The sequence below is a fragment of the Erithacus rubecula genome (assembly GCF_903797595.1).
Source record: "Erithacus rubecula genome assembly, chromosome: 18".
In the NCBI taxonomy this organism is placed as follows: Eukaryota; Metazoa; Chordata; class Aves; order Passeriformes; family Muscicapidae; genus Erithacus; species Erithacus rubecula.
In genome coordinates this window covers 8,158,830-8,280,594 of record NC_136670.1, presented here as the reverse complement: position 1 = coordinate 8,280,594, position 121,765 = coordinate 8,158,830, and the positions used below count along the sequence as shown (strand labels likewise).

At 50.3% G+C, this 121,765-nt stretch overlaps 5 protein-coding genes across 33 annotated transcripts; 3 read left to right on the top strand and 2 right to left on the bottom strand.

Annotated features, from left to right (window-relative positions):
* Positions 1 to 6,235: 6,235 nt before the first annotated feature.
* ZNF512B (zinc finger protein 512B) lies at positions 6,236 to 36,154 on the top strand. Of its 7 annotated transcripts, none has more exons than XM_079321636.1 (17): positions 6,241 to 6,355; positions 10,430 to 10,552; positions 11,562 to 11,641; positions 12,409 to 12,537; positions 12,885 to 13,057; positions 13,222 to 13,475; positions 14,265 to 14,336; positions 15,912 to 16,046; positions 17,338 to 17,462; positions 19,819 to 19,911; positions 20,732 to 20,830; positions 21,528 to 21,806; positions 22,359 to 22,550; positions 28,836 to 28,937; positions 29,943 to 30,005; positions 31,948 to 32,046; positions 32,396 to 36,154. In XM_079321636.1, exons 2-17 carry the CDS (start codon positions 10,432 to 10,434, stop codon positions 32,687 to 32,689), a joined length of 2,310 nt encoding a protein of 769 aa, XP_079177762.1. In that variant the 5' UTR covers positions 6,241 to 6,355; positions 10,430 to 10,431; the 3' UTR covers positions 32,690 to 36,154. The 7 variants fall into 7 exon arrangements, with proteins under 7 accessions (XP_079177763.1, XP_079177762.1, XP_079177765.1 ...); XM_079321639.1 differs by lacking the exon at positions 6,241 to 6,355 and adding an exon at positions 6,440 to 6,595 and having other exon boundaries at positions 21,528 to 21,698; XM_079321638.1 differs by lacking the exon at positions 6,241 to 6,355 and adding an exon at positions 6,440 to 6,595 and having other exon boundaries at positions 17,335 to 17,462; positions 21,528 to 21,698.
* A 1,282-nt stretch (positions 36,155 to 37,436) lies between these two features.
* UCKL1 (uridine-cytidine kinase 1 like 1) lies at positions 37,437 to 59,674 on the top strand. 6 transcript variants are annotated; one of them, XM_079321648.1, is made up of 15 exons: positions 37,437 to 37,579; positions 45,175 to 45,365; positions 45,928 to 46,034; positions 46,381 to 46,551; positions 46,756 to 46,827; positions 48,283 to 48,472; positions 49,295 to 49,356; positions 54,361 to 54,380; positions 56,698 to 56,796; positions 57,141 to 57,234; positions 57,536 to 57,598; positions 57,916 to 58,038; positions 58,326 to 58,433; positions 58,605 to 58,761; positions 59,304 to 59,674. In XM_079321648.1, the coding sequence occupies exons 1-15, from the start codon at positions 37,530 to 37,532 to the stop codon at positions 59,378 to 59,380; spliced, it is 1,584 nt and encodes a 527-aa protein (XP_079177774.1). In that variant the 5' UTR covers positions 37,437 to 37,529; the 3' UTR covers positions 59,381 to 59,674. The 6 variants fall into 6 exon arrangements, with proteins under 6 accessions (XP_079177774.1, XP_079177773.1, XP_079177770.1 ...); XM_079321647.1 differs by having other exon boundaries at positions 37,438 to 37,579; positions 45,172 to 45,365; XM_079321644.1 differs by lacking the exon at positions 37,437 to 37,579 and adding an exon at positions 41,169 to 41,243.
* A 9,398-nt stretch (positions 59,675 to 69,072) lies between these two features.
* Positions 69,073 to 70,583, top strand: LOC306809907 (uncharacterized protein). The gene has a single exon (XM_079321818.1). The coding sequence runs from the start codon at positions 69,100 to 69,102 to the stop codon at positions 69,490 to 69,492; it is 393 nt and encodes a 130-aa protein (XP_079177944.1). The 5' UTR covers positions 69,073 to 69,099; the 3' UTR covers positions 69,493 to 70,583.
* A 2,366-nt stretch (positions 70,584 to 72,949) lies between these two features.
* Positions 72,950 to 101,869, bottom strand: DNAJC5 (DnaJ heat shock protein family (Hsp40) member C5). 2 transcript variants are annotated; one of them, XM_079321817.1, is made up of 7 exons: positions 101,697 to 101,869; positions 92,870 to 92,978; positions 87,336 to 87,403; positions 82,396 to 82,532; positions 79,965 to 80,178; positions 78,752 to 78,923; positions 72,950 to 78,035 (listed from the first exon to the last, which is right to left on the bottom strand). In XM_079321817.1, the coding sequence occupies exons 4-7, from the start codon at positions 82,500 to 82,502 to the stop codon at positions 77,932 to 77,934; spliced, it is 597 nt and encodes a 198-aa protein (XP_079177943.1). In that variant the 5' UTR covers positions 82,503 to 82,532; positions 87,336 to 87,403; positions 92,870 to 92,978; positions 101,697 to 101,869; the 3' UTR covers positions 72,950 to 77,931. The 2 variants fall into 2 exon arrangements, with proteins under 2 accessions (XP_079177943.1, XP_079177942.1); XM_079321816.1 differs by lacking the exon at positions 92,870 to 92,978.
* Positions 101,870 to 104,329: 2,460 nt separating this feature from the next.
* Positions 104,330 to 120,156, bottom strand: TPD52L2 (TPD52 like 2). 17 transcript variants are annotated; one of them, XM_079321615.1, is made up of 11 exons: positions 119,997 to 120,154; positions 119,453 to 119,592; positions 118,230 to 118,378; positions 117,357 to 117,416; positions 115,835 to 115,894; positions 111,798 to 111,899; positions 107,971 to 107,997; positions 107,553 to 107,594; positions 106,283 to 106,331; positions 106,153 to 106,201; positions 104,330 to 106,069 (listed from the first exon to the last, which is right to left on the bottom strand). In XM_079321615.1, the coding sequence occupies exons 1-10, from the start codon at positions 120,013 to 120,015 to the stop codon at positions 106,166 to 106,168; spliced, it is 684 nt and encodes a 227-aa protein (XP_079177741.1). In that variant the 5' UTR covers positions 120,016 to 120,154; the 3' UTR covers positions 104,330 to 106,069; positions 106,153 to 106,165. The 17 variants fall into 17 exon arrangements, with proteins under 17 accessions (XP_079177741.1, XP_079177739.1, XP_079177735.1 ...); XM_079321613.1 differs by lacking the exon at positions 106,153 to 106,201 and having other exon boundaries at positions 119,453 to 119,565; positions 119,997 to 120,156; XM_079321609.1 differs by lacking the exon at positions 115,835 to 115,894 and having other exon boundaries at positions 119,453 to 119,565; positions 119,997 to 120,156.
* Positions 120,157 to 121,765: the final 1,609 nt, after the last annotated feature.

Below are 121,765 nucleotides of genomic sequence, written 5' to 3'. Positions count from 1 at the left end.
GAAAAACACCTTCTACTTGTCCAGCACTTATCTGCCAGTGATATTCCAGGCACTGCCCCAAAACAAACAGTGCCGACAATGAAACACAGATGAATCAATTCATGCAATATTAAAAACAGACAACAATTAAAGCAAACAGAAAGCACCAGCAAGCATCAGTCAGTCCCCTGCAGCAGGCAGGAGGATGCAGGCAGCAGCACTGGGGCACAGGGGCAGGCAATGGCCACACAACTTCTACCTCTGATAAATTTTTTGCCACTTTATTTGGTGGAAAGTTTTTGAATAAGAGAGCTAATGTGTCTCTTGTACCAGAAGTTATGTTCAGCAGCTTCTTAGAAAGGAATAATGCAGCAATCCCTTCCCAGTGGCAGAGCAGTTTGCAGATTCCAGCAAGGTTTTCAAGCAGAAAATAAAAAAGCCAGCAGAGATGCCCATAGAAAATACATGCAAATTTGTCTGAGTAATTACTGAGCCTGGCTTGATGATGTAAACCCCTCCAGCTCTGAAGCACTGCTGATTGTGGCTCTGATGCAGGGAATGCTCCCCATTCCTCTCACCCTGAAGTTCATGCTGGGTGCTGAAGGCAGCCTGTGCTGTCCCTGGCTGAGGGGGCTGGGGGGACACAGTGTGCTGGGCACAGGGGGGCAGTGCCTGCCACTGGCTCTGCTGAGCTGGAGCTGGTTTAAATTGGAATGCTGTCCCCAGTGGACTGCATGCCCGATCTAATTAGGGCCTTGTCATCCCATCAGGAGCACAGGGAGGGTTACAAACCACCCCAAGTCCCTGGATGGGAAGCTTGACATGAGCAACATGTGCTGGCATCCCCAGCACCACAGCAGCAGGGAGGGGGGTTTGTCATTCTCTGCTCTGCTCAGGAGGGACCCCACCTGCAGTGCTGCCTCGGGTTCTGGGGATCCCAGCATCAGAAGGTTGTGGAGCTGCTGGAGTGAGTCCAGAGTACAAATCCAAAGATGCTCCAAGGGCTGGAGCACTGCTGCAATGAAGACAGGCTGAAAATCTGGGGGTGGTAAACTTGGAAAAGAGAAGGTTCTGCTGAGATCTTAGAGCCACTTTCAGTGCCTAAAGGAACTGAGTGACTTTGAACAAGAGCTTGAAGTTACAAGACAAGGGGAAGTGGCTTTAAATCAGCAGAAGACTGGTTAGGTTGGATATTAGGAAGAAATTCTTCCCTGTGAGAGTGGTGAGGCACCGGCACAGGCTGCCCAGAGCAGCTGAGGCTGTCTCACCCCTGAAAGTGTGTAGCAGCCTGGAAGGGCTGCTTGGGCACTGTTCCAAGTCAGAGCACCCCAGGGAAGAGTGAGGTGCCAGCATGTGGCAGGGGCACAGTGAAACAGCCACTCCTGGGGTGTTCCAACAGCCACATCCCAGCTCTGCCTCATCCCACAGCCCTGGTCCCCACCCCACTGCCTGGAGCTGGAGGACAAGACAGGGCTTTGGGACACTCACAGAGTCTCACAGCGATGGCAGCAGAAGTCTTCTGCTCCAGTATGTTCTTGCTGCACATCCAGGACTAATCAATCTTGATTTATAGCTAATGAACTTGAAAACAGTGTTGGGATGGATCAGGTGCCACTCAGGGTGAGATGGATAATATAATTAAGATTTCCTCAAAGGTCCCGTTTTTCTTACCTTGTTAATTAAGCTGATGTGGGGCCCTCCATGCAGAATACATAATGAGAGGCTGTCAAGACAGAGCTGGCTGTTAATGGGAGGTGATGCAGGAGGAAATGCTGGCCTTGACCACAGGGCTGGAGATATTTGGGCAGCTCTTTGGCAGCTTGGTTTCCCAGAGCAGCCAAGAGCTGATCTCTGCTGAGAACTCACCACATGCTTTGCACAAATCCACAGGGCACGGCATGCAGTCACAGGGATGCAGGTGGAGGTGGGTGGGCTCATCCCTGTTTGGGATAGGGTGAGCATTGTGGCAGAGCACACCAAAACACAGCCTAGGGCATTTCCTGCAGAAATCCATGAGCAGCCCTGTGGCCTCAAGCAGCAGCTCTTGCCAGGACTGGAGCCTGTGATGCAAGGAGGAGAGAGAGCTGCTCCACTCCCCACGGCCCAGGCACGTTTTTGGTACTTGCACTCTGGTGGTGACTTATGACAATGAATTAATGGCCTCTTAATAAGGGTGACACTTTCCTTAATTAGGAAGTATCAGAGCAGGGATAATTGCTTCATTTAATTTTGTTCCCCTATATTACTTCCTTCATTTTTGGTCCTCATTCTCAGCTGCTGGATGCCCTCTGAATGCTCTGCTTCCCCAGAGCCAGAAGCACTCCCAGGGACAGCAGGCATGACACAGAGACAGGAAAGATGGAGAGAAGTGAGTGTGGGTATGGCTGTGGTGCTTTGACTGGGACAATGATAGAGAGGGTGGGTGCAGATGCAGCTATGGTGCTGCTGCTTTCACCAGGTGGTGCCAGGTTTGCAGCAGTGCCAGGTGCTGGCAGCACCTGGGCAGGGTCAGAGCAGGTGCCTGGCTGTTTGCACTGGGGTTGGTGGCACATGGGATTGCCTGGCAAGGCTGGAGTAAGGGGGAGGCAGCATCCAGAGGCTGGAAGGCACCAGAGGGAAAGCAGCAAGTGGTGGGAGTTGGGCAGCCCAGGGAAGGTAACAGGAGTGAGATAAATAATTGATCCAAAACAAGTATCATTTGGGTTGACCAGAGCTGTTCCCCAGCCTGGATGCACCAGTAGCATTGCTGCAAAACCAAGCTGAACATCCACAGCATTTCACTTGGGCCTTTTTTGGAAAGGCAAGTTTGGGTTTTGGTTTTGGTTTGGGTTTTCCCAGGCAGCACATTCACACAGGATGGGGGGTGTCCAGGAAAATCCTTCACATCCCCCAAGAAAATGAGCCTTTTCACTTCCCACCAGAGGATGCATTTTCTAAAATGAGGAAGGATTTGATGAAGCCACATAACTTCATCACCAGTCTGAGCTGCATCCCCACAGCTCCCACTGCCCTCTGTGGGGTTGTTGGTGTCCCCGGGTTGGGATGGGTCCCCATGGGACAGCCCCCATGTTGCTACAACCCTGTAAATCACAAACAGCAGCCTCTGGGCTGCTGGGAGCTTTACAGCTCCAGCTCCTGCTTGAGGCAGGAGCTTTTCCCCCCTTAGCCTTCCCTCTTTGCACTGCAACCATTTTGCTTCGTCGCCATATCTAAAATTGAATCTGTTTGGATTTTCTCTCGCTCTTCTTTTTTTTTTCCCCCCTTTTGCTTATATTTGCTGAGTGCATTCAAGCACAGGGAGGGGGGGAAAATAATAAAAAAATCCATCAGCATAATTCCTGGCTGTGGGAGTGATGGCAGCTCCGGTTTCCAATCAGCGGCCCGGGCTGCGGAGCAGTGCGGGAGGAGGCTGGGCTGGCCCGGATGCTGCTGCACAAACCAGCTGCAAATCCCTCTTTGTTTGGGAATCACTCTCTTTCAGCCCGACCAGCCTCTGCACAGCCTGTCCTGAGGGTGTGTGAGCATGTGGCTGCTCCAAGGGGCTTTGTCCCCCTGCCACTCCAAGGATAAAGGGGATGCAGCAGCCAAGCTGAGATCCTTTATCCCAGGATAAAGCCTTGGGAGACAGGGAATGCTGAGCCTCCCATCCTGGATCCAGGCATCAGTGGTGCCCTTTCCCTCACCTGTGCCTGGTGCACCAGGCTCAGCAGGCACGGGCTGAAGTCTGGGCTCCCAGTGCTCCCAGTGCTCCCAGTGCTCCCAGTCCCACACATTGACCATCTCACCATCTCACCAGTGGAGATGCTGGCCCTGCACAGCAGTTAGTGGGAGGTTTTGGGATGTCTCCAAAACAGCAACATGTGGAAGAGGCTCTGCAACCCAGCACACATTTTTTTCTAACAGACTGAAGGGTCTGAAGGGTGCTGCTGCAGCCCATGGATCAGACACTGGCACAGGCTGCTCAGAGAAGCTGCAGCTGCCTCATCCCTGGAAGTGTTCAAGGTCAGGTTGGAGGGGGCTTGGAGCAGCCTGGTGAGCGGAAGGTGTGTAATTTTGATTCTAAAATGTGCTTTTAAGTTACTTTTTTAAAGTGTAAATGACCCATCAGCCAGCCCCATTCTGGGCAAGGGGTATTGTCCTGCCTTCAGATCCCAACATCTCAAGAGGATCTGCATCCAGAAAACCAGGTTATCTCCTGCCTTTCCTTAAAGGGTGGTTTTTACATTCGTGGAGTTTTAAACTCTTGGCCAGGTGTCTTTACAAGCCAGAACTGACCCTTGTCAGTTGCTGCTGGGTTGGGGAGCAGTTTGCTGTGTTGGCTGCATCCTGGCAGGCACAGGGCAGGTCCAGGGAGATCTGCTCCAGCACGAGAGACTGGAGAAGCAATGTCAGGACTGCATGTAGGGTGGCAGCAGCTCACTGATACAGGCTGTGTAATTGCTTTTCCCTCATCTCCTCTTCCTGGGGTCCGTATCAATTTAATTTACATGCTCAATGGCTTGGACTGCTTCATCCCTGCAGCCAAGCACTTTCTCCATCATTTACAGTTGCAGTGTGTGCCTGGGTGCTGCTCCTCGGCCTCCTCCTGCATCATGTGGTGGGAATGGTGGGGACAGTGGGAACAGTGACCAGGGGGCCAGAGCACTGGGGAATCACCACACTGGATTGTAAGGATCAGCTCTCATCCACAACCCACCTCTGCAACAAAGCCATGGTGCAAGAGGAGATGAGATGCCTTCCAGGGAGCACGTGGAAGAGGCAACACCACTGCTCCTGTTGCTCTTCCTCCTTTTCCTCCTCCTCCTCCTCTTCTTGCCTTTCCCAGCACAGCTCTGCCTGTGAAACAAAGCACTCCTCAGCATCTGCTTAACATTTGCTGCTCTTTTCAAGTCCATTCCTTGGCCCCCTCTGCTCAATAGCGCCTGAAAGTAACAACCGTGGGTGCCTTTATATTACATAATGTCCGAGGTTTGTACCTTACCCAGCCTGTAGCTGCTTGCTCTCTCTAACCCCAGGATGGCCAAACTCCCCTGTGTCCCCTCACCCTCATCCCATTCCTGGAGATGCAAAAGCAGAAAATAGACATGGTGACATTTTTCCCACGTGGAGCAGCTGTCAGGGTGAGCGACGGGCACCATTTACAGCCAGGAAGAGACCTCGAAGGTGCTGAAGGTGCTGCCTGGTCTCAGAGGGCCCGATAGCCACCCCCAGGCAGCCGAGCTCTCCCGGGAGCCTGGGAAGCTCGGATGTGCCTCATTTTATACAAAGGTGGGTTGTGCCTGTCCCTCCCACCCTGCTGAGCACCCTCCGCTCCACCGATAATCATACCTAGCAATTACACCGAGCTTTCCTGCTCTTTGCAGACGTTAATTAAGCTCTTTTCTCCGCAATGGAGACAAAGAGGGGAAAACCACGGGGAAACTCCCAGCTTGGGTTGGGCTTTTTTTTTTTTTTTTTTTATAACTGTGCCACAGGGCCTCCCAGTTCCCGGCCAGCACCGCAGGAGCCACACGCCGGTAATGGCAGGCAGGGTAGCCAACAGCAATGGTTGTTCTGGGTTCTGCTCTCACATGGCAAAATTAATGTGATTTCTCCTAATTTCTGGGCTACTGCTTGATCCTAGTGCGGCTCTGCATTCCCACAGCCGGTAACCAAGGCTGGCTCTGCCCTGCAGCACCTTCCCAGGTGCCACCAGCTCTGCAGGGTGACATCCCAAGCCTGGGACCTGGAAAAGTGCCCCATGGACATTGCAATAGGCTCGCACTCAGCATCATTCCCAGGGGCTGGGGTGGCTTTAAAAGGGGGGCTGCAGCACCCTGGGTTTAGATGGATTGATGGACGGGGAGGGCATCCTACCTGCACCTTTGTGGGCAGGACGATGAACAGGACACCCTGGAGAGAACAGTGACATACAGGGCACTGCCAACACCTGGGAAGGTAGGATGACAGGCAGGACACCCTGGAGGAAAGGATAACGGGCAGAACGACAAGCAGGTCATCCTGTCTGCATCTTGGAGAACAGGGTAAGGGGAAAGGAGACCTGCCTACAACCTGGAGGGCAGGACAACATCTTCCCTGAAGGGAAGGATGACAGGCAGGACACTCAGCACCCACACCCTGGAGGGCAGGACAGGCTGCCTGAACCCCGGAGGTGCGGACGGCAGCTCGGCACCCTGCCCGCATCCCGCAGGGACAGCGCAGCGCAGCCCTGCCCGCACCGGGCTCGGGCCGCACCTGCCCGGGACAGCCCGGCCCGGGGGGCGCTGCCCCGTCCCGCCCTCCCGGGGCGGCGCCCCCGCCCGTCCTCCCGGTGCCGATCCCGGTGCCGATCCCGGTGCCGGAGCCAGGCGAGGCCGGAGCGGCCCCGGTGGCGGCGGTGAGGGGCGCGGGGCGGGCCGGGCCGGGCCGGGCGGGGCGGGGAGCGCGCATGAGCCGCGGCGGCGGCGGCGGCGGCGGCGAGGGGCGGGCGGGGAGCGCGGCAGCGGAGCGCGGCGCCGCCGCGGGTGTGGGCGCGCCGGGAGCCCCGCACGGCGGCCCGGGGGCGGCGGGCGGCACCGCCTGGCCGGCCGGGGGGTGCCGGCCCTGCGCGCCCCGCAGCGCGGCCCGGCCCGCCGAGGTAAGCACCGAGCGGCCCCCGGCCCGCCCGGCCCCGCCGCGGGGACCCCCGCGCCCCGCTCCGCTCCGCTCCGCCCGCCGCCGCGTCGCCATTTTGCCGCTCGCTCTTCCCCTCCCGGAGCGCGGCCGGGCCGGGCCGGGCCCTCCGTCCCCTCGCTGCCGGGCCCGGCCCGCGGGGGAGTCCCGGCCGCCTGGCGGGGATGGGGCGCGGGCCCGGGGGGTGACAGGCCCGGGCGGCGCTGCCCGCGGGGTGACAGCGGGAGGGGCGGTTAGGGGACAGCGGGTGGCACGGCCGGGCCGGGAGGTGACAGGGCAGAGGTCTCCGTGCCCGAGAGGTGACAGCGGGACCGGGCAGGGCAGAGCTCCCCGCGCCCTGGAGGTGACAGCGGCACCGGGCACAGCTCCGCGCACCCGCTGACCCCCGGGACAGGGGACACCCCAGTTCCCGCCGCACGGTGTTTGTCATTGTCTGCCAGGCGTGTGCGGGCGCTTTTCCCTTCTTGTCAGTGCCCGGGGACAGAGAGGGGAGGGACGGGATAACGCGCCTCGAACAGAAACTTTACACCCTCGAAAGCCTCGTCTGCGCCTGGCCAGAGCCATGTGCGGCAGGAGCGCTGGGTGCGTGCCTCGGGTGAGGTTCTCGCTCCTGGGGAGCCGCGATGGCTGTCCCTGGTTCGGGAGATAGCGGCGGGATGCGCCGTGTCCCTGCGGAGCTGCCCGGCACCAGCCGTGCCAGGGAGGCAGCGCTTGCAGGGCTTCACTCCCACGTGCTTCCCTCCTGGGGAAACCTGCAGCGAGGGCGATTCTTCCAGAGGAAGCCTCCCCCTGTTTCCTTGTCTTTATTCCCTGGAAGTTTTCCCCAGCATCTCCGGTTCTGCCAGGAGTTGAGGGGAGGGAGCACAGCTCCTCTGACAGCGGCAGGGATGGCAGTGCCCTTTGGCATCCATCGTCTGTGCCGGTCTCATTGCTTCTCTGCTGGCACACAGCTTGTGCTGGGACAGGCAGTCCCTTGGCTTTCCATACCTCTGGAGCTGTTGGTAAATTATTGATGACAGGTGAAGCAGATTGACAGGTGACCAGGCAGTTGTCGTGCAGCAAAGTCCATCCACAGCGATGGGATTGGGATGGGAATCCCTGCAGAACTTGGGGTCATGATCTGCAGGTGACTTTCCCCTGGTAACTGCAAGGACGTTGTGAAAGGGTCGCAGCCATCCCTGGCTATGTACATGCTCCTTCAGGCCTGATCCATATTAATGGCCAGGCATTTCTGCATGGAATTATTTCCCCTTTACCATTCTATGCTGTGCAGAGCTGCCAGTGGCTTGGGAACAGTGCCATTCGTTCCCAAATGTCACTTCCCCCTTCCCACAGCCATGGGTTTCCTCTTTACCCTTGCTCCCAGCAGTGCCAGCTCGGCCTTCATTCATCACGTTTGGGTGCCTGCATTCACGGGAGCTTCTTTTTCCTGGAGCTCAACTGGATGTTTCCAAAATGTTGCCACAAAGTTCTGAAAAGTTACTTAGAAAGAGCTGGAGAGCTCATAAGATGCTACAGGCCCAACCTTCCCACAGCACATCCCACCTCGGCTGGTGGCCAGAACTTGTGGATACCTTCCATTCCCATTATCAGTTGCAAAAGTTTTCAGCAAAACCTTAAGGAAAGTGTAGAAGAGCATAGGCTGTTGTCTGCTTTCAGTGTGTGTTACTTAGAAATAAGTGAGAAGTTTAAACATTACCATAAAACCCCACAATGGGCTGATTTTTGTTCTGTGTCTCCAGGACAATTCCTCTGTGATCCCTGGGGTCATATCAATGGCCTGGGAGCAGATTTTGGCTCTTGCTGACTGGTTTGTGAGATTTTTATTTTTCATTTGGTTAAGAAATAAGGGGGGAAATACAAAGGAGTATTTGGTGTGGAAAAACAGAAGATTCAGAACCTCTTAAACTGGGCAGTGAGGATTCCTTTGAGAGGACTCATGTGTTAGGGGGAATGAGAGGTGTCCAGCTGCTGGAGCAGGGCTGAGCTGGGCACTTTAGATGTTTTCAGAGAGAAGAGTTGGGGTGATGCTCAGTGGTGTGCAGTGTCATGAGGTGCAGAGGTGAGCACCAGAGATGTCAACAAGGTCTGCCCTGACTGTCACCCTTTGAGTGTCACGTTTAGCTGGCCAGCAAGGCAGGCAGAGAGGTTCTGTGCTCCAAACCCTGTTGTGTTTTGGCACTAGCCCTGGCTGGATAAAGGTGTCAGTTGTGTGGGTTTCCCCTTGGTTTTCACCTCATTGTAAGCACAGAAATCTTGTTTTCAGCTTTCACTTCACTGTTTTTTCGTGAGTCTCTTTTTTTCCCTTTTTACTGTGAGCAGCTTGAGTGAGGATTGCTCAGAGGTGCCAGGAGGCAGCATGGGAAGGAAGGGGACTGGCACATTTGTCCCTGGAGGACTGGGGACAGTAGCAGTGCCCACACTGGTGGGAGGTGTATTTGGGAAAGGATCACAGGGACCCTTCTCTGTGCCTGCTCCAGGAAGGAGCCACTGTCAGGCAGGCTACAAACTCCTACCCAACTCTCCCACCAAAAGAGCCCAAATTAGTTGAATCAGCGATCCCCATGTTCAGCTCCAAATGCCACAGAACCAGTTTCCAAGGCTGGAATTTCTCACTTGATCTGATTAACCTTTGTGTCCATGCAAACAACCACATATGTGTCACCAGCCGAGCACATGCTGGAAGCTTTTGCCAGTTCTCAGAGCGTGTGGGCTGCATCCCACATGGAAAGTCCCCAATCCTACACAGAAAGTCCCAGGGGACACCTCAGAAAGGACAGCTGGACCCTCATGTCCCACATGTTGGTGTCGTGGCTGGCAATCTGGCCACACAGGAGATGCTCCTCCATCCCTCTGGGCATGAGGATGAGTGTGGATGCTTTGGGAATCAGCTCCTTTGAGTTAAATGATGCTAAACATGGGAGGAATTGCATGTGATGAGTCAAATCTGTGTTTTAAAAAAACCCATGGGTGACGAGGCTGGCATCCTGTCCCAGGAAAGGTCTCAAGGTCATGGTGGTCCAAGGAATCTCTTCCCAAGGGCCTGATGCTCTCATTGTGGGGGCATGGAGGACTTCTTTTCCCCACATCCATATATGGCATTTCCCAGAGCAGCCCCCATCCTCAGATGTGCTTGTGCTGTTGGGAGGGGAGGAAGGAACTTGAAGCTGGAGGCAGAGCCAGTCATGCTGTGGGCTTCCTCTTGGCACTGCAGAATGGAGGGGTGTCCTACTGCCCACTTCCAGCAGGAGTGAGAGTGGGCCTTGTGTGATAATTCCTGACGTTCATTATTTATAGAGAAGCCAAATTGAATTATTAATACGGAAAATTCAGATAACATTAACAATTCTCAGTTTATAACAGTTTCCCATTAATAAGGAAAATTGGAAATTTATCATTACATCTGTTCATTAAAACTCACTTTTTTTTTTTTTTTTTTTTTTTGCTTTTGGTGTCTTAAATGAAAGCGGAGAAATAAACGAAGAGGAAAAGCCATTTATTCACTACTTCTCTGGGCAAAGTCAGCCCATAATTTTTAATAAAGTCTTTGCCATTGTATGTGAAGGGGAAGCCAGGCTGTAATGAAAGCAGCTTTCCAGCCATGTCTGTGGCGTTCCTCAACTGTAGAACAAATACTCGGAAGCACGTCCCGTTTCTTCTCTTTGTGGGAATCTTGAAGCTGCGTGATGGTTTTCTCATTTCCCTCCCTCCCTCCCTCCCCAGCAGCTCTCCTTGCTTTCACCATGTGTTGTTCCCAGCTCCGAGGAGTGAATTTTAACGCCTCTCCTGCTCCTTTCAGAGATGGCGGATTCCTATACCTGTAAAGGTGGAAGGAAAACTGCAGGCTCCAACAAACCCACTGCCAGCAAAGAAAGCAGGACAGAGACGAGGATAAACCCGCCAGCAGAGCTGCCCAAGCTGGGTAAGGAACTGATTTGTCCTTTCAGTGGAGGTGGATGGGGTGGAGAGGATGAGCCCAGTGGCAGGAGTTGGGGGATGGCTGCCAAAACAAGTGGCCTGGGTCTCGGTGTGTCTCTGCTCTCACTTTGACTCACCAGTGAGGGCTGTGCTGGCCAAGAAGCCCCAGCCCTGGGAGCTGCAGAGAGCTGGTCCCTGGGAGCAGGAGGGGAGGGCTGGAGATGATCTCTCCCTTCGGAGAGGCGTGTGTCTGGCTTAACGAGATGGGTGTCTCGCCGCCTATTTATCGTGTTGGTAGCTAAGTGTTACATCAAAGGATGGAAAGGCTTAAATGAGTTCAGGCCATCTGCTGCCTCCCGTGTGAGGCCCCCGGGGTGGAGGCTTGTGAGTGTACTAGCCCCGGGGGACCCTCACACTAAGGGCTGTCACGCTGATGGATGGCTGATTTCTCTATCCAGGAATCTCCAGGCCCAAGGAGATTTTTCCTCCTGTGTGTTTTTGCTGGGCAGATCCCCTCTATGAGAGAGGGTCACACTGCCTTTACCTTGCTAAGGGCAGCTCTGCATGCTGAGGGGTGCCTGCAGAGAGGGAGAGGGTTGGACCCCACTGATGTAGATCAGATAGGGCTTCCAAAATCAGTGGCTTTGTGGGGAAGTGCGTGTGCCCTAAATGTTTCCCAGATGCCCCTGTTACCTTGAGGGGATTGAAGCCATAATTGCTAACAGAGGAGGATAACTTATTGCTAAAGGGAATGAACTCCAGCTGTCCACAATATGAACACGCCTGTGTTCAAGAGACTGTTTTTCCCTGTGCCACATCTTATCAGCACCTCATTTGCAAGGGAGCTGGCAATGTCTTCCAGAGGGGCATCTCCATCCTTGCTAGGACAGAGAATGGCCAGCCTAGAGCTGAGGGCACCAGGCAGGCAGCAGGAATCTGGGGCTGGGCAGCAGAATCACTGGGACAGTGGTTCCTCCAGCATGGCTGCTGATATGTGCTGTGTCTGTTTGCAGGAAATGTAACCAGTGACAAAACTGAAGGCAGGAAGAAAGGAAGACCCAAGGCTGAGAACCAGGCACTGAAAGATATCCCTGTAAGACTCCACACACTCCAGTCCCTGAGCCCTCCCTGCTTCACTCTGTCTGACATGCCCTGCAGTGTGCCCTCCAGCCAGCCCCATTCTAGGATTAAATCTGCCTTCTCTGTGGTTCAATCTTCAGAGTAGCCTTGTCTTGGACTGAGCAAGATCTTGGTCCCCCAAGCTCTATAAGCAGGCATCCAGCATCTTCCAAAACCCCGGTTAAGGAGCTGTAACCCTTTCCAGTCTCACTTTCCCAGGGCCATGTCCAGATGACTGGATCCTGTCAAAGCCGTGTCAGGCTTGGCTAATGAGCCAGCAGCAATGGCAAGGGGGTGATTTATACCCTGCAGAGTTGTGCAGTTTAATTCCTGCCTGGTGGCATGGACAACACATGGAGCAGTTTGTCATGAGAGCAGGGGCATAGGGTGATTTATGGAGTAGATGAAATGTGGGGTGATTAAATCAGCCGGGTGACTTCAGGCCTGATTTATTCCCCAGCCTGGTAGGGAGTGTGTGTGCTCTCTGGGAGGCACAGCAAGGTAAAGCCTCAGCAGGAAGCATCAGCCTATGGAGCCTGCAGCATCTGTCCCAGCAGCTCTCACTGGAGTGAGCATTGTTACACTGAAACACCCCTGGGGTCCACTTCATGGCTGTGTGGTGGAAGGGGTGGATGGGAATCATCAGAGGTCTCATGCTCCCAGCTCCCTTGGGATGCTCCATCACACACCCAGGCACAGGGTGCTCTTTACTCAGCTATCTCTTGTTTCTCCTGTTCCCAGCTCCCCCTGATGAACCAGTGGAAGGATGAATTCAAAGCCCACTCTAGGGTGAAATGTCCCAATTCAGGCTGCTGGCTGGAGTTCCCCAGCATTTATGGCTTGAAGTACCACTACCAGCGCTGCCAAGGGGTAAGGAGGAGACTGGAGAACTGTCTGTCCTTTCCAGTGGCTGGCTCTCCCATTACCATCTGCAGGGTAATGCTGCTTTCAGGCCTTAAACACCAGGAAAAACATGAGGTGAAAATGGGGAGGGCAGAGATAGGCCAGGAGCAGTTTGTGAGGTGTGTGTGTGTGAGAGGGACTGAGCTCTCTGCAGCTCAGTGTGAGGTCTGGCCCAGAGTGATCATGGACTTATGGTAACTGTTTGGAAGGGCAGAAGGGTATTCCACATGATTTATGTTCATGCCTGCATCAGAAAAAGCCTCTCTCTTGTGATCTAATGTCTGTGCTCACCTGCCCCTCCCTGCTCCATGCAGGGTGCAATCTCAGAGAAGCTGACATACTCGTGCTCATACTGCGAAGCTGCCTTCAGCTCCAAAACCCAGCTGGAAAAGCATCGGCTCTGGAATCACTTGGACCGGCCAGTTCCAACCAGCAAAGCAGAAAACAAAGTGCCCAAGGCCATTGGGAAGAGCAGTGGAAAGAAAAGGTACCAGGCTGTGGCTGGGCTGCATGGCAGTGGCACAGGGATGGCTGGGAGAAGGGGAACATGCCTGCTTCCATTCCTACAACCCGGGCTGGTGAGGGGGGAGAGGTGTCAGGACACTTATCTAACAACCCCTCTTTAAACAAGCCCTCTGTGCTTTGCCCTAGACCTGCTGAGAGTTCAGCTTGCCCCACCATCCATCCCAAACAGGCAAAGATGGAAAAAGCCGTGGCCCAGGAGCACGCGGAGAATGGCGAGTGCCTGGCGGAGAGCCGGGAGAGCAAGGAGTTCCAGATTGCAGCAGCTGAGGCCATGGCAGCTGCCACCCCCACGGCCAAGTCCTCCAGTGGCAAGGATGCTGGGCAGCAGAGGGGCAGCCAGGCCTCCCTGCAGGAGGAAGATCCTGAGAGGATGAAGCACAGTAAGATTAGAGCCCAGAGCTACACTGGTTCAGGAGCCCAGAGAGAGCTGTACCAAGAGAAGGGGATGTGCAGCCAGCACTGCTGCAAGTGTCTCTCTGAATCCAAGGATAGCCAAGCCTTGTTTCCAGACCTTGCCCTGCTCTCTAGTTTTTTGCAGCTTCACTGGGAGTCAAAACCCAGTTGTAAATGTGGTAGAAATATTTCTAAAGGACCTGTGTGATGACTGAATTTGATGATCTTAGAGATCTTTTCCAATCTTAACAATCCCATGTTAGGATTGGAAATGGGTTGAATTCCTGGCAGCACAGCAAGCTGCCATGTCAGCCTGCCTGTCCTCACTCAGTGTGTCAGGTTAAACCAGGATGGTTCTGGCAAAACCATTTTCCTGAAGGATTGGGACAGGGTAAGGAAGCTCCATTTGCCCATGGTCACTGCAGAGCTGGTGTAGGGCAGTGGTTGTCTCCATCAACCACTGTGTTTAGGGTTCCACTGCTTGCAGCACCAAAGCAAACTACCACAGCCACATGTGGGAACTGCTTAGCTTTTGCCCTAGACAGAGCCAACACTTTCCCTCATTGAATTAATCCTGAATAACAGATTTATATTGGTTTTGTGGAGTGGGAAGTAGCAGTCAGTTGATGTTTAGTGGGTGGGTGCTTCATCTGACAGCCTTTGACCCACTCCTAACATGGAGTGTGTGCCTACCCCATGCCCCAGGACCGATGAATCTCCTTGACAGTACAGTTATTTGACCAAATCTCTCTCTCTGTTTCTCTCTTTTGAGTCAGGAAGGAAACAGAAAACTCCTAAGAAGTTTACGGGGGAGCAGCCATCCATCTCGGGGACATTTGGACTGAAAGGTAATACAGGACAACTCTGGTCATCTGTAGGGTTGTATCTTCCCCCTGGGCATTGCAGGGAAGCTCCTTCCCCAGGAGCCAGACAAAGCCCAAGGATCTCACACTGGAGGAATTGGCACCTTTTACCATGAGAGAGACATAAAAGGAGCGAAAAGCAGCCGCAGAGCTGGGACTGATAACAACCCTGTCTGCTCTGTTCTGGAGCCTGGCACTGGGAAATGAGGGAAGAGAGGAAAGGATCCGTGTATGTTCATCTGTAACACAAGAGTAACAAGCTGCTGACACCAGGGAGATACGAGAAACATCATCCCATCTCCATCCCACCATCCCAGGGTGTCGCAGCGTTCCCAGCGGCGTCGGAAGGAATTCTGCTGCGTAGAAAGGCGGCTGCTGACGCACCCATCCCTCAGACTCCATCTCCAGGCTGGTCGCCCACATCCAGGAGAAGGAATCCAAGGGAGAGGAGAGGGGTTGCTGGGATGTTTGCTGAGAGGAGGCCCAGGAATTGGCTGCTGCAGCCTGACAAAGCAAGAGCAAGTGGGACTTTGGTCATGCTCCATAAATACACCCAGCTGGGCTGGGAAGGAGGGGGAAATCCTGGAGCATCCCTGGAATGAGAGCAACTGGATTCAGGCTGACTATGAGAGAAATAGAAAGAGGATTTCCAGGCACTGCAGGAGGCAGCACCTTCCAATATGAGGCACTCAGGGGAGAGGCACTAATGGCTTTGAAGGAATTGAGCACTGACGAGCAGGCTGGATGTGGTCTCTGTGATTTCCTTTGGTCTGGCTCCTGGGAAGTCTGGGCTTGTTTCCCTTATCTTCCCCACAGAGGCACTGCCAGAGACTGAAGCATCTGCTGTGGGTTCCTGGAGAACAAGATGTCCCCATGGCCCACAGCCCCAGATAGAAAGTGAAAGGGGGCAGGCATTTGCCAGCACTCCCCAAGTTCCCTGTGGCAGTCACTTCCCAAAGATGAGGGTGCCCCAGCACGTCATGGGGTGCTGTCTCCATTCAGACCCTGGATTTGCAAGAGTTACAACTCCCAGGTTTAGGAGCATGTGGACCCTCATGGGACAGGTGTGGATCTGACCATGGTTCTCACCTCATTGCCTCCAGCACCCTTTGTGGAAACACAGACACAGGGCTGAACTGCACATGGATTTGGGGATCCAGGGGAGTTAAACAGCATTTCCAGTGCAGGAACATAGCAGGAACATCCCTTTTACACACTGAATTTGCTGTTCCAATTCCTCCTTTCACTTTCTTGGAAAACACCCCATTCCCTTCTCCCCAACCAGTCTGCCTGGTTGGAAGAGAGTCACCCTACCTCACTTTGCCATGGAGTTTCCATAGTTCATAAACTTGTGCTGGGGGAAATGATGCTGTTGCTAAAACACCACAAGCTGTTAGAATATTGCTTGTCATAATTATGGACCTGAGCCTACATGCACAGCCTTGGCAGACATGCAGCCAGCCCAGTATCCCTGGCTTAGAGAAACTTTTTACCTGTTAAATGTGAGTTGCTCTAAAGGCGTTGAAAGAAGTAGTGAATAAAAATCCTCTTTCTTTACAGGTCTTGTCAAAGCAGAGGACAAAGCAAAAGCTCATCGAGCCAAGAAGCTAGAGGGAAATGCAAACATGGAGGAGCTGAAAAAGAAACCTCCAGGAGTTGGTGTGAAGAAGGAAACATCTGTGCATCCACCAGCAGGTGAGGCAGCAGCTCTGTGTGCAGTGTAGCTGCTTTTCTGTGCACTACCCCAAGCCTGCATGGTCCCTACCTTCATGCCTCCATCTCCACCTCCACCTGCAGCTTGTGGTTCCCACACCCCTCAGGTAGTTTGCTGGGTGAGTTTTCTGAAAGGTTTGTCAGAAGAAGCAGCACAAAGTCAGATGCAGGAGCACACAGCTCCTGCCATTTTGGGATATAACACAGATGTGAGCACAGCCACTGCTGCTAAAATGTTGGTGCCACCACAATTGACATCCTGAGGGTCACCTTACCTTCAGTTCTCTGCCAGGTCAACGTGGTGAAAGTGCTGGGAGTTGAGAGCCAAGTTCCACCTGGCTTCACTGTGAGTCAGCCTGTGACCCATGTGATGATGGCATTTTTCTAGCATCATTCCCATCAATGACACCAGTGCATAACTCTGGGCATAATTACACCTTCCCTGTATGTAATGCCTCGAGGTGCAGCCTACACCCAGCACAGGTTGCTTGCTTTCCCTGAGAGCTCTGACAGCAGGAGGAACACAGGATGTGCAAGATAAACACAGCTGCAGTGCCTTGCACTGCTTTCAAATTCAAATAAACGACTCTCTGATCTCACAGCTATGCAAGAGCATCCAAATAAACAGACTTGGCAGATTTTATTCAGCCCAGGCTTCCCTTGCTGGAAGACCAGTGCTGCTCTGCTGAGAACATGGCGTGAACTCTAGGCCTGCAGGCTGCTTTTGGCCCCACATATCTCTTATTTGGGGTTTTTTAAAGGCCAGTCACAGCCATTCAAATAAACAGATGCCTGGAAGCCAGCAATCCCCCAGCTTCCTCTGTCTGCTGGGAAGAGGATTGCCAGAGAAGCTTTCCAGGCACACGTCCGGATGGAGCTGAGACTCTCACCTTTGTTTCACTCCCGCTAATTGTTTCTTTTGGCTGGGGGAAGTTATTCCAAGCAGGGCAAGATCAGGTGGCTGGGGGCATCATCATCTTTTTATAACTCCCAGTGTGCAGGATACCAGAGTGGTTGGAAAGACCTGGGTGTTTCCCCAGGTCACCAGGTCTGGTAACTCCACATAAAATGACCCAGTGACCCAGTTTACTTGGGCAGCTGCAAGAGATGGAGCAGGGAGAGCTGCATAGTTCATGTCCAGTTTTGGCTTTGCCTGGGAGAGTGTATCTCTTTTTTTAACATCAGGAACTTTCTCACTTCACTGCTTTTCAACTTATCAAATCAAGCAGGCGAGGCAGGTTGGATGTAACACCTCTCTCCTCTCCCTCAGCAGCAAACCCAGAGGACCAGTGGCAGCGGGAGATCAGTGAGAAGGGGGAAGTTTCCTGTCCAACCTGCAGTATTATAACCAGGAAAACTATTGTGGGACTCAAAAAGCACATGGATGTCTGCCAGAAAGTAAGGTCTTGCTTTATTCAGTCAAACACATGGATTTTGGAGGGGAATGGATGTGGACATGTGCCTCTCATAAATGTACAGTGGTGCTCCTAAAACCTTTCTGGACTGTGCTTGATTGTTGACACAGTAATCTTAGCACTTGATGGAGCACTTGTTGGTCATCTTCAGCTTACTAGCTGACTTGCATTGACCCAGAGGGATTTGGACCCTAATTTTCAGCAATTCTGAATCCCTTTGTGATCTGGGCCCCTTGCCCCAGTGTCTCAACAGAGACAGGTATTTCTAGTAGCTAAACAAATAGTTTTAAGACTGGAGAGACTGTTGGAGCTGTCTCTAATCTGGCCTGCTCTGGAGCCCTGGCTGTGAGGTTTCACTGTGTGCTGTGCCTGGTATCAGACCAGATAAACTGGTTGCATGAGAGTGTGTCTCAGGGAGACCCTGAGCCTGGATGTGCTCAGGCAGGCTGTCAGGATGCAGGGGTTCAGTAATGGTGCAGTGAAAAATAGTCTGTGTGCCACACCACCATCCATCAGAGCACAGGATCACGTCTTCATCCGTCACCTGGCGGAGCCGTCGCCACAGAAAGCCAACGTGGGATCGATGCCTCCTGCTTTGAAAATATGTGGCTGGGCTTTGATTCCACATTCATTTTCTGTAAATGCTCCCCCAGCCATTGCATTGCTGTGTATACAGCAGTGGGAGGCTGCTGTCCCTCCCAAACCCTGTACTACAGCAACACTGGGCAGAATCCTGCCGCCTCCAATACGCTCCTGGCCTCAGTGGAGTGAGGATCCTGGCCATCATTGGTTGTATTTCCTCCACTTTGGAGCATCTCCCAAGCCAGGCTGGCTCTGTGCAGGCTGTACAGCCAGAGGATTTGCTGAGCAGGGCTCTGCTGGAGCAGTCTGTGGTGTCTTTCCTGCTGGAAATATGCCAACCCCATATTCAGCCAAAGATCTGGGGCTCCAGCCCTTGGAGTGGGTGTTCTGTCAGACTTCCTGAGAGGGAGAGTCCTTGCCAGAGCTGGCTATGGTGCTGTGGGAGCTGGGATGCTTCATGCTAAGCTCCAGGTGTGTGAGCAGAGGTTCAGCTCTCAGCATTCCATCTCTAAGATGTACCTGTGGCACAACCTTAGTGAGATCCTGCTGCTACAGCCACCCTATCAGAAGCCATCCTGGGGTTGAGGCATCTCCTCTTCTTTAATGACTGATATATTCCTTAGCTGGACAGTGGGAAAAGGATGTGCAGTCTGCACCTGTTTCCTTTGGTTTTGGAATGGAAATAAGAGATGGATAGGGTTGCAACATTCTTAGTCCTGAAGGAGGCAAGGGCAGTTATATCCTCCTGGTATCCCAGGTGGGAGGGCTTGTTGGAATATGGGCTTGGTATGTTTTTAAGTGTTGACCAGAGGAGTAAATCCCAAATTAGCTGCTAGTAGCATCTAATGAGTCAAGGAGCTGTTAGCATCCACCTTGTTAGGATCAAGTGCTTGGGTCTGGGACAGGATTAACTGATGGGAGCACAGGTACCATGAGTCACTCCCAACTGACTGCAGTGAGTCTATTCTTCCTTTTCTCAGAGTTCCATAATGAGGAGAGATTTGCAGATCCATCTTCATTGCCTCTCTAGCTTTTAGTTCAGTCTTGCTTGACCTTCACCACTCTCCCTTCAATCATCTGTCAGGAGAAGCAGGAATTACCATGGCCAGCCAGGCACTAGCTCCCTGTCAAGATACTCTGTCTCTTGGTGCCCAAAGCATGAACCTCCTGAGTCAATAAATTCTGGTCCCTTCCCCAGCAAAAGTCAAGATCTGCTCACCCACTGTGCAAGTACCCCTTGTCCCTCGGGGTTTGCAGTTAATGCATCTCCCCATGCACTCAAGGCTGAGTTGGGTCAAACAGCAGGGCAATGAGAGGCAGAAAATACCCTCCTGTGGTTGTGTCCTTAATTTCACAGAGCCCAGGCACCCAGAAATGGCCCTGTACACCAGCATCTGTCTTACTTAACAGGGCTGCAGAGCACAGTCCACTGGCACTGGTTGATCAAAGCTTCTTCTCTCTCTAACTCTTTAACAGGAAAAGTAAGACACCAGATCCAGATGTTTTCAGCCAGTGAGGCTTTAAATCTAAATCCAAAATGGAATGTTTTCCAAAAATTGGGGCATGTGGGTTTGATAACAGCATCCAGGACAACTGAACTGCAGGCAGGGCTTGGGATGGGAAACAGGGATGCTGTGTTGCCTGCTGGGTCCCACCACTGGGTAATGGTGCAGCAACAGCCACCCATGGGGTTATTGACTAGTAGCAGTCTTTGGAAGGGTGTGGCCTGTCTGGTGACTTGTCTTTAATTCCTTCAGCTGCAGGATGCCTTGAAGTGTCAGCACTGCAAGAAGCAGTTCAAGTCCAAAGCTGGGCTGAATTACCACACCATGGCTGAACATGTCAGCAAGGTAAGGGAGCTGGGCTGTGCTTGTCCTGTGCTTCCTTTCTCCATGCAGGATATGAAGCCATCCATCAAAAGTCCTCTTTCCATGATCTTTGTGAAGGAGGGATCCACCTTTGGAGCATTTCACACGCTGCTCAGCCTGGATGGTGGCCTTCCCCCTTCCTGCCAAGGAAAGCATTTCCTTCTCAGGTAGTGAGTTTAGGCTCATGTTGATCCTGATAAGTAGAGCAGAGGACTGAAAAAATAAAACAGGGTTTCAGATCCCAACATGGAGGAAGATCTGGTGAGTATGGTGAGGTGGCTTTTGAGTGGCAAAGCTCTGCCTCCAAAACTGTGCCTGCAAATCTGGGACTGATGGGTTCTGCCTTGCACCAATCTCAAAATCTGCTCTTTAGCTCTCCATCATGCATGGGAGAAGCAGCCACAAAATTTATCATGAATAAATTTTGCAGGCACTAGTTTAGATGCTGTTTTAAAAGTCTGTTTTTGTACATCCCTGGGCAAGGCATAACTACATTTCTGCATGTCCCATGCTTACCAGTTGTGACTTGTCTTTTACCTGTGCCTTAATCTCCTGCTCTTCAGTCTCACTGAATCCTCTGTGCAGGAACTGCTCCTGGGTTTCTCATCTGGCCCTTTGGGTGTAATCACAAGAAAGGCATGAGCAGATCCAGTGAAGCAGTGGGAGATCCAGCTCTCCTAGTGAGAGGTTCCCTCCAGCCCAGGGCAGCTCCCTGCAAGGCAGGGCTTTACCATCCACTCCTGGCACAGAGGACATGAGTAAATGGTTGACTCTGTTGCTTCTGTTACTTCCTTGTTTCCAGCCTGTTCCTGTGGAAACCGCTGGACTTGGTGAACAGGAAGAGCGGGAAAGGCTGAGGAAAGTGCTAAAGCAGATGGGAAAACTGAAATGCCCCAATGAGGTACGAGAACAATTCTTGTTTCTCGTTCTGTGAAAAGGTGGAAGGAGTGAGTCCCAGAAGGGGACATGTACTCTCCAGGCATCCCTTGGCATGTGCTTGATGTTTCCACCTTAGCTCAGCCATCCCAATCCCTGTCCCACTGGCTCTCCAGCAACAGGACAGCCCAGCAGGAGGGTGGGCACAGGGCAGACTGAGGAGCGCTGCAGGGCAGGATCTGCCTCCTGAGCTCAGAAGGGGCACAGCCTGCCCTGGGCACAGTGTAAAACCAAAGCAAACCCCAGCAAAAGCAGAGCCGAGCGGGTTGCAGACAAGTCACGAACAGGTAAGGGAGGCGTGTGGCAGAGGTTTGTCCCGCGGGTGCTTTGCTCTCCCTGCAGGCAGTGCCTCCCCCGTGCCTTCCCTCCCGCTGCCTGCTGCTGTGTGTCTGTCCTGACAGCTCTGGTGTGTTGGGGCAGGGCGTGCCAGGGGCAGGGACAGCTCCTCCCATCCCTCCAGGACACTGTCTGTCGTGCCTGTGCCTGGCTCTTTGGGAACTGTCAAATTCCCCAACACTTGGGGAGGATGGATTGGCAGAGCTGCTCTTTGGAGTGGGCTCCTCGGGAATGTTCCTCCCTGGAGAAACGACACCCCAACCTTTCACTGTGGCCACATGAAGCCCCAGCCCTCCTTAACCCTCCCCTTCTCCCCATCTCCATAGGGCTGCGTGGCCAACTTCTCCAGCCTGATGGGCTACCAGTACCACCAGAAGCGGTGTGGCAAGCAGCTTGCCGAGGCCGACAAGCCCGTGTTCAGCTGCCCACACTGCGGCAAGAAGTACAAATCCAAGGCTGGCCACGACTACCACGTGCGGTCAGAGCACCCGGCGCCGGTGAGCGCCGCGGACGCCAGCGCAGCCCGGGGAGCCGCCCCCGGGGGGGACTGCAGAGCGCCAGAGCCCGCGGGCAGGACAGAGCCGGCCAAGGCCGCGCCGCCCAAGGCAGGTGCAGGCGTCGGGCCAGTGTTGTTCCCTCCCTCAATCACCGTGCACGTGTGTTGTACCATGCAGTGTCGGCAGGGGGAACAGGGTACACCCTCCTCCTCCCCTCCAAAAATGCTGTTGGTGAGAGTGGTCAGCAGCATTCCCTTTCCCCAGTGCCCACAGGGCTGTGCTCCAGCACACTGTGCGTCTGTGCTCTGCAGGAAAAAGAAACAGACCTCAGGCTGCTCCCTCACAAGCGCCAGCTGCTTGCCAGTGCTGGGGTGGCAGGATCTGTCCCTGGGGAGCATCCCTTTCTGTTGTGTTGATCCCTGTTGACACTAATCACTCCCTAACTCTAATAACTGGAGACATTTGTACACGTGGGAGCACGGAGGGACACAGTCTATGGCTGCTGCTGGGCTGGGGTGGGGTGTTCCCCTTGCTCCCATGCTCCAGTGCAGAGGCACAAAGCAAATCTGGAAGCACAGAGCCCAAATCCCAGCACCCCTGTCCCGGGGCTGGAGAGCTCACTTGCTTTCTTGCCATGCTCTTCCTGACTCTCTCTTGCAGCCTCCAGAGGAGCCAGAGGTGAAGCCAGAGCCTGCTCCTGTAGAAGATTTTGAGAGGACCCCGAGCGGCCGCATCCGCCGGACGTCAGCCCAAGTCGCCGTCTTCCACCTCCAGGAGATAGCAGAGGATGAGCTGGCCAGGGACTGGACCAAGCGGAGGATGAAGGATGACCTGGTGCCTGAAACAAAGCGGGTGAGCAGCCTCCAGTTCTCCTTTTGGTTTTTGCACTAGCTGCACACAGTGATCCCAGGATTCCAGCCTGGCTCCAGCTGTACACGGAGATTCCAGGATTCCAGCCTGGCTCCAGCTGTACACGGAGATTCCAGGATTCCAGCCTGGCTCCAGCTGGTTGAGGGCTCACATGTCTCACTTGCTGTGCCTTAAATTAATTAGCTGTGATGGCAGATTTATTGCTGAAGAGCCCACCCAGCACAGGCTGAGCCGCTGTGGTCTGGAGGCTCCCAGCAGCAGGCAGCTGTGCCCTTTGGAGGAAGAGGTGATGCACTGGGAAGAGAGCAAGGTCTGGCCCCGAGAGTGTTGGGGTGAGAGGTCATTTCTGGTCCATGCTGAGCAGGGAAGTAGAGGCTGGCAGCCAAGAGGAGCACGTGAAGAGATCGGATCTGAAACCATCTCTCTTGTGCTGTCAGAGAGCAAAGATGCCCCAGGCAGAATTCCCTCCCTTTCACATCTTTTTCTTAACTTCTGGGAGATACTTTCCTGGAGGTAGAAGGCCTGCAGCATCCCAGAACAGCACTCCTGGGAGCAGAGGAAGGCAGAGAGTGGAGACAGCACTGAGCCCTGCAAGCTCCAGCAGCAGTGCACTCGTGGCTCAGTGCTGTGGGGTTTGCTCAGGGCCCCAGCAGGCTTGGGCTTTTTGTAAGCATTGGAGTGAGTACACATTAAACCAAACCTCCCTTCTGGCTGTGGGAGGAGGTGATTATTCCTGGGAGTGTACTAAAGCTGAAATTCCCTCCAGGTATGCTCCTTCTGGACTGTAAAAGGAAGTAAATCATAAACCTTTTCAGTGTAAAGGGGGAAAAAAGAGGCAATAGGAGTTGTTTCTGTTTGCCAGGATTCAATGCAGAGCTCTTCTGCAAGTCTCTGCATGAGGTGCAGTCTGTTTCCTGAGCAGGTGACTCTGCAGTTAGGTGCCAAGCCTGTTCCCTGCTCTGAAGAATTGGGCATCTCTTGTCCAGTGCTCTGAAATTCACCCTGGCAAGATATTTGGCACATTGCAAAGATGGAAGTGAGGATCAGAGGGCATCAGGAGAGTGTGAATAGTCCCAGCCCAGAGGACTACCTCAAGCCATGAGAACAGCCCAAGGTTAGAGCCATCTTGGAGAAGTGATGGGGGTCACTCCCATGAAAAGGGGTGGCAGGAGAGAACAGCTTACACCAAAATGCCCTCCTGCTGCCACAGACTGTCCCATGCTGTCCTGGCACCTATGTGTGATCAGCAGAAGTGCCACCATGGTCCTGCAGAGACCCAGAGAAGCTCAGCCTGGCTCAGCTCTGGTCTGCACGTGGTGGGCAGCTGGAAATCCAGCACAGAAACAAACCAGCAGCTTCTTTACCCCCCTTGGCATCCCAGTGAAGCACTGGCACAGAAGGGGATCCAGCTGCAGCACTGCCATCCACCTTGGGGCAGAGCTGGACATTTCAGGGCCAGAACTGCTTGCAAACTTTTATTTCCCCAGTGCTTGGTGTTGCTATTGTTGGTTTCCAGATGACTTCAGCTGCAATGCATTAATAACTTTAAAAAACCAAGCCCAAAGTAGCTATTTCAGATACAGTGAAAGAAGGTGTGCTGCTCTCTTTTCCCCTCTCCTCTCTCAGCTCTTTTATTATTCTCTTTACTCTTGGAATTGTTCCCTTTACTCCTAACTTTGGGTATTTTCTTTTGGAATTGAGGGAGCAGCCAGGACCCCAGGCCTGGACCAGGGGCACATGCTCAGGCTGACAAAGGCATCGTAAAGGTCTCAGCACTGGTGTAATTGCTCCATGAAGTGCTGGTGGGTTTTTTTAATGAGACAGTTCTTGTGTTCAGAGTCTGATTGTTTAAGTTGAACTGAGCCCCATCTCAGTGCTAAAAAGCAAAGCATTGCTGTGAGGCTGGCAGAAGCAGTTTTGCATTAAAGATGGGAAAGGGGGGAATCGGGTCAGTTCCCACACGGCAAAACAAGGCTCTTGATTTGGAGGATCAAGAGACCTCAGGCCCTGCATGAAATCCCACATGGGTTTTGGAGGGAGTTGGTGTAGTGGGTGAATCTGTGCACAGCCGTGCATGTGCCTGTGAGTCTTGCAGTGGCTGTCACGTTCCCTTGACAACACTTTTTAATCTGTTCAGTCTATGACATTTTTTCTTGAGTGATGCTGGGAGGAGGTGGGAGGCAGGTTCTGCCCAGGCAGGCTGGTGGGAGCTTGCTGACTTCAGCACGCTCTGAGCTGCTCTGCTCAGCCACGGTTTGCATTGCTCAGGACTGCTCTGCCTTTACAAGCTGGTTCAGTTCAGGGTGGAGAAAGAAACCTCCAGGCAGGTGCCCAATTTGGCCTCATTTCAGTCCCAAAACAGAACTGCCTGTGGGAGAGCCTTGTGCCACATGAGAGGCTCAGAGCAGCTGGCAGTGTCCCCATGCCCCTGTGCCCACCCCACCAAGCACATGTGGTGGCCCTCCCTGAGAGAGCTGAGAGCCCAGAGCCACTGGAGCAGCAGGAAGATAAACACCAGTTCATCTTGACCAGGGCACTAGGGACTGGTGGGAACTGATGGAATTCCCAGAACGGCCACCACACCACCACCTCTTCTTCCCCGAGTCATGCCCAGACATTGGGAGTATGCTGCTGGGCCTGCAGACCCTGTACTGATGTGGAGAGAAGTGGAATGTCAGGGATCAGCAGCAGATTGCAGCTGCTCCTTCACATTTTCAGCAAACCCTAGGGATTTCCAGGATTCCAAAGGGACAGGTGCTTCCCAGCTCTGGTCTGTAGCCAGTGGTGGATGGATACACCCAAACCAAACTTGCTGCAGCACAGGACAAGCTGCATCCCTGAACTCTCCAGTTCCCCACTGTGATCCCAGCAGTCAGTGTAGGTTTCAAGGAAGCTGATGAAGAAAGCCACCCCTCTCTGTCCCTTTTCCAGGCAGCAAACCCTTTTCCCAGGGGAAGGCACAGCTCCTCATCAAGCTGATGGGATACAGGGGCTCTCAGCCTGGCAGCAGGAGCAGCCCCACTGCAGCCCCTCTCTGTGGCCACATTGCTGCTGGCCCCAGCCAGGGAGAGGGATGCTGGGTTTGGATCCTGTTGGTGGCCTGTGGTGGGATGCATTTGCCTTTCCCCGGGAGGATGGATTCCTTCACACCAAAGCAATGGCATCAGAATAAACGATTGCTGCTCCATCCCAGGCCTGCGCTGCCTTCGCTCTGCGCTAACCAAATCCAGCATTTCTAAATATACACTGGAGTCTTATTTTCTCGCTCCGATCCTTATTTGCCTCCAGATAAGCTGAAACAGATGGGGTGTTTCACAACAGCCTCTTGCTGGGGATGTCAGATGGGGAAGGGCACACCCCTGATGCTTTTCTGGGAAAAATCCCCTCTCCAGAAGCTCCATGAAGATGATGTGCCGACCCTCCTCTGACTTTGCTGGGGCTGTCACCTGCCCGTGAGCAGCCTTGATGCTACAGGTTCCCAGCTCATGGCAGTGGCTCTGGGATGTAGTGGAGGAGGAGAAACAACCTCTTTGAGAAGAGGGAAGAGGCATCTAAGAGGCAGAAAGGGAGAAAATGCTGTGGAAATTCCACTATTTCACAGTGTGATGCTTTCTTGGTAGAGCTTGAGGTGGGGTTCCTTGCTTCAAGGTGCTGGAGGTTGTGATGGGCTCCTGCAGGAAGGGATGCAGTGCTCCACTGTGGGATACATGGACACTCCACTTGCTTCCCATGGCTCAGGGTCTCAGTGTCAGTAGGGACAGCCATCGAGTCTGCACATCCCTGTGGAGTCTGGTGCCGTGGGGTGCAAAGGATCCGGAGCAAGGGGCAGCCATAGGCCAGTCATAAAGCTAAAGGGGAAAAGTCATCTCCAGGCTTGAGGTTTTATACTGGAACCAGGATAAATTCCAGAGCAGAAGAGGCTGGCTTGGATTTGTCCCCCAAAACAATGGCCCTGCAATGCAGGCAGGAGCCAGGCTGAGCCCTGCAGACTCATGGCACTGGGGGCCAAACCGGATCCAGCTCCAGCTGGGGCCGAGTCCATCCTTCCTGCCCTTGCTCAGCAGAGCTGGCATGGTGTGGGCCTCCTGTGGGACCTGGCTGCTGGCCAGCACCTCTGGCTGCATTTTGCCTTCACAGCATCATCCACACCTTCCACAGGATGAAGGGAGAACTGTGCCTTGTGCTGGGGACCTGAGTAAGGCTTCAGGGGTACTCTTCAGCTGAGACATCCTGCATGGTTCTCATTTGCTGTGATATATTTTGGGGAAGGGGAGAGCTGTCTAGGGAGCAGAGAGGATTGAAATATGAAAGTTAATTAAATAAAACCATCAGTCAAAGGAAACAAACCTTCCCAGCCCAGCATCCTTCAACTGTTCAGAAGAGATGGGCTGTAGCCAAAACCAGTTGTAGTCGTTTAATGATTTGGCCATGAAAATTTTCACTTACAGGCTGTTTGAGGAAAATAAATGGAAAAGAAAAAAAAAAAAATATAAAATATTCCATGCCTGGGGCTCCCTCTTAATAGAGACATAAAGATGACTTTGACATTCCCAGAACCGCAGCGCCCTGGGAAGACATGGGATTTGCATGTTATTGTGCAGGACTGTTGGGGGAGAGCAGGGAGGGATTTTTCTCTGGAGTGGGAAAGCAGAGCAGCAGAGTCCAGATCTCTGAACATCCCCCCTCGCCTCCTCCCCAGGGATGCACGGAGGGAGAGGTTGTTGCTGGGGCTGTGTGCGGTTACCGTTAATGTTTGCTCATTCATGGGATTGATTGGGTTTTAATTATGGAGGCTCTTTGGCATCCTGGCTCTCAGTATCAATGGCAAAAAGGGACTCCTGTGTTCTCCCCTGGAGGTGGCATTGCCTTCCCCGGGCTGGGGACCAAGCTCTTGGTAGATGCACCATCCCAGAGCTTCAAAGAGCTCTGCTGGCATCTCCCCCAGCCACAAAGCACGACAGAATTGCAGCATGCTGGGGCTCGGGGGAGTTTCCCACATCCACATCCGCCCTAGCAGTGTTCACAGTGCCATTTCACAGGCCCTGTGCCCTGCCCAGTGCTCCCTGACCCAGCCATGCCCTGCCACGTGCCAAGGGGAGGGCTGCAGGGGTACATGGATCACTTCAGTTTGAGTGGAAAGGAGAGGCTGGCATCTAAGCCTTGAACATCCTGAGCTTCTCTTTGCAGGGAGGTTTGGGAACAGCTGGGGGGAGCTGGACAAAGGCAGATTCGCAGCTTTATCAGCATGTTCAGGAAAAGTCACAGCTGGAAAAGAAATCCAGCCAGCTTCCTGCTACTTCCAAACCATCAGCTCTGGGACCTCGGGGAATGCTTGGCCTGGTTTGCACCTCTGCAAGCACCTTTTGGCCATGCATCCTCTCCATCCAGCATGGATGCAGGGGTGCAGTAGCATCCTGTGCTCAGAGCATGGAGAGTGGCACATGCTTGGGTACCCACACCTGCACTGTGCCATCTGTGGGCTCACCCAGCACTGCTCCCACTCGGAAGGCTTGGGGCTCAGAGCCAAAACAACATCCAGTGGCTCTAGCAGAGCTCAGCAGGCTGGGCTGGGAGTTGTGCTGGTGTGGCTGTGCAGCCTGGTGTCCTCTGCAGACCTTGGCACAGTGGCTCAGGTCAGGCTGGGAGCAGCCCTGCAGGTAGGGCCAGGCACAGTGGCTGGGAGGCCGGAGATGCCTGGAGCAGCCACAGCTGCCTTGGCTTGTGCTGAGCCCCAGAACTGGAGTTGGGAAGGCCCTTCCCGCTATGCTAACCCTCAAAGTCGCTAATAAAGCGCTAATTAAAAGCACTTGGAAGGAGCTGCCCTGCCAGAAGGAGAGGCAGAGACACAAAAGCCTTTCATTGTTTAACGGGTTGTGCCCATTCATCCATGGAAGGCAGCCATGGAGGCTCCTGGCCCCTCTGCCCAGTGTGCAGGGTTGTTTATTCCCCTGGTTATAAAACAGCAGAAGGGCTGTGCCAACACTGTGCACCCAAAAGCCCGGGTTCAGTCCCTGTGGGCATGGACCCAGGAGCAGGAGCCTCACCTCTCCTGTTTGCCAGGGACTCCTCACTGGTGGCAGGGCAGTGGCCAGAGTCACCTCCCTGCTCTGTGGTGCCCGGGGGTGAGAATGTCATCTCTGGGGGAAGCCTCCCAAGTAGTTTTCAGCTCCTATTCACTTGGGAGCAGGGCAAGACCCTTGTGAAGAGGCAGGACCGTGGACCAGGCTGGGGTGTGCAGCTCTGCTAATCAACTGCTATTGTTCACAGCTCAATTACACCCGACCAGGGCTTCCAAAGCTCAATCCCAGGCTGCTGGAAAACTGGAAGAATGAAGTGAAGGAGAAGGGCCGCATCAACTGTCCTAACAACGTAAGGATCGTCTCTTCTTCCATGCGCTGGCTGGTCTCCATCTGCAGGAGGAACAGGGAGTTTCTGGGGCAGAAACCCACCAAAAATGGTTCTTATTGGGCCCCTGATCACAGTGATGCTCAGACACACCTTTCACCTCCTTCCCTTGAGCTTGCTGCTGTGCCTGGTTAAAGCATGTCCCATCTTTGTGATTCTCCTCGTGTGCTGAAGCCACCAGGCTTGGGGACAGGGCCACCCTTGGGCTAACAGTGCAGCATTGCCCAATTTGAGCTCTGGAGCTGCTTTTGAGAAGCTCCCAAGATCCTGACAGGGGTCCTGATAGGGTGAAGGCTGCACATCCTGCACAGCCTTTTGATGCAGAGAACCTGTTTCTTTCAGAGTTAAGCCTAGATAGATTTAAGCCAAGCTTTTTAAAGCCCTGTGACAAACACAAACCTCAGGGCACGGTGCGTGTGCCTCATCTCGCTGTGAGACACAGCCTTGGCCCGAGCTGACAGAGAGGTGAACCCCACCCTGGTGCTGAGCCTGGATTTATGTCCCAAACAAAGCCTTGCTAATGGGAGTTCTGAAGGAGGCAGTTCCCACAAGGCCAGGGGAGCCGGGCTGGCTAATTAATGTCATACACAGGCACTTGGAAAAGACGTTGCTCAGAAACTGGTCATGCTGCTGCCTGGGTGATTTCTCCTCTCCATTAAGCCTCTGCTGTGGCTCCAAGAACTCCTGTAGCCCAGCAGGACCTCCCAACAGCTCACAAATGTAGGTTTTCCACGGAGACATTTAGGGGAGACGTTTTTCAGCCCGTTGCAGAGGGATGTGGCCACATGACTCCCATTAGCACTAATGGGAAACGTGTGAGCAGAGCCCTCGGCGCCTCGCAGAGCATTAACCTCACCCTGCTCAGCCTGGACCGGTGGCCGTGCTGGCTCAGCAGGCTCCTGGCCACGGCTCAGAGGAAGGCAGGGATGAGGGGGATCGTGTCTAACCCTGCTTTGTTTTTTCCTGCAGTGCTGTGAAGCCATTTACTCCAGTGTCTCGGGGCTGAAAGCTCACCTGGCCAACTGCAACAAGGTAGGTCCTGCCTTTTACACCCTTTTCTCAGAGGTGGCTTTGGTGTTGGGTTTTCTTTTCCCCTCCCCTGCTGGTTTGGAAGGAACAAGCCAAGGGGCAGTGGCACAGGTTAAAGGATGGTGGCTGCTGGAGGTGTGGTGGCAGTGCTGCTCCAAGTGAGTTGTCACCCGGCAGATGGAGGCAGAGAGGCTCGAGCTGAGCAGATGGGATGGAGGGGATGTAGCTGCTATTCCAGTTATAGAGAAAAGGTCCCACAACACGGACTTCTCACCCAAGCCCAGACCTCTGACACACACAGTGTCATAGAAACATAGCAGTGGGTCTAAGTCCTGCTGCCTCATGTCCTCCTGTGCCCAGCTGGTCCCTCCAGACCCCAAATCATTCACAAGCCCTTGGCTAAACACTGCCAGCATGTCAACAACCACACATCAGCCACAGCAGCTCAGAGCCAACGAGCTGGGTGCTGGAAACTGAATGTTTCCTGAGGCAGCTGGGAATCAGGAGTCTTCTTCCATCAATTTGAGTAGCCCTACAGCCCCTCTGGAAGCCCAGCTGGAGGGATGCTGGTGTGGTTCCTCCTGGGATAAGCTGACTGTGGAAGAAGCAGCTGGTCTGTGCAGAGACCAGTGCCTTCCCACAGGATGGATGGAGCAGCCCTGAGCTCCAGTGCCCTGTAGCTGCCCCAGGGGAGGGATCAGGAGCTCTGTGTAGGTCCCTCAAATTGGAACCAAGTAAGAGCTGCTAAAGCTTTATACCCTGAAACATTTCCAGCTGCAGCTTCCATTGAATGGAGCTTCCAGGAGGCAGCTCCAATACATACCCTGTGGTTATTAAAAACACCAACTCCCTCACTCCTCCAGCGCTAGCTGGAACAGCAGCCCTTAATGAGATCATTTAGAAAATGGGCTGCAGAGATCCGGCAGGAGAAGCTGGATTTATGCAGGATAAAAGAGCAAATACAGAAGACCAGGACAGCTCCTTCTCTGAGAGAAAATGGAGCTGATTTCTGGTTGGTTCTGTGCATGAGAAGCAGCCAGGATCTGCATGAACATTTCCATGAACGACAGAGCTGCACCCTATAAACCTGGCACAGCTGGGGCCAGGTATTGGGAGTCAGCAGTGGGGAGTTGCTCTGCAATTCCCACACTGCCATCAGCAGGATTCTTCCCCTTAAGGGAGATGATTTACTTTGAATACATGTGCCAACAAATTTGGTATAAATAAATCACAACCCCTCCAGAACTGGTCTGTGATTCCTGCTGTAAAATCCTGCAGAACTGGTTGCAATACATAGAGCCTTAGCAAGAGCAGAGGCTGCTCCCAGGCAGCACCTCATCCTCAGTGGGCATTGATGCACCAGGATGATTTTGCACAAGGATTCCTGAAGCCAGGCCTGTCCTCTCCTGAAATGAGAGACCTGTCTAAGTCAAGATTTACAGCTATGGAGAAATTCCCAGGGAGGAAATATACGGCCCAGAGGGGCCCATCCATAACCCCCTCGTCAATAGAGAGCACATTATCTGCCACGTGCCGTGACCTGCAGCAGAGCCGGCAGATCTGTCATCCCACCAGGGCGCTGCTGACAGGAATCCAGCAGCCACCCTGGCTCTTTGACAATGTGACAGGAAAATTAGGTGAGTGTTGGACATAAATCTGATGGTGGTTCAGTCCCAGGGGATCACAGATCTGCTGACAGCAAGGACATGGGGCAATGGCTCCATCACCAGGTGTTGGGGACACACAGGCTGCAGCACGAGTGGCGTGGCCTGAAACTCAGGATGTGGCTGTGAGCTCCTGGCCCAGCACCGAGGCTGGCAGAGGTCTGGTGCTTCAGGCATGAGGGTTACTTTTGTGTCCCTTTGAGGTCACAGGAGGGTCACAGCCAGGGGAGGGTCACCCCTTAGGGCGCTTTGGGCTCTGCAGGAGCTGCTGTGTCTTGCAGGGGGATCACTCAGTGGGCAAGTACCGCTGCCTCCTGTGCCAGAAGGAGTTCAGCTCCGAGAGTGGCGTCAAGTACCACATTATCAAGGCTCACTCGGAGGTAAGGAAGGAGCTGGAGCTGGGCTGGGCTGGTCCCAGCTCCAGCACATGCACCCTTGGGCTGTCTCCATCCATCCATCCATCCATCCATCCATCCATCCATCCATCCATCCATCCATCCATCCATCCATCCATCCCTGTTAAGAACAGCTCCCAGTCAGCCTGGGGGGTCCTTCCCTATCCCCCTCGGTGTCCCTGACACCCCCAGGCTCATTGCAGCAGCTCAGCACTGAGCAGTTTGACCTCGGGGGGGTGATGCCAGTGGGTGAGGGGTGGGCCAGGCTCGGGCTGTGTGTGCAGTACCTGCCCCCAGGAGTGTCACTAACCCCCGTGTCACCCCACGGACACAGAACTGGTTCCGAACCTCCTCAGAGGCCAGCCGGAAAAAGAAAAACAGAGAACAGCTTTCTTCCAGCAAAGAGGAGAAAAAGAAAAGCACAAACGGGAAGAAAAGGGGGAGAAAACCCAAGGAGAGGCCTCCGGAAATGTCCCCGAAGGGCAAAGAGAGTGTGGCAGCAAAGACTAATCACAAGAAAACCCTCGAGCACTGGGAAGGCTCCCGGGGCAGCCCCGAGGGGGACGAGCTCGTCCTCAAGCCCCCGAGCCAGCGGAAGGGAGGAGCCAGCAAGATGCCCGAGAAATGAGCAGCTCAGAGACTCGTCTCCGAGGATTCGTTTACAGCCCAGGGTAACAGGGTGGGGGTCTCTCCCAATTTTATGTCCCCTCCTCCCCAACCCACCTCCCCTTGCCCCACCCTCCTCTCACCCTCTTTTTACAAAAAGAAAGGAAAAAAAGGAGAAAAAAAAAAAGAAAAAAAAAAAAGAGACAGAAAATACCAATTAACCACTTTAAACAAATCACGGACCTTGTTTCACACTGGAAAACAAACAGGATCAAGGAAGCTGGAACGTGCTCCACCCCCTGCCCGTGTACATAGCCCTCGGTGGGGCCTCGCTGCCTCCCCCGGCCCGTGATTCCCCTCCCTGCGCCAACCTGGTGACGCTTGAGCGAGAGAGAAGTGCAATAGCAGCGGGGTCCCGTGGCGGGGACCCTCCCGTGCCTCCCAGCTCCAGGGTGATGTTTCCAAAGATGTTTGACCCGGAGGGGCGGGAGGGATGCTGCGGTCCGGGGGTTTGGCAGCGCTTTCCCTGCAGCCGCGGGTTGGGCGGGGAGCGGCTCTGTGCGGTGTCAGCCTGGCAGGGTTTGCGTGGTGCGAGGCACAGAGCAGGATTGTGACACGCTGCGAGAGTGGGAGGTGTGAGCAGGAGAGGGGGAGCTCCGGGACTGGTCAGGCTGGAGGGTTTAATGGGAAGTTGTGGGAATGCTGTGGGCGCCGTGGAGAGTGGCAGTGCAGTGAGGGAGCTGTGCCCCGGTGCTTGGGTTGTGTTTGCCTGGAGTGATGTGGTGGCAGAGACATGATGCCAGTGCCAGGGTTAGGGGGAGATGGCAGCCAAGGAACTGTCCCCCAGCCTGGGGGCATCCAAGGGTGATTCAGGGTCCCACTGTGCTCCATCCCCAAGGTGCCAGTCACCCAGGAGGGAGGAATGGAGTCTCAGTTCCCCAGCTGTGGCCACAGGAGGTGTGTAACAGGGGCAGCATCGAGAGACAATCACGGCTCCTGCTGTAGGATGAGCCCAGTTGCTGCCCAGGCACCTCACATTCCTCTTGTCCTTTTGGGCTGGGACCCACCATAGGAGGAGTCTCTGCTTCCAAAGATGCATCTGAGCCCCTGACCACCCTCCTCGGGGTGGCAGGACCCTGTGGTGCCATCCTTGCTTCTGCTCTAACCCGGAGCTCTTTGCTCCTGTGCTGGCACTTCATCACACCTCGCTCCAGCCCCGGGGGAGCCATCCCTGGACCGGGGTGTGCCCGTCTCCAGGCAAAACCAGGCTACCTCTGTCCTTGGGAAAGGGGCATGTTTCCTCTCAGTAACACAACAGAAAACCTTAATTTGATTTTTCCCCTATGCAGAGCCTGGAAGGAGGCATCAGAGGGGGAGCTTCTGCTTTTGCTTTAATCAATTCAAACCTCAGTCCTCGCTTTCCTTCACTGCTCCTCGTCGCCCGCCAGAGGCTCGGTATCATTCCTTGCTCCAACCAGCAGCTCAGGCATAATTAACACCCTCCACTGGCAGGTTATTCCAGCCAGGGAGGGGGGACAGTGGTGGCTGAAGCTTCTCAGGGAGCCAGGGCTCCTGCTCTGTCCGTGGTACCTGGATCCACCATCTGCATTGCCCAGCAAGCTGGGCACATGCCTGCAGCTGAGGGAACTGCCTGAGCATTGCTGGCTGTGCTGGGCCTCGAGGCAATTAGTGAGAAAGCTTAATTAGTCACTGCAGCTCAGCCTGGTTGCTGCTTGCACTTCATGGGATCTGTGTTTGCATGGTGTCACTGGGGTAGATGCTGCCTCCCTGGGGAAGGGGGAGAGCTTTGGGAGCTGCAGCACAGCTTGGGAAAGCTCACAGGCAGCAGCAGGAAGGGGAGGACAGGCAGAGCCTGGCACTGAAATCTCTGTGAGGGTGCAGAGGGAGCCTCTGGATCCCAAAATCATGTCCTGCCATGGAGGGAAGACCCCAGGAAAGCTCCGTGCCCTGGCCTAGGGAGGTGTAGCCCAGGCTGCTGGCTTGGATGGTCACCACACAATCCTCACTGTCTCCCCTTGGGCATGGCCTGGGACTCTGTTCTGTTAACATGCAATTAATTGGCTTCTCATTGATTAAATTAACAGGCAGCACTGTGCTCCACGGGGGGGAGCCCCGGGAGCTGCTCAGGCTGGGGTAGACAAAGGGCTGGCTCAGGGGTCATCATGGGGTCTGGATCAAAACCTGCCTCTGCTTCCATAATGAGTGTCAGGCAGGGGCAGGGACAGGAGCAGGGACAGCTGCAGTGTCCTCGCAGAGTGACACCACCCTGGAGGGGACCCCAGGGACCATCTGGGGTCTCAGGGCAGGCACTGGGAGCAGCAGTCCTGGTGCTGGGGCTCTCCCTGTCACCCTCAGAGCATTCACAGCCCCAGTGGGGGCAGCACCATGGTCAGGTGGGAATTTCTGTGAGAAGGTGAAATTTTCAGGGTTCCCTTCCCCACCCAAAAAAGGTGTTTTCCCCACTTAGTCATCACTCAGAGAGGAGCATGTTCCCCCCTCCACCTTCTCCATGAGACATCCTTTACTCTCCTGCTTGTCCAGGGAAGGTTCCAGGGCAATGCTGGGATCACCAGCACCTGCCAGTGCCACGACAGGTGAGCGGGCAGGGCCGAGTGACACCATGGTGGCATTGCTGGGCCAGTAGGTTGTACCCCTTCAGGTGCTCCCAGCAAGGCAGTGCCAGAGGGGAAACTACCTTGATCCAGAGGAACAGGCAGAGGGACTAGATGGGGGATGAGGTGTCCTGTCCCCTTCCATCCCATCACACGTGGGAATTGGGGATTTTGTCACCCTGGACACAGTGACACTGTGGTCCTGCACCTCTACTGTTGGGGAAACTCACCATCCCGTGTCCCTGAGGAAAGGGCTAAACCTCCATGGGAGCAGGCATGGACTGCAAGCCTGTGGGAAGAACCTCATGGAAAGCTTGGGTCATGGGGAACTGGGGAACCCTTGGCACCAACACCATACCCTGGTGAGCTTGGCTGTGTCACACCAGCTCCAGCCACGGTGGATGGAGCTGCCCAGGCCTGGAGCATCTCTCACCCCCAGGAACACTGGGAGCATTTTGTTTTCTTTCTCTCCTCGTGACACCCATCCCACGGCATATCCGAATGTTTCTCGTCGATGCCAGTTATTAGTGCATAAGTGTATTTTGGGGAAAAAATTAAAACAGAAAAAAAAAAAAAGGAAAAAAAAATTTTCAATTTATCACTTGTAACCATATATATAAATATATAAATATATATATTAAAAAGTGTTTATTTGCAAAAAATAAAATTGTTTTAACGGTAAACTATCTTATAATAAACTCCCAATTTGTGATGATCTGTTTTTTTGTTAATCATTGACAAATCCTCAGTTGGAGAGTACTGTCCGAGCAGCTCCGAGCAGCGCCGAGGCGCTCCCTGTACTGTATGTATGAAACAGCTGTATCGAATAAATGGTTATTGATTTTTTATTAGCACTGTCTCATCAGTGGTTTTGGGCAGTTCAGTGGGAGGTTGGGGTGGGGTTGGATTTATCCTTCCTTCGTGGCAATGGCTGTGAGGACTCCCCCAGCTGCTGGGGATGGAGTGTGTGGTCACCAGCCCCAAAGCCAGGATGGGGAAGGTGGGGACTGGTGGTGCTTCTAGCACCAGCACTCGGCACACCAGCACTCCTGGTGCCAGGAGCATCCCCGGTGCCCACAGCCCCTCCCACGGCAGAAATCCCCCTAAAGCTGCTCCCAACTCACCCATCCCATCAGCAGCATCCAGCATCTGCTGGCCCCAGGGCCACATCCAGCCCAGGATCTCTCCTCCCTGGGGAGCTCTGCGGGACCCGGGGCCACCCCCCGGCTCTCCCAGCGTGGGAATAAATCCTCTTCTGCTCCCTAATAGCTTTTTTGGCACCGAATCCAAGTCAGGGACAGATTTAGGCTGATCCTGCAGCTTGCTGAGAACGCAGCCTTTCCCCACGGGCGCTCTCGCCTCCCCAAGGACGGGTGGGGACCCCGGGAGCGCTCCTTGCCTTCATCCCCCCGCATCCCCAAGCATGTGGTACCCAAACCCAGCCCCGGGGCAGCGCGATGCCGAGCAAAACCAGACCCCACACAGCGCCCCGGGACCCCCGCGGGGCCGGGGTCCTCCCAGAGACATTGTCAGAGCCCGGGGTCCCCCAAATCCCCCAGCTGCAGGGCGGTGGGGGTGCCGTGTGTTACATTTCTCAGCAGGGATGTCTTGGGCAGGGATGGCACTGCGCAGCCCCATAGCGCCCACAGGTACCCGCAGCATCACTCTGAGCCCCACAGCACCCACCCATGCCCAAAACACCCTCCAATAGTTCCCCACACCCCTACAGCACCCACCCATACCCAAAACACCCTCCAATAGTTCCCCACACCCCTACAGCACCCACCCACGCCCAAAACACCCTCCAATAGTTCCCCACTCCCCTACAGCACCCACCCATACCCAAAACACCCTCCAATAGTTCCCCACTCCCCTACAGCACCCACCCATACCCAAAACACCCTCCAATAGTTCCCCACTCCCCTACAGCACCCACCCATACCCAAAACACCCTCCAATAGTTCCCCACTCCCCTACAGCACCGACCCACACCCAAAACTCCCCCCTACACCTCCCAACCCCCACCCGCACCCCACACCCCTACAGCACCCAGCCGTGCCCACACTGACCCACCTCCCGCACAGCTCTCACCCATGACCACAGCACCCCGAGCACCCAGGGTCCCCCAAACCCGGTGCCCCGCTCGGTTCCGCCGCCCCATCCCGCACTACAAGTCCCGGGGATCCCCGCGGCAGCGCCGCCCCCGCCGCCCCGCCGCTCCGCAGCACCATGGCCGCGGCCCCGCTGCCCGAGGGGGCTCCGCCGCAGCCGCACGACAGGTAAGACCCGCTCTCATTTCCCGGGCTGATCCCTCCGGGTCGGGACCGGCTCGGCGGCGCCGCGGAGCCGCCGGTTCCCGCTGCCCGCGGCTCCCGGGGCGGCGGTGCCGGTCGCGTCCCCCGCTGCCACTTCCGCGAGTGGGGCCTCCCCGAGCCCATGGCTCCACTAAATCCCTGAGCTTTTCCCACCAAACATTTCTTCCCCCGTGTTTATTTTCGTTACTTTTTTCCCCCCTTTCATATTGTTACCCTTACCTTTATTTTGTGTATTTTGCCCTTAATTTCCCTGCAAATAAGCCACAGCCTCCCATTTTCCAGGCTTGCTCGCACATACATCCACTCCGTCAAGATGAAGAGTGGGACAGCCTAAACTTTTCCACCCAAAAACCCCATACAGGGTGATTGCCTCCAGCCCCCAGCACGCACACACACACACACTCATGTTTTCCCTGTATTTTCCACCCTTTTTTCCTGCACAATCCTCAGGGGACTGACTGCTTCCACACATCAAATATCTGGGAATTGCATTTGGAGCATCACTAGTGCTCCGGGGATGTGGCAAAGCTTATAGGGATGGAGAATCCCTGCATCCCTGCTTGTAGGGTACCCACACCCCACAGCACCAACCAACCAACCCCAGAGTCACTGCCAGTGTCCCCCTGTTCCCATCCTGCATGTTCCAGCAGCTAAGCCCATTGCTGGCAGCTGCCTGTGCCTTCCTGTGGGTCAGCAGTGGATGGTAGGGAGGGAGGATGAGGATGAGGATGAGAGGAAAGAGTTTGTGCCAGTCAAATGAGGGATGAGTAACTGGGTTGTGTAACAGAGGCTCTTCCACTGTGGCTCCCACTCGGTATAAATAGCAACAGATAATTGGGTTTGCAGAGGGAAATGTTTGTCCTTTTGTGGTGAGGGAGCAGAGACCATAATAGAGCTGGAAGGGAGCACCTGTGCATGGAGCTGCTGGGATGAACTGTCCAGCTCCAGGTGGCTCCAGGCAGGACAGAGCTTGGTACAAGGCTGGGAGTGGCATTCCATGGGTTCCATGGGCATGACATGTGACAGTGGCATGGCAGCCAGGTCCCTCCATCCCTTGTGTGGGTTCCTCCATCCCTTGGGCAGACTCATTCATCCCGTGTTTGGGTTCCTCCATCCCTCAGGGAGGTTCCTTCATTCCTCAAGCAGGTTCACCCATCCCTTGGACATGTTCCTCCATTCCTTGGCAGTGTTCCTCCATCCCTTGGGATGGTTTCTGGGACAGGGAAGGCCCAGCCAAGAGCTGGCACACGTGGATCCAGCCCAAAAAAGCCCAGCTCAGTGCTAGAGGAAGCAGGTTTGACCTCCATGCTCCTGTGGGTGCTGCTCACAGGATGGGATCTGGGAGCAGGACCCTCTCCTGGGAACAGGCATCCTTCTACTGGGGGCTTGGTGTGTCTGCAGCTCCTACACCAATCCAATGACAATACTTGTGACCAAACAAGGAAAATCCATATGCAGTCTAACTTCCATCCTTAAATCCCAGGGGAACACACCCAGCAGCTGCCAGCACCAGAAGGAAAATGGGATCCTGGCCTTCGTGCCTGCTTTCCTTTCTCCATATTTTGAGTCTGCCATTAGAGGAGGGATTTGCTTTAAAATCACCTGGAAGAAAAAATTCCAAAACCCAGGAATTTCAACTTGTGCAAGAGCTCAGAAACTGGGAAGGGGCTTGGGAAGCAGAGGAGATTTGTGCCAGCAGGAAGGCTCAGTGCCAGCTGGGCTTTGGAGCTGTGTGTCCCACCTGGGAGCCCAGTGGGGATGTTGGGTGGGATGCTGGGAGACTTGCTGCTGTGGCCTGGACCTTTAACAAAGGCAGGAAAAGTGCAGCAGGAGCGAGCGATAAGAACAATATCCCTGGGCCAGGGCTCCTCGCATCCCTTTGCTTTTCTGCCTCTTTAATGAGAAGGAACAGAAGTGGCTCCGGAAGGGAATTTTATTTTTAAACTTCTGAGAGAGCTTTTACAGCGAGAGGGGAGTCCGGGCGGAGATCAGGGATGGAAAAGTTCCTTTGATCATCATTCACTTCCCTGACATGGGGCAGCAGCTGCAGCTCCTGCTGGGACAGGTTACCCCAAAACCCTCCTGTCCAGATCCCTGCCTCAGGACCCCCCTCAGGTTTCCATCTTTTGGGATGAGGCTCTGCAGGTCCCATTGGTGAGCAGGAGCAGGAGGGTTTTCCTGACAGGTCTTGGAGGCAGTGTGTTTCTCCTGCCTCTGGAATAACCTTGGCTCAAGGAGGAGGAGGAAAGGGTCTTTTTCCATTTCTGGCCCCATCTCCAGGTGTTAGTGCTAAGCAGAAGGGAGCACCCTCCCTGGAACCCTGTCTCACCATGCTGGGGTGGGCTGGGCTCTCACTTGGTGGCCATGGGACTTTGTCAGGATGCTCTGTGTCCCTGGCTGCCCTCCAGTGTGTTCTGCACCACCTCCTCCCTTCCTTGGCAGCCAGAGGCTGTGGGCTGAGGGCTGCTCTGCCCCAGCCTCTGCTCCAGGGCTGGCCTGGACCCCCCTGCCATGCTGCCCAGCATCTCCCACCCTTGGCACAGCTGCCCTTGAGCAGCTGCCTGGCTCCCTGGCTGCCTGCAGGATGCCCAGGCTCCCTGCCCTCCCTGCAGAGGCTGATGCTGGAAGAGGGGGGGGCAGGGGCAGCTGGCAGGGGGTGCTGGGGGAGTGGATGGCCGGGCACAGCAGCCAGCAGGATGTTATTCTTAGCCACTTGCAGCCCCGGGGTGTTGAGTTTCACCCACTTGTTTACTCCAGGGCCGAGGGGACAGTGAGGGGCAGCTCTTGGGGAAGCTGAGTGACCGGGGGGACCCTCAGCCAGACCCCCCAGTGATGAGAGCCAAGGGAGAGGGGTGTGAGTCCCGGACTATAAAGCCCTACGTGGCCAGCAGCCCCTGGCCAGAGCCCCAGCTGCTCCACAGCTGCATGAGGGGAGCTGGCTGGGTACCCCTGCTCTGGGGCCATCCCCTGCAGCCTGCAGCCCCCTCCCCAGAGGTGTTGAGAAGAACTCACCGGTGCCGGTGGGTGTGGGTGTCACTGTTGTCACTGTCCCTTCCCAGGTGCCCTCCCTGCCGAGCCACAGTCCGGGGCAGCCCAGCACGCCCAGTCCCGGCAGCAGAGCTGCTGGGATGGTGTTTATTGCCCGTGCTGGGGGCGGTGAGGGGAGGTGTCACCTCAACCCCAACCCCCCTCTTTTTCTTTAATCAAGCCAGTGCTATTAATATCAGGTAATGAACGTAATCTGGAGGTTAAGTTATCCTCTTATGCTGCTGACTGCCTCGCAGCTCCCGGGCACAGACACTCCCCCTGCTCTGCTCCCCGTGCCTGCCTCCATCTTCCAGCCCCCCGGATCTGCTGGGGCTCTGCCCCACCCCGGTCCCTTGGGACCCCTCAGCGCCATTCCAGGGGGACACCCCGTGCATGGCTCCGTGCCCCAGGAATCACCCTGGGAGCCCTGCTGGCACAGCCCCTCCCTGCCCCTGCTAGTGCCAGAGGCTGTGGGACAGGAGCTGAAGCGTGGGCAGGGACAGGGGGTCGCCCCTGGAGCGTGGCAGGGGGAGATGAGCAGCCCCCCAGCCTTCTCCAGCGTCCGCATCTCCGGCTGCTGGGCCCTTGGGCCCGATGGAGGGTGAGTTTTGCTTCGCTTTTGGGTGGGATTTGCTGGTTTTTGTCTGTTTGTTTGCTGGAGTGAACTCTTGGTGGCTCCTGTCCCAGTCTCAGCCCCAGTTCCTGTCTGAAAAGATCGGCTTCCCATGGGACAGGGCACCTGAGCAGGCTGTGGGGCTGCTGGGGGGTCCACAGGGCTGGGAGCTCGGTCCCTGGGTTGTTTACGGGGCACAGAGTCCAGGACATGCTCTGCTGTCTGCTGCCAAGTTCAGGTTTGGGGCTGTGCCATCTTTCCTTGCTGCTGTGGGCGTTTTTGGGACCTGCTGCCTTTGCCCTCCCAGCCCAGCGTGGATCTGGGGTGCTCGGGGGTCTCTGAAGGCAGCAGGAGGCAGAGAGCCCGAGCACAGGGCACAGGGATGGCAATGGGGAAGGACAGGGGTGTCCCTTGCACCTCAGGAAATCCATGCTTGGACTGAACAGGAGCTTCCTTCATTTGTGCTGGCACAACAGGAGAGCTGCAGAGCCCTTCTCAGGAGCAGGACCCCCCCCAGGCTTCCTCTGGGATGCTCCAGCAAGCCACAGGGAAGGCAAAGCATCTCCAAAAGCTGGGGACAGCCTGGAGAGAGCTGGGGACAGCCGAGCCCTCCAGGAAGGCTTGGCAGGAGAGGGGTTGCCACACCCGGGTGATGTTTCCTTTCCTGTTTGTGTGGCTTTGGCACCCCAGGAGTTTGCTCTGCTGGGGAGGGTCCGTGTGGGACAAGGACCTTCCTCTGGGCAGAGCAATGGCATCAGCTCCAGCTCTGAACAGTCCCATTCTCTGGAGGCATCACAGTCCAGGGACAGGGCATTGCAGGGGCTTCAGCACTGCTGTAGGGAATTTCTGAAAAGATATAGGCAGGAATGGCCAGTGGAGATGGCTGAGATCAGCCAACCCTTCAGAGCAAGAAGAACCTCTCCCTGGCAAAGGCAGCCATGGAAAACATTACAAATCTTGAAGTGTAACATTAGGAGAAAAGGCATGACCTCTGGAGAACTCCAGGACAGCCCTGCAGCCCCATGGCCCTGCTTCTCCCAAATAAATCATGGGGAATACAGATTTGAGAGGTGTAGAATATCATCTGCCTAGAGGATGCAGGGGTAGGTGAGCAGTAGATGAGGAATAAAGGTGTAGTTTTAGATGATACTGATAGAAATGTGTAGAATTTGGTGAAAGTTCAGAATTATTTGGATAAGGCAGAGCACCAACTCTTGGGATGGGATTCAGGTGCTGCATCCCAGAGCAGCCCCAGGTGTGCAGGGGAAGGGTGGCTCCACTCCTCTCCTAGGGGTGTGTCCCTTCATCCCACAGCAGTGTCCCCTCTGTGCCAGCACCCTGGGTGTGCTGCAGGGAGCAGAATGGAGAGGTGACACTTGGGAGAGTGGGGTGGGGTTGTGGCTGTAATTCTGGGCACTGGTGGAGCTGTTGGAGTCCAAGCTTCTTCCTCCTGCCAGGAGCTGGGTGATGCTGGTGCTGGTTGGAGGCAGTGGGAGCAGAGCTCAGCCTAACTCCAGCTCCAAAAACAGAGCTCAAAGTCGCTCTGGGAATGGTGGCCTGGGTCAGGATCTGCAGGCTGGCACAGCAGAGCTGGGAGCTGTGTGTCACTGAGGAGCAGAGCATCCCCACAGGCTGTCTCATGGAGGCTGATTGCAGTCCCAGAGGAGAAGCAGCCAGGCAGCCCAGGAGGCTCTGGAGTCACCACAGTCCCAGGAGAGAGGCTGGGATGTGGATCAGAGGAACCGCTTTCCCTGTGGTAAACAAACCTGTTTTTGTCACCTCTGCTTTCATCCAGCCAAAGTGATGTTGTCATACCCCAGCACCACTGGCTGCTGTCAGCCCTGCTCTGGGAGTAGCATCAGTGGGTAACAGCTGCTGCAGCATCACCACTGGGAGAGGAGACCCAAACATCCCACCTGGGTTTGCTTCTCCCCATGGAAGGAGCCATTTTTTCACAAGAAGACACCCCAGAAGGTTTCCTGATGGATATCATCTCCTGGGGTTGCTTTTAAAGAGTCATAGATTGTAGGAGAACAGATTATGGGACATAGGGAATGGGGTGCAGCTGTATAAAACAGGTGAGCAGCATTGAAGGAGAAGAAGCTGAAGACTGAATGCTGATGTCTATTGACCAACTGCAAAACAGTAAAAGGGCACACAAGTGTTATGCATGTAAGAGAAAATGTATGAAGAGCTAGGAGGAGAGAGAGGTGGTGCTGGTGGAGCTAGCAGGTTGTGCTGTGGGAGGAAGGGGTCTGTGTTGTGTGGTGCTGCCCATGGAATAGCAACAGACAAGAGGCAACAAGGCTTTAATGACCTGCTGACATTTTCTACCATCTTTGGTGTCAGCCTTTTGAGCCCATGGTCAATCAGAGGTATGAAAGTATTTAGATAAGGGGCTGACACTTGTGTCAGTCCAGAGTCCACCATCTATTCAATTAGTGTCCTGTGTAAGAAGCAAGTGACAACAATTGGGGAGTTTTGGGCTCCTGGTTGAGCCCAAGCCTGGTAGTGCTTGGAACTGTCTGTGTGTGCTGATGGCTCCAGCAAGGGATGGGGTGTTGGTGCTTTTGTGGGCACCCCATGAGTGCACAGCTTAGGGATGGGAGAGGGTCTGTCACAGGGGCAGGAGCTGCAGCCTGCCCTTTGTCAGCAGGACTTCAGCAAAGCCAGGCAAATCCCTGTGTCCTTGCCTGCTCCACAGGGATGTGCCAGTGCCAGAGGTAGGGATGGTGTGCCAGGGGCATCCTGCAGTGCCCAGGGCTTTGCCAGGGGCATCCTGCAGTGTCCAGAGGTTTGTTTGCTGTGCAGGGATGGGGATTGCCTGGTCACTTCACACACAGATGGCCCTTCTGAAATTTTGAGCTTTATCTAAAATTGTTCTAAAAAGGACTGGGGGAGGGAAGGGAATTAATCTTCATACCAAAACAGCTTAAAATCAACCCAAAATCTGTAAAGCCCTGCAGTTTAAGCCGTTTCAAGAGCAAGCCATAACAGAGCAGCAGCAAAGCCCTGCTGGCTAAGCCAGGCTGTACCAAACAGTGATGGCTTGGAGCCAGTGGTGCCCAGATCTCTTGGTTTCCCTTCCAGCCCAGTCATGGCTAGTGAGGAGAGCCCTTTGCACTTTCCTCCCAGGGAGCAGACATCACTCTGAGGCAGTGGAACAGGAGCAGGCACTGGTATAAATAATCCTCCCTGCCCCTTGGCAGCAGCTGCAGCTTATCTCCTTGCCAGGGGCCACTTATCACCTCCTGGCCACAGCTCTCCTCCTGCCAAGCTGGAAGGGGTTCTGGAGGGTGCCTTGTTTCTCTCCAAGAGGGGAGATAAGGGAGAATGTTCAGCAGTTCCAGGGCTTTGGATGAGCTCAGAGCTCTCTCAACTCCCGAGGCAAAGCTGATGGCTCTGCCCAGCTTGCAGTTTTGTTCCTGGAGGTTTCAGGATAAAAGGGTGACAGAACTAGAGCTTGGGTGGGAGTGGAGTAGTCAAAGTGGGGAGAGGAAAGGGATTGGGGATGGGAGGATGAGGATGGTTGTGTTGTATCCCATGTGTTTGACTTCTATCCCTTGGCACAGCAGGGTGGGTTGTTGCCCCCTGTTACACACCCCTCAATGCTTTGAGACCTCACTGGGGAATTTATTTCAGGCAGACATTCCTCAAACAGCAGGACTTTAGGGAGGGATGTTTGCAAGGCACCTCCTCCAGGTTCAAATTGCTTCTGTGTGAGAATTCCTCAGTGTTGCCCGTGGCCACGGGTCACAGATGTGGTGCTGGTAGTGCTGCAGCTGTGCTTGGCAGTCCCACTCTTCCATTGCATCCCTCACCTCTACAACACAGGATCCCCCAAGACCTCTCTCCACAGGCCAGGCACGTGTGTCCTTCCCCACACTGGTGATTGTGCCCTCCTGTCCCCACCCAGCAGCAGCAGTGCTGAGTCCCTGGACAGGCTGTATCCCACCGTGGGCTCCACCAAGCCCCCCCGCAAGCGGACCACCAGCCAGTGCAAGTCGGAGCCGCCGCTGCTGCGCACCAGCAAGAGAACCATCTACACAGCAGGGCGGCCCCCCTGGTACAACGAGCACGGGACACAGTCCAAGGAGGCCTTTGTCATAGGTGGGTCACTTCTGGCATGGGCAGGTCACCTTTGTCATGGGTGGGTCACCTCTGTGATAGGTGGGTCACCTTTGTCATGGTTAGGTCACCCCTGCCCCATGGCTCTCCCATGGGATTCTTGCCCCACCACCTTCTGGGTGTGGCTGCACCCTGGACAGGAGCAGGGGGAGTCCCTGTGGTTAGTTCTGCATTGATTGGGTGGGCTGAACCTGAGAGTGTGCAGGGGGGTGATGTAGGAGACCACTCTCTGCTTCTTGCTCGCTCAGCTCCTGTTGCCTGGGCTGTCACGAGTTCCTGGGGATTCAGTCTGGACTGGTTCCCCTGCCAGCATTCCCTGTGTTACATAACCATATAACTATGGGTTTCCTGGTGTTTGCTGGGCATGTTGCTGGCAGTTCCAGTACATACCATTTGACATTTTCCAGGATAATCTCTTGTGAGCTTGTGACTTCCCTCTTTGGAGGCTCTTCCAGCTTAGTGCAACAGCACAGCACCTGGGCTCCAGCCTGTGCTGGGAAGGGCTGTGTCTGGGGTTGGTGGCTTCATCCCTTTTCTCTGGCAGGCCTGGGAGGAGGCAGTGCCTCTGGGAAGACCACAGTGGCCACCATGATCATTGAAGCTCTTGATGTCCCATGGGTGGTTCTGCTGTCCATGGACTCCTTCTACAAGGTGAGGCTGCACCCTTGTTGGCCTGGCCAGGCTCCTCAATTTGGCCTTGTTCCATTCCTGGAAGTGTCCAAGGCCAGGTGGGACAGGACCTAGAGCAGCCTGTTCTAGTGGAAGGTGTCTCTGCCTATGGCAGGGGGTTGGAATGAGATGAGTTTTAAGGTCCCTTCCAAGCCACATCAGTCTGGGACTGTGTGGTAACCCCTGGTAAGGAAACATGTTGAATATTTAAGGACAGCTGTGTGGTTTTCCCTTCCAGTGGCTCTTGTGGGGCAGGGAAGAGGTGAGTGGGCACAGCAGTGGGGAGGGAACTGCCCAGCCACGTGCCCTAAGCTCTGCTCCGTGGCAGGTGCTGACCAAGCAGCAGCAGGAGCAGGCAGCCAGCAATGACTTCAACTTTGACCACCCCGACGCCTTTGACTTTGACCTCATCATCGCCACCCTGAAGAAGCTGAAGCAAGGCAAGAGTGTCAAGATCCCCATCTACGACTTCACCACCCACAGCCGCAAGAAGGAATGGGTATGGGACACTGAGGGTGGGACAGGGTGGGGTGGCCATGGCAGGACAGAGGGGGGCTGCCTGGAGCCCCCCAGCCTTTGCAGTCCCATTGCTGCTGGCATCCTCTGCTCCTTGCCTGGCTCAGGGTGAGCTGTCACAGGGAGATTCCATGGGCATCTCTGAACAGGTGTGCTGTGCCTAACCACATCCATTCTGACTCCACAGAAAACCCTGTATGGTGCCAATGTGATTATCTTCGAGGGCATCATGGCATTTGCAGACAAGGAGCTCCTGAAGGTGAGGAAGGGTTTTGAAGCAATTTTGGGGTGAGATGATGGGAGGATGCTCTCTTCTGAGGTCCTGCAGCAGGGAGGTGACCTTCTTTTCCAGGTTACACCCTTCCCTGGGCAGGAGAAATAGGATTTGACTCCTAGCAGTCAGGGAAGAGCCCCTGCAGAGGTCAAGTGTTTCAGCAAAAACCTCAGTCTCAGCCATTCGTGGCCAGGAAACAGGAGCTGAGTGGTGACCTGGTTCCTGGCAGTGCTGGTGCATAAACACAACTAGAAATAGCCCAGCTCCACACTGCATGCTGCAGCTTGCACAGCCATAGGCAAAGTCTGCTGAACTTCTGCTGCACAAAGCCTGGTGTTCCTGGCTTGGAATCATCCAGCACTTCAGGCTTTCTTGGGGATTATTTGGATATATCATAGAATCACAGAATGGTTTTTGTTGGAAGGTACCTTAATCTCATCATCTTCCACCCCCTGCCAGGTTGTTCCATGCCCTGTCCAACCTGGCCATGAGCACTTGCAGGGATGATGCAGCCACAGCTTCACTGGGAACCCTGTGCTGGGGCCTCACCACCCTTACAGGGACAAATTTCCTCTCAATATCCCATCTAACCCTTCCCTCTGGCATTGTGAAGCCACTCCCTCTTGCTCTGTCACTCCAGGCCCTTGTCCAAAGTCCCTGTGCAGTTCTCTTTGAGTTTCTTTGGGTACTGGAGGGGCTCTAAGGTTTCCCCAGAACCTTCTCTTCTCCAGGCTGTACAACCCCAGCTCTCTCAGCCTGTCTCCATCTCTTGGAGTATCTTTGCAGCCCTGACAAATGCTGCAGCAGGCAGTGAGCCATACACAGACTGCCAAACTCAGTCTAAAAGAGTTTCCTCCTCTGTCAAGTGCGTGCTTGAGTTGCACTTTTCTGGAGCAAGGATGACCTCCAGTGGACAGCTGGGTGAATCCCCCAGGAGACTCCACTCAGCATCCCCACTCCTGCCTCTGGCAATTAAGGACAGAGTCATGAGCTGCCCTGCTGTGCTGGGCTCCTTTCCAGCATGAATTCCCTGCCTGTGGGAGAGACTTGAAATGAGATGATCTTTAAAGTCCCTTCCAATTCAAACCATCCAAGGATTCTTTGATTAAGAGTTTGATGCTTGGTATGTGTCATGGACAGTAACTCATCTTGTCTCTTCATTGCTCTTAAATAGCATCCAGCCAAAGTGTTGGACAGAGTAGGGGCAGGGTTTGGAGCAGGACAGGTCTCAGGGGACAGAGAATAAGGTGGCAGCAAGGAGCTCAAAGCAGCATCAGCAGGTTCCAGGGCAAAGCTCCAGGCAGGCGGGAGCAGAGCAGAGCCAGGCTCTGTTCCACAGATGCTGGGCTGAGCTCAGCCCCGCTTGGGGCAGCAGGGGAAGATGTGGGTTGAGTCCCACACCTGATCAGGTGGGATTTGTCCCCTGCCCTCTCCTTTCAGCTCTTGGATCTGAAGATTTTCGTGGACACGGACTCAGACATCCGCTTGGTGCGCCGCCTGCGCAGGGACATCAGCGAGCGCGGCCGGGACATCGAGGGGGTCATCAAGCAGTACAACAAGTTTGTGAAACCTGCCTTTGACCAGTACATCCAGCCCACCATGAGGCTGGCAGACATCGTTGTCCCCCGAGGTACCTGCCCAGGGCTGTCCTCTGTGACACCCCTGAAACCCCTCAGAGTCCCTGGTGCTCTGGGCTTTGTGGTTTTCTGAACCTAACCCTAGGCAGAGAGCAGAAAAAGCAGCATGATGGTGAAACTGGTGCCAAGCAGTTGTGGCAATCCTCTGTTCCCCTTGGCATGCCTTTTGTAGCCTCAGAGTCCCTGGAGCTCTCTCTGGCTGGCAAGGACAGAGTGGCTGTTCCATACCAAAGCAAAGGTCCTTGCAGCTGAGGGTCTCTGAGCACTGCCCAATTGCATGGGAAAAGTCTGTGCTTTTTCCTCAGCCCTACCTGCTCCTGCAGCACAGTGTTTTATGAGCTGGAAGTGACTTGGAGATACCCAATAACAGATTATTGAATAAGAGTTTAATAAAAGCAGGAATATCTCCTGCTTTGCAAGGAAAGGGCTGTGTGGTTTTGAACAGAGTGGGGAATTTAGGGAAGAAACATGGAAAAAGCCTGTGATCCTGACCAGGGTGATTCTTCTTTCCTTGGTATAAAGTAACAGGACAAGAGGAAACCACTTCAAGTTGCATCAGGAGAGGTTCAGATTGAATGCCAGGGGAATTTTCTTCACCAAAAGGGCTGTAAGGCCCTGGCACATGCTGCCCAGGGCAGTGGTGGAGTCACCATCCCTGGAGAGATTTAAAAGGTGTGTGGATGTGGCACTTGGGAACATGGTTTAGTGGTGGACTTGGCAGTGCTGATTTAATAGTTGGAACTGATGATCATAGAGGGCTTTTCCAACCTTTACAATTCTGATCCTGTGATTCTTTTGCTTTTGGGTCACTCCAGGGAGTGGAAACACTGTGGCCATTGACCTGATTGTTCAGCACGTCCACAGCCAGCTGGAGGAGGTAAGAGCTGCCTGGTCCTGGGTGCTGAGGGGGGTTCACAGCCTGGCCTGGCAGGGAGCCATGCTCTGGGTGCCCAGGTGGGAATGGCCTGGCTTCTCCTGTGCTCCAGGTGTGGGAGTTCCAGTGAACTCCTCCCAGCCCTCTCCCTCAGTCCAGGGAAGGAAACTGCCTCCTGTGCTCTGGCTGGTCCTGGCTCCTCTGCCACCCATGGTCCAGCAACATCTTCCTTCCCTCTCTGGGGCAGCAAGTCATGAGGTGACCAGGCAGCCTCCTGTGATCTGAGGGATGTGTCCCCCTGCCTGCAGCCCTCTCAGGGCCAGCATTGTCCCAAACCCTTTACTGATCTTGGGCTTCTCCTCTTCCTTCCCATGCAGACACTGCTGCAGTCTTTCCAGTCAGGCACCCACTTCTCCACTTCTGTGCTGTGTGCAGCTGCTGGGTGTCAAAACTCAAAGTCTTGTCACAGTTGAGCTGTGACCCAGGCACATGCTCCATCACTTTGCCACCACTGGCTTTAGGTCTTCTCCTGTTTGTCCTGGGCCAGTCCTGACCAGTGGTTTGGGACCCTGCAACGAACTGATGGCATTTTGTGTTGCTGTCACTGAGCAGCAGAGTCTCCTCCCACCCCACAGTTGTAGTTTTGGTGATGTTTCAATCGTGGAAATGCTTAGAGTGGTGTCCTGGGAAGTGCAGAGAGCATGACCTGGAGACAGACATACTGGAAAGTAAAGGGCTTGATTCTTTCAAGTCTTTTTTGGAGCTCCCAGGTGGCAGGAGCTGCTCAGCCCTGGGATAGGAGCTGGCATGCCTTGGCATCCAGCTTCCCATGCTTGCTCAGGAGGGACTGCTCTTGGCAAAGGTGTCTTGGCAGGTTCCTCCTCCTGGAGTTCCTGGCTGCCTGAATTCAGGGCACTAAACTCTGTTTGGGAAGGTGGTTTCTAAACCCTTGGTCACAGGAGGAAGGATCTCTGCTAGTGCCAGGCTGAGAAGGGCACCCAGCCCTGAGACAGAGTCCAGGAAAGGGGAATGGCTGTTTCCCCCAGCTCCTGGGATCCAGCCAGGGAATGTCACAGCAAACCCAGCACCTGCAGGGTGCCACTGTGAGCCAGACAAGGGGTTGGCTTGGGGAGGGCTTTCATTGACCTGGGGAGGGGAAGAATGGCAAAAGGCTGCATGTAAATTCAGGAAAACACTCCTGTTTTTCCTTTTTTTTTTTTTTTTTTTTTTTTTTTTTTTGTCTTGAAACGACCCTGGTGTTGACAATGCTTAATACCGGTTGCGTTGTGTCTTTGTGTTGCTGCCGCAGCGTGAACTCAGTGTCAGGTAAGAGCCCTCACTCTGTCCTGTCTGTGCAGCTGAGGCATTTCCAATGCCAGCCACTGCTTGGCCTCACCCTGACCCATGGCAGGACTGGCAGCTCGTGCAGAACGTGGCTTTGTCACCCTCCATGGTGACAAAAGGCCACCTTGCCCTTGGCTTTGGGATGGCAGGGACAGGGCTGCTCCCCAGGGAGATACTGCCAGCTTGAGCACAGACCCCTGAAGCTGGGACAGGGCCAGGTTTGTACCTGGGGTTCCCCAGTCTCTGCAGGAGGGGAGCCTTTGCATCATGAGATTCTCTTTTATTTCTCTTCATCACCTAAATTGAATGATTTTCAGAGCTGCTCTCCATCCCTGATGATTAAAGATCATTAAACGTCAATTATTAGATTAAAGCATCTTGATTAAAGGGTGGAGAGTGGCTTTTTTAATGAGCAGATAGTGATAGGATGAGGGGGAAGAGTTTTTAACTAAAGGAAGAGAAATTTAGATTGGGTAATAGGAAGAAATTCTTCCCTGTGAGGGTGCTGAGGCCCTGGCACAGGTTTCCCAGAGAAGCTGTGGCTGTTCCATCCCAGGCTGGACAGGGCTTGGAGCAAGCTGGGACAGTGGAAAGTGTTCCTGCCTGTGGCAGGGGGTTGGAATAAGATATCTTTAAGGTCCCTCCCAGTCCAAACCAGTCTGTGATCCTGAGAATGATGGGAGCCCTGGGCCCCTCCCTGCACTCAGGGATCTGCCTGTGGCACCCAAAGGAGCATAGCAGCTTCTCATGGCCAGAGGTACCAACCTTCCCACAGCTTCTGGAGGATGCAGAACCATTTCTGGAGGACTGAGAAAATCCTGCTAAGTCCAGCAGGATTTCTAATTTCTTGGTATCTGCAGGTAGATGCTATAACATATATGTTGATTTACTTAAACTCTTCAGTGTGGGGGCCCCAGATGGGACTTCAGCTCTCTTGCTTCCATTAAGAAGCCACCTAGGCTTTCAGGTATTCTTGTAGGGAGCAGAGGAAATGCATTACTGAAGATGGGTTTCCATTTAGATCTCCATCATTGCATGGAGATACTCAACTCAAGTAACCTTAAGATTTACACTTGGCATACAATGAGCTTTTAAAATAACTGAGATGAGCAGGGAAGAGGCTCTGCTTTACTTATTTCTGCCTCAGCTAGTCACTTCCTAGACTAGACAAGTGGATACTTTATTTTATTTCCCTTTGCTTGTTTAACACCCTGGGGCCTGACATTTCCATACAGACACATAAGCTTCCCTCTGTGTCTGGAGCTTCAGGTGGGAAAGTGCTCTTTAGTATGAAGAGAAATCTGTTGCTTTAAAAATGGCAGGAATAACATTAGAGAGGAGACTAATATGTGTGCAAATATATATGTATATGTAGAGATAGATACTTTTACACACATAAAATTTCTTTTCTCCTCCTTAATCAAAGGATTACTCAGTACAGATGATCTTCTGCAGTTAAAAATCGGGTGTTTAATATATCCATGAAGTATTAGAAGTTTTATGATAATAAGTTTGGAAAAGTAACTCTTGACCTCTGGAAACACCTCCATGATCACCACACCCACAGGTGGTTTTATGTTCTGTTTAAGGCTTATGCCTTTGATAAAAAATATGGGAGAAAATTCTTGCAAAAACCCCAAATCTGTTGCCAGTGCTGGAGCCTCAGTGCTTTACTGCTGCTGTGGTTTTCTCCAGCCCTGCTGTCTCTGCAGGAGGACAGGGTGGATGGAGAGTCACATCCAGTGAGATGTGCCTGGCAAATATGGGCTTTTCATTGCCAACAATTCCCCATCTTCTTGTCTGGAATGGCTGCATCTAAATGTCACAGTTGTTCTGAAGTCACTGCTGTTTGGTGGTGGTGGGGGCACAGGGAGGGCTTTGTGCTGGTAGGATAAAACCTGAATGCTCAGATCTGGCTCCAGTCTGAGGTGTCTGTGGTCCTTGTGCTCAGGGATGCCTCTCCTGGCCAAGTGACTGGCTGGGACAGGCAGGGAGTGTCTTTCCCCACTCAGATGGGTGAATTCTGAGGGGTTTAAAGCAAATGGCCCCTTCCTTGGACATGCAGGGCTTGTTTTCATTCTGAAGCCACGGGCTCCTGAGGAGCATGCTTGCCTTCCCAGTTATTCCCTCAGAGCACAGGTTGGACTTTAGCATTCTGAGGATATTTTTTGTCCAGCCTCCCGCATATCTGACTGTGCTCATGCTGGAGATGTGGTTCCATCCCAGCACTCCCAGGTGGGTATTCCTGCTGGAGCAGCCAGCCCATGCTGAGGCACAGTGCTCCCAGCCCAGTTTTCCATCCCTCTGCCACGCTCTCAGCATTCCAGCCCTGCTCCTGGAGCCAGCTCTCTTTCCAGCCAATTCCCCTCTCCAATCAATATTCCCCACCCCCAAAGTCCCGATCAGCTTGGCGTGCCCTTTGCCAATTGTGTCTTTAAATACCAACCCGTGGCGCAGTTTAATAGCCCTTGTTGGAAATGTCAGCCCTGAAAGGCAGCCGTGTACGTGTTTGAAATGCCTTGACTGCATCATCTCCTTTGTAGCTGGATGTCTCTTGTCTGCTTCCTGCTCGATAGCATGTTCCACAAAGAGCCAAGGATGCTCCCTGAAGCCTTCCTGGGAGATGGTCACCCCTTTTTCTCTTTCTCTCTCTCTCTCTTTCTTCTTACATTTTTTTTTTTTCCCTTTAAAGCCTTTGTTCTCAGGGGGAAAAAATAAGTTTCCAAAATAAGATGTTTTCTTGACGTGCTGATGGCTGCCTGTCTGGATGTTCTGTCACAGTCCTGTCTTGGCAGGGAGGGACAGGAGGCATCAGACTCCCTCCTTCCCTCTCAGGATGGGCAGGGGGTGACAGGGTGGATGGCTGCTGCAAGGGCTGAGCTCTTCCCTCAGCCTGCAGGCCCTCTACAGTCATGGTGAGCCCAGGGGAAGGAAAGTCTTCCCTGCAGATGATGCTCTGTTCAGAGCCAGGGTTCTCTCCATATTTCCAGTTCTCTTGGCTTTCCATGTTCTCCAAGGTTTGAGCAGATCATCATCATGCAGGAGGGGAACACTCCTGGGAACCCTGTGAGTTTGCCTGGGAGCAGGGCAAGTTGGATGAAGGATTTTTGGCTTGGACAAAGGTTTTTGTCTTGAATGCCTGTGCTTGCTCTGAAATTTCATTGGAGCCCTGGGTGAGGGCTTGGCATGAGCCCTGCAAGTGCTGAGTACCAGCTTGGATGGGGCTTGGAGCAACCTGGTCTAGTGGAAGATGTCCCTGTCTGTGGCAGGCGGGGTGGAATGAGCTGATCTACTTTCTCATCCAAACCATTCTAGCATTCTGTGGTTCTACATCCCTGCAAACTCCAAGAGCCACTGTTGCAGTGTGGCACTGCCTAGGATGGAGGTCTCTGCTGTGGCTCCAGGACACAGTTCTTTTCCCTCATGGAGCCAGTGCTGTGGAGAGCAGTGGTGACATGACTTGGTCACCAAGGGAGGAGTGTTGGGTCTGCACGGTGATGGCCCAGGCAGGTCCAGGAGCCATTGATCAATTAGGGGATTTTTTCCCCCTCTGACTAATGACAGTGCTTTCTCCTCTGTTTCATGTCCCGTTTGTCCCTCTCCTCTTAAACTCTGGTGTCTCCTGTCTTGTCTCCCCTGACCATCCCCGCACCGGGTGACCAGAGGAAGCTGCGCTGGGATATGTGAGGAGCCAAATGCTTCTGGCAGTGTTTTGGTTGTGGCACTAACGGCGGGGAGTGGGCGAGGGCTGCGCAGGGTGAGCGCCTCACTAACCCGGGAGGGCATCCTGGGGCAGGCAGCTCCTGGGGCCCCGCCTTGCTGGGGCTGTGGGGAACACACACAGGTGGGGACACTTGAAAGAGGAGCTTTATCCCAAAAATGGGGCCTGTTTCCTCAGAAAGCACATGGAGAGACCCCCACAACACTGGGCGGCTTCCAAGCAGGGTGGTGTCCAGATCTCCCACACTGCATGGGTGTGGTAGAATGCTGACAGCATTTCTTGGGGGTCTGTTGGCAGCTCGGGGTGCTGGGGAGGTGTTCCCACTGCTCATGGAGTTTGGAAAACCCTTGGCATCTGTGGCAGGGAGCAGGAGTCAGATCACACAGTGACAGGAGAGGGGCTGTGCATTCCACTGGCATTGTGGGGTGCTGTGACATGTACCTGGCAGTGATGGAGGGGAAAAGTGCCAGGGGCAAGCTCAGTCCTGTGCTTCTTGGTGAGCTGTGGTGATGGGAGATGACCCAAACAGTTCCTTTGGTTTAGGCAACAGCAGTTTGTCACCTGGGCAAACCCAGCCAAGGCCACATGGGGGTGTGTTGGGGGCCTGTCTCTGCCCCATAAAGCAGGTGAACTGGCAGCCCCCACACCAGCACCAGCATCTGCCCAAGGCAGGGCTCAGGGCTCACTACATGTGTTGGCATCCTGGGGGCTGAGAGGGCTTTAGGCAGGGCTGTGCCCCCAGAATCTGTCCCCAGGCCAGCTCTGGCAGGAGGAGGGAAGGGATGGCTGTGGGGACAGAGCTGTGGGTGCTGCCAGCAGCACAGCTCTGGCACAGGAGTATCTCCTGGGGCTTCTAACCCATGGGACAGCAACTAACAGAGTGAGCTTGCTTCACTGACAGCAGGGCCGGGGCCTTGAGGGCTGCTTGTCCCAAACCAGCTGTGGGGTCTGCACACAGCAGGCAAGCCCACCAGGGAACCACAACCCATCTGTGCTCTCTGCATGGCTGCCAGCTGTCCTGGCTCTCTGGAGCATTCCCTGCATGGGGGCTCTTGGCTGCTATGCAGGACTGGAGCTGGTAAAGCAAGAAGGAGCCCTTAAGTACCCACAAGCCTTGGGAATGTGTCATTTGGTGTTGGCTCACCAAGACCAGGAGATGGCTGTGTGGATGGAGGCCTCAAGCTCTGCCCTCCTCCATGCCTATCCATCTTCTTTGTCTTCCTCTCTGCTTGCGTGCCTCTGTGTGCCATTAATCCAGGTTTCTGCTTGATTTGAAATTTTAATCATGCAGTGCTTTCATTTGCTCTCTTCTCTGCCTCCCTGATTTCTGTTTTCTGCCGGATGCAGCCGCTGGCACGTGTGTGTTCTGACGTGTGGCTTTCCAACTCCAGCCCTCCTCCCAGACAAAGTTGCTTGTCCATCCTGCCCAGCCTTGTGGAAGCCAAATGTGACTTTCTTCTCATTTACTGCCACTCTCACAGGGAGAAGTGACTAATGGGGCTCCATTGTGCGCTTCCCCGTGAATGGTGTTCCCTTGATCCCAGAATAGCTCCCAGCCCTATTCGTTATGTGGAATGAGTCACACAGAGCCAATCCTGTCCAGCCATAAAGTCTTGAAGCTGTTCCCAATTTGGAATGGGCCAAGTGGTCTCTAAAATAGTCACATTCCAGATATGTGCCAGCCTGGCTGCCTGTCCAATTCCTGGTGACATATGGCACTTGTAGGTCACAGACAACCACAACAGCCCCTCCTGACCCCATGAGTCCAAGCTCCATCAACAGTTAAGACTCTGGAATAAAAGGTTTTGATTTTATTTTCCACTTTCTTCCCAAAGAGTGGAAGCCAAGATGGGCCAGCTACCTTCAGAGAAGCTGTGGCTGCCCCATCTCTGGAGGTGTTCAAGGCCAGGTTGGATGAGGCTTGGATTAACCTGATCTAGTGGAAGGTGTCCCTGCCCATGGCACAGGGCTGGAACAAGATGATCTTTAAAGTCCTTTCCAACCCAAACCATTCTATGAACCTGGGTCAGCTGCCCAGCAGGAAGGGCAGGTCCTTGGGCTGCAAGATATCCCTGACTCCAGTGACGTGGTTTGTGGGTGCAGGTCCCTTTGCCATGGCAGGGACCAGGCAGGGCTGGCTGCTCACTCAGTTCACTGGGTGGCCTCTGTGTGTGTTTGCAGTGTGAGATGACATCTGGGAGGATGGCTCTGGCTGTGTGCTGTGCTCCAGCCTTTGGGCAGCCTTTCCCAGACCTTCTGACCATGTCTTTGGTTTTCAGGGCTGCCCTGGCTTCTGCCCACCAGTGCCACCCCCTTCCTCAGACCCTCAGTGTGCTGAAGAGCACCCCTCAGGTGAGGGGCATGCACACCATCATCAGGTAAAGCCCTTGCTGTGGCTCCTGGGGTGGGATGGGGCTCAGCTGCTGTTGGGATGGGCTGGCCTGTCTTTGGGCTTCCATATCTCACTTTTGCCTGTCTGTATGGCTTGGAGACACAAGACAGGGCAGATGGTGGTGGTCTCTGCATAGAGGGAGCAGTGCAGTTACTGTTCAGTAATTTTTCCAACAATTTTTCTGCTTTTTACCTTGAAATAGACACCACAGTTTCAGGCTCAGATGGTGCAAACAACAGCCAGGAAGGGCCAGCAACTGCCAGATCTCTGCCAGCATCTCCTGGGACACATTTTGGCCCAGAGCTGATGTTGCCTTTCCCTCCCCTCTAGAAACAAGGAGACCAGCAGAGACGAGTTCATTTTCTACTCCAAAAGGTTGATGCGGTTGCTGATTGAGCACGCGCTCTCCCTGCTCCCGTTCCAGGTGGGTTCAAGGCTGTACCTGCTGGCTTTCCTCTCTGATTCCTACCCCTCAAGTGCTGGGGAGCCAGGACAGTCCTGGTGCTGCTCCTCCAGCCTTCCCCACGGAGCAGTCCTTTCAGCCCTCGGATTAAAATGCACCAGGACTCCCCAAGGCTATAGAGCAATCCTGTGGCCCTGGGTGACAACTCTCTGTCCTGCCTTGGTGTCCAAGGGTCCCACCCCTTGTGGCTGGCTGATTCCAGACCTCCTGTGAGAGTCACATCAGAGCCCCTGGTAACTCTTGTCATGTTTTTTTTTTGTAGAGTTGCACAGTCCAGACCCCTCAGGGACACGACTACGAAGGGAGGACATACAGTGGGAAGCAAGTAAGTGTCAGCCAGAGCACTATGGAGACCTGCCCCCTGGGGGTGCACTGGAGCCCTGCTGCCGTCAGGCTGGGTTTGGTGCTTGCTGTCATGAGTGTGACACTGTACCACCAGGAAAGGCAGATCAGTGACCAGGGGTGCCATCAGCAGTGTCACTGTGCTGCCCGTGCCCTCTCACTGAGGGTGGACTGGATGTGGAGCAGCTCTTTTGGATAGAATGTGCTTTGGGTTGCCTGTTAAGAGTCCCCCACTGCTGAGAGCCCGGTGTGGGGTGGTGGCAGCTCCTACACCGTGCACCCCCTGGCTGTGTGCTGCAGATCACCGGGGTGTCCATCCTGCGAGCGGGGGAGACCATGGAGCCGGCGCTGCGCGCCGTGTGCAAGGACGTGCGCATCGGCACCATCCTCATCCAGACCAACTGCAACACCGGCGAGCCAGAGGTAAAGCCTGGGGCTGCTGCTGTTAACCTGCCTGCACGATGGGGCCGTGCCTCAGGTGTTTGCTGCCAGCCCTTCAGCGGCCCAGGAGTTATTCTGGGCAGGGGTTGAGTGCTTTGAAAGCTGCTCAAGTGGGCTTATGCACTCAGGGGCTGGTTTGCTGCTGAGTGTTTGTGCTGGCTCTGAGCTGACAGCCTGGGTCCCAGGGACAGAGAGGCAGGAGAGATCCTTCACTCCTCAAAGAGAAGGGCTTGGGTTGCTCTGTTTTGCTCTCTCTTTCCTCCAACCAGCTCCACTACCTGCGGCTGCCGAAGGACATCAGCGAGGACCACGTCATCCTGATGGACTGCACGGTCTCCACGGGTGCTGCAGCCATGATGGCAGTGAGGGTGCTGCTGGTACGGATGGGTCAGCAGGGGGTTGGCTCTGGAGCAGCCTGCAAAGCACCAGCCACAGCCATGCTGAGGGGATGTGCCTGGAACTGGCTCCTCTGCGGGAAGGAGGGTGTCAGGGCACACAGCACAGGCTGGGGTAACTCACCCTGAGCTATCCCTATGCACTTCCTGTAGGATCATGATGTCCCAGAGGACAAGATCTTCCTGCTCTCCCTGCTCATGGCAGAGATGGGTGTCCACTCGGTCGCCTACGCATTCCCCCGGGTGAAAATTATCACCACAGCTGTGGACAAGAAGGTGAATGACCTGTTTCGGATAATCCCTGGCATTGGTGAGTGTCTTGGTAGGCATGACTTGTGGTGAGGGGATTTTTAGTGCTTCTGGTGGGGAGAGGAAATGAGGCCCTGGCTGTCAGCAGCAATTCAGGTCTGGCCTTACATTACCCAGAGCCCCGGTGCCCTGCCTGAGTCCTGCTGCAGGTGGGTGTCAGGATCACCGTGCTGGCTCTGAGGGCGTGGGGCAGCAGCAGGAGCCATTCCACATGCCATGAGCCTCCTCCAACCCCAGGCAGAGAAGTCAGGTTGGGACAGCCCTGTGCCCACCTCTTTCCCTAAACTGCACCTTCCACAAGTTCATCCAAAATAAGCTCACTGTGTTCTCTGTCCTCACCTCTACTGTGCCAGCAAACACCTTCCACCGGGTGTTAAATCAGCCTACAGGCTGCTCCAGTTTTGCTGCCACTCAAGTTTTCCTGCTGTTCAGGTTGTCAGATAAACCTGCTCTGGTCCCCTTTCCTGCTGGGATGAGGACAGGCAGGAGGGTGAGTGCCAAGGCTCCCACAGTGCTGCACTCTGACTGTCTCTCTCCCCACAGGGAATTTTGGTGATCGGTACTTTGGGACGGATGCTCCTCCTGACTGGAGTGATGATGAGGATGCTCTCAGCACTTAGCTGGATGTGGAGGTGCCACTGGCACCAGGCAGCTTCAGCACCGCACCTTAACCCCTCTGTCCAGTGCAGATTCCTCCTTCCTCTCACCAAGCATAGATATTTTTTTCAAATCTTCATCGGAGATCTTGGGCATATTTTTTCAGAGAAACATAAATCCTAGTTTGACTTTATGGACAGTTGTGTGTCCCAGCATAGAGCGGAGTTAATTTATTTTAATTTAAATATTTGCCTATATAACTTATTGGAGATATTTTATAAAGGACAATAATAAATTTTTTCTCTGGTTTTCTTGAATGGAGCCATTCTTTGTCACTTTCTATGGGTGCCTAGAAGGATTTGTGACCCTTCAGGACTACAGTACTGGGAGGGGGAGATGCCATGAGCAGTGGTGGGTGGTCAAGAATACCGCACCCTCAATCCAAATGAAGACTTGGTGCCAGAGTGGAGGCAGTTTCTCCTGCCTGAAGGGAAACCAAAGCCATTATAGAGCATCCAAAGGAGCTACACAAGGATGGTGAAGGATCTGGAGGGAAAACGACATGAGGAGCAGCTGTCACTTGGTTTGTTCAGCCTGGAGGAGACTGAGGGGAGAAACTGTTGGGGTCTGCAGCTTCCTCCTGAGGGAGGTGGAGGGGCAGGCATTGATCTCTGAACAGCTGGAGTTGCTTTATGGGGTGTTTTAGGTTGGATATTAAGAAAGGTGGTTGGGCACTAAAACAAATTCCCCAGGGCCATGGTCACAGTCCCAAGGCTGCCAGAGCTCAGGGAGCTTTTGGACAACACTCTCAGGCACGTGATGGGATTATTGGGGTGTCCTGTGCAGGGTCAGGAGCTGGACTTGATCCTTGTGAGTCTCTTCTAACTCAGGCAATTCTGTGAGGCTCAGCTCGGATCGCATCACACCAGCTGAAGAAGCACCAAGTGCCTGTTGTGAGTTCAGCAGCCAAAGTGAAACAGAGCTCACCCCAACCTCAGCTCTTGCTGAATCAGAGCTGCTCGAGCCGTGGTGAGGAGCAGGTCCCGTGTCTGACCCAGGGCAGGGAACAGGGTCTGATCTGTCACAGAGCAGGGTGACCTCAGTGGAAGGGGAGCTGGCTCCACATGAGGGGGTTCTGCCAGAGCTGAACACGGAGCATTTTCCTTTCCTGCAGGATTCAAAGTATCAACCCAACACCTTTGTGCAGGAGGTAGGTCCCCAGGGGAGCAAACCTACCTCTTGTATGGTATCCCTAGCCTGGAGCCAGCTTCTGTGGGGTCGGGCAAGGCAAGCAGGTGCTACTGGCAGCATGGGATTGGGAGGGGGATGCTCTGCCAAGCCCTCACCAAAATGGAGAGTCACCTGGTGATCACTCAGTGTGGGCTTGGGTGTGATGAGCCCAAAAACCGCCACTGCTCTGTGGTGCATTGTGCAAATTCTCAACTAGATTTAAAAGAAAACACACACCCGAGTTCCTGCCAGCGCTTGGTGAAAGGAGCCCTCCACTGAAAGCCAGGCTCAGAGCCAATGCTGACACTTGATTAGTGTCTGCTAAAAATAGTCCCTGTGTGGGTGGAAGGAGAGCTGATGAGCACAAATATGGGAGGACAGGCAGGTTTGGGGGGCTTGGGCTGGAGCAGAGGTCAGCAGTGGTGGGTCACTGAGCCCATGACATGGACAGGGATCCTTCACTAGACCAGGCTGCTCTGAGCCCCATCCAACCTGGCCTTGAATGCTTCCAGGGATGGGATATCCACATATCACTTACTCTGGGGGGAAAAACACCTCCTCTCCCCCAGCACTGGTGTCTGCCTTCAGGCAACAAGCAACAGGATGAGAGGAAACAATTGTGCCAGGGGAGGTTTAGAATGGATATTAGGGATAATTTCTTCACAAGGACATTGGAACAGGCAGCCCAGGGCAGTGGTGGAGTCACCATTTTTCCTTAGCAGATCCCTCTTTTCCCTCAGATCTACACTTTCCCCAATAGAGCCACATTTTTACTCAGTACCCAGTCTGTCTGAATTGGAGAAGGTTTGGATAAGGCTTTTGTGTGCTTGGTGTGACTTTGTGTCCTGTGCAGGGTCAGGAGTTGGACTGGGTCCCTTCAGCATATTATATGGACCAATTCAGGATATTCCATGGGTCAATTCAGCATATTCTATACTTCTGTGATTATTTTGCTCCAGCAAACCAGCTCTGTACCCATGCCAGCAGCACCCACTGGGCAGCTGCTCCTGCCACAGGCAGGCACAGAGCCATCACCTCCCTTTCCACCCTGTGGGCTGCTCCTGCTGCTGCAATATATGGAGCCGTCCTCTCTCCTCCCTCAGTGCTCCTGCTTGAGGCAGCCATGGCAGGTTCATCCCCAGGCGCTGCTCCTGGTGCCTCCCGCCCCGTTCCCGCCATTGCCCTCACGCCGCGGCGCCATCTTGGATCCCTCACCGTCCCTGTCAGGCGGCCGCGCTCCTGTCCCTCACTCCGCCATCACCAGCGCTACCACACCAAATTTAGTTTCAGGGCTACGAGACAGAATTTGTTTTGTTTGTGACAAACTGCTGGTAACAAACAGCACGTCGGAAACTGCGTGGGTGGCAGGCGTCTCCCTCCCTCCCTCCCTCCGCCTGTGCCTCGCTGCCCCCACAGCCCCAGGCTCTGAGGCCTTGCTGGCCACGGGCTGGGCTGGTGGAACACAACAAAAACCACTCTATTCTTGCCAAGATACCGATCTAAGGCTTTCTGAGCAGCCCCGGCCATGAGGCTTCAGCACAGAAGGTGGGGGATGCAGCAGGTCTCCTCACGCCTGCCAGGGTCACGCCATGTTTCAAGCTGAAAGAAGAGGGGGAAAGCGCTGGGTTTGAGCATGGCTGAGCCCAGCACTGCACAGCCCCTGCCTGGGACAGGCACTGCTCCTGCTCCCACTGCTGCTGGCCAGCCCAGCCAGGCACACGGTGACACTCCCTAATGCCTCCTCCATAACATGGACACACCGGAAAAAAGGACAGGAAAAAAAACCCCAGCCCTTTTTTTTCTCATTGCAAACCACACTTCCAGGTGTCTAGTTAAATCAGACAGAAAACCTCAAAATATTTGATTTATCGCTATCACAAGGTGCCCGTGGGCTCAGCTGCAGCCCCCTGCTATCTCTGCAGTTCCACCTCCCAGGGCAGGATCCTGCTTTGGGCAGTGCCTTCATCCTCCTGCCATCATCACAATCCCAAACCCCACACGTGTGGCCCCTGCTCTCAGCAGTGCCTGCAGCGCCCCACCATCTTTGGGGTGCCATGGCAGGACCACCAGGACCGGCTGTGCTTCGCTTCCTGCCTGGCATCCAGGGTGACCCAAACCCCCACTGAGCTGACCCACGGCAGAGCCTCTTGAGCACCATCCCCTCATCACTAAAAATAGATCCGAGCGGTTAAAAAAAATAAAGGCAGCAGAAAAAAAAAAAGCCAACAGAAAGAAGAAAATGAACAATGTCTGCTTGACCATCAAAGAGCAACCACAGTCATTTCGAGGCAGGAGCACCTGAGACAAGGATTTTCGGGTTGCGTTTTCTCTTTCTGCAGCAGATGGGTTCGGTTTTCTCTGAAACAGATGAAATGTCTCCGTGCCTGAGACAATGGCACACAGAGCTCCAGTGCTGGGGGCTGCCCCTCTTGTGGGCTTCTTGGGGCTGGAAAGGAGCCAAGAGAACAATGGGTCAGAAGAGAAATTCAATTTCCTTTTCAACTCGTTTCCCGCTTGACTGCTATCTGTACAGAAAGACACAGACCTTGTGGGCTGAAACCTGTGTACTGGCCCCAGTGCTCATCTGAGAACTTGGCAATTCATTGCAGGAGTGGGCTGTGCTGTCAAGGTCACCTCCCAGACCTGGGTCTGGGTGAGCAGTGTGTCACGGCTCTCCAGACCTTCAAGACCTGCCATGTCCAGCCCATGGGCTCTGCAGGGCACAAGTTTGGCCGATTGTTTAAAAAATGCTGAATTTCCATGTATTATAAACAAGGAGATTTTGCTGGGGCTGGCATCAAACACTCTGCTCTCTTAGCAGAGGTGGGTTTTCTGAAGTCAATATTGAAACAGTGGTGAAAAATGGGGCATTTTGGAACTGTTGAATGAGCAGTTCAAGTTGTGCACAGTGATCAGCCAATATATCTGACAGGCCACTCATAAAGATGTCTACCTGGTGCTACTGGAAACGTTTTCAGAAGCACCTTAAATCAAACTCACCTAAGCCATCTGCTGCTTAGAGGGATCCTTGGCCAAGCTCACTCACCACAGCGGCCTTTAGAAACATCAAAGATATTTAAAAGGCTTTATTTGACCTTAGCGCCTTTGAACAAGGGCATGAGATGACAGGACAAGTGAGAATGGCCCCAAACTGACAGAGGGCAGGGTTAGATTGGACATTGAGAAGAAGTTCTTCCTTGTCACATGTTGCCAGAGAACACGTGGCTGCCCCATGGAAGTGCTCATGGCCAGGTTGGAGCAGCCTGGGATAGTGGAAAGTGACCCTGCTCATTGCAGTGAATTTTCTGTTAATGTTTGTTGAATCATAGAATCCCACATGGAGCTGGAAGGGACTTTGGAGCTCATCTCATTCCAGCCATGGGGTCTTTTCCCTCCAGACCAAGAGACACTGCTCCAGATGTGCCTGGACCCTTTGACAGGTTCCTTATGTTCATGGCAGGCAGTTTTCCTCCTTTCCTTTTGCCCTCTTCTACTTTACAGCCAAAATAGCTCTTCTGCACGCAGTGAGCATAAATGAAAGACTGAAATAAATTGCTCTCCTCCAGATCTTTCCTCTCTGGGTTGTGCATTGCTGGAGGATCTGCTGGCTGAGACAGAGTGAGGGGGGATGCAGACAATGCCACAGCCTCTGATCAGAGCAGAACAGAGCTTTGTCTTCTGGTTCCATTCAGCCTTTGGGAAACATTTTTTAGGGGTAAGGGGTGGGAAGGAGGATCTTCTTGGAGCAAGACCTCTCTATCCCCTGGGGACAGGGAGGGGGAACCCAGAGCAGCTGGACCGAGACTGGAAGAGGATCTGCAGTTCCCACAGGCAGGGCACCCCTTCTCATCTCTGCCTCCAACTAGCAGCACTTTCTCATTCTCAAAAGTGTTGAGAGAACCACTAAAACACAGAGCAGTGCTGGGGTTTCATTTTTTGCCTCACCTCTCTCTGCCACCCTGCCTGTCCAGCGTGTAATGGAAATTTTACCGCAGCCGCTCGCTGAGCAAACAGGAAGCCAGCAGAGAGCGTGGCAGCTCGCGGTGGCCTGGCTCAGCTGCACCGGGGGACAAGAAAGGCCATAAAAGACGGGGGTGGCGGGGGGAGGAGAGCAGGCCAGAGGGGCCAGGGCTGGCAGCAGTGCAGGGGAGCTGATCCTGGGTTCACAGGTAAGGCAGGCACTGCCCTGCACCTCCTTTTTCTTCCTTCTGAAAATGATTACTGATTATTTTTGGAAGTATTTTTCACTGTTCTTCTTGAGGCCAATTGAGAGGACTCTGCCGTATTTTATTCTCTGTACTAAACTTACTAAAACTTCACCTCGCTTGGAAAAACTAATTGTAATTGGTTTTTTTCCTCTTCTTTTTCATCTTTGCAAGCCTATTGTACAAACCTTAAAATCCCCCAAAACTGCTCAGATTTCCAATGGAGGCATTGCAGAAGGCAAAGCTGGGCAGTGGTTCCACAATTCCCTTCCTCCCATCAGGAAGAATTTTCTTCCTTTTCTATGAAGGAGATCCAGAGTCCCTCCATTGAATAGTCTTGGTTCTGTGTGAAGAACTCAGAGCTTCATCTGGCTTAGTCCCCACAACAGTAATGGGAGGGTGTTTGGTCCCAAGCAAAGTAAAAAATCCAGAAAGGGGCTGAAAACAGATCACAGATTTCTTTCACTCTGATTTTTGTGACTTTTTTCCAGGCTCGCTCACTTCTTGCGTGGAGCTTGGGGAAACTTTCCCTTCAATTTTGTACTACGTTCATTCATTTTGCTTGATAAGCTTTTAACATTCATTTTTCCTTTAACTCCTTGAAAGGAGGGTGTAGCCAGGTGGGGTGGTCTCTTCTCTCAGGTACCAAGATGAGAGGAAACAACCTGAGATTGCACCTGGGAAGGGGTTACATTGGACATTAGGGAAAGCTTCTTCACCAAGAAAGTTCCAGCACTGGAACAGGCTGCACAAGGCAGTGGTAGGGTCACCATCCCTGAAGGGATTCAAAAGAAGTGTGGATGTGGCACTTGGGGACACGGTTTAGTGATGGGTTTGACCATCCTGAAGGAATGGTTGGGCTTGGTGATCTCAGAGGGCTTTTCCAACCCAGATGGTTCTGATTCCTTGATTCCCTGGGAGCAGGCAGGGCAGTGGGAGGAGGTTTGGGTGTGTCCCACAGACAACCCCACCTTAAAAGCAGAGCCAAGGGGTTGCTTCTTTGCTATCTCCTCCAAATTCTCCAGAGATTGGGAGGTCTGGGCAAGTACACGCTGTGAGGCACAGGCACAGGCACATGGCCGGGGGCTCGGCAGCTGCCCCAGCGAGGGGCACCTCGAGGACTGTCTAACCTGAGAATGGTGAAACATCAGGGTCAATCTCAGGTTCGTCAGCCCATGAGATGCCTTCTCCAGAGCGGGACGGGCAGCACCAGCCCCCAGCAGCCCCACGGCACAAGGAGATCACAGCAGGGAGCAGGGGGGCACCAGAGCTTCGTCTGCGCCCTGGCACGGCTCTGTGAGCACGGGGAAGGACCAAAGTGGGTGTCAGCCCCCAAGGGGCAAAGGGAGGAACGTGGCCGGCAAATCCCACCTGCTCCTCAGGAGAAGCTGCTGGAAGCTCGGCCGGGCTGAAGCTGCCGCGGTCGGGATGTGCCGCGTGTGAGTCGCTGCTCATGTGACAGGAGGCTCCGAGTATCAAAAGCTCCTAATTAGGAACCTCTCCGACTCCCACCCGGATCTGTGCCTCTGTGTGCAGTGAGCGCAGCCCAGGGGTGAGTTTGGCATCCCTGAAAGCATCATTAACACATCGCTCCTCACATTCCTGACTAGAGGAGGAGAGAGTGACAGCCCTAAAAGTGACGATAATGAATCCCCAGGCAGTGCACGGGGCCTGTCAGCAATGTCAGTAATTTATGAAGGGAGCAGGAAAACAAAAAAAAAGGTGGTTTTAATTTTTCAAGTTGAGCTTCCTAAATAAAACACAAGTCTAAACATTTGTCAGAATCACTGTCTTTCCTACAATTAAATTACTAATCCTAATGATAAATGGAATAAAACCTTACCAGCCACAGTGCAGGCCATGGGGGCAAAGGGTGAACTGAGCTGCCTCTCTCTGTGGCTGCTCCCGGCCATGCCAGTGGCAGTGCAGAAGCAGAAATCTCTGCTCAGAGCTCACTCACAGGCTCACTCCTTTGAGACAAGGTGGCCCCCAAAGCCCCCTGAGTGATGCTCTGGGCACCAGCCCCTCCTGCTGCATCCCCCACTGCCACAGCCCCTGGCCCCTCCAAGTGCTGTTTCTGCAGAGCATCCCCAGGAGTTGAGGTAGAAAGAGTTTTTCAGAGAGAGCCCAGACCCTCATGCAGGGGAGCAGACAAAATTGCTGAGTTGGACTCCCTGGATTCACCAAGTCTTAGCATGACTTCAAGAAGATTTAAAACCATGCTAGGAGCAGCCAGGCAGCACAAGGGAGGCAGCTCCATTCCCGTGTGGGCTCCAGTCGCTGGTGGAGCTGGTTTCATCTCATCAAGGGATTTTGGGGTCTCATTCACCCTCAGCCCCCAGCAGGTGTAGGGGTGCCCCGGGAGCCACAGGTGCAGCAGGGCCAGGCTCAGCACAGGTATTGGGACAGGGGACAGCACAGGGTCAGGCACGGAGATAGGGAGAAAAGCAGGCTCAGGTGAAGCACTGGAAATGACAGAGGACCTCAATGACTCAGTGAAGAAAAGGACTTTAAAAGCTCACAAAGCCAGCAGGAGGCAGCTGCTCCCCCTTCCTGCCCACCCAGCACATGCTCTGCTGCTGCTGGGAGTTATTTTGCATCTAGGGGGGGTTACGGCCCCCCTCGGCTTGCCACCCCCACAGACCTCTTGAACCCTTTCCAGTGACCCTCTGAACTCTGCAGAGCCCTCGCTTTTCATGCGGTTCTTGCCATGGAGGAGGATGACAGGGGTTCTTGCCATTCATCCGAGTTCTACCTAATGTGGGCTGATTTGCTTTTTCCCCTTCTCTTAAGTTTGTTCCTCAGGAGAGAATTTTAATTTTAGAGACAGCAGTGCTTCTGCAAGGTGAAGGAAGTAATTGCTGAGCTCTGAGGGCCAGGCAATGGAGGCTCCAGCAGGGAGGCAGGGGAAGACAAATGAATGCCTCATATGGCTCATTGGACCTCGGGATGCACCCCCAGGTGTGTGTCGGTGCCAGGATCAGGCCGGGAGAAGAACGTGCTGTGGAAAAGGGGAAAAATTGTTCTCCAGAAGCTCATTTTGCTTCTGCAGTGAAGTTTTCATCTGTGTGATAGCAGGAGAGGGATCGCTGGGAGGAGCCGGCAAGCAGCCGGGGCTGCCTTCACCAAACAGCTGCCGAAGGAGCCATCGGCAAAACTTTCCCTGCGACGTGAAACGCTGCAGAGCTCAGGGCCGAGCCCGCACACACGTGGGTGCCCCAGGTGTGCCCCTCTGCCATGGGCACACCTGGCCCCGAGGGAATCAGGGCGCTCCATGGGGGTGCCCAGGACCCAGGAAACATCACCCGGAACAATGTGGGAGTGTGGGGCTTGGCTGGCGCGTCCTGCTGCACCCCCAGGCACCCCATCACACACAGAGGGTCTGCCGTGTACACTCATGAGCTCACAAACACCTCACACCCCGCCCACCCCCCCAGCTCCCTCTCACCTCTCGAGCCCCCAAACCCACAACACGCAGAGAAACGCCCCTCAAAGCATTTGCGCCCGCTTGCGTACACACCCCATACAACCCCCCGGCCCCCAAAACACTCCCTCCTCTCACCCCGTGTACCCCGCGAACTCACATGCCCATGAACAAACAGCTGTGTCCCCCTGCCAGACTCTCTCCTCTCCGCACACCCCGTGCTCCCCCAGACCCTCACCCCCGTGCTCCCCAGACCCTCACCCCCGTGCTCCCCCAGACCCTCACCCCCGTGCTCCCCAGACTCCCCCCGGCTCTCCCCCCGTTCAGCACCGCGGACAGATCCCGGCCCCGCTCCCATCACGTGGCTCCCCCGCCCCTATATACGCGGGGCGCGGGGCGCGGAGCGGCGCGTCCTGCGGGAGGAGCGGAGCGGCGCCGGAGAGCGGTGAGACCCGCACGGGCACCGGGACGGGCACCGGGACGCCCCGGGGTGCGAGAGAAGGGTCCTATCCCGGGGTGGAGAGGTGTCCCCTCGCAGGGAGTCCCAGGTCCTGGAGGGTCCCGTCCCGGCTGCCGAGGATGTCTCATGCCCGGGGGGGTGTCCCATGCTGGGAGAAGGGGTGTCGTGTACCGGGTGGGGGATCCCAGCCCGAGGGAAGTCCCGTCCCCAGAAGGGTCCTGTCCCAGGGGCGGGGGTGGGATTCCCGTTAGCGGGGGTGGAGATCCCGTCCCGCGAAGCTTCATCCAAAGGGAATTTCATCTCTGGGGAAGGGGTCCCAAAGGGGGTGAAGACCCTTGAGTGAACCCTGACCGCAGCGGGGGGATGTGGGGGTCCGGGGCCGGGGGGTTGCTCTTGCAGGCTTCTGGCCCCGGAGTGGCTGCTATGCGGGTCAGGATGATTTCAGCTGCCTCCGTCCTCGTCCTGCTCTTCCTGCCCTCGGAGACCTGCTCGCCCCTGCAGTGGCCCCGGGGTCCGTCCCGCAGCCTGACCCTGGCCCCCCAACTCACCTTGGAGCCCTGGATGGGAGCCCCGAGACCTCCGGTCGCCGGCACCGATCCCCTGCCCCAAAGACTGTGCCAGTTCCATGGGGCAGAGCCCGGCCCGGCCCCCCGAGCCCGGCGGGCGCTGCAAACCGGCAAGAGGCGAGACGGAAAACCCAACTCGTTGGATCTCACCTTCCACCTCCTGCGCGAGTTCCTGGAAATGTCCCGGGAGGAGAGACTGGCCCAGAAGGCGCTCAGCAATAAGCTCTTGCTGCAGAGCATAGGGAAATGAGAGAGGGTCCTTGGAGGTGGGGGAATGAAGGAGACCGACCCCGTAACAAGACACCACGGCAGAGCGGAGAACGGGGGGGATGCTGTGGGCTGCAGCCGTGCCCGGGGAGTCCCCACCTTGCCTGGCAGTGTTCCTGTCACCGCGTCCCGCGTGTCACTGTTGTGCATTAAAGTCACAGTCGTACCTGCCCTGCCGCTGTGCTCTTATGCTTCCCTGCTGTCGTAAACCTGTGGACCCGAACCAGGTCACCCCAAAAACACCGGAGCAGTCCCAGATGCTTCCTTGGGTGGAAAACATCTGCATGAAGAGCTCTGAATGATGCAGGTAGTGCCACCCCGGCTGGAAGCTGCACTATTAGACTCAACCAGGGCTTTTCCAGTATCCCTGGGAATGGCTCTAGAAGCTGCTGCTTCCCAACTTTGCAGCAAGCCTGCACCTTTTTGTGTCACAGCTGGGGATTTGGGACAAGGTTAGTGACATCTGAGCTTGGTGGTTCTTGGAGGAAGATGAGCATTTGTGTAAAACATCGGCAGCAAGAGCATTGAACCCCCCCCCAGAGACCCCCTCCCTCCCCAAACTGTGTCCTCTGGAGCATGGAGCCCTCCTCACCTCAATCCCCCTCCTGCAATCACAGTTCCGAGCTTGGAGTGGTAATTCCCACCCCAAGCCATGCAGAGTGCACTGCCAGGCTTGACAGGGCTGAACTGGCTTTGGGAAAGCTCCTAGGTCTTGGTGGAAGGAAGAAAATTGTCCCAGGGCCCTGCACTCTGCAGAGCAGGGATGGGGTCAGTATCCTTCAGTATCCTTCCCCCAGGCCAGCTCAGCCGTCCCAGCCTTGGGTGATTGACTGGGGTGGGCACAGGGCTGGACAGGACCTCAGGCACCCTGGGGACATCAGAGAGGGGACAGTGAGGAGCAGAGACTTGTGGGGTTGGGACAGAAATCGTGGAAAAGGTCAGACTGTGCCAAGCCAGGAGTGTGGGGAAGTGGTGAGGAGCAGGTGGCCGAGTGGAACAGCTTGGTGTCAGCTTTGAATCAATCTGGCCTGACCCTGCACCCCACTCCTGCCTCTCTGGAGGGGCTGCTCGGCCCCAGCATGGGCCATGGGCAGGGACACCTCCCTCTAGATCAGGCTGCTCAAAGCCCTGTCCAACCTCACAACCCTAAGTGAAAATACAGTTTTGTGCTCACCTCCATCAAATGCGGAACTCACCTTTCCAAAATGAACACCCTAGAGTCAGAACAGCTGCTGGTGGCACCTGCAGCAGGGACAGCCCCACAGCCACCACGGGCCTTGGGGCAGGACAGATTTGTGCCTTTGCTTGGATCAGTCTTGAACCACCTTCAGCACATCTTCCACCCATCTTTGTTCTCTCCACCAGCAACACCAGGAGCAAACCCAGAGTCAATAATCTGAGTTTCTCCAGACAAGGGTATTTTTACTGCAGAGACAGCTCCTGATGCCTCCCTCAGCCCTGCATAAAATTCAACCCACGAACAACTCTAACCTGCATTTACACCCCAAATACCTGCTAGAGTCCAGCATCACATCAAGATCTTTGGACTTTAAGGTTCAAAACCCGCCCAAACCCCAGTATGTGGAGGGCAGTGGCTAAAGTTCCTACCCCAGGGACCCTGCACCCAGTGCCCATCCCAGGGATGGGTGACCTCTCCCACTTCCCAGCCAGCCCCACCCTGTCCCACAGCCCCTCCCTCTTGCACTGAGCTCCAGCGAGCAAATAAAGAGAGAAAAATCCGATGGGCATTTCTGCATTGAAAACATTTATTTTACAACAGTGGTTTCCGATAACTTAGCAATCTTTATTTTAGTTTATATTCAGACATACAAGACACAAATTACCATGCTAAAACAGAAAATAATTCCTTCTGCCGTCGCCGCGGGTATGTACAGGAGCTCAGTAGTATCGAGTGTTACAATCCACAAAGTTCAGACAGCCACGTCTACTTACAGACAACTCAAAGTATGGTCCTTTAGTAACATAACAAAATAGATATATGTCTATATTATAATTCCTTCTCAGATGCATTTATACTTCGATTGTGGTGGGTTTGGTTTGGGGTTTTTTACTATATATTTTTTTTTAAATGGGCTCCCCTTATCCCCCACCCCAGCCCCAGTTGAAGTGCAGTGCAAATGCAGGTGTGTCTCTCCCGGCATCCTCAGCTCCCTCTGGCTCCATAAAGGAGCCAGGAAACCAAACCCCACAAGGAATTACACAGTTCAGGGCCTTGCTCACATGCAAAATGAACATAAACTGCCTGGGATGACAGTGGTGACACCAACAGACCCAACCACATCCTGCCCCAGCAAGGCAGGACACAGTGGGATGAGAGGGAGGAAGGAAGGACAGTGACCAGCTCAGCATCCAGCAAGAAAATAGTGCATTTGAAATTGGCAAACTTGGAGTTCATCAGCCGTGATGGTCACAAACAGAACCTCAGCGGTGTCAGCAGTAAGAATCTCCCCAGTATTCCCCATTTCTGCCCTGGTGTGCTGCGTGGCAGGAACAGCCTGAGGAGGAGGAGGGTGGTGACTCTATCCAGCATGGCTAGAGGGGACATGGTGGGACTCACATGTGCATCAGCCACAACTGTTGTGCCTTCACCTGCATCACTGCCAGCTTCAGGTGTAGGAATTTCAGTAACTCCAAGTCCTTGTGGAACCAACCTGCAGGAGGAGGGACGGCACCCGGCCGTGCAAACACTGAGCTGCCCATGTGGGAACTCCCTGAGCAGGGGGTGGGGAGCAGGAGCTGCTTCTCCCACTGCCAGGACCCATTTATTTATACAACAGGCTCCTTCACCATGTCCTCACCAGTCCCTCAACCCAACAGGTCGGGTTTGGGTTTTCCTGCAGCTGAGAGCAAAGCACAATTGTGGCCACACAAAACTCACACCTTCCCTGTCTGGCTGAGTTCAGAGCACTACTTGGAGCCAAATCTCGCATTTTTACCACCAAAGAAAAACCCAAGGTGCACACCTGTTGTATAAATATATACATATGTGCATATATACATACATACACACACGTGATGCTGCAGCCCACGCCCTCAGCACGGGGTGGACCTTGCTCTGTGAGCTCACCCAGCCCTGCTCCAGGGAGTCCAATGTGGTGAAAACTAGGGAAAAACCCAAATCCATGTGTTCTATCACAGTTTCAGTGATGAGCACATTAACTGCATCTAAACATCCCATGTGCCAGCTGCACAAGTTCCAGTCACTCCAGAGATGCCCCTCTGCCAGGCCTCCCTTCTCTCCTCCTAAGAAAAGCTGAAGCAGGCAGAGCCCTGTTCCAGCCAAAGGAGCTGGGACAAGGGGCAGCTCATGGAATTCAAGTAGATTGTAAAATTTTTTGGAAGGTTTGACAAGCAATCGCTCACAGACTGCAAGAGAACACCCACAGGGCTGGGAGAGGGAGCAGAGAAGACAACGGCACTCGGGAATGAACAGCCAGTTTATATAAGAGCTTCCTCTATACATATACATACATATATATATATATAACCACCAGAAATTCCCAGCATCTATCCTTTTAACATCAAAACAAACTGTGCACGTAACATTGGCATAATGAAAGTTCGTCTTCCAGATTTCTGGCATTTGGCTTGTGCAAACATCAGACAGCCAGCTTCCCTCCCGTGGCTTCTCCTCGTAAAGGAAGTGTCTTCTTGGAAGAACACAGGAATTGCAGTCTTGCTGAGTCCCAGGCAGTCCCAGTACACCTCCAAAGGCAGCTCGTGGAGGGGACCATGGATCTTGTGGGAGCTGAACACTGACAAATTTCCTGCCACCTGGTGAGCTACTGGCTACGATTCTTTCGAGAGATTTTAAGCAGCTGTTGGTGCAATGAGACACTACAAACTAGATGATCTCCACTAGAATACAGAGAAGCAGCACCAGATGCTGAAGCATGTGAAGTTTATATTGACCTGACACATAAACTATAACTGGGAGGTTACGGTTCAGTGCTCCAAGATTAATGCATTTAAACACCATTCTGAATTACTGACAGGAGGTGGGGGCTGCAAACTGCCCTGACCACCCTGCCAGAGTGACCTATTAAACATGATGCCAAGACACAGGTGCACTGGGTACAAAAAACCTGCAGCATAAATTTCCTAAATTATCCAGAACTGGCAAAAAGATCAAAGGGCACCAGAGGAAGGGCAGAAAGTAGTTGAGAGAAGCAGGTGCCTCTCAAAAGGAGCGTGCATGGTACAAATGCTCTGGAACAGCCCCTCAGAGTGCACTGGTGTCCCCCCACACCACTAAACTGCTTCACAGATGGGACAGGAATAGTTTTTCTGCCAGGCTCCTGCCCTGGTTACACCTGTGTGAGGTGTTTACAGGCTGACAGGAAGGGTTTGGAGAGCTGCACTCCCCTGATCACAGCCCTGCTGCAGGACTGGGTGTTTCTGTGCCATGCCCAAGCCCTCCTCCTCAGTACTACCCCTCCAAACCTCCAAGAGGATCCCACTTTGAGAACACTAGGAGTGCTAATATCTAAAGCAGTTTTAAAAGATCTAAAAATACAAATCTAAAAAGAAGACTAAAAAGGGAACATGGCTGTAAAACGTCATTGCATGGGACCAGCAAAAACTGACACCCTACAGGATGCCACTGAGGTCTTACATAAATTTATATACAGATAAATATTTAAGAATTCCCTACAAAAACCACTAACAAAATGAGGCTGGCATTGAAGGGGTGCAATTCCCCTTCAGTACAGTGCGTTTAGGATGTTCCCATCCCTGGGGAGGATGGGCAGGACAGATCCAGCAGCTCCTTTTCCAGCAGCCCCATGCACCAGGAGGGACAGGCAGCACCTGAGCACTGTCAGCAGCAGCTTTTCCTCCTCACCCAAGCTAGGAATGGCTCTCCATGCAACACAGGGATAAATCAGTATCATAAACACCAAACTCTCCAGATGGGATTCATCCCAGTGGAGATACAAATGCAAAGGGAATCAGTGCTGGAGAGGCTGGAGGAGCTGGATGGAGGTGGCCAAATGACTGGAATGGAGGACTCAGGCAACTTGTACAAATGATACAACTTTAAAGAAACAAATAAATAAATAAAATCCAAGCTCAAGTTTTAATTCTGGAAACACGCTGGACAGAGATGGACAGTGCTCATGTTTGATTTTGGAGGGAAACATTCTGCACTAAGCCAGGTCAGGCTGCAGCACTGGGATGCTGCAACTCCCCTTGCCCAAACTCAGAATTCCCATCTGAGCTTCTCCACCAGATTTTAAACCATTATTTCCAATAGAACTCTGCATTTACTAGGATTCTGCTTGGCCATTATGAAGTGCAACTCATGTTAGAGCCTGGGGTACTCTTGTACCATCCCTCCAAGAGGGGAAAAAAGGGCATTAATGTACTTATGTGCCAGGACACAGTTTTGACTTTAAAGAAGGAATGTTTAAATCACTTCCTTACATAGTTCAGTAAGAACTTCACTAATACACAATGATCCTAAATTCAGAGTTTATGCAGTAACATGGGCAAACTTGAAACAGCTTCAAAAAACATGAATACTCCTCTAGACTGATGTCTTCCCATCACTCCCTGTAACTGAGATCTCAGAACAGTTTCCCTTGGAGCATCTAACATCACTCTGGCAGGTAACAGACTAATTTCCTGTTCACACACCACCCCCAGACAGAACCAACAGGAAAGCAGTCTCCCTCCAAATTCATCCCTTGCTAAGCAAAGAACTAAAACTGCAAACTTCTCCTGGATGTCATCTTTCCCCACAGATAACTGTTCTGCCTCTGGTCCTCATGTGCTGCCTACACTTCAGTTCCCCTGTCAGAGCCTGGGGAGTGACTCCAGGTGTGTCACACACCTCCCTGGAGCCAACTTCCCACCAGCCTCTCTACTGCTGTGCAAACAGCCCAGAGAAGTTAAGAAGTAAGAGTATTATTCCAAATCAACAGTGACAGCCAGCCCCTGGGGGCAAAGCTGCCCTGCAGTAGAGCAACACCCAACAACCATCTCTGTTATCCACTGAGATGAACACAGGGACAGGGAATGGAACAGCTCCCAGGGAACAGCCCCTTCCTCATTCACTGACTTGCTCCAATCAAGCCACACTCATTTACAAAGCCAAAACCTCAATTTTTTTTTTTTTTAACCAAGAACAATTTTGCAGATACAGGCAATTTTAACCAGTGAATGTGGAGAGGACAAAGCCTGCACACGCCCCACCATATTTCAGAGTGCAATTCTACACCAAGAACAGGCTTCAGGCAAAATCTACAGGGACAGACAAAATGATATTTGGTTTAAGCCTAAAAATGGCTTTTTGTTCCAAGGGGTCAAAGAAAGACATTAACTAAATAAGGACCAAAATCAAACAACTAATGTCCTCAAGGCCATCCAAGTCAGGAAAAGTTAAAAGTATCTTGCACTAAACCTCCACATTTCATGTTTGTAAGGACTATGGGCAAAGAAGAAGTTAATTAAGGACTGTGCTGCTGAAATTGAGCCATTAATTGAAAGTAACAGATTTTATGGGGAATTTTGGGGGGCTAGATGTGGTACTAAAATCATGCTGATGTGCAGCAAGCTCCCATGCAGGCAAATATGTGCTTGTATCAACAGCCACAGCAAAGTCTGGGTGTGCAAACACTCCTCACTGAGCACTGAGACCATGGGGAGAACATGTTCTCCTACCCAGCACATTTAATGTGGTTTCATGGCAGATTCCACGTGCTCCATCCTTGGTGCTCATGCAAAGACAGCAGGAAAATATATTCAGAATAGTTCTTTGGGTGCCTGCCCTTTCCTGGTGGTCTTTGTGCAGACCAGTGGATCTTTCCTCTGCTCCAAAGCACCACCTGGGGCTGGTGAGGGAGCAGCAGACACAGGGGGAAGGTGCCAACAGCCCCTCCACAGGAGGAGGAGAAAAACAGATGATGGAGATGGGGGTACAAGGGACAGTAGAGGCATTGGATATAAAACTGCAATGATCAAAATTAATGATGCTGTAACTACCCAAGTGCCAAGTGTGGGTTCTCTGGAGCTCTTCTAGATCTGACTCTGGATCACTTAAAGCAGGACTATTGACAACAAAATACACCAGCAATTCAGCAGCTGCCTAAAATGCCTTTTTAACAGTTAAACCTCAGTAAACCACAGTTTCTAGAACAGAATTCAGACTTGATTTGGTTTCAAAATAGTACAGGAAACCTTTCAGGGTTTCCACATAGTTGTTCTGAGGAAAAGAGAAACACTGGTGTAAACAAATCTAAATGCAAGACAATGTGCAAATTATACAATATAAACACAAAGAAAGGTGGTTTGTTCTTAAAAATCCATTTAAGTATGCCACAAAGATGTTCATGAAAAAATTAAAGGGTTAGTGTATTATAAAAGCTTTAAAAAAAGACATGTAATACCCCATTTGTCTATTAAAGTTTCAAATTATTAGAACAAATTTTTAAACACCAATTGTTTTAAAACATTTCTGCTGTTGCCTACTGTCTGCATTTTACTCATTTGCTCAGTGAGAGCCAGTTAACCAGTTTCACTTTAAGATTCTCATGCATTCAGAAACAAAGCTGCACTATTTGGTCTTTAGCATTACAAGAAAACAACTGAACTCAAATCAATAGAATTGTGCTTGGAGTTGAAATCCCACTGCCACCACCACAGGAGCCCATTCCCAGCTGGTTTTGGTTCTGTTGTCACTGGAGATAGCCTCATACACAACGAGCTGTTCAATGTACTGTTCAAAGATTGGCAACTCTCCCTTTTTATTTTTCAAGGTAGATTTATTTAAGCTGAAAATCAGCATTAGAGAGGACTCCAGCTCTGCAGGACTGGCATTTTTTGGTTCTTGGCTTTGTAAACTTGCTTAGATAATAATGCAGGAATAGAAGGAGGAATGAAAGAATTGGTTTGTTGCACTCAAATGAAAATCCTCAACTTCTAAAGGTCTTCGACAGCTCAACTGTACAGAAGAGCAGTGGCTTCTGTGACACTTTCTAAATCTCATTTTTAGGCCAGGACTGCTGCTTAAAATGCAGAATGTCTCCATCGCACTGATATTGTGACAACTCAATACATTACACCACAGACATTTAACATAACTCCATACATGCTATAAAAAAAAAAACAAAAAACAAAACAAAACAGGAGAAAAAACCAAAAGTAACAAATAAGACCGTAGCTAAACTGCTTTAAATACTGCATGCTACAGCACTTCACGTATCGTCCAGATACGACACTGAAAGGTGACAAAAGGCTGAAGGGATTACAAAATATTTCCGGCAGGTTGGAAAGCTGCCTTCTTACTGTGGCAGAATTATTCCCCCTCCCCATTCTCTACTTCTAATGTTCATGATTCTAGTGTTGAGTTGGCCATGTATTTTTTTTTTTTTATCCATTCTAATGACAGTGTTTCCTTAACTTAATTAAATCCATCAGTGTGGTAGCTGGGGTGAGAGTCAGCTGTGAGCTGGGTTGTCTCTGTGGCTGATGCTGGCTGTATCACAATAGGTGCATCTGAGGCCTCTGAAAAGTGAAGACAAAAGGCTTAGCACACCAAGGAACAAACATAGCACTGTATGTTTTGGTAAGCACAAGTCACATCTCCCTACAACACTCTGATAACACCATTTGACACTCCTTTAGGAGTATGATATTAATTCCCTGATTTTCAGAATGATTTTCAGCATTCACCTCAACTCTACATGTGGTATGTTTATTACATTTCCTTCTTCCTGTAAAAGCAGCTGATCCTCACCCACCATTCAGCAGTACCCATTAAAAATGTCATCAAAGCATATACAAGGCTCTCTCTACAACATTTTAAATGACTGGTTTAATCATACAGAAATAGCTTCACAAACAGCATTAGAGCTACAAGGGTAGCAGTGCCAGCTCCTCTACACCTGACACAATTAACGCTGCCTTGTACCCAACCTTTGGGTACAAGAGCCCCTTTCTGCAATCCCACATGGCTGGTCCATATGTTACTCCAGGATGTGGAAGGAACATAATGATGGTCACTGACTGTTCTAAAGCTGATCCCACAAGGTTCAGTGAAGACCCTCGGGGTGTTTTTAGCAATTTTATCTCTGCTTTCAGCATGACCTGTGTAACTTGTGGCACAAACATTCCCTGCTCATCATCCACACCTCAGGACCTGATTTCTCCTCAACCAGCTCACTGAGCATGCCAGCAGGGACTGATGTTCATCCTAGACAGTTCACAGCATTTTCACCTACCCCTTTCATCTGACTGCAACTGTGCCTCCAAGTCCTCTGGAGAGACGTAGAATTCCTGCTCCTCGCCTTCAGGAGGTTTCGGTTTACACTTCCCACAGCAACAATTACAGCAGCAGCACAGACAGCAGCAGCAATAGCAGCCTGTGATGAGCCCACAGAACACAAACAAGGCCTGCAGAGGACAAAAACCACAGAAATAGTCATAACCTGTGTCTACTGTGCCATGACCACAGAGTTTGTGAAACTTGGATACAGAATCAGAGAGCAAAACCACTGCAGTGCAGAGACAGAACTTAGTAGCTACAGCTTTGTACTTTTATCACTGAGAAATACTTCAAATTAAGTGCAAAAGTGGCTATGCTTCTCCACATTTTACACTGAGGTGAATACTGCCAGCCTGGTTTGCTTGAGTAATTTCTACAATTTAAGATAAGTGGACCATTTTGCTGCATATGGAAGAAGGTACAGGTCTAATAAGCACATCTGTACTAAAATCCAGGGGTACAACAGTTCAGGACAGGCTGTAACTTGCACAAATAACCCTGGAAAAGACTGAGCTGTACCAGCTGATGCAAAGGCCATGATGTACCTAAGGCAGGGACTTGGAGCAGCCCAAGGCTGTGGGCATGGCTGAGGATTGTGCTCCCTATATGTGAGCATGGCAGCTCCAAGCAAGCCAGGTCTGCCAGGTGCTTATCACAGTGACAATGAGCTAAGTTAAAGTCTTTCTATAGGTCACTGTGCAATTGTTTTGAAAGAAATATTTTTCAGATAGCAACCAGCACAGTGATATAATTATTGTTTTCCTTAGGGGAATCAAGAGATGGAGGCAATGCTGGCAAAGGGTAGAAACATGGACTCATGCAATGAAATGTATTTTCTGTGAGCCCAAGTTAACAGTCAGGACTCATTCTGCAAAATTACTGACCAGATATTACCAGAGAATATCCCCCAAATTCTCATCTCTTCTAATTCAGTAGAAGAGTCCAAGCTTCAATTAGTAACCCAGGTCTTGCTTACTAGACCTGTATCATGGGAAGCTCCTAGAAAAATACTTCTGAACTCAAGATCACAACACAGTAAGAGAAGGTTAATTAACCCGGTGTCAGAAATTCAGCAATTTCCAAAGGTAAAACCAAGAACAGCTATCAAATGGAGCTCTCTAAGAGTTTCCAATACCAATCTAGAATAACTCCTGTGCCCTTTTATTTACCTTTGCCCACCAGCTGGACAGCACGAAGTATGTGTTCACATTTTCTTCACCAAACTGCTCTGCTACATAGAGCCCCAGAGACCCATACTTATCGTAAATGTTCCGCTTTGTGGCATCGGTCAATATTGCGTGGGCATTATTGATCTCTTTAAATTTTTCTGCTGCTTCTGGATTATCAGGGTTTTTATCAGGATGGTATTTCAATGCCAGTTTCCTGCAGAAAGAAAAAAAGGGAATAAAACCTGGGGTTTGGGTTCCTGGTTTTTGATTTTTTTTTTTTCTAATTCTGCAGCCTGCCACTCAAGGGAGACTTTTAAGTTCCAACTGTTTTCCTTCATCTGTGATTTAACTTCCCTGATGATTCGTCCTTAGATGATAATAAAAGGCTACAGCAGTGTCTAGCTTAGTTCACAGGATTGACTTCAGACTGTTGGATTTGACCCTTGGAAAACCAATGGAAAAAAATAAGAGACATTGAATAAAAATAGGTTTGGGTTTTTTTATCCTCAGCTCCAGCAATTTCCACCAGTAAGTTTTGCTCCTGCTACAGCAAAGACACACCGTAAGTCTTAGGTATAGCACCAAAGAGTAAATAAAAGCAAGTTGCCACTGCTTAAAGAGTGTCTGAACTGCTGTTTCTGCAGTGTCTGAACACAAAAAATAGAACAGACCATCACTTGTGGTTAATTCACCAATTCCTGTGCAGGAACAAAGTACTTTTCAGTTCAAGCTTTGCTAGAATAGAAAACACTTCTGAGTTTCGAGACATCAGGAAATCACAACGTACCTCCCCTAATCAGGCCAGATCTCTTACAACTAACAAAAAAAGATCAGATAAAGCATTGATAAATGTGCTAGCTCTCACATGGCCCAGGCTATTTACAGACCTCAGTAGAAATAACTGGCTAAACATCTCCTTAGGAAGGGAAAATACGTGTTCCCAAGTAGAAAAACGACACGGAGCCACATGCTGGCAGTGCTCCTCCACCACAAAAGGTACTTGTCTTCCTAAAATGACCACAAAGTCACGTATATGAGAAAGACAGGAGGAGTCTGCAGACAATTACATGTCAGCTTTGCAGTGGGGAAATGTTTAGACAAACATAAAACAAAGATGTGTGCAAGCACTTGGATGTGCCTGCAAGTATCTCACAGCATTTAAAAACCAGCCTGAGTGTCCCCTTGGGACACTTCACTGTGCATGATGCTGCTCCAGTAAATCATGTCCACAGCTGCCACTTGTGCCCCAGCCTTAGTGAGGGCTGAAATAATCACAGGGAAGTTTTATAACTGGCAAGAGCTTAGTCAGGCTACAATAATTAAATATTTTTATTTCCCATTTCCTACACGTACACAAAACCCCCACAGCCCCCAGGCCAGGAAAAGATGCTCAGACTGAACATGATAAAGGAGCAGCAGAGGAAACAAATGAGCTGAAGGTTCAGGTAAGTGTGAAGCAGCTACATTTCACCCCAGGATCTCATGGGGTTGTTCCTCCAAAGGAAAAACTCACAGTATTTCCCCTAGGAAAATAAAATTACTTTCCAGTTGCTTGAAGATAAAACTACTCAAACTTCCATTTAAAGCTCTTAGGAAGATCATGCTAATTTTGAGAATCTGTGGACCTGGTTTATTCCTAGACTTTAATATGCAGTTGCCATCAGTATGTAACTTAGGAAGGGAAAAAGCTTTGGTAAAAGTGAAAGACTAAAGGAAAATAATTTTGACAATGAGAAAGATGATGCTGACCCCTAGTGTAATCCAAACACATTGCCACTGGTCACAGCAGCAACTGCCTTTAAGCAGATTTACAGGCAATGTGGAAAGGAAGATGTTACAAGAACCTTTTTTGTAGTTTTATCTGGTCAGTATGAAGCCAATTCATGTGTCCAACTCTTAAGGAAAGAGATACAAAAAAAAAAAAATCAGTCTTTTAAACCAATAATTCCTCAAAGAACAAGAAATTTTGAACAGAATACCAGGAAGAAGTAATCATTGGTGCTCTGTTTTGATCCTTATTTGTATCTTTAATCTCTATGTCCCTGTGCCAGAAGTGGAAATGATGGACAGCAGGGCAGTTCTGCACATCTCTGGTACCCCTAAGACAGACACAAGGCTACATAACAGGAAGAGTCTAATTCTGATCATACTCTTTAAATTGTGCTCAATTTTAGGCAAGGACCTTTCAGAATGACACTGTGCATTTGAGAATTTAACTTACTAGATAGAAGATTCAAAAATTGAAAGCCTAGGCTTGTTTTCACACCCCATTTTGCAAGAAGCAACCACATTTTCACCTGTTTTTACCACATATTTTTCTTGCAAAGCTCTAAATAAACCAACTGAGGCTCCTACACAAATACACCATTTGCTGAACAGTGAATTAAAGCCATTTGTGCTACTGGGACAGGTGTAAAACTTGAAGCTTTACCTGTAAGACTTTTTGATATCATCTGAAGTGGCATTTTTGTCCAGCCCCAGCACATGGTATAATGACTCCCCAGAGGTAGAGAGTGAACGTTGCCTCTGGTCTGCCATCTTGAGCTAACCTGAGGAGAGAACTGGCCCCTGCAAAAACACAAAGATTAAGAAATGCTTAAGGAAAGGAAAAAACAGACCACTTGAAGGAAACTGTCCTCAAAAATGGAGTCTACATATCAAGATTCAACTTTTATAAAACGTGCTTTGAAAAGCTTCTTTACACATGCAGAAGATAAAAAGTCTAAAATCTGGTGAGTTATCAGTGAAAACAACTATTACATTGTTGGCACAACACCAGCCACCCTAAATCTCCACTGCATATACTCAATTCCTTTCCAAAAACCCCAAATCAAGAGCTGAGGTGCAGCTACTGCATAACACATCTCTCAAATCTTTTCATCTCCTTTCTTAGTCTTGCTATAAAGATAATTTATTTGTGATAATATCTATAGAAACAACATGTCAACAGAGAAGTTGATATTAAGTTCAGCTCCCTTTTGGCACCACACTGGCATAGGAGTAACTGACTTTATTTGTATTTTCTATTTCAGAAATTACATTAAAAAGAAAACAACCAAAACCAACCTTCCCCACAACTCCCAAATCCCAGTCCCCCATGTTATCACCAACACCAGGTCAAACAGAATCCCCAGACAAATCCAGCCTGGCCAAGCCTGTGCATTCCACAAGGAAAGAGGGAATGTCTGCCCAGAGAGGAGATCCCCTCTCTCACAATTTAAAGTTGTGAATCCAACATTTAATATGCATGCTAGTTAAAATCATACTACTTGAAGATGGATTAACCTCCTGCTCCACATCCAAATGTGACAGACCCCAGAGGTGTCCCCTGTGCCATGCCAGGACCAGATTTGGTTCTGCCCTCTCCCAACCTGAGCAGATCAGCTTTGCTGTTCTTTAGCTGCAGAACTGCAGCCAGGATGAGCATCCAAGAAAAGACTATTGGCTATTTTTGGATTATGGCATTACAATTAGCCCACACCAGATTATGCAGCCTTTGAAAAAGATATTTAAAGCACCAGACTTTTCTAGTTTAACCCTATGTCTTATATAACAAATTAATAACCTCAGCTTTCACAAGGCAATGCCCTGAGCCCCTGCACTGCCTGGGTGGAGCTGTGACCACACCTCTGCTTCTCCCAACACATGGGAATTGTCACAAGGGGACCAAGTGACAAGGATGTGCACAGACACATCACCACTGACTTGTTCAGCTCAGACCCTGCTGTTGATTCTCTGCCCCATGTGGCCTCTCTGATTTTACATCCATTTAACACTGGGCACCAGGTCCAGTTGCTTTAACTGGAATACACCAGCTCAACCAAACTTTCACCTAAACTCCACCAGGAGCCTTTGGCAATTCTACCCAGTTTAATTTAAAGCTTCCTATAGAAGGGTATAAATTATTATTAATAATAATAAATGGTCTAAGATCTAATTCTCTGCCCTAAAAATTCAAACTATCCCATATCTGGAAGGTGAATGTGTGGGTAGGGAGAGAAAATACCATATTTTCAAGGACACTGTTCAGCACCAAAAGCTTCCTGTATGGGAGGAAAATTACCAAGTGCTGCAAGACACAACACAAACAACTCACTTATTTGGGCATAATGCAATTCAGGGAAAGGAGAACCATATTTCAGGAAAGAAACCCTCCAGCTAGGCACACAGCAGACACAACCCTCTGGGCAGCCTTTCCCAAAGGCAGCCCCCAGCCCCCTCTGCCCCAGAGCTGAGGTCAAAGACTGATCCTGACGTGTCTCTGATAATCTACCTAATCACACCAGCCTGTTCCTGCTGCTTCCCAGGCTCCCTGCTCAGCTCCTCCTGCTCTCTGCCCATCAGCACTTCCTCCCACCCTCCCAGGAACCTCCCTGCAGCTCCAGTCCCTGCCAGCAGCTCCCTGCCAAGGAGTGTCTGTCACTACTGCTCTTGGACAGGGACCTGAGAAGTCAGGAGGGGGAAAAAACTGGAATTTTACATGTTGGTTTAGCCCTTCTGAAGAAGATACTGCTTCAAACAGGAGCTCCCAGGGCATTATGGACATTTTTGCTAAAAGCTGCAGCTCTATTTCAGCATAACAAGCCTCCTGTAACATCAATCCAACATGGCCTTGGTGACAGATGCTGCACATCACAGCCATACACCATGTTCTGCTTAACAAAATCTGCACTGTTCAATTAGGGCCAATTTGTTTAATAAAAATGAATTCAGTTTGACCCAGGCAGTATCTATCAGTCTGCAGGCACAGGGATACAATTCCACACTGCTGCATCCTTAATTGCTTCCATCTGAACAGTGCTGGGGATCCACAGCTTGGGGTAATGGGATGTTAGCATTTATTTCTCCAAACTGGTATGAAATGGACACATTGGCCTTGGCAGAAGAGTGGAGGACAAGGCACTGATGGGAATTCATCTGGGAAGCTTTTTCCTTAAGGGAACAGAGGAGTATTATTGCTAGGAATGCAACCTTTGGCTTTTTAAATAGGAAACAGACAGTAAAGGTGCAAGTAATTTCAGTTCAGAGTTTTCCTAAACTGGGATATCATTTCTCCTGCTGTTTTCACACGTGGCTCTAATTCACAATCCTGAAAGCTGCCCTGTATTTTTAAAAACTGTTGTGTTCAGCAGCAACAAGCCATCTGCTCCCTTTTCTAACCAAGCAGGATGCCCTGAAGAGGTTTCTCTGGGAAGGCTCTGGAGAAAGGTAATCTCCTGGATTAACCAGTAGAATGTTTAACCATCTGAGTGCCACAATATCCTCAATCAGCTCTACCACTACAGGCAACTGCTTTCAGCACCTTGCTGAAAAGACTCAGATTAAACCTGGCAGGCAATTTATGGAAGTCAGCCTTAATGTTCTAAATACATCCATGGAAAATTCAACCTTAGAAACACTAATTTGCTTTTCAGCTTCCCAAGAGAAACCCATCAAGTTTCGTAAAATTGGTGATACCTTTGCTTCTCTTGACCCTTTTGGAAGTTGTATTTAACTCATTAAAATAGCAAAGTGTTAGTACAGCCAAGGAAAAAGAAAATCAATAGTTCTCTGCCAGTTGAGAGAATTAAATACTCACAGAACATCCCAAAGAATGTCTGCACTGAAAAGGGTGACATCAGATCTGGTGGCTAGAAGCAGGGAAGGAGAAATTAAACTCCATTTGATGCACTGAAAGATGCTGCAAAGAATTTCAGTGGAAGTTGGCAGTGAGGGGGATAAATTTTTCCAGGAAAACATGCTGAGCTGTGTTGCAGAATGGAGGGTGGAGGTACTGACACCACTCACACAGATAGCAGGTGCTTAGGACAACACTGAACCACCACTCTGGATCTAGGAAGGGCAACCCTGAAATAAAGGGATGGAAGGCTGATTCCATGGACAATACCTACAGTGTGCAGGTGTCATTAGCCTCTGGAAGCAGACTAACAGCAGAACTCCTTATCTCCCTCCAGGGCTGAAGCACTGAGTATTTATTCAAGAACAAACCTCTGGAAACTGCAATCCTCAGCTACCACTATTCCCACCTTCCCCTGTGTAAGTTACAGGCACTGCTGTCCCTTGAATTTCCTTGCTGGAGGAAACACTGCTCTGGGAAACAGTTGTAGCTGTTCAGCTCCACTAATCAAAATCAAAAGGGACACAGGACACCCAACAACATTAGCTTCAAAGATACTACTACAGCAGGATGCTGGGGCACAATCTCCAGAATTCTAATTTTCTCAATGCCTGTATACTCACCAGTTTAAGTTCCTAAAAAATAAATAAAATAACAAAATCACTCTGTGAATGCACATGCCAACACACAGACCTGTACACAGGTGCTGTCCACAATATTACAGTGAACTGTTTACACACAGTGTGGGGAATCTGGCTGTAAACAGCTGCTCCAGAAAGTGAAATCCCACTGTAAAGCAGAAAATCCACCTCCTCCTGACACAGTGAATGATACCCACTAGACACAGGAGAATGGAGGTTATTAACCTTAATGGACATTGTTTGCAAAGGAGTTTGGTTAAAACCAGTGCACAGTGCATCCTCCCAGTCTTCCAAAATATCACCGATAACACAGAGAATGGAGGAACCCCCAAAAGGGAAAGTAAGAAGCAGAAGGAATGACCCAGACAGACTCAGAGAAGTGCTGGACAGGAGGAAGTTGCTGCTGTCCCAGCTCAGCCCAACCCTGCACATCTGTAACAAACTACCAGGAATGCTGTCAAGCCCTCCACAATTACAGTTGTAAGAGCATATTAAAAGATTATTAAAGAGTCCAGCTTGAAAATTATGTCTTGCCAGCTCTTACAAAAATAATGTCTAGTTGATACTTTATTATACAACTTTAGGAAGCACTCGAGGATTTTAGGAAAGATTTAGATTCCACAAAGCATTGCTGCTAAGTAGTAAAATCTAATGTTGGTTAAAGCTACAATTCCAGCTTTGCAAAGATTTCCAGTGCACAAAATTAACTAAAGGTGTTAATCCAAAATGGAATTATTCTATCCCAACCAGTATTTATCAGTAAAAGTCTAAATAAAAACACCAAGCCTGAAAGCACTTCAGTAAATATTGATTTGTCACAGAAAGTAACAATCACCACTGGCCTCCACATCCTGTCCATCTGTCTCAGATTCACTCAGAGTTGTCCTCACAATCTGGTAATTTTTAAAGGGAGAAAAGAACCAAAACATTTTTAAACGGGAGACAAGAGAAGTATACACAAGATTGTGTTACCACAAAAAATGAGGTGTTTTAGCCTTGGATTCCTGAGGCAGTAAGAGATTTTTATAGAAAGCTTTGTTTCCTCAGCAATATTTTGCATTTAAATGAGAAGTTACAAAAAAAAAAAAAAAAAAAAAAAAATCCAGAACTCACCTGGTGTGTATTTTGAATATTCTAAGGTAAGTGATAACAACCTTCAAACACCTCTGAAACTGATTCTCCTAAAGACAAAACAAAATCAAATTAGTTGTTCACCAATTCTCAAGTTGAGGATTCATTGATAAATTATCATCACATTACTGAACAGCAAAACCATAGAAGTGTTATATAAACACGTGTACCAAAATTTATATTTTGAGTCCCCACAATGTAAACACTTGTCTTTAGAAACGGTAAGCTGTCAAAATAAATTACAAATATTTAAAACCACAGAGTCAAGGCCTCTATGCTTTGAATCAGAGCTTCAGTCTCTTCCCCTCAACTTTTACCATGGGAAAGACACACACCTACCAAGTTGCACAGAAACTCTAAGAGCCATTATCTGTTTAAGACTTTGGACTTCTTCAACTTAGGCCTTTGTGAATATATGTACTGAGAATATGAGAAGCATGTTTTTCAAGTCTTGGTAATCTGTTGTGCTGTTAAAGAGACTGTAAAGCAGCTTAGCTAACAGAGCAGACCCTAAGCTCCAGCACTGGAGCAGCAGGCACAGCCTGCTCTGGGGAGCAACACCAGCTCCTCTTGCCAGGACAGATTTCCTCCAAGGAAACCACAGTGCCATCCAATTCACATTCCCTCATCCTGAAGCAGATCAGCCAAAGGAAAAAAAACAGTCTCATTTTGGTGTACAAGGAGGGAGAGATCCTGAGATGACCCAGCAGCACACACTTGGTCTCTCAGCAGTCAAGGCTCCAGATCAGCCATCACAGGGAAATAACAGAGCAGCCTGGGAAATGCTACATGGTGCTATGGAAAAAAAATCACTACAACAGATTAAAATACCTTTTGATTAAGAAGGTACAGGACACATCTAACCCACATTACCAATCACAAAGTCCTTATGTATTAGATGACTGAGCAATAAACCTCATGAGTGGAACTTCAGAGCAGCTTTTACCTGGCAAGTCATTGTTTAATTGTCATACAAACCCTTTTAGCAGCTTTCAGAGAACAAGCTCTGAATGCACTTGAGAAATAAACTCCCCATTGGATTTATAATTAGGCCTTTCATGGGCTGGAAGGTTCCAGCATGGCAAACAGAGATGTTGGGAATACACCCAGGGAGCTGCTGGCATTGCTGCCCACAGCAGTTGCTTGGTGCCATCTGTAAGAAGCTGCTTGATCCAGCAGCACATCCCTAAGTGGGTATGAATGAACCAACCAACAACTCAATAATCAGCTTATTGTTAATGGATCTGTTTAGCTCCTTTGATAGGAACCAGCAAAGGATTTTTCCTGAATAATGAAAGGCAGGAAGTTAAACTTTCCCAGAGTCTGTTCAATACTAGAGGGTGGATTAGCTCTCCAAGGAAAAATGTCCTGTTTTGAGAAGCTATAGAAGCTCCCAGGTTCTCTGCCCACAGCTTTCATTAAAAAATAACCCACAAGAACATTCTTTAAGCATTCATAGAAAGCTGCAGACTGTTAATGGTGCTGGCAACCAGAATTGTGGCTTCCTACCCAGATGAAGACCACCTCTAATTTTGCCAGTGATTCTGTTTCAGACAGCAATCTCAGATCCAAGTATGTTGACAGTCAAACTATGTTCAATTTATGGAAATAACAGAAGAAAGAAGTGAAGTCCAAATGAAACTGGGAAACAAATGTACTTTGAAAAAATGAGCTATCCTGCTAAGGTCAGAACTGGGCATATAATGATGTAAATATCATACAATGAGGTGTGGATAGAAGGCTCAAATACAATATCCTGGCCCAGGATCCATCAGCAGAAAAGTTAGTATTTTTCACAGCACTTATATATATAATAACCAGCCATGTAGAGACTCAAAATCTACAGTGAAGTGTTGTCTTAATCTGGATGCAAACAGCAATATTTCCTTCAGTCTCACAGCTATGCCAATACCAAGTTTCATTAAGAGCAGGCAGCCTGATTTACAGCTGAAAATAACCAAACAAGACAAAAATAAATTCCCAAGGAAACTGCTTCTTGTAAAAATCAAAGTATAGGAGAAACCCATGCCAGCTACTTTGCATCCTCCCTGGCAGCACTCAGCCAGCCCAGCACCACCCAGGGGTTTGCTCCCTCTGTTTCTGTTGCAACTGGCAATTCCAATTTAGTGACTCAGGAATGTTTTGATCTCCCCATCCAATCTCATTATTCAGCAGGCCAGATCCACTGACCCAGAGCTCTACATAATACCCTGCTTGTAATTACTTGTAAATATCCCCCCTCCTTATTACATGATATTCACAATCCAAACAAAAGCAGATAAGATGAAAGGAGAGACACTGGAAAAGGAACAGGAGGGTTCAAAATCCACATCAGTGCACAAGACCTGGTTCAACAACACACATGAGAAAAAAGGAAGCCAGGGGAGAGGAACATATAACTGTTTAAGAATCAGAAAACACAGAAATGAGTATGAAAATTAGAAGAAAAAAGATTAAAGAATGATGAAGATAAAAACAATGCAAACTGTATTCAGCAACATATTAAAACTGTGGCAAATTTTACAACACAAAGGAAGAAATTCACTTGGGGAGGTTGCATGCTCTTGCAACCTTTTTGCTCATAACAAAACCAGCTCCCCCAGCCTTATGTCCTGTTGTATCTTCCCCATATATTGGAACCATAAAAATGCTCAGCACCCTTTCCTCCTCTAACCATGAGACAGATACTCCCTTTTCCTTGCAGAAATCAGACATGTTCTCAGCTCTACTGGACAAAAAGCATATGTGCTTCTTGAGAATTCAAACCTCCTCTGAGAGATGCAGGAAAACCCTTTTTACTGAATAATTCTACTGACAGAATTGTCCTCAGACTGCTCCAAATGTTGTTACCAGAAAGGGGGAATTGTCTTCAGCACACATTGCTTCATAATCCATCTCCACATGTACAGGAGCTGTATCATGGTTAGCAAGTATTCAAAGAAATAAAGCTGCAATTAAGGCAAATACAACAAAGCAAATCAATACACTAAACAGAAACTCCCAAGTTTTTATTCCCACACCCCTTCTTGCTTACATGACTTGCAAAATGAATCACTACTGGAAAAACAATGTGAAAAAACTGAAGGGAAAGCAATGTGGCAAACAAGTGTCTGCAGAAGACCACCACTATTTTAAAGCACTCTTCTTCGCCCTGTAGCTGTCTTGAAATAAAGATTTTTAACCTATTAATTGGAACATTAACATTTCCTATCTCGTTAAAGCATCCAAGAGTGTTTTGGCAGTGCTTATATTTTTGTATCACTGCACAGAAGCCTTTCAGCTGAATTCTGCTATTCAGTTTGTGACCTTTTGATAAAGATCATGTGAGAGATCTCATATCCATAAAAACATTCTGTTTTAACATATAAGCCCTGATGGAAAGCTGAGTATCCAGGGAATTCAAGTAAATGCATATATCTCCCAGAAAAAAAGAACTTTACTGTGTCCAAATCCATCTGCCTTGGGAACAGAGGACATCTACACTGGAAGACTATGACACTAAAAACTTCATCAAATTCTCTTGAGTTCTTTTTAAAAAATAGAAAAACACAGCTTTTAAATAATTGAAATCTGGAACAATATAATTTTTTCTGCTAAATTCAAATCTGAACTGACATAACATCCACCACTGCTGACTGCAAGAGAGGTTACACTGAAACTTGTGATAAACTTAACTACAGCGACACAGTGTTGTTTCTCTAATGAGCTTAGCAGATTAAAATGTAGCCATTTAAGTCTGATTGACCAACCTGTTATAAAGACTTGTGACCTTGTACCCTACAGTAAGATCCAAACCTACTAAAGAACGTTTTCCATAACAGGGGAGAAAATATGAAGTTTTGGATTTGCATTTCTATCCTCTCTCCTTAATTAAAATAATTATTCTAAAAACCTGAGGGGGGAGGAGGTTAGTGGATTCCCTACTTAGGAATTCATTGCTCCTATTTGATCTTTCAGCAATACTGAATTATTGTTTATCATCACAGTACTTTATGTGCAGAGTGCAAGCATCACAAACTGCACATGGCTGTAAAAAAACCTCTATCTGCTTAGTTGGTTAAAAATCTCTGAAAAATCAGCAGCTCTCTTTGCTTTGTTCATTATTACTCTTAATTTTTCCTCCCTAAAAATAGTTTTTGAATCACTGTGACTACTCACTGCAAGTTCACTAGAACAAATTAGCCAACCCACAACATTCCCTGCTGTGGGTGGAGTGATGCTGATGCCACTTCTTCTGGAGAAGAAATACCTTAAACTTCTCCAAAGACATAAAGCCCCATTTCTGCTAAGTGGGTTGTATAAACTACATCAGTAAAAAAATCCTCATATTGTTAATGACTATATTGATACAGCCTAACTTTTAAAACAGAAAAGAACTCCTGGAACGGATGGGTCTACTCACATAAAAATGAGATTTATGCTATTATGTCACACCTAATGTAAGTAAGACAACTATAGGCTTTTAAAAAGGAATAAAAGAAAAAAGAAGTCAATTGTCTTGTGTAAGAGAAGGTTGAGAAAATCACATCAGTTGTCAAAACATAAATCCCTTGACAGACTGTTACAAAAAGAGAATTTAAGGAGACAATGTTGATCCAAGCAGCCCCTTTTTACAGCACAGGAGGTTTTTGTCTAGTCAAAAAGGAGAAACAAAGTGAGGTTACAAAGTACAACAAGAAAGCCAAATAAGCAGTTTGAGACACAAAAAGAACAGAAAGGAACACATCTTTCAAATTACAACTTGGTTGGCAAAGGGCAAGAAAATGATTTATCTGAAATTAACTTGGAAGGGCAGGGGAAGGTGGTTCCTCTCTGTGCTCACTGACAACAGTAGGAGATGGAGGGGAAAAAAGTTCATTCCTATATTCTTTCCCTATCAATTGTGAGGCAGATGAAAAGTTAAATGAGGATCACCCCATATAAACAATTTAAATAATGTAAAAGTATGGCCTTACAAACTGCAAAACATATATCAAAATTATTTTACACCTAATATGGTGTTAGAATTGCTTTGTCTTCAAATAAACACTATAAACACTCTTGGCAGTTTCAATCATGAACAGCTTTTGTTAAAGACTTTGAAATGATCACTTTATTTTAATAAGTAAAAAAGCAACAGAAGGCAATACTTGTATCTTCACCTTCATCTAAAATGATCCACCCTGGTGCTTCCCTTTTGAGAAACTTCTCCTATTTTCAGATTATTAGTTTCTGCTCTTTGATGGTTGTCTCCCACCAAACACACAAATCTTCCCCTTAAAAAGTTATGAATAAACAGGCAAAATAAGCAGAATTGAACAGCAGAACTTACAAAGAATTTGTTTTCCAGCAACAACCCCCCAGATAGCTCAGGAAAGCAAAAGCCAAAATGCCCTTGTATGATTACCAGGAACCCAATGTCACTGCCTCTTTCAGAGCCTATTTCACAGGATATTAGGTTTTATTCTAAAAATTAAGCTGATTTATTTAATAATACAGACAGAAAGTAAACTTCCTCCTCTCCCATTTACTTTTACCTCTTGTATCCAATCAGGTCCTCCAGCCTAAGGTGATGAATAATTATTCAAGCAGCACATGTATCCACTCACTAAGTTCCAAAGGCTTTAGTTCCAGAGATTATTTCTCCTGCAAAATTAAAAAATTAAGTGTATCTAAAGATCCTCTCTTCTCCTAATTGCTCAACTGGATTTCCCCAGTTTTTGTGGAGGATGGGGAGGAGACTATCTGATAATTTCACTTCCTCACAGAAACTGAGTAATTGGTGTTGTAAAATATATTTTAGGCTTCAAAAAAACCCAAATAAAACAAAACCAATAAAACATCACCAGGAGCAAGGAGTGCTCTGATTAAAAGTGGGGCACAGGCTGTAGTTGAAACCCCTGTGACCACAAATCCAAACAAACCAATACCCCCAGAGACCATCTCCAGGATACATATATATATATATATATATATATATATATATATGTAGATAGATAGATATATAGATATATATATATAGATATATATGTCATGGAAGACATTCTTCATGCCACAGATTTGTCCCCTCTGGGTGGTGTCAGATGTTACAGAAAATGTTCTTAAAGCTGCTTTGAGTTTCATATCTGTCCCACACAAATCCCCAGCACGTGGACATTCAGAAGCATGAAAGGAGTTAAAACAACAGAATTCCATTATAAAATCTGAACTGACCAGCACAGCTTGTACTATTCAAAACTTCTACTTGTTGTTTTGGCAGGAAAATACAACCAAGTTCCTTTTGAAGGTTGGGTGATGTCTTCACTGCAAATATTTCTGTTTCTTCTCAGGTGAATTAAATTAGAGCTCATGTCCAGAGGCAAACACACAGTAAATCACAGGAGAAAGCACCTTGGGGTAGAGAACATATTTATTCCCTATTGATCCCAAATTAATTCCTATGAATACAATGCTAATGTCACAGTATTCCTATAATATCCCCAGTACACCCCCTGCATGTTGGAGTAAGCATTTTCAGCTACAAATACCCAAACAAATCACAGGGCTGGATTAAAAAACAGCTTTAATTTAAACTGGCATTCTCTTACAGGAGAAAAACTCTTTGGTATTTTCTAACCATACAATGTGGTTTCACCAACAAAAAAGATTTATTTTATACTACTCCCCCACAAACCATAACAATATTTATTTCCCCTGTTCTCTCATTCTGCATACATTTAATCTACAGACTGCCTGATGAAGGATGTCCCCAGCTCCACCACTCAGTCTAGCAACAATATTTCATGGCTGCTTAAAAAGAAAAAAAAAATACCAAATCCATAATTTAGAAATAATAAGGCAACATAGAATGTATTTATCCTACTGATTTTCCCACTAACTCACTGGTGATTTAATAAGAGAAGACACAGCTTGAATTTCAGACCATGGACTTAGCTTGAAAACCTGACACTTGAGGAAAAAACATGTTCAGCCTTTATTTGTAACTGAGTTTTCTAACACTGTAATTGGAGAAGAATTAGAACACATATAGATTTTATACACTAGGTCTTCAGACAGGAGTCACATTTTCAGAGGGCTTAGAACCAAAAGGTCACTATTATACTGGGGCATAATTTAATCACTGCCATTCCCAAGGCCTTTCAGCTTCTGCACAAAGTATGCAATTATCACATTCAATCTTTTTTCCCACCTAAACAACTGATAATAAAGTCTCAAAACCCTATGCATAGTTTTTGACTGATGTTTTTATTCCTCCATCTGATTTTCACTAACACTGGAACAGGACAGATGTCTCTTCACTCTGCCTGTACCCCTGATGTGATGCCATCAGTGCAATGTTAAACCAGGGTCATTCCTATATTGTATTCCTCAAACCAAGGGTATGTCCTCCTGGAGATCCTTAACAGGAACAAAATTAGTTATAAAACAACACCTCTCCTCGTGTAGGGTTATTTTAAAATAATATTTTATATATCTACACATTTAAACAGCCTCAAATCAGTAAGAAGAGTGAAAGTCATCACAGATCCTTTTTAACAGCAAGAACTCCCTGGCCTTTATAAGGAAAACATAAAAAAAAAAAAAAAAGTCACAGGAAGAAATGTGGTTTTAAGATAAACTGCAGGAAACCAGGGTAAAGAGTTGTGCATTACAGGACAACCATAGGAAATGCTGGGTTTTCATCATCCAGGATGTTGCATCCAAGGTATATTCCATGCCAGGCCCAATAACAAAGTCATGCTGGCTGCTGGCCCTGTTATCCAAAGCACTCAGGAAAGAGTAAGGGAGGCTTGGGAAAATACCCTGTGCACCTTCCAAACACCTTCTGATTAATTCTGACTGCCTGGTTTTCCCAAGTCAATTGTGAAGAGCCAATGCTGTGCCATTTTAAAAGTGTAGCAAGAATGAAGTGAGCAAGTGTGGAAATCAGGAATTTTGTAGGAAAATATAGAGTGAGATATTCATTAGGGTAAATAAGTATCTTCCCTAATTACTGTCCAGACAAAAATATTTCTATTATACATTTATTCTGCTCTGTGATAAAAATGGTCTACTGCAAGCAAGAATGTTATTTCCCAGCATTGCAATTAGAGCCTTCAGAAGAAGGACTGACTGATAAGGGATTTGTCAAACCAAACCCCAAAATGATTAAATAAGCTTTCTAAAGAAAAGACATGCTTCAGACCCTACTTTTTCTCCACCATTCAGACCAGAAGAACTCCAAGACACACCTCAGAATTGTACATATGGAGAAAGCAGGGTCCCTGTGTGACAGAGGTCATCAGAACCTGAAATCCCACAGAAAATATTCCTCAGGTTCTCAAAGAACAGCAACTCAGAATGGACCTGGAACTTAAATCTATTCACTGCTCTGAACACTAACTGAATCTGGCTTTTAAATTCAATTTAAAACAGGAATCTTCCTGGGTATAGCTTCCCAGAAACAGGTCACCTCAGATTTCAGTGGATTTCATGGTCCCTTCCCTCCTCCTCAAGAACAGCAGGTGAGGAGATGCCAGGGAGTGCTGGGAAGAGTGCAGGATTCAGAACCTCCAAGCAAAGTCCCACCAACCACTCCAAACCTCTTCCCCAGCTCACTGCACCCACCAAGGGCCCCTGCCCAAAATGCCACACAGATCAATTCAGGTGAGGTACAGCAGATGGGTCCAATGTATCAGACCAAAGCTGACATCAGTCTGACCTGGAACTGCACTGGGATAATTCCAGTCCCTGGTGGATGTGGACTAGAGCACATCTTAAAAAAACACCAGACCCAGCATTGCTTCAACTCCCTGTCCAGATGATTTCACAGGGATCCCATATGGCCTTTGTGAAAACACATGAACATTAATTTTATTCCCCTTCCACCTGCTTTTATCACAATGTCAGGTGTCTCCCAAAGGCAGACTGCAGTCCAGACTCTGAAGAGGATTATACATATCCCATTTTGTCTGCTCATACCCCTTCCTGTAGTTCTATCAGAAGCAAGGCATCAGCTTCCATAAGGATCTCTGAACTACAGAGAAGAAAAATTAAAACATTACTTTAAAAAATTTTAACAACAATCTCTTTAATTGCCTACCCTCAGGAACCTCCGGAAGCAACCTGAAATTACAAATATCTCATTTGATGGGAACTAGCCTTGGTAGAAGGAATTTCCTACACCTGGTATATTCAAGATTACAGCAGTTATTACTAAGAGAAACTGCTCACAACATCTGGAGTTTGGACCCCAAGTCCCTCCTCTCTACAAGCAGCTCCAAACCTAATTATGTGTTTCCAGTAAACATCCCTGAATCCTCAAGATGTGAGAAGCAGATTCGTAAAGAAAATTCTCTGACAACTGACCCAGGCAAAGGCCTACATAAATAAAACTGCACAGCAACAGAAAAGGCTGCTAAGATATAAAATAAGTAATGGCAGATGGAATGGAAAGGAATATTTTCATTTGAAGCACAGCCAAAAAATTAAAGACATAAAAGGAGAAATGCAAAGAGAAGACCTCTCTGAGTTTCTGTTTTTTGAAACTGTGTAATAGGTGATGACATCAGAGAACTCTGGGCTTCTCCTTTCCCCACTGCAAAACATGAGCAATCCAGAGGTTCTGTACATTCACTTTTTCTACAGATTGCTCCTTAAAAGTCACAAAGCTTCCAGAACCCCTGACACTGAACATGACTTTAATAAACCCCAGATGAAACTAAGGAAGGACTGTGAAATTCCCTGTGACCAAAGCAGAAGAAGGATGGTGTAAGTGCTCCTAGAGCAAGCTGTTAAAAACAGTTCCTGACAGACACATAGATAAATATTCTCAGAGGGAAGAGGAAGGCCCAAAGGCAGGAGGGGAAAATGTGGGGTACTAGTGGATCCTTGATTTGTTCTTTTCTGTCACTGGTCTTAGATACTGCCTGTGATTGCAACCAGATCCACTGAACTGTTTCTTTGCATCATTCATTGGTCAGAAGCCACCAGCACAAAAATACCAGTTAATGAACACAGACTTATGTTACAAAACAGAAAAAAGTTCCTTAGTGATGCTTTGGTAACAGGTAACCAAACACTACCATTTTTTTTGTTTGCTCAACCATTCACCCAACAAAGTTTAGATGATGGCACTGATGTATACCAAAAAGAAAAACAAATAAAGAGCCCTAACCTTTCATTGAGAAACTCTATTGTCATTTACAAAACCCTTGAGCAGATTATGAAAGAGGAGATGGCAGCTGCTAATTTAACTTGGGCCTAGAGGACTCATTCTGTTTGCACCCCTGTGCACCACAAACCTTCAATTTTCTCATTTCAATACTTGCACAAGAAGATGAGAAACTTGCACCCACAGGAAAAAGACACTTAAATTTTACAGAATTTGGCACTGCAATACACTGGTGCTGAAAACACTTCATCATTAATGACAGAGGCAGAAAAAGGCTCTAAAAAGGCACATTTCAGTGCAATGCAGATACAAGATAATTGGAATTAGGAGTTACCAGGACATAAGAAATTTTGATATATGATAAAACAATCTTATTCATGTTCTCACAATAAAAAAACAATGTATGACCAATGCATTAAAATTCCACAATTAATGCCACTAATTAGAATTAACTATTGTATGCAAAAAAAAAAAAAAAATGTAACCCTTTTTACTGGCTACCATCACTTTATTAAAAACTTTTAAGCAATCTTTTGAGGGACTTTCTGGAACACAGGTCTATCAGTTTGCACAGCCTGAAATAGGAAGCAAAGTGCTTCTGACAGTAAAACATGCACTTTCCAACAATTGTTTTTATTGATTAAGACAATATTTCAACTGAGCTTCTAAAGAAATCCTAAGATATCCCAACATTCAAACTCCTGTCTTTCAAGACTGAAAGCAGTCACTGGTTAACCAACACCAACACCATGGAGCACCAGTACTGTGTAATTCAAATTACTTCAGTTATCAGAGCACCTGGAAAACAAACAACTTCAGGTTAAAAGAAACAGCTCAATCCTTCCCTTTGGTCCAGGCATTGGTGATGTTCCTCAATCCTTCCTCTGGATTCTGCCATGACCCAACAGTCCCAAGGCCCAGGTGGCCACACCTGAGACAGGGGACAGGGTCACTGCAGGACTCTGTGCCATCTGCTGAGAAGGTGAGGGTCACCTCAGAACCCCAGATATGGCCAAGCCACACACACTCCTGCTCCTGGAAAACATCCTCTTCCTCAGGCCAAGATCCTCATCTCCCCAGGCAGAAGCAAAGCCTAATAAAGAGGACCTGCACAGCCTGAGAGCAAACTGTGAGGGAAACCAGTTCATGTATTAAAACAATGTTGTCCAATGGATAGACAGGACTTGCTGGAGGCCCTTCCAGCTTTCAGTTGTGCCTGCTTTCCCAGAGAGGATATTCTGGCAACTGAGTTCATAAATTGAAAAAAATAAAGTCAGAACAGAAACTTTCATATTTAACCTAAAACATGAATTCACAAGTAATCTAGTTAGGCTTCCATTCATACTCCCCTATCACACTGTTTAACACAGACAAAAGTCCTTGAAGCTCACCACGAGAGGAACTACAATGAATAACAGCACCAGTGCTGACAACTACCACATGCCAAACACAGAACCTGGGAGGGCAAGGGGTCTCAACACCAATGCTCATGCTGTTGGGCTCCTGGAATCCCAAAATACTTTGGTTTGGAAGGGACCTTGCAGATCACTTAGCTCCACTCCAGTGCCATGGGCAGGGACACCTTCCCTGAGGCCAGGCTGCTCCAGTCCAGCCTGGCCTCAAACACTTCAGGGATGGAGCAGCCACAGCTTCTCTGGCAACCTGTGCCAGGGCCTCCCCACCCTCACAGGGAAGAATTCTTCTTCCCTAGTATCCAATCTGACCTGACCTCTGTCAGTGAGGCCATTCCCCTTTGTCCTGTCACTCCAGGAGTCACTCAGGTACTGGCAGGGGCTCTAAGGTCTCCCTGGAGCCTTCTCTTCTCCAGGCTGTACAACCCCAACTCTCTCAGCCTGTCTCCACAGCAGAGCTGCTCCCAGATGCTGGGAGCATCTTCATGCCCTCCTCTGGACTCCCTCCAGCAGGAAAGTTTTTAAGTCATACTCTGTTACTGCTCCATGTTTTCCAAAGTATGAGGATCCAAACTCCCTTGCTGACTCCATGGATGCCTTCCCACAGCACAGTGAGTGATGTGAGAAGCTTGTCTCCATCCCACAGCAGCATTCCAACCCCTGTTTCCATCATCTGCTGCAAAACAAGCCTCTGGCAGGCTCCAACCATCCCAGGCAACTTCCTGGTGCAGCCAGGTCAGTGATGGTGCCACCTCAGGCACACACCAGATCAACTGCCTGCAGCCCACTGCAAACTGGGACAGGCTACCAACAGAACAGAGATGGATCCCTGGGCACTGGGAAAGACTGGAACAGTGTTTGTACTTCCTGGGAATAATCAACACAGCTTATGGTCTACATTAGGAGACAAAATGTGCTACGAAACATTACATTTTTCAGGCACTCACTGATAAAAGATGGTTAAATATAGCACACAGCCATCCTGGGAAGGAGGGGATTCTGCCACTTGAGCCTCCAGCCTGCAATTTATCAATGCAACACATCCAAAATTTAGGAGGAATATGACCATGCTGCAGCATCTCCTCTTCCATTTAAACACTGCAGACAATCCCGAAGATGAAATAAATGAGAGAGAGAGAGAGAAGTATTTATTTATGCTTACAAAAAAACTGTTTGGCTGAAAATCCTATCTCCAAAGCCCGAGTTCTCCACAAAGCAGATTCTGCACTGCCAGCAACATGACGAATTTCTCCAAAGCCCTTAGAGCATGGCAAGAAAACCACAGGAAGCTGCTCAATAAAAATAAACTTCTTTTCATCTTACACTCTATATATTAATGTCAATTTCTCTTCCACTCCAGCTTCTATTTCCCTTCTTTTCTCCCTCCCAGGGCATAGCATACTTGATTTATTAGAGCTGATTCATTAAAGCAAATTAATTTGTCACCTATTTCTCAGGATCCCTTAGTCAGATTAGGATTCTACCATATCCCACCTAAAGGAAACAAAAATGCAAACACTGATCCTAAGCAACTTAGAACCAACAGATGCCTGAGAAGGTGAAAACGCTTCTAATGAAATTGCAGTCAAAAGAATAAATTCCCCTTCAAGGAGGCTGCTACAATCCAAGAATTTAAATAGGTCCAATCCTGACGCACTTCCAAAGGAAATCCTTGCAGCTCTGCATACTTTGGAGAGCTTAATTTACCCAGAGAAATGGGTGAACCACCACTGCTCAGCCACTGGGTGACTGCGGCCTGCAAGTTTTGGCTTCAAAAGCAGCAAACTAACACAGTATTTAAGCACACACACCGCATTTCCCTTTCCTGACGATAAGCTGGCACGAGGCAAACATCAGCAGAGAGAATTAGATTATTTCACACCCATCTGAGACGTTGTATCAAATTTATATCCTTTTCTTTTTTTTTTTTTTTTAAGCCTTACCGCAGCACAGACAGCTCAACAGCAGTGTCTCACAGTGCACAAAAATTAACACCCCAACAAAAACAAACCTAGAAAAGATAAAACCCTTCGGCTTTCCCTGTTATGTCAGACAGGCTGGCTGTCACCTTGCTCCCCGTGGAGCACCGGCTCCATCAGTGCCCACTAATAAACTCAAGGCTTTGTGTCACTGGTGTGGAACAGTCAGGTATTGATAGAGCACAAACGCTAGCAGGGAATCCGCTGTCTCCGTTCGGTCCACTTGCATTCCGTATCTCCAGAATTACCTGACCGGAATTCTTAATTTGAGAGCCAGAAGACACTGCACGAATAAACAGAAATATGCTGCCTTTGCAAGTTTCACGTTGTAAAGGCTGGATTTGCTTCCCGCTGCTGCTACGTCATTCATTAAGCACCTCATCAGCCGAGCGGCTACTAATTATTTCGATAAAAATTAAGCAGGATAATGTAAGGAAAGGGAAAGGAAAATCACCACAGCTTCTGGAGCGAGCCGGAGTGATTCACGGCTCCCACTCACACAGATGACTTTCATTTGGAATTCACCTTTCCAGGCCTTTTGTTCGGGGCTTTTCCCCCCTGCTCCGAGGAGTGTGGGGGGGCGCGGGCCCCGCACCGCCACCGGGGACCGGGGCGGGGGGCTCCCGGGGCGGGGGGCTCCCGGGGCGGGGATGCTCGGCGGGCGATGCCTCCGGGCAGGGAGATGCCGGCGGGCAGGGACACACCGGCGGGCACATCCCACCCTCCCCCGGTCCTCCCGCCGCGCCGCGCCGCGCCCCCCCCGCCACCGCCACCAGCTCCATCTTGGCCTCCGCCCGCGGCCCGGCCCCGCCGCGCTCACCTGCGGCCCGCGGGCGGGAGCCGCACAGCCCCGGGCGGGCGGGGGCGGCCCCGCGGGGGGGGGGCGGCTCCTCGGGGCCTCGCGCGGGGCCCGGTCGCGGCGGCGCGCGCGCTCCGCCCTCAGCGCCGGTGCCGCCGCCGCCGCCAGACACCGACCGGGACCCGGCCACGGGAGGAGGCCGGCGCCGGCGCACTGCGCATGCGCGGCCCCGACACGCAGCGCCCCCGCCGCGCGCGCGCGCGCGCGCGGGCACGCGGCCGCAGCGCCGGGAGCGCGCGGGGGAAATCCCGGTGGGAATGGAGGGGGCGGGGGAAGGAAAGGGGAAAAGCGGGACGGAGCGCGGCAAAATGGAACTTCCCTGACCGGGAATCGAACCCGGGCCGCGGCGGTGAGAGCGCCGAATCCTAACCACTAGACCACCAGGGAGCGATACGTACTTTATTTTTTCGCCGAGGATGAGGTTCTGCCTCCGCTGCAAGCCAGAGACCGTGACACCGAGACTGGGGCTGCGCTAGGACCGGGGACTGCGGTACAGGGGGCGGGGGCTGCAGCTCCCCGTCCATCGCAGGAGCCCGCGCCTGTGGTACAGGGAGCTGCAGTGGCACTGGCAGCTGCGGCACAAGGATCGGTGGGGCCTGAGGCCGCAGCTCCCCCCAGGTGTTGGTGGCCGTGGCACAGGGAGCACTGGGTCCAGGGCTGTGGCACGGGGGTCTGCGGAGCTGGGGCAGAGCTACACGGGCTGCAGTCAGGGGGGACAGAGGGGGAGCCGGGGGCAGCACACGGAGCACCCCCAGGACATCACCCGTGTGCTGCAGGCCGGAGGGTTCACTGCTTTTGGGGCGCTGTCCGGGCACTCAGCCCGCTGCCCGCACACCGACCCCAGTTCTAAGTGTGCTTTGGGCAGCACCTGCACCCCCTCCCGTTCCGGGAATCCCATCCTGCCACCCCAGTCCCACACCGGCCCTTGGGGTCCTCAGGAGCTCAGTGCAGAGCCGGTTCCCTTTGTTGAAAACGAGTGCTTACAATTAGGGCAAATGAGGTTTTTAAGCTCATGAGTCTGTTTTTCCCAGTGGCTCAAGTTTCCTGGCACTCCTGGCTGTTCCCTGGGAAACGTGGCTATTTCCCAGTGTTGGGTAAAAGCACAGCTTCCACCCATCCAGTGCATCCTGTAGCAGGTGACCCTGGAATGGTGATCTCAGGAGCAGTGGCTCGTTACCCCTCCCATCACTCCAGCATTGTCCTGCTGGTGTGTGGCTTCTCCGTGAGGCTCTAATGGCCTTTCCCGTCTGCTGCCTCTGACTCACGTTTTAAAGAGATGAATGATGATGGATCCTATTTGCCAGCAGAGTCATCACCATGAATCACACACCCACACCCTCTCCTTGTTCCAGCTCCATCCCCAGCCCAGCTCTTGCACCTTTGCCCATCCAGAACACCAGCTACTTGTGGGGCTCTCCAGCACTGACCTTGGATCTTGCACAGAGTCTGCACCCAAGAAGAGATACTGAGCCCACCCCAGCACCCCCAGGGGTGCAGCAATTGGGCCCAGGCTGGCAGCCTGTGGCCAGCACTTGGCTCTGGACACTGCCCACTTGGCCAGGACGAGCAGAGGCTCCTGCTGCTGGGGTGGTTGTGCAACCCCTCTCAGACCATAAATGTCAAATTCTGTAAGAAACGCTTGCAGTGGTTTTTGGCTGAGGGCTGGGACATGGTGCCAGCAAGGGAAAAGTGGCTCCTTCCTGGATTTGCAGTTAGTTACTTTTCGATTCTGCCATTTATCTGCTTTGTGGGACAGAGCCATCTGCCCTCACCTCAGCCTGGGTGCTCCCAGCATCTCTCCTCCAGGATCAGGTCTCATACCAAAGCCTCTGTCCTTAGCTCCATTTGGAGAGATGTAGTTTTACCTAATGAAGTGATGTAGGAAAAACACCTTCAAAACAAACACCCAAACACCACAAAACCAAAATAAAGCCCTCATCACCAAACAGATTCCTCAAGCCTAGCTGGGCATCCTTCTTCTGAAAACAACACACTGAGGATCTCTGCTGGCCTCTCCACAACACATTTGCTTGCTCTGCACTGTGCTTTTAAACTTGGAGACAGCAGCTCCCAGCTCCAGCCATGCGTCCAAAACTCCCTCTGTGCTGTGCTGTTCCACTGCCAGAGCTTCCATGGAGGAAACTGATTCCCTGAGATATCACGCTGTCAAGCCACACCAGCACCACAGCTGCAGCTTTTCCACATTAGAAACTTCTCCAGCCTCAGCTCCCAATGCCAAGGTTACTGTTGGGACTGCAGTCCCACGCTCCCAGCTCAGGAAAATGGTGTGAGGAAGTTTGGAATTCACCTGCAGCACCACTGGTGGAGTTTGCAGTTCCCCAGCCCAGAGCACAGCTTGGGAACAGTGTCCAGTATCTTGGAAAGGAAACATCAGACTGTAAATATTATTTAGTACATTCCTTCATGAGAGAGCATCCACAGAGCCAGCAGACAAGCCAGAGGGATAGGATGGAATATTTCACTTGCTTCTTGCCTCAGGCTGCTGCAGGCAGTTGGTATTTACCTGATGAGTTCATAACATGCATACAAGAGAGGTTTTCAGTGCTGGCAGAACAAAACAAAAACATTCACCCCATTTTCTCCCAAAGGAATTCTTTATTGACAAGTTTCCTCAGTCTTTATTTTAAAGAGAAACAGTTCCATACCAGAGTTCCTGCAGTCCCCATTTCACTGGCTCTGTTCCTCACAGGGAAGCAGTTCCAGTCAAACAAGGAGTGCCCATGAACAACACTCTACACTCCACCTATGGCCTAGTACATCTGCCCACTAACATCTCATCCCACATCCCCAGGTCTGCAAAGGAAGGGGGGCAGGGGTGGGGGAAATGGAGGTTAATCAAATCAGTGTCAAAACTTGCTTCTCTAAAGGGTCGGAGGCAGTTCAGTTCCTCTGGGGTGATAAACCACTAAAACTACCCAGATATGTACATAAGTTTAAAGACCTGAGTAAGTCCCACTTCGCCTCTAAGGCACAGAATTGCTCACTCTAGGTATTTCTATGTGGAGGCACCTTGCCTAGAATAAGATCAGGCCTCTAGGAGAAAACTTGGAATTTGTCAGCTTCTGAGCAATGAAGCTGGACATCAAAAGAGCAAAACATCCAGCCCCTGGAGGGACTGGGTGAGCTCCATGACTCTCTGCCAGTTTTGTAAACCAAAATTAGAGCTGGGGCTTTCAACTGAGAAACCCATCCAGTCACAGCCAGATGTACCAGCTGGAGGAGCCCTCAGAGAGCAGAGCAGAGTCCCTCCAATGGTATCCATATTCCAGCCTTCAGAAATTCCTCCTCCAAGAACGAAGGGATAAGCTGAGAAGGGAGAAGCAAGTTTCATACACTCGGGAAACAAAGAGTGCACCACTGAATTTAACACAAGAACTGGCTTTATAAACATGCTGCTACGACTGCATGATGCAAAACTCCAGTGTTCAACAACCAGCTTTACAACCCTTGCAGTCTCCTCTACAGAAAAGAAACCATAAACAAGTAAAGCATAAGTGATGTAAGGCTTGCAATTCAGCTTCAGAGTCCAAGGGAGCATCACCCTAATATGCCAAAGCTTTTTTTTTTGTTTGTTTTTAAGCTTTATTTCTTTAAAGTTCATTGCATTTAAAAATAAAGATTCTTAGTTTTGTTAAAGCTAGAGCATTAGTGTAACAACGAGGCAGCTGCTAAGTGAAGTTTACCTTTTAGGAGCCCAGAAAAAACCCCAACTGTTTACCCCATTTACCTGACAGCTCCAATGAGAGCCAGAGAAAACAGTAACAGGAGAAGCCTGGGAGCTCCCAAAGTAGCCCACACAGAGAACAGAGCCAGAAGCTGAAGCTAAGGTGCCCATGCACTTGGCTTCTCCAGTTACTGCCCTCTTCATGCTGCTCAGGGCCATGTATCTGCTCCAAGCTATGTCAGACAAAGGAGAACTGTTTTCAGCAGTGGCATTTCTGAGCTACTTTAAGGAAACTCCAGCTTACACGCTCTCCCAAAAGGACAGCAGTGATACATAAGATCTACAAACTTTAGTGTAAAATATTATTTGTGTACAAAACTTTGCATTCTCTTTATTTGACTTGGATCCAGCAGCAGTGTCTATGAATGAAGGATGGATGTCTCCAGACTGGCTCTCAGCCCCTTCTTGGGTTTGCATGTTGTTGCTGTGGTGAAGGTTTGGGAGGGAGGGGGCTCTTCCAGATGTGCACAGCTGTGCAAAGCCACATCCAGGTCTAGAAGGGAGCATTGTCTTGTGGAGGCTTGTCCCCAGCTCCAGAGGGGGAGTGGAGGCCGTCAGTGCTGTTTTCCCTGCTGCCCACCACTCGAGACTGGAAGGAGAGAAGAGAGTGAGGACAACAAGAAAGCAGCACTGGGAATACCAAGTCAATTCCCCCTTGTCGAGGTCACCTACTGTAGCCAAGACTTCACATATCTGAGAGGCCATTTGCCCGAATACTAGTCTACAAGAAAAACATTGCAGAAATTAAAGTTTCTGCACAAGGCTTCGCACTCTGTGTTTACAAGACAAAGCAGACTGTTACCTTTATGGTCCCAACTCTATCTTCAAAAGACTTGAAGGTTGCAGAATTCCTTAAAGAAAGGAGAGAAAAAAAAACAACAAATCAAGACAAGTTAGTTCTTAACCATATCAAATGGCACAGTGTGACTGGGCTCTGTGGCCACTCCCCTCCAATGACACTGTCACCCAGAACAATTCCAGCTCCTCACAGCCTTCAGTACAAATCTCTAAAACACACCAGGCAAGGGCACCACATCCAAACTCTGAAGGAAAACATTTATACCACGTGCAGTCCACTCAGTTGCTCAAGCTAAATGATTGAGAAAAACAAGTCCTAGCTCACTGGGGAATCAAGGCATGGCAATTAGAGAAGAAACCAGCTCTTAGCTTTAAAAAACTTCCAGCTAAAATCATTTTGTTTTAAATAGTGGAAAGGGAAAGCTGAGAAAGGTTTAAAACAAAGGCTTCAGTTTCCTGTATCACATCCCATGGGGAGGAAGGGGAAGGGCTATGTACCTGTACCTATCAGCAGTTTTATTTCTACAGGGGTGATCATTTGCATCGGGAAATGCTCACGAAAATCACAGTGTAATAAATTAATCAGAGCATTTCATATTTCTAGCAAAGAAAACCAGGTCAGTTGTTTGACAGCTCAACAAGCTGCTTCACTGGCAAAGGATTTCAGAGAGTGCTCTGTACTGAGCTTCCAGACCAGGCAATTACTCATAGAGCTGCTCCCCCGGGCCAGGCTGCGGGAGCGCTGCGAGATGACTCGCCTCATCTCAGTTATTTTTGTTCCAAGGAATTGCTTTAGATTTGCAGCCATAAAACCACCTCCGTTGATCTGGAAAGAGGAGAAGCAGAGAGAGTTCTGTGGGCCTTGTCCAGCCTGGCAGACATTTCTCCTGCAAGGACATCACCACCTAATGCACTGTGAGCAAAGGCGAGGAGAGGGCTCCTGTTAGGATTCACCTTGGTGTCAGCAATGGCTGTGCCATGCATTGTGACAGACCTGTAATCCTGCCCTTCAGGGACCTCTGAAAGCTGAAAGCTTCAACCAAATTTTGGTACAGCTGTAACAATGCACTTAGTCCAAGACAAGGTGCTGATAACCTTAAGAGATATTAAAAAACCCTTTAAATAGTCAAACTGCAGGTTGTGGTTAATCCATGCTTGAAGAGGGGCCAGCTCAAGAAAGGAGCTGGTTGTCCAAGTGAGAACAAACCCCCCCAGCAGTGATGGAGGCAGCTGTCCTCCCCCCAGCCCCACTCAGGAGACACAGGCTACATTACCTCATGGCTGGCATACTTATCGAGTGGCGGATGGAGTAGCCGCTGCTCGGAAGCATTTGGGACAAGGAGGAGAAAGTTAATGACAATTTGACACCGTGCAAAAGCAGCCTAATCCCAGGTCTGAAGCATTCACTGTCCACACACAGGCTGCTCTGGACAACCCAAGTGGTAGGAGCCAGCCCTCTCTCCCCTTATTTAACAGCTGCAGCCCCAAATTTAGTTTTCCGGATATAGGATAGCCAGTATTTAACTGCAACTGTGATACAAAAGTCAGTCCCAGGGCATTGGCTTGTGGTAGATTTCTCAATCTGTGTCAAAAGTTTAGGGAAGGTTTAAATAACCAGCTTCCCCTTTAAGGTCTGCAAGGGCCTGGCACAGAAACAAATGCTCTTTTTTAGAGCCTTGAAGAGTATCTTACCTAAGGGAATGTGAGATGGAGTGAGCCCTGGGAAAGGCCACAGGCAGCAGAGAGAAAAAGGAAGGAATGGTCAGAAACTTGTGCAGAGCTAAACACCAAACACAGGGACACGTTCACAGAATCATGGGACAGAAAAGTCAACTACCCTGGAGGAAGCCTCTTAAAATAAATCACAGGAACAAGCAAAAATAATGCTTTTCATTGACTCCAGACAAGCTGTTTCCCAAAGAGCAATAACAGCACCTATATCAACTTAGAACCCAGTGGGAAGGGGAAGAAGTAGATGTGCAACAGCAAACCAAAACATTTTACCTATCCCCATCCATTGCTTTCACATGTTTGTTTTTTTTAAGCATTTTTTTTCCTAAACTGAAGCTTCTACCAAGCACCAGCTATATTGGTAGAGATACCTCTTCCCCCATTTCCCCCTGTGGTCTCTCATACAAAGACAGCATTGCTCAGACTTCTGGTGAGGACTTGAGTAAGGGCAACCTGCAATGGATACCTGCAGGTTATCTTGCCAAGCTTGCAAATCTCAAAGTTACAGTTCAGAGAACAAATGCACTGCAGGTTAAAAAATATAAGATTAAAGGTATCATGTTTACCCTGTAGCTTAGTTACCCATTTTTAGGATGGCATTTTGCAATGCAGTAGCATCTCAGCAGTCTGAAACAACATACTGAGGTTTCCTACTTCTATTAGGAAGATTACCAGGATGCTCTAAAGAAGCTTCTCCTGCCAGAGCAGTGTTTTATTCCAGTTAAATATAATTTTTGTCTCTGCAGTAGGAAGAAGTCATGGTAAGCTGGATGCACTTGGCAACAGTACAGCCAGAGCAAAGATGTTTGGCTCTGTGGTTTCATTTCCCCATATATCCAAGTCAGCTCTTTGTCAGGGAAGATGCCTTGAAATGCTGCCTTTGCATGTGAAATAAATTAACTTTCTACTTACTCTTGCTTAAAGGAGAACAACACAGGTAACACATGCATGCACCATGCTGCTCCATACAGAATACCACAAACACTGGTTCCTTGTTCAGTATCTTGGCCTCGACCTAGCAGTAACCCTTTTCCTCCTTCCACAAGGATTGAAAGTTCACATAAATTCCAGAATCTGCAGGGACTTTGGGTTCAGGCTAACAATTCATAATAAATTTGTTCGTAGCATTATGTACAGCAGCAAACTTTATCAGACACCATGAAGTGCACAGGTGGACACAAACCCACAAAGCAACAAAAAGAAAACACTTCCACTTTTGCAGTTTACTGGAATCAGTAAAATGCAGGAACAGAATGTCTAAAAGCCAATTTACTTTTTAACTGTAGGTGGAGATAACAGAGACATCTGAATAGGCCAAGATTTGAAAAAATCCCACCCACTAAGGTACATTTCCTTCCCTCAGAGCAATCCACTAGAGCATTAATGCAGAGAGCACACAGATACAGCATTAATTTCCCAAGGCTACAATCCACACAGCAAAATTATTTTGACCAGAATACAGCAAGTCTAAAGATTTAACACATTACTTGTATTTATAAAACTGTTTGATCTAAGCATATTTAATGGAATCAGGCCCACACCCTTGGTGTGTTGGAGGCTCTGTCCCATTCATCAGGCCTTCCTTGCATTTATCAGCTGGTGAAGGCTGACTAAACAAGGAAATCCCCTCTGTTATCTCAACACTTCCAGTGCTGGAAAATAAACTTGCTTTACAAGTGAATTTGTAGTGTAAGAAGGAAAAAAAAAAGCAGAGTACAATAATGGAGGTCAGTGTAGGCTACAAGAGCTGTAAGAGAGATTCTCTGGGAACAGAGATCATCCCCCTCGTTCAGAGCAGTGATCACAGCAATACAACAGACTTCACTCCTCATCAGCTCTGATCACATATCAGAACACCACAGTTCATCTGGCAAGGGTGAAAAGTGGGACAGTTCCTGCAAAACCTTATGCTCAGAGTTAAACCTTCTTCAGTATCAGAAATAGGAAGACTTGGATGCAGCACAGGAGATAGAAGTCTGTTTATATATGCAGAGAAAAATTGAAAGTCGTAAAAAAAAAATCATTACTGTGTTCCCCTGCAGGGCCACATACACAAATCCTGCTGAAATAACTTTGGCAGGGACTCCCAAGTGATAAGGCAGAAGCTGCCTATATTTCATAACACCTCACCCAAGGTATTAGCTATAAAAAGGAATGCAGATGTTGAAGCTGGGGAAAACCATTGCTGCAAAGGCTTGGCTCATGCCTGGGCCAGCTGATTATGAAGCCAGTTTTTCACATCCAGCTCTGCCACCAGGAAAGCACCCCAGTATCCCCTCCCTCCATCACCTGCTCCTGGGATGGCACAAACATTTCAGCAGCTGCATGACCTGCATTCTCTCAACTCAAAAACAACAGGCAGGACCAAGCCTGTCAAAACAGCTTCTGCCTGTGGCAACCCCAGTTCAGGAGTTCCCCATCCCAAAAAAAGCACAGTTCCCATTTCTCTGCTGCAATAGTCTGGCCAGACTGCAGAAACCAGGCCCCAAATTCACTTATCAGTTTGGCAAAATGTGTTCCCACCACATCTTGTGCCAGTATCTGTAATCTGCTGTGATTACATCAAAGTCTCTTTTTCCAGCAGACTAGGGAGTTTCCAGGGAAGAAAAGTTCCAACTTGAATGCTGGAAAGGGTAGGAAGCCAGCTAGTCCTCTGCCAAATTCAGAGATGTGAGCTACTGAAAACACCAAAAAATACCCTCCAGGAACACAGTAACTAACTCACTGAGGAGAGAACCAGAATAAATCAGTACTATGTGATCAGAGGCCAACAAGTTCTTACCACTCAGATACTCCCAGCCACAGTGGAATAGGAAATTCCCTACAAAGAATGACAGCTACCCATTCAATCCAAGGTTTGAGACAGCATGTTAAATACAAGCTCTAAAAACCCTTCCTTAGTGACCTAGACAGGCTGTACATCCAGAATTAGCTCTCAAATCCAAGAAAAACCGGGTCAAGGGATTCTGCATAAAAAATGTGGATGTTACCATTAGTAGGGAAGAAATCTTTAGCTTAAAGTTCTGAGGAGCAGGTAAATAAATTCTAACCTTGGGCTTTGTACAGCTGAGAAACTCACAGAGCAAGAACCTCAGCCAGGAGAACCTGCTCCTCTTGCTAGTCTGGAGAGGTTTGAATTTGCAATTATTTCAGTGGTCATCTACTTAAGGAATTGAGATAACCCCAACCACAGAACACATTTTTAATGTCATAATCTTCTGAATCAATTGGTATTTTCCAACCAACATGATATAACTGTGCCTGGAAGACATGCTGCCCTTCTCCATGGAATTTCAACACCCAGGGCTTGAAACCACATGGAATGCAGCAAACAGACTTCTCCCTTTTTGTTTTTAATCATAACAGAGCACAGAAGGGATGACCCCTCTCTAATCCAAAGCAGTCACACTGAGAAAACACACTGCCATAATCCAGTAAGAAATATAAAAGGTAAATTTTAATTCTAATTTCTTATGTATGATATAAAAGCTGCAGTGAATCCACATGATGGTAAAAGGGGGAAGGCTTCTAAAAATATTTGTTCAGTTCTCCTAAACCAAACCAAACTTTGATGCCTTAGAACAGGCTTATCCCCTCAGTAAGTCTTCAACAAGTGTTCAATCTGTTCAAAACTACAATGCACAGGGCCACACAGAAGGTGGCAGTCCATCAACAGCAGTATGCTGCCAACTTAGCAGAAAAATGGAAAAAAGTCTAGTTATTGTCTAAAGTCCAATTCCTGTTTGAAACTAAGATCAAAGCACTGGAGTGCAAAGCAGAAATCTTACCTCATGTCACCAAGCTTCCTGCTGATAACAGAACCTACATTGGAAAGGGCTGCTGAAGTCTTCTGTCCTGCCTGGGAAAGGGTTTCCTGGGTCTTCTTGTAACTACGTGGAAAAAAAAAACACAAATTGAACTAAAAGATTGGATCCAAAAGTGTCCGTCCCCCCCCCCATTTTGAAAAAGGACACCAGATTAAAGGAAATAAGCTGGGTTAGTGAGCTGCACTGACCTCACTGAAAGAGCCACTTCCAAATTTGCATATATTCAAATATTTGGAAGTTTTACAAAAGCAGCAAGTGTAGGACTAACCTTCCCACATGCTCACCTTATACTTCAGATCACATGTTCTTACATCTAACAAACATCTGCTAAAAACCAAAGCAAACCAAATTTTCCACATGGGAGCTCTGACACCACAGCACTGTAGCCTAATTGGTCTGCAACCATCTTTTTGTGTCCTGGAGAAAATAAATTTAGGAACCTATTCCATACTAACCTTTCAGCCTTGAGGAAGCCATAGCATTTGTTGTGGGGTTATACTTTGGAAGAAAGGGGCAAGAAGCAAGACCATCATCACCATACAGAAAAGAAATGCAGGAATCAGCATTAGCTCTACAGCAGCAGTTTGGAAATAAATTGGTAGAGAAGTTTCCTATCAGTTACCATTAACCACAACAGGTAAGAAGTCTGACAGCTTTTATTTGTCAGCTGATTATTTGAGTTTATACCTGAGCTGGAGACACTGGAGAACCTTTGTTTCCTTCAGATGAGACTAATCTCAGAAACAAAGATTCTTTGTGTCACTTTCATTAATTCATTCTCTCTAAACTATTCTACAGTTGATGATTAACATCTAGATTTATGTCATTCTTTAGACTACAAAGAAAATACTCAGGCTGGAAAACAAGTTCAACATTTTAAACTTTTCTTATTCCAACTATTTCAGTTTGAGATTATTTTTCTTGCCTGGTGAGGACATTTAGGAGAAGGACATTATAAACAGCCTAATGTTCTCTCATGCCTGAGCTCCCCTGACTACAAACACCACAGTGACAAATTACTTACATCTCCTTCTCTCTAGGCAGAAGTGCATGGGCCACACAGCACTAGAACTGGATTTGAGCAATTCCAATTACAACACATTGGTTTTCTGGGTTTTTTTAAATACCACAGCCAAGTATTTCTGAATAACAAATATAAATGAGACTTAGGCAGAACAGGGCAAAAAGCTGGATCAGTTTTTCCTTCCTTCCTCCTGCTTCTCAGAGAGAATTCCTATAACCTACACATTTATCAGATCAATTCTTCTTGAAGTCAACAGCTCCAGAAGAACCTGAGCGTGCTCCAACAAGGAACAATTTTCTGCACCTCAGCACAATTTAGGAGTGAACTGATCAGCACCAAGGCTGCTTGATCTCATACAAGGATTACCTTCCTACTGCAACCACTGTGTCAGAGGAGGATCTCAATCCCTGCCTTCAGCAGCCAGGCTCCTCCCTGGCTGAGCCCTGTCATGGGATTTGATTTACAGCTGCCTAACAAATATTGAAGCCCTCGTGCTCACCAAAGTATGCAGTGCTGACTCTACGTCTGCTTGGCACTCAGAGCTCAGCACTGAGGAATGGTTTACAAAGGACACCATCGTGCCATTCACACTGCAAAATTCCAGGTATTATCCCCAGCTTCAGCAGATAAAGGCCAGAGATTTTCCTATTGTGTTTTCCACACCTGACAGCAGAATTTTTAATATAACCAAATAACAAGCACTTGGGTGATGCTGCTTCTGCCTGAGTGTGCTCCTTCCTCAGCACAACTGCTTGTGCTGGCACTGCAATCTAGATCAAGGCAAAGATCTGGATTCAATATAAACTTGGAAGCACAAAAAAGCAGCAGCTGGCTCAGATGGCCAGCCTAGTCCTGCACCCACAGCTCCCCACAGCTACACACCTCACTGCTGCCAGGCAGGAGGCAGAGCAAGAAGCACAGGGAGATGAGCAGCTCTGTAACCCAGAACTGCCACCACACACACACGTGTGCAGCTGCAGCTGTGACAGCCAGGGATCAGCTTATACAAGGCTTTAATGCAACTTAACTACACCCAGCCCTGACCTAGAAGTTGCAACTCTTCTCCTGCAAGTGGCACAGCCTGGTTTTCCAAGGGTATAAATTCACAAACATTTTCTTCCCTTAGCCCCAGCACAAAGCACAATGGAATAATCCAAATCTGGGAGTAATAAATATAAGCTCTGGCTAATACCCTGCTTTACTCACAGGCAATTGGCTGCAGCAGAAGCCACAGAGATGATCTCTGCCCTGTGCTGTTCATCCTGTGGTATTCCAACACTCACAGCACCCCTCTCCCATAAACCCTGAAAGGAGGGAGTGAAATCTGCACCCTCAAATCCTCCTTTATCCATTAACACCAGCTTCCTCTCCTTTGCTTTTATCCAGCAATCACCGTGTGAGCTGTCTGGCTAAAGACACAAACCATGTAAGTCCCTTCACATTCTGATTACAGTGAAACTGGATCTAGGAACAGACTAGGGTGGGTTTTGCCTGTTTATGTACTGCTTGCAGAGGGAAAGTCAGTGGCCAGGAATGGCAAACATCAGGAAATTCCACAGCACACAAAAGCACCACAGGGTCAGGAGTCAGGTCCATTCCCAGTTCCCTCAAGAGCCTTGTTAGTTACAGAGCAGAGCAGCACTGAAACAGGAAACACAATCCACTTGCATAAAAACCCTTAAAACATATCAATAAAACTTCACCCTTGGACTTCTTGAACTTGCCTTTTTGCACTCACTGAACATGAGAGAAGTAGAAATTCTGATTGATTTCTGAAATATTGCTGGAATCTTTCAACCCCCTCGCATCTCTGTTTCTTACAAGCACCAAATGTCACTCTGTCCAGTGCCAAAGCAAGCAGGAAAGCTAAGGTGCCACAGCTCTTCAGGCCCCAAGTGCTCCACAAAAGCACATTTCCACCACATTTCTGGTGCTTATGAAGTACAAGGAAACAGATACAACCAGAAGTTTTCTACTCTAGCAGGCACACCCAGGGAGGGACTCTGAACACCGCTGGAGTCAGCCACTGTCAGCAAGCACAAAAAACCAAGGTCATCCTACTTGGCAAGTGAAATGGTGACAGTTTACAGCTTCTTAATCTTGAAAACACAGTTGAAAGTAGACCTGCATACTTCAAAGGTTTTTTTTTCTGCTACTCCTACATTTTATCTCTGCTCCTCTTTCACCCGTGTTAGGAAGAAAACTGCATTCACACATGCTGCTGATAACCAGCCAGCTCCAAGGACTGCATTTTATACCCTCTCCAGAGAACAGGAAAAGCTGGCTCACATCTAAGACCTACCTCCCCAGTTTATATTCAGCTCAGAAAATAATGACAAAATCTACCTGCTCCAACTGCAGCACTGTAAGGGATTGCCCTACATACTGTGGGAAAGGCACAGTGAGGAGGACAAAGGCCAACTTCCATAATATCCTTCCATAATTTAGTCCAGATGAGAATTTAATTTGAGTCATTTAGTAAAAGTACATCTAAAAGAGATTTGCATTCTACAACTGGAGTAGAACAGCTGTGAGGTTTAAGCTGAGTCTATCTGTGGCCCCAACATGACAGGAAGCTGCCCTGGCCACTACAGCTTTATTCTCATCAGGTACCACAGCAGAAAAGCAAAGCTCCTGCTCCCTGCAGAGCATGTTGGAGTAACAAGAAAGTCAGTCTGGCTATTGCTCAGCTTCTCAGCTGAAGGTGTAAGGTGTGGCACACAGGTCTCAGCTACCCAGGGGTTTCAGCCAGGGTAGCTGAGACCAGGCAGGCATTGATAGAGAATCACTGGATACTGACCTGAGGAAAAGCTCCCTCTCCCAGCAGAGGCATTCATTGGGTTAAAAAATTAAAAGCTAGGAAAGATAAATATCCAGGTAGATCTAGTGAAAGCAGAGCAGGGGCACAGCACAGTTAGTGGCAGCAGACTGGCAGAGGAAAGCATTTGTTAAGGCTGAAGGTTAAGACACTCACGCTTCTGATTGAGTTAATTTTTCATTCCAGTCCTCCAGTGTGCTGCTGGCTGAAAGATATCTACAAACACAACTGAGGTTAGAGACAGCTCCAAGATTCACTGCAGATGCTTCTTCTGACACTTTCCACATTATTAGTGACTCTTTACACTTACAGTATCAGAGGCTTTGTATCTCTGGTACAGCCAGAAGGAAAAGAACTGTTTGAGAGGCAGGGAGACACCTAAGCCCTAGTTTCTTTTGTTTAAGCATGTTCAAACACTGAGCACAAAGAAACAAAGCCTGCAGTTTAAAAGGTGTCAGGAAATGAAAAACTTTGCATCTTCTGCTCCCTTCCTACATGCTGTTGTTGGTCTGTATTAAAAGCACAGAGCAGTGAACTGATTTTACGGCCAAAAAAATTAAACTGCCACACCCAAAGATGTATTTTACCAAGAGAGCAGGAACCAGACAAACAATTAAACTTTTGTTTTTCTGATCTTTAGAAATCATGCTTCTCTATATAAAAACAGTGCCTTAAGGATTGCAACAACTGACACTGGAGGTACAAAACACTCACACTACAGAAGGTGGCTGCTCCCACCTCAGACAGAACACAGAGGTGCTCAACGGAGGGGACTTAGCACCCAGAATTCACTTGCCCCAATTAGATCAGTGCCACTTTGCCTAATGATGTGATGCTCCCAATCCACGTTTTCCTCTTAGCTAAATAATCTCCTTCAACACAAGACAAAGGGAGAGAAATTTTAGCACAGAAAGCACTCAAGGGCTCCTTAGGTTCAGCTATGCAGCAGGAATCAATGATTCATATCTAATACCAATGGAGCTCTAATATAATTAAAGAATATATTCCAGAAGCAAAAGCCAGATGCTCTTCGTCTGCATCTGTCACCTGCTTAGATACACAGCAAAGATCAAAATTCATGGATTTCTAGTGCTGACACTGGAAAAAGGGTCACACACCAATGCAGCAGATTCTAAAGCTCATGAACACACTGCAGTTGCACAGCCCCTAGTTCTGGCTCTGGGGAAGCACCTCCAGCCACTTCTCTCCCAGGTGACCATACAGAAAGGCAACAGTCAAACTGATTCTTACCATATTCATGATGAGAAATAGTTTCACAGTAAAGGCAGAGGTTCACTAATAAGACACCTGAAACAACAGACTAACCTACCAATTATGAGCTGAAGGGAAATTGTGGTTAAATTTTTGTCCCCTCCTTTTTTTTTTTTTTCTTTTTTTTTTTTTTTTTTTAATACAAAATGTGGTCTGGTAACTGATTGGAATTTTTTTCTGCAATAGCAAGACCATGACAGAGATGATGGCAGTAACATTTACTCATCTCCTCTGCAACTGAGGGATGTTTCTAGCTGGAAGCCAGGCATGCTGGAAATAACAATCCTGCTTCACCCTGCCTCCAGCTCCCAAGCAAGCCCTGATGCCTGGGAGAACAAGTAACAGCACAAATCAGGGAAGGCAGCAAGGAACAAGGAGGTGATGCTGAGGAGCCCAAGGCACTCACAAGTCAGACTGTGTCACTTTGTCATTCCACTCTCCAAGTTTCTCAGATGTTTTCACATAACTAGAAACAGAAAGTGTTAATGAATATAACTTCAATATTCATTTTTTAGAAGACAATGACACAGATTCCAGTGACAAAGGAATAACAGAAATGGGGCAGGGACAGAGGAGGGGAGATGAGGAAAAGAATAAACAGCAAGATGAACGACTCAATGATCTGCTCTGCAGTATCACTGCCAATAACTCCAAACCCCAGTTAAGTTACAGGAGATCTTTCAGCCTGAATGATGCCTCCATGGATACCCAGAGTCCCTGACACCCAGTGCAGGGGCAAATTTACCTTATGGACCCTTCTTTGGGCACTGCCAAGCACAGCACTGACCATACCCTTAATGCCTGTTCAGGAACAGTCTCACTTCACATATTTAGGACAAGATGACTTTGGTGAAGCACACTAATATCACAGATTTTTTTCCTAGGAACTGTAGGCTTTTAATTCAGGCTCTACAACCCAGGGAATGCTTCTGAACTGGCACAAGCTGCAAAACTGCTTGCACTTCTCTTTGAGCTTGAGTTCAGAACAAGGTAGCAGCTGCCTGTGCCTCAAAGAACAGGCAGAAATAGGCAAACTGAACCAGTAAGTGTGATCCAGATCTCTAACACCATGGGCAAGGGCAGCCAGCAACAATTCATCCTAATCACAGCTATGACAGCCCAGTTTACACAGACACAAAAAGGATTTTTTTAGGTGTCTTTTACTCCAAAAACCCATCAGAAGAGAAACCTCCAGCCACTCAAAAGAGCTCTGGAATAGCCTGTGGAAGTGTCACACAGAGTCCCAGTTAAACACAGCAGTGTCACAAGCAGCACTTACGCGTTGGAGACTTGCACATCGTGCCAGCTTTTGGACAGGTTTTGCTTTAGCCCATCCAAAGGAGTCAGACCCAGCTTCCTCTTCAGCTCTCCACAGTGCCTCTCTTTGGCAGCCAGAACTTGTCTGAGAGTACCAATTTCTTCTTCAACCTTAGAGAAAGGCAGAGGTTTGTCTCAAATCACAGTTTAGTTAAAAGCTGTAAATTAAAACAAATTTTTACCTCCCTCGAAACTAGCAACACTTCATTAACTTTAAAAGTTGGGAAGAACTGTGTTGGAATGGGAGGCTACTCAGACTTCACCTCCATACAAGTCACTGGACAGGTGATTTAGTGACACTGAGATAAAAGAACCCATTCCTTGAATTGGAATTTCAACAGCAGACACAATTCAGTTGCTAAACCTGATTAATTAAGATTTTATCTTATGTTTCTTATCCTCTGATGTCTTAAAGCAAAGAGTTTTTCCTCAGAGCTCTTTCTTACAACACTTTCAAAGTATTCTGGAGCTGTTTTCAGAAAGAATGGGTTCATTTCTACCTTAGCAAGCTTTGCATGACCACCCAGAGCAGCAAAGTCCTCCCCTGCCACAACTTACAAGTCAAATAACCACCATAAGATTCTCACGTGAAGGAAAGAACAACGGAGAAACAGCTGCAATCATCTTCAGCCATGTTTCAGACAGAAATGGTAACCTGACCTTCAAACCCCAAAAGATGCTCAAATTTCAGGATGTTACATTACAAACTGTCAGCTTTTTGAAAGCATATAGGCACCAAAAATAGTTGCCTGTAAAGCGTAATAAATATTTAAGAGAAAAAGGTAAGAAGAGCTCATTAAGCACTCCAATGTTTCAGTTTCCTAAGGAAAAAATAGCTTTCTTTTGCTTAGTATTTGCCTGAAGTGTTTTCTCTCTTCACATGGAACTACATGTGAATCTTACACTGAGCTCACGGCATCAAAAGCAACTTATTTCCTTAGAGTCCTAAATTAGGCTGTTCTGGGAAAGAGCAAACAAAACACCGCAGCGTTTGAAGTATCTGCCAGCTTTGTGCATTTTAACAATTAGCTGAGAGACCCAAAGGTAACACTGCAAAATTAAAAACCCAAGAAACAAACCCCCAACGACAAAACACGCACAAAACAGGAGCTCCTGCGGCTCGTGTTTGTTCCTTCCCAGCAGAACAGAACGGGGGCACACGCTGCCAAAGCGAGCCCCCCTCACCTTGGCGAGCTCGGCTCTCAGCTCCTCCTCCTCGGCCAGAGTCAATCCCTCGGGGGCAGCGCCCCGGGCCGCGTTATCCACGGGAACATCTGTCATGGCATCCGCCAGCAGACCTTTGTTGGGAGAGTTAAGGTTGATATCTGTCGCAGACAAGGAGCAGAGGGCACTGAATAAGCAAGCGGCAGGCGAGGCGCGTTATGCAAAGCAGGGCGGGGGGAAGCGGAGCTGCGGGAAGGGGCTGCGCCGGGGCGGGGAACAGAAACCTCCGCCGGAGTTTCCTCCACGAGCATCCATCGGAACCGGCAGCGGCACCGGGCATTCCGCGGCTTTACAGCGTGGGTGGGGACGGGGCCCGGCGAGGGCAGCGGCGCCAAGGAGCGACCCCGGAGCCGCTCCCCACGCCCGGGGCCGCTCCCCACGCCCGGGGCCGCGTTCCCCCTCACGGCAGCGGCCTCTCCCGCACCGCCGTGCCCGGGCTCTCCCCGTGCCCCGGACCCCCCGCCACCAGGCAGCCCGTGCCCGGTGCGCAGCCCCCGGCCCGTACCCTGGTTCGCGCTCTCCATGGCGCTGCCCCGGGCCCGTCCAGCCGCCGCCGCCGCCGCCGCCGCCCCCGGTGACGCGCTCAGCGCGCGCCGCCCGCCCGTTCCGGGGAGGGTCGCGGGCACAGCGCGTCACGGCCGCGTCGCCACGGTGACGGTGACACGTGTGTCACTGCCCCCAGCACCGGACACCGCCGTGACGTCATGCAGCGGTCAGCGCGGCCGGGCGGGGCCGGGCGGTGCCGTGAGCGCGGCCGGAGGGCAGGGGGCAGCACCGGCACGGGGCACCGGGACAGCGGGCACGGCCCGGCACACCGGGCAGCACCGGCACCGGGCACCGGGACAGCGGGCACGGCCCGGCACACCAGGCAGCACCGGCACGGGGCACCGGGACAGCGGGCACGGCCCGGCACACCGGGCAGCACCGGCACGGGGCACCGGGACAGCGGGCACGGCCCGGCACACCGGGCACAGGGACACAGGGCACGGCCCGGCACACTGGGCAACACCGGGACAGGGCACCGCGCCCATGGGGCAGCACCGGCACCGGGGCACCGGGGATGGCCCTGCCTGCCACGGCCCGGTCACTCCGTAAGACCCCCGAGCTCCGTTCCCCGCCCGAGCCTCCCACCGGGCTCGTTAATTAGCGCTGGTTATTCAGCACGGTAATGAGCCACGCTGCCTGTCCCCTCATCCCTCCTTCGGGGTTTGGGGCTCCCGTTAGGTCCGGCGGTGGCTGCGGCTCCCGGAGCCTTCCCGGAACCCCCAGCCCGCCTTGGGTGCCGGTCACAGGGACCCCCAGCCCTGTCACAGGGACCCCCAGCCTGTCCTGGGTCTGGTCATACGGACCCCCAGCCCGGTCACAGGAACCCCCAGCCTGTCCTGGTGTGCATCTGCAGGGATCAGGACACTGCCCGTTCCAAGTGTGCCTCAAAGCCCGGTGCCACCTGCAGTGACATCAGAGGGGAAGCAGAGGCAGGAGAGGGAGGTCTGGCCCGTGCCGGCTGCAGGCAGAGCTCGGCTCTGGTGACAATCTGCTGTTCCCTTTGGAGGGAGTGGAGCAGCAGCCCAAACCCACGGTAGCACAGCCTGAAATTCCACCTGGGCTTGAGACCTGCATCTGGACACGGGGCAGCCCTACACTGCTCTGCTTCCAACTATTTTGCAATCCCTTCCCTGAAAACCCACTGGGCTGGGGCTTCGTTTCATTTTCAGAGCCTTTTCTGCTGTTTCTTCGGGTTCCCCAGGATGAGGCATGAAAAGGGAAGTGAATATAGATGGGGAAATGGAATTTGTCAGAGCCTTTTCCATCAGCACCTTGGCCACCCGAGCAGAGGCCACAAGAGCTCCTGGAAATGCCCTTCCTGGAGCACAGCACATGACCCCCATCCACCTGCTTGGCCTTGGAAGGACAGGGGGCACTATAATAGCTTAACTTTTTATTGGGGGAATTTTTGGGGGGATTATTGTGAAATTTGGAGCCTTGGTAAACACTTTATTTCCAAGCTGAGCTCAGTGGAAACACAGGGAGTGGCTGAATGCTGAGCCCATGAGAAAAATCTGGATTTTTACAAACTCACCAGAGCCTGAGTTCCTGAAAATCTGGCCCCGAGGGGTGGCTGCAGCAGAAGGGCTGCAGCTCTCAGGGACTGCCGTGGCCTCTGCCAGCTCTGTCAGGCACAAAGCCCACTGCCAAGTCCAGCCTCTCTCCACAGCCAGGGATCAGGCTGTGCCTCACGGGATTGCCCTCCAAAAATCCCCTGCTCTAGCAGCT

Coding starts and splice junctions, on each gene's coding strand:
- DNAJC5 (XM_079321817.1), bottom strand. CDS start 82,502: ATGGCAGACCAGAGGCAACGTTCACTCTCTACCTCTGGGGAGTCATTA. Junction 80,179..82,395: donor GATATCAAAAAGTCTTACAG/GTAAAGCTTCAA, acceptor TTCTTTCTGCAG/GAAACTGGCATTGAAATACC. Junction 78,924..79,964: donor TGTCCAGCTGGTGGGCAAAG/GTAAATAAAAGG, acceptor TGTCCTCTGCAG/GCCTTGTTTGTGTTCTGTGG.
- ZNF512B (XM_079321635.1), top strand. CDS start 10,432: ATGGCGGATTCCTATACCTGTAAAGGTGGAAGGAAAACTGCAGGCTCC. Junction 20,831..21,527: donor AACTGAAATGCCCCAATGAG/GTACGAGAACAA, acceptor CCATCTCCATAG/GGCTGCGTGGCCAACTTCTC. Junction 28,938..29,942: donor GCATCAACTGTCCTAACAAC/GTAAGGATCGTC, acceptor TTTTTCCTGCAG/TGCTGTGAAGCCATTTACTC.
- UCKL1 (XM_079321643.1), top strand. CDS start 41,176: ATGAGCAGCCCCCCAGCCTTCTCCAGCGTCCGCATCTCCGGCTGCTGG. Junction 41,244..45,171: donor GCCCTTGGGCCCGATGGAGG/GTGAGTTTTGCT, acceptor GTCCCCACCCAG/CAGCAGCAGTGCTGAGTCCC. Junction 54,381..56,697: donor AGGAAGCTGCGCTGGGATAT/GTGAGGAGCCAA, acceptor TTTGGTTTTCAG/GGCTGCCCTGGCTTCTGCCC.
- TPD52L2 (XM_079321604.1), bottom strand. Junction 107,595..107,970: donor TCCATCTCACATTCCCTTAG/GTAAGATACTCT, acceptor GCTTCCGAGCAG/CGGCTACTCCATCCGCCACT. Junction 106,070..106,282: donor ATAGAGTTGGGACCATAAAG/GTAACAGTCTGC, acceptor CTCTCCTTCCAG/TCTCGAGTGGTGGGCAGCAG.
- LOC306809907 (XM_079321818.1), top strand. CDS start 69,100: ATGCGGGTCAGGATGATTTCAGCTGCCTCCGTCCTCGTCCTGCTCTTC.